The sequence below is a fragment of the Sinohyriopsis cumingii genome, unplaced genomic scaffold (genome assembly GCF_028554795.1).
Source record: "Sinohyriopsis cumingii isolate HCF-2022 unplaced genomic scaffold, ASM2855479v2 utg001623l, whole genome shotgun sequence".
In the NCBI taxonomy this organism is placed as follows: domain Eukaryota; kingdom Metazoa; phylum Mollusca; class Bivalvia; order Unionida; family Unionidae; genus Sinohyriopsis; species Sinohyriopsis cumingii.
Genome location: NW_028316028.1, coordinates 66,409 through 210,587, shown reverse-complemented (window position 1 = coordinate 210,587; position 144,179 = coordinate 66,409). Strand labels below are relative to the sequence as shown.

The following is a 144,179-nucleotide window of genomic DNA, read 5'->3' as shown; positions in this document are numbered from 1 at the left end:
GTTCAATGCACACCTATCAAGGATGGAACCACAAATCGAGCAGAAACGAAATGCCTTCATAGCTTACAAAAAATGCCCTAATGAACGGACGCTTGCTGCTCTCAGAAGTGCCCGAAGTAACAACCAACACATCGCCAAACAGTGTGCGAACGAATAATGGCAACAACTGTGTGAAGGGATCCAGCGCAGTGCCGAGTCCGGACGCATCCAAGGTATGTACAGTGGCATCAAGAAGGTTCTAGGCCCTACAGTGAAAGGGGTCGCTCCCCTGAAATCCCTGACGGGAGAGAAGATCACAGACCGTGGGCAACAGATGGCCAGATGAGTGGAGCACTACTCAGAACTATACCCCGAGAAACGTCAGTCACCGATGCAGCCTTCAGCAGCATAAAGAATATGCCCACCATGGAAGAGCTCGACAAAGTGCCAACCTTAGAGGAGCTCAGCAAAGCAATCGACTGCCTTCCAAACGACAAAGCACCAGGTAGTGACAGCATCCCGCCCGAAACTATCAAACGTGGAAAACCAGCATTGATTAAACCACTGCACGAGCTACTTTGCCACTGCTGGGAGGAAGGAGTAGTCCCCCAAGACATGCGTGATGCCACAAATGTGACCCTTTACAAAAACAAGGGCGACCGCAATGACTGTAATAATTACAGAGGGATCTCGCTCTTGAGTATTGTTGGTAAAGTGTACGCCCGCATCATACTCAACAGGCTGCAGTTGCTGGCAGACCGTGTGTACCCGGAATCACAGTGCGGCTTCAGAGCAGGCAGGTCGACGACAGACATGATCTTCTCCCTACGACAACTCCAAGAGAAGAGCAGAGAGCAAGGTCAACCACTCTACATGATGTTCATCGACCTCACCAAGGCCTTTGACTTGGTCAGCAGGAAGAGCCTTTTTGAACTTCTGAGTAAGATCGGTTGCCCCCCAAAACTCCTCAGCATGATAATCTCTTTCCATGCAGATATGAAGGGAACAGTCCTGTATGATGGATCCTCCTCAACCTCCTTCCCAATTAACAGTGGTGTGAAGCAGGGCTGCGTGCTGGCACAAACACTTTTTGGGATCTTCCTCTCCCTGCTCCTGTCCTACACCTTCGACACGTCCACGGATGGCATATATCTACACACCAGGTCCGACGGGAGGCTGTTCAACCTGGCACGACTGCGCTCAAAGACCAAAGTGAGAGCTGTGCTCATCAGGGAGATGCTTTTTGCAGATGACGCAGCTCTTGTGGCCCACACCGAAGAAGCCCTCCAGAGACTGGGAGACCGTTTTGCTGTTGCCTGCATGCAGTTTGGTCTCACCATCAGCTTGGAAAAAAACAATGTCAGCGTGCAAGATACCACCATTGCCCCTTCAATCAAAATCAACGATGTCACCCTGGAAGCAGTCAACAACTTTACCCACCTAGGGTCAACCATCAGCAACACTTTCTAGATTGATATGGAGCTGGAAAGAAGGCTTGGAAAGGCAAACACCATCATGGCTCGATTAACGAAGAGGGTGTGGGAAAACAACGCGCTGACAGAGAACACCAAGGTCCGAGTCTACCAGGCCTGCGTTCTCAGCACCCTTCTATATGGAAGTGAGACCTGGAGTACCTACATGAGGCAAGAACTCCTTCCATATACGGTGCCTAAAACGCATTCTGAAAATCAGCTGGCAAGACCGTGTTCCACACAGCGAGATCCTGCAGCGTGCAAGTACCCCCAGCATGTACTAACTTCTAATCAAACGCCGCCTTCGATGGCTGGGTCACGTCCGACGCATGGAGGATGGAAGGCTGCCAAAGGACATCCTATATGGACAGCTGGCCACTGGCATGAGAAGAGTCGGACGCCCCTCACTCCGTTTCAAAGATGTGTGCAAGAGGGACATGAAGGCATGCAACATTTCACCCGATGGCTGGGAAGAGCTGGCCGACTGATGGTAAACAATGGCATATCAGTCGCTGATGCGAGGAGTGGCCAGATGGCGGCAGAGAAATGTAAGAGAAAGAAGAACGCAGCAGCAACCACAGTAACGCAGACTTCCCAGTATGTCTGCACCAACTGCAATAGGGACTGTCACTCACGTATAGGCCTGCACAGCCACAGCAGACGATGCCAACAGAGACAGACAACACCCCAAGGGCGCTATTCGCATGGTCTTTCGAGACCGAGTCGCCAATGATGATGATGATGGTGTAATTGTAACCTGATTGGAGAAATACGAGTGTTATATGAAGCTAAATGTAGACAGATCACGGACTATATGTAGGAATGGTTTCGGATATTGATAGGAATACGTGTTTTGTAATTTTATATAGGATTAATTAGTTGTGTTAGGCATTTGGGTCGTGTCTTGTGATTCATGGCGTTAAGTATTAGTATTCGGGTTCGAAAAGCTTACTAATAAAAGAGAAACACAAAAAAAACATACAAGTAAGAAATTGGAGATTTCTCTTGTGTGGTAGTCCTTCTCCTTAGAGGAGAATTATGTGCAGTATTTACGAGTTTAAGAAGCCTTCAGTTGATTTGAATATTGTCTTGAAGTCCTTTGAACCGGGGAACTTAGCATACATGTAACCGATTTCCAGAAATTAGGGTTATAAAGGGGAGTGGAGGGCGGGTAAAAGCACATGCCGCAGAAAGATTATATCTTACTTATACAGTTTCGTCGCTAAGTATTATCTTTAAAGAGATTTGACAAGGACCCTTCTGGAGATGTTATCTCTAGAGGATAGTGTAGTAACGAAATAAGTCTTGAGAAATTTCGTTGAGCCGATTTCGAGAAATCTGATAGATGATGGAGGTCACGTACGACACATACCGTAAGATTATAACATAGACCCTTCTTTGACATTTTATCTCTAGGGGATAGAGGTCCATCCACGAAAAATGTCCTGACGAATTTCGTCGAGAGGAAACAGTATAAGGGACGTCCTATGGGTACCTGCTGTTTGAACACCTGCTAAGATGATTTTGATTTCAACGTCTCCTGCATATTATCTAACTAGGTACACGGTCTAACAGTAGAAAAAGTATCTAGGGGATAGAGTCAACTCTCGAACGAAGTCCTGACGAATTTCGTCGATAGCAAACCTCGATATAATGGGCTTCCGATGGGTACCAGGTATGAAAAACCCGCATAGAATAATAGAATGAATCAAGAGTTTGTACGAACTGAACTTCTGATTAGAGGGTTTTGATTTCGACGCCTGTTGGACAGCACCTGGTCAGGCACCCGTGCTAAAATTAAAATTTAAGTAAACAAATAAATACGTTGAATCGATTTCGAGAAAGTCGCGACCACATGAAGGCCGTCGGGTACAACACATTCCGTATGAAAATTGTATTTTACGTATGTATTTGGGCTATTGAGTCCCTTCTTTATAGAGTTTGGCATAGACCCGTGTTGACATTTTATCTTTAGTGGGATTGAGTCCATCCAAGAAAGAAGTCATGACGAATTTCGTCGAGAGGAAACGGAAATAATAGACGCCAGATGTGTACCGGGTATGAAAAACACTCAATTGTTAATAGAATGTATCAATAGTTTGTACTAATTTACCCCTTCCTTAGAGGATTCTGATTTCAACGCCTCTCATAAAGTATATAAACAGGGCCCCATTCTAACAGCAGGAAAGGTTTGAAGAAAATTCGCCGAGCCGATTTCGAGAAATTCGCTGCTAGAGAAAGGAGGTCGAGTACAACATCTACCGTTGTACAGTTGGGCCATTACGTCCCCCTTTTCAGAGTTGTGATATAGACCCTTCTTTAATATTTTATCTCTAGGGGATAGACTGCATCCACAAATAAAGTCCTGACGAATTTCGTCGTGTGGTAAGAGCGAAATAAGAGGCATAAGACCGGTACAAGGTGTGAAAAACCCTCATATATTCATAGATTTTATCAATAGTTTGTACTAATGGAACCTCCATTTAGAGGATATTGATCCATCCAAAATGGACGTCCTCACGATTTTCGTCAAGAGGAAACGACCAAACAAGGGGGGTCCGATGGATATCGGGTTTGAAAGCCACGCATATGCTAATAGATCGTATTACTAGTTTGTACTGATTGTTCTCCAACTTATAGGATTTTTATTTCAACGTTTCTCAGACATTATCTAATTAGGGACCGGCTCTAACAGTAATCAAGGTTTGAAGAAAATTAGTAGAGCTAATTTCGAGAAACTAGGAGCTAGATAAAGGAAACCGAGCAGAACACATGCTGTAAGCTTATATCTTACGTTTACATATGGGCCATTACACTTTTCAATGAGTTTTGAAATTTGCTGGTAGAGGATAGCGACCACCAACGACGGAAGTCCTGATGTATTACGTTGAGAGGAAACAGCTCAATACGGGGCGCTCTATATGTCCCGTGTATGAAATACCCGCAAATGTCAATAGATTGTATCACTAGTTTGTACTAAGAGTACTCCAACTTAGATGATTTTGATTTCAACGTTTCTTGGTCGGTATTTAAACGGGAACCCGTTACAACAGTAGGGAAAGTTTGAAGAAATTTCGTCAAGTCGATTTCGAGAATTTTTCGTCTAGATACGAGAAGTCGAGTACAACGTTTGCCGTCAGAAGATGAGATCATACATATATTGTTGGGTCATTACGTCCCCTCTTGAGAGATTTTAAATGGACCTTTATTTGATATTTTATCTCTAGGGGATAGAGTCCATCCACGAAGGGAGTCCAGACGAATTTGTCACGAGATAGGAACGAAATAAGGTACGAATGATAAGTACCGGGTATGAAAAACACGCAAATGTTAATAGATTGTATCACTGGTTTGTACTGATTGTGCTCAAACTTAAATTTCAACGTCTCTTGGACAGTATTAAAATTAACGACCGGTTCTAACAGTTGGAAAGTTTTGAAGAAAATTCGTCGAGCAGATTTAGAGAAATTAACGGTTTGATAAAGGAAGTCTAACAGAACACATGCCTGATGATTATATCTTAAGTTTACTATTGGGCCATTACGTCACCTCTTTGTACTCCTTTGACATGGACCCTCCTTTGATATTCTATCTGTGGGGGAGAGAGTCCACCTACGAAGGATATCTTGACGAATTTAGAGAAAACAATGAAATAAATGGCGCCTTATGTGTCCCGGGTATGAAAAACACGCAAATATTAATAGATGGTATTGTTTTTATTAATTGTACTCCAACTTAGAGGATTTTGATTTCAACTGCTCCTGGACAACGTCTAATTAGTGATCCGTTCTAATAGTGATAAAACTAGAAGAAATTTCGTCAAGCCAATTTCGAGAAATGCGCGACTTGATGAAGCAGGTCGAATACAATACATGCCGTAAGAAGCTGATATCGGACGTATTCAGTTGGGTTATTTCTTCCTCTCTTGAGAGCTTTGACATGAGCCTTTTCTTCGATATGTTATCTCTAGGGGATAGAGCCCATCCACGATGGAAGTCCTGACGAATTTCGTCGAGAGGAAACGTGGAAATAAGGAGCGTCCTACGGGTACTCTGTATGAAAAATTCTCAAATTTTAATATATTGTATCAATAGTTTTTACTAATTGAGTTTCTACTTAGAGGATTTTGATTTCAACGCATCCTAGAAATTATCTAGTAAGGGGCCCGTTCTTACAGTACGAATAATTTTTAGAAAATTCGTCGAACCCATTTCGATAAATTTGCGGCTAGGTGAAGGAGGTCGGGAACAACACATACCGTAAGAAGATTATATCTTTTGAACACAGTTGGGTCATTACTTACCCTCTTTAGAGTTTTGACATGGACGCTTCTATTATATTCTACCTCTAGAGTATACAGTACATCTACGAAAGAAGTCCTGACGAATTTCGTCGTGAGGAGTCATCGATATAAGGGGGGAGTAGGCTATACGAATCGAGTGTGAAAAACGCAAAAGTTAATTGATTGTATCAATAGTCTAATAATTGTACTCAGATTTAAAGGATTTAGATCGGAACGTCGCTTGTACAGTATCTAAATCGGGACCCGGTCTAACAGTATGAAATGTTTGAAGAAAAGTCTTCGAGCCCATTAAGAGATTTCGTGGCTAGAGACAGGAGTTCGTGTGTTGTGTTGTCTCTCGAAAATAAAGTTCAAGAGAAAAGGAAGTCCTGACGAATTTAGTCGACAAGAAACAGCGATATAAGGGACGCCAAGTGAGTGTCGTGTTTGAAAAATACGAACATGTTAATATATCGTTTCAATAATTTGTACTCCTACTTAGAGGATTTTGATTTCAGCGTCTCTTGGACAGTATCTAAATAGGTATCTGTCCTAGCAATACGAAAACTTTCATAAAGATTCCTCGAGTCGATTTTGAGTTATCAGCGGCTAGGTGAAGGAAGTCTGGTTCAATAAATGCCGTAAGAAGATCATACCTTACGTTTACATTTTTGTATATGCGTCCACCCATTCTAGAGTTTTGACATAGAACGTGCTTTGATATTGTATCCCTAGTGTATATATTCCACTCACGAAGACCAGTTGAACTTTATCGACAGTAATCAGCGAAATAAGCGGCGCGCTATGAGTACAGGGTATGAAAAACAAGAAAATATGAATATATTGTATCCATATGTTGTATCAATTGTACTCCTACTTTGCGGATTTTGATTTCAACGTCTCTTGGATATTACAAAAGTAGTGATCCGTTCTAACAGCAGGAAACATTAGAAGAAAAAGATATGTTTTCCAGCCTATTTCTAGAAAATCGCGGTTAGGTAAAGCAATTAGAGCTCTACAGATGCTATAATATTATATCTTACGTTTCCATTGAGCCATTACGTCCCCTATTTATTCAGTGTTTACATGGACCCTTCTTTGATAGTTTAACCCTAGGGAATAAAGTCCACTGACCAAGGACGTCCTGACATTTCGTCGAGAGAAAACAGCGAAATAAGGGCGCACCATGAGTGTCGGGTATGAACATTACGAAAAGGTTAATAGATCAATCATTTGTACTAATTGTACTCCTGATCAAAAGATTGATTTCTACATCTCTTGGACAGTATATAATGAGGGACCCGTCCTAGCAATAGGAAAATTTTCAAAAAATTTTCGTCTTGCCGATTTCGAGAAATTCGCGGCTAAATAAAAGGGTTCTGGTCGAACATATGCTGTAAGAAGATTATATCTTACGTATAACGTTGGGACATTACCTCACCTCCTTAAAGAGTTTCGACATGGACCCTTCATTGACATTTTATCTCTATTGGACCTAGGAAGCAAGTACTGACGAATGTCAAGGAGAAGAATCATCCAAATTAGGGCATCTTAAGGGTGCAGGGTATGAAATTTTGAGGTATGGGCAAGAAAGCCAAGACTCTATCACCAGGCTGAGAGCTCCTTTCCTTCGAGTTTGTATCATATCTTGACTTAATTTTGGATTGAGTAACGTGTAGATTTATTTGCTCTTGCGACCTCACAAGCCTTTGACAACTTTTACTTAAAACTGAAAACATAATAAAGAAGATTAATTTCAGACTCTTCATTAGAAAGAAATTTCTCTTCAATAACTGCAATGGTCCACGCACAGTGTGTCCGAAAACCAGTTCTAAAGGACTGAAGCCTAGAGATTCTTGAACTGATTCCCTAACAGCAAACAACAGTAAATGAATGCCTTCATCCCAATCATTACCCGTATCAAAACAATATAATCGAATCATATTTTTCAAAGTCTGATGGAATCTTTCTAATGCCCCTTGGCTCTCAGGGTGATAGGCTGAAAATTTGAATTGTTGGATGCCTAATTCGTACATACCTTGCCGGAACATTTCAGACATAAAATTTGTGCCTTGATCAGACTGGGCAGATTTAATAAGGCCAAATTGAGTAAAAAGACTTTATCAAAGCTTTTACTATTGTTTTAGATTTTATACTCCTCATAGGGAATTGCCTCTGGAAGCCTTGTTGACGCACACATAACAGGTATTGGTTACCTGACTTGGTCTTACGTAAGGGACCAACACAATCTACCATAATTCTACTTAATGGTTCGCCAAAGGCAGCAATAGGTTGCAATGAGCCTTAGGTATTTTCTGATTGGGTTTTCCTACCATTTGACAGGTATAACAAGATCTACAGTATTTACTAACATCACTTTTGATGTCTGGCTGAGAGAAGTTAGTCAAGATCTTGTGATACGTTTTATTAATCCCTAAATGACCAGCCAATTTAGTTTCATGGGCCAGACTAAGTATTTCCTGTCTGTAAGGTTTTGGGACTACAATTTAATAGTTCACTGACCACTCATCACCAGCAGGTACCTCGGGAGGCCTCCATTTTCTCATAAGAATTCCATTTTTAATGAAATAACAGACAGGAACTTCAGTAGCTTCAATTTCAATAATGACCCTTTGCAACAAATAGGAAATCGCATGATCTTTTTCCTGTTCGACGACAAGTAATTGTCGTTTATCACCCTGATTAGAATAAAGAAAATGTTTAGTTAAAAGAGGATCACTGTGATCAATACCATCTGACTCATCCAAACAAGGTGTGAAAGTGACCTCATCCAAAGCCTGACCAATGCATGTGTCAGCTAAAGGAATATCATTCTCAAGAGCTTTGTTTGTCATAGCTCTGGTCACTGTACAAGCTGGGAATAAATCAGGGAATTCTTTTTCAATTGGATAGACTTTCTGATCCAAGCAAGGCGTGTCAGTTGCAAGTAGATTAACCACAACCTTTTCTCCAGCTAGGTAGTTGCCTAGTAATAAATGAATGACCTCAACGGGTAAAACGGACACTGTGCTGACTGTCATGGGTCCTGAGACTAAGTCTGATGACAAATTTACACAATGGGGAGGAACATTAACAAAGCCACACTCTAATCCCTGAATAAGAACGCTCTCATTAGAAGAAGATTTCTCAGAAAAAGGCAAAGTACCTGACAATAAAAGACTCTGAGAAGCTCCTGTGTCCCTTACATTTTGTTAATAGGGATAGGATTGGCCGAATCACCCAAGAGTAATATAGAACCCTTCGATATGAATGGTTCATAATTCTCCATAATAGAATCAGGCTGGGGTTTATTAGACCCAACAAATGTATAACTTTCAATGCATGACCGTGACCTTAACCTCTTGGAAATAAGAGCATTTGGAATAGGTCTGTCTTGATTCTGATGCCTATTTTTCAAATTGTAGCAATCAGAAATAACTTGTATTCTCTTCTTGCAATAGGTACACGTAGGAAGAGACAATGATCTTTTAATCAAGCTTATCAGAAGCTTGATTTTTAGAAGTTGTGCCAGGTTGAGTTTTAGAAGGGCTTGCATTAGGCTGAAATACATTTCTGCCAGAAGACAGTTGAGTAGAAGTCTTATTTGCAAAAGGAATTTTATAGTTAAAGGATACTCATCAGCAGATCGATCAACCTTTTCCAAGGTTTCAATCTGATGCTCGTCAATATAAGACTTAATGTCACTATGGACACAGTTTTTGAAATCTTCAAGTAATACAAGTTGTTTGAGGCTTTCATAATCTCGAACTTTCTTGGCTAAGCACCATCTATCAAATAATTGCTCTGTTTCTCTTGCAAATTCGACATGAGTTTGTCCAGCTTTTTTATATAGTTTCTGAAATTTTGCCGATAAGCTTCAGGGACAAACTAATAACCCCTTAAGATGCATTCTTTGACCATATCATAGTTACCACTTTGGTGAACTGACAGTGAATTGTAAACATCGCTAGCCTTACCAGTGAGTACACATTGTAATAACTGAGTTCAATGCTCCCTTGGCCATTTTAAATTTTAAGCACTTTTTTCAGAACGAGTAAAATATTTGTCTACTTCTTTTTCTCTGAAAGTAGGCACTAATCTAATATTCTTTACAAGGTCAAAACTTAAATTTGTGTTTGAAGTGGAAATATTATTTTCATTGCCAGCTCCATTTCTGTTATTCTAAATTGATATTGCCTTTCTTTATCTCGTTCTTCCTTATTTAATTTGCATTTGCATTTGTTCTTTTTGTAATTGCATTTGTTTCTCTCTCTCTCTCTCTCCTCTGTCTCATTTTGTAACTGCGTGTGTTTCTCTTGTAACTGCATTTGTCTTTCTTTATTTTTTCTTCCGCTTGTAATTGCGTTTGTTTTACCCTTTCTTCTTTCTGAAGCTCCAGCTTCCTCAACTCCAATTCCATCTTATATTTTAATTCTAATTCCTTCCCTTTTATGTCAGAGTCTGATACAGACTTACTGATCGAAACCATAGCATTTTTATCCAAAAAAAATTCTTTTCTACCAAATACTGATAAAAATACTTCTCATTTCTTGTTTCGTTAAGGAAGCCTTTACCTCATAAGTATTTTCTGGCAAGTTGAATCAATTCAACTTTTTTTAAAAGATCTAATTGTTCCTGTGTAAGATTTGAAAGAATGATTTCCACTTTGATGACGTTTTAGAAAAAGTTTGTCGATTTCACTAAGATTTCAAAAACATGGGGAATTCAAAATTCGAAATCCCGGACGAGACCCCGATTCTTATGTTACGTGTTTAGGCTAGAATAAACAGCGTCACAAGAAAGAGTGAAAACAACAAGCCTTAAAAAATTTAACAAATAATTTATTTCCCTGGAAAGATACAGTAAAAATAAAAAATAAAAACTTACGGTTTCAAGAATCAAATCTACAAAACAAACTCCTAGAATAATCCACGATTTCAAGTTCGAGTCCCGACGAAGAATCCAAGACAGAAGGCGATGACGTATGCTGTATCCTGTTTAATGTTGATGTCTATAGGTTCCTTGCAGAACACAAGAAATAATCGTCCGGTTTTTAAAATCCAAATAATTTTTTTAAAGAAATGTCGTTGTTCACGAATTCTGTATAAGCACAACAAATATTTCCCAGAGAAACGAATTAATCTTTTAGAATCCAAAACTAATCTGAAGAAAAATTAACATACAATTCAAAAACTGGATACAACAATAGGAAAAGACTTGACATCAAGCATTTTCAAGCCCAGATTGTGAGATCGATCTCTAAGCATCACTATTAAAACTTATTAAAACTAAGTAATGCGCAATTTTGGACGTGACTAATTACGAAATAGAGGATCACGTGATCATGTTTACATATAAAATATCACGTACTCCAATGGTGGTGTGTTATAAAGCGGTGTCATTTAAAGACGTTCCCTTGCAATTGAAGCTGTATAGCCACCCGCCGCTGCAAGCACATTTGGTCGTTGTTCGCTGAACAGGAAAAGTCCAGGCTAGTGAATTTAAAAAGTGCAGGAACAAGGACTTTCGTCCACCAGGATACAGGCGCTACAAGACTCGTCCAAGAAACGCGGAATCTTGCGACAATACCATTTGAACTGATCATGTCTCTTGTCTCATCATTTCGCACTATTCGTCTCTGTGTGTTCATCTCGATCGAGTAACGACGCTCGACCACGACCTTGCCAGCGATACAGTCAGTTACACAGTCGGCGACTCTGCTACCAAGACAGGAGCATGTAGAACCAAAGAAAGAATGACGAGGTCAGAATAAAAGGACCAGGAAGTCCATGAAGGGGCATAGCATAGAGTCCAGGAAGGATGAACTAGGAGACGTTGATATACGGTCAAAGTGAAAAAGGTGATGCAATCAATTGTGGACATTGCGTTCTCTTCACACCTCTCGTTATGATGATGTAATAAATCCAAATTGGACATACCTGTTCAATTCTACTTATATCATCTAACTTGAATTTGAATTACCGTTTTAATTTGTTCTGATTACATTCGTTATTTTCTTGTCAAAGGGGGCTCGTATTGTTTATTTCTTACCAGTATTCTCGCCCAGTTCTCTGTTCTTCCATTCTTCGTTCACTCCCGCCGGGCTAGAATATCGAGGGAGGTCATCCTATGGATAACGCAACCAAACCCAATTAACCACCCCTGTTTATAAGAAGGGCACGTTAAAAAGAGGAGTCTATCGTCCGGCATTATTTTGAACGGTTTGATTGACAGAGACTGAGTAGGATATTGGATAAAAATTAGAGTACCATAACAGTGTTAAATTTGGTTATTGGTTAAGCAAGAAATTACGAGAGTGAATTGAGTCAATATCTATGCATTTTGTAGTTAGTGCATGCTATTGTTTGATATTTCTTTAATGTATGTTATGACATTGTAAGAAATTAAGATTCCGTACCTGAATCGCTGTTATAGCGTGGTCGTTGTCTGAATTAAAAGTAATTCAGAAAGAAATATTGCCTTTAGTTACTCTTGCGAGAAGAGATAATTAAGGAAGTCCCGAGGGAACAAATGCACATTGTTGGTGCAAGCAAGCTGAATTTAGAGAGAAATTCAGAATTTGGTACTGCCAAACGCTGTTATGTTGCATTAGTGTCATTTAAGTAAGTCCGGAAGTTAAGACTTTATTTGGGAGAATACGGGTAAGTATTCTTAAGGAAGCTGTTTCTTGTAAGGCAGTCAGAGTTAGTAGATACTTGAGATAAGTAAATTGGTTGGTGATACAGTCGTGTATACTAAAATGACAACTGATAGGCAGTTGGTCAAATAGTTTAAATCTCTCGGTAGAGATGAATTAGGTTATGAAGGGATCCAGTTAGCGAAATTTGTAGAGCGGAGTCTCAGGGAATACAGAGAACAACAGGCGGCAGAAAGGAACAGACAAGCGGAGAAGGAAGAAAAGAACAGACAAGCCAAGGAGACAGGAAAGAACAGACAAGCCGAGGAGAGAGAAAGAATCAGACAAGCTCAGGAAAAAGAAAGAGAAATCGAGTTAGCCAGATTGCAGGCCGAAGAAAGAGCAAGGAAGAAAGAACATAACGTTAGCCATGGAGAGACTAAGGATCGAAGCGGAATCTAGGAGGGGTGAAGAACTGAATGAATATTCAGGATCCACACGCAAAAGATCAGATGACAGATGCATTGTTCAGATAACAATGACGATGTTTAACGACAGAGACGAAATCATCGATAACTTTTTAACTCAGTTTGAGAAGTTAGCTTTAATCCATCACATACCCAAAGACCAGTGGGCCATTAATATCTCTGCATTTTTGCAAGGAGCTGCCAAGGATGTATATCATAATATGGCACCGACTGAAGCAGACGATTATGTACGCATGCTTTTCGATAAATGGATTAAAATGACAGGCACGCGCTCACTTATGAAGGTATACGGGAAGAGATGTTGAAAGAACATGTCCTCAGTACGTATCGGAAAGACCTGATAGTATTCTTAGAGTAGCGTGATTTTTCTACCTTAGAAGATATCAGTGTGATGGCGGAGCGATATGAGAGTGAACACTCCCGTCCAAACACCTGGGGTGGCAGGGATCGATCCAGCGCCACTGACCTTAGAAGAGCTAACGGTTTGACACCTCATAAGCTGAATGGTCAAAATGGTGGTAAGCCAGGGTCTGATAATCTCAGCCGTGATCAATTCCGTGGCACAGGAAAGACACACGAGGTAGATAAGGGTATCCCTAATAAGAAAACTGAAGTGGTATGCTACGGCTGCAACAAACCTGGCCATATTCTCAAAAACTGCAGGAAATATCGTCCCACGATAAATGCAGTGACATCAGGCACTGGTAGAAGGTGTAAACCAGTAGAATGGTCTAATACAGCAACAGCTACGGTAAACGGAGAGAAGGCTACCGTGTTGTATGACACTGGATGTAGTTATCCAGCCTTGGTGGATAGCAAATTCGTCAAATCTGCAGATTGTACAGGTGAGATAGTGGAAGTCCAATTTGCTAATAGGACTAAAGATTATCTCCCAGTTGTCTACATCGACCTTGATTCGTCGTATGTGAAAGGACGAATTCAAGTAGCGTGTTTGTCTGGATTGTTGCACGACGTAATTCTGGGATGTAGGTATGTGTTGCCACAGCCTAATCCTATGACGTGTACACGTGGGGTCCATAGAGACGATATATATGAAGCGAATGTCAGTGTCGAAGCCGCTGAACCCCTCGACTTCGCCCATATATAATTTGCTAAATGGTGAATTAAAGAGACTTCAGGAGGAAGATTCTACCCTTAACAGGATACGCGGGTATGCAAAGGAGGAGTCTGTACGGAACATGCCAGACGGTGAGGTAGAGTTCGTGCTGAAACGGGGTATCTTGTATCGATATGCTCGGAAGGGATCCGAGAGGTATAAGCAAGTGATTGTACGTCGATGCAAGAGAGAAGAAGTGCTTAGGCTAGCACATGAGAGTTTACTTGGTAGTCACATGGGCGTGTCAAAGACGAGAGATAGGTTAGTGAGGGAATTCTACTGGCCAGATGTGTATGGGAATGTAAGGAGGTTTTGTCTGTCGTGCGACAGATGTTCGCGGGTGGCACCTAAGACCTCGCATCGCTCAGTACCACTAAGAACCATCCTTCCGATTGATGAACCTTTCTCGAGGGTGGCGATGGGCTTGATAGGTCCGATAAAGCCTGCGTCGGACAATGGTAATCGTTATGTGTTAACGATTGTCGATTATGCTACCCGATACCCGGAGGCCGTTGCGTTAAAGAACATTGATTCAGTTACGGTGGCTGAAGCTTTGTTAGGAGTTTGGTCCAGAGTTGGTGTACCTGAAGAGATACTAACCGACCAAGGTACGCAGTTTGTTAGCCAGGTGATGGAAGAAGTGAACCGGTTACTTTCCATTAGGCACCTGACTACTACCCCGTATCACCCGCAGCTCAATGGTCTAGTAGAGCGTTTCAATGGGACGTTGAAGCAAGCTCTGCGAAGTTGTGCGAAGGTCGACCCAAGGACTGGGATCGATGCCTTCCCGCGATACTTGTCGCGTACCCCAAGCTAGTCTAGGATTTTCACCTTTCGAACTAGTTTATGGGAGGACAGTAAGATGACCCATGGCTGTATTGAAACAGTTGTGGACGGATGAAAAGTCATCCAATGAAGTACGAACAACGTATCAGTATGTTGTTGATCTTCATAATAAAGTAGAGGAAGTTTGCAACTTGGCCCAGAAGGATCTCTGTGACGCACGGGGACGTCAAGCCAAGTACTACAACAAGAAAGCGAAGGAACGAAAGTTTGAAGTGGGTGACAAGGTGTTGCTGTTGTTACCATTGGAACACAACAAACTCCAAGTATCCCGGAGGGGACCGTTCGTTGTAACTGAAAAGAAGGGTGGACAAAACTACTGGTGTCCGGGTAGGAGATAAAGAGAAGTTGTACCACGTTAACCTTCTTAAACGTTATCGTGAAAGGGAAACACCCACTGATTTCGTGGTTGCTACAGTTGTGACTGAAGAACCCGACGACAACGGAGGAGTGGCGGAAGTACTTCCTAGTTGTCCTTTGACGAGGGTTGAAACTTACGTCGACGTCGTCCTCGACGTAGCATTAACATCAGAACAACATGAAGAGGTGGAGGAGATGCTCCACGACTACTCAAGTGTCTTGACGAAAAGACCAGGCATGACGGATTTGGAAGAGTTCAGTTTGAAGCTGCTGGCTGATACGCCTGTGAAACTAAAACCCTATCCACTACCTCAAACGAAGTTAAACACCGTACGGGACGAAATTAGAACAATGCTTGAATTAGGGGTCACTGAACCAGCCGAATCTGCATATAATTCACCGGTTGTTTTGGTCCAGAAGAAGGATGGTGACCACCACTTTTGTGTCGATTATCGGAAATTAAACAGGATCACAGAATTTCAAGTCGAAATGTTACCGGATCCTGAGTCCATATTTGCCGGAGTAACCAACGCCAAATATTTCTCTAAAATAGACCTGTCCAAGGGATATTGGCAAATTCCAGTTCGTAAGGAAGACCGTCCAAAACTTGCCTTTGCAACACCAGATGGGACATACCAATGGGTAGTCATGCCGTTCGGGGTCCAGAATGCACCCAGCATTTTCACCCGAATGATGAGGAAACTGCTAGAACCTTTAAGAGGGACCGGAGTTTCAAATTTCATGGACGATTTGTTATTGGCGACACGTACTTGGGAATAGAACGTGGTCTTACTGAGAAAAGTTCTAGAACGACTTAGACAGAGAGGGCTCACTGCTCGACCGTCTAAACGTCACATCGGATTTCGGAGACTGACTTATCTAGGACACTCAGTGAAGATACATTAACACTAGACAGTACTAAAGTCGATCAACTTCGGAACGCCTCATGTCCAACTACGAAGACAGAGCTGCGATCTTTACTAGGACTTGCAGGTTATTATCGAAAGTATGTCGCAAACTTCAGCGCTATTGCTAGTTCGTTGACTGACTTGACAAGGAAGATGGCTCCGACGAAGGTTATTTGGACAGTCGCTTGTGAGAGAGCATTCCAGACGTTGAAGGATAGGTTGACGTCAGACGCCGCAGTGAGACTACCGGACGTGACAAAGGACTTTGTCTTACGTACCAACGCTTCTGACAGAGGTCTTGGTGCAGTTTTACTGCAAGAACATGATGCAAACTTATTTCCGGTTGCTTATGGTAGCAGAAAGTTATCGCCAGCAGAGCGTAATTATTCTGTTACCGAAAGGGAATGCCTAGCGATTATCTTTGGAATCTCTAAATTCCAGCGCTATCTGTATGGGCGAAAGTTTATTCTGGAAACTGACCACCAACCACTCGCTTATTTGGCCCAAGCTAAACTGACAAATGAACGTTTGATGAGATGGTCATTATTTCTCCAGCAATATCAAGTCCAATTGCGTTACATTAAGGGGAAGCGCCAATGTAGGAGCAGATTGTCTGAGTAGGCTAATTGATTCTGAGGCGAAAGGGTCACTTCAGGACATATAAACAATAACTGGAAATACAGCGTCGTAATTCGGAGAGCAAAATCGATGATTTTACTCTGAAAGAAGGGCCTATGTGAAGTGTCGAATTTTGAATTACACAATTTTTAAAGTGAATACATTTAGCAATTAAAGTCTTATCACAGTTAAGCCAGAGAAGTCTTTGTGAAAGGTCGCTTTGAACTTTCGTCTTTCATCTCCCCCATGTCAGTGTAAACTTCAAAGGAACAATATTTCCGACCCAGTGAAATTTACCGGGTATCTTTAAACGGTCCTTAGAAGTAAACATTTGAGCTACCGACTCTAACCGCTTGGCAGGAACCTATGTCAGCTTATCATATTTTCAAAGGGCAAATTGTCACGCACTGTCGTACGCTGATTCTGAGCTGTCTCAACCTGATGAAATTATTTCTTTGGGAAAGATTAGGGACCCTTGCCTACGATTGGGTAGAATAAATTGGGGCGTACACTTTAGAGCAATCTGACTTTAAAGTCACGACCCCAGTGTAGTGTAAATTCTTGTCTGAAATTTTCCTAGAAGGGGAAACTTTGTCTTGACTCCGTGGAAGCCTAAAGATTAGTGCTTTCCTCGTGAAACAAGAAAGGGTCCAGTCGGTCGTCATGTAAAGGAAAGGCATGTTTAGTGCTAGGACGCGGAAGTCCTGAAAGAAAAGCAGTGATGAGGTACGCAATTTTAGTTCCACGTAATATTCTATTATTTGATTACTTGTTTATGCAAATGTGTTTGCTATAACTAGGTTTCTGTACTATGTATCGTTTATTCACTTCATGGAAATGTGTTGATGTTAGAGTTGTTATGCAACTTGCTTTATCCAAGTTCAAGAAAATATGTTGATGCTAGAGTTATTATACAATATATTTTATTCAATTTCATGGAAAGTGTTGATGATATTATTGTTATGCAGTTTACCTTTTTAATTATAGTTATTACTTCATTGGTAGAATTGATTGAATGCAATCCAAATGATCATATGTGTAGGATTTCATGTGGTTATATGAAACAACTTCCTTTGTTGTTAGGACGATACAGATTATCGTGTGTTAATGATAATTACCTAATTATATCTAATTCTGTAATGCTTGGATAATCTTGTAGTTAAGGAATGCCAAGAGTTACATTTGTTTTGAATTTCATGCAATAGTGATCGAACATGTAGCATATGTAAATTAATACGGAAATACTTAATAGTCACGTGGCAATTTGACTTGCCACTGGAAAGCGAGGTCAATGTCCTACCGTATTACGTCAGAATTTACTCGGTGTGTGAATAGCCATAGACTCTGAGTAACTTTAAGGGAATTGTATGTACATTTAAATAATAGGTATACAGTATTATGGGGTACATTTGTCCTATAAGGAACAGCTTTCTGAGAGAAGGATGATACAGTCCGAAGACAGGAGCACGGGGAAAGAAAGAAAGAAGGACGAGGTCAAAATAAAAGGACTAGGTAGTCCATGAAGGGGCATAGCATAGAGTCCAGGAAGGATGAACTAGAAGAAGTTGATATACGGTCAAAGTTAATGAAGGTGATGCAATCAATTGTGGACATTGCGCTCTCCTCACCTCTCGTTATGATGATGTAATAAATCCAAATTGGACACACCTGTTCAATTCTACTGATATAATCTAACTTTAATTTGAATTACCATTTTAATTTGTTCTGATTAAATTTATTATTTTCTTGTCAAAGGGGGCTCATATTGTTTATTTCTTACCAGTATTCTCGCTCAGTTCTCTGTTGAAATTCCATTCTTCTTTCACACCCGCCGGGCTATAATATCGAGGGAGGTCATCCTCTGGATAACGGAGCCAAACCCAATTAACCACTCCTCTTTATAATTGGGGGACGTTATATATATATATATATATATATATATATATATATATATATATATATATAGAACCAGGATGATGGTCAAAAGTTCATTCCTAGAACGTTCTAAGTTGTCAACTAAATTAAGTCTTATTACTAAAGTTTTAATAAAGAACATGGTAAACATCAGGTACAACAGGTTTTCCATACAGGAATCCCAGTGTCTTATACCCAGACCCAAATAAATATGTTGGCCACCAATGATAATGATCCTAACATTTAAACCACATCATAGAGGAAAATTAACTACGTACTATTGTTGTTTACAAAATGTATATTACTGGTTAGGTAGTACAAGTTAGGATTCCATTGCTCAAATTGAAGATCTTTGTCAGCAAATTAGTAGCTCAACTTCACCAGTCAGAAATAGATATGGAAAACAAGAAATGAACAATAAATAAATATGAAATAATAAATGGGGAATTATTTGTCATGTATATCTGCACAAATGAACTTACATTTAGATTAACCCTAAAAGTGTTTTTTAAAGGAAACAAGTTTCAAGGCATTAAAAGAGCCATTAATTTGGTCTTAGATAATATTGCTAAAATTATTACTTCCTCTTATAAATATTGACAGGCATGTACTTTGTTTTTCGTTATAAATAGTAACTAAAAAAAACTATAATATACGACTTTAGTGCCAAAAATGTGTGAATCAAAATTCAATCAAATTTAGGAAACCTGTTTTGCATGTTAATTTATTGTATTTTGTATCATTTGGTGTCAAAAGAAACAGTGTTGCAATAAATATTGATCTAAAACGTAAAAGTGAAAAAGAAATCTTTGAATTATAACATACTTTCAAAACTGTGCAAACTCTCCTTGTTACTAAACCTTAGTGCTAAAAATGGCAAATACTGTTAGAAACATTGCACACATTGTATGCAAATACACCAACATCTCAGATGATTCCTTCCAAGTTACGTTACTTTATAAGTCAATGTTCTATTTTGCATTCGATATACTGGTAGTGGTGGACTCGTTAATAAAATACACAAAGCAACAACCAAGATAAACAAAAAACTTGATAATATGTATTTTCCAACTTTTACTTTTCAAACAAAATAAAGAAATTACGTTGTACTTCTTGAACATGTATAAAACTAATAGATCGCAATGTCTCACCTGGTAATTGACAATGTCTCAAACTACGTAGGTATCTTTTCTCACACCTACATGGAAACCATCGGTAGAAAATGATATAGTGTCAACGTTTCAGTTAAATAACTGAAATACAAATTACGACTACAATAATTGTTACCACAGTACCTTAAGTTGTAAACATTGCTTCTGTCGTTGCTTCTGTAAATGTTTTAACTATTGTTCGTCATGTACTCTATGCTGGCTTTAAAAAAAAATATATTATTACACAGTACTTTCATAGATGATTATATTTTATCTCCCTCAACTTGCTTTCATTACACCGGGTACTTTGTTACATGATTATATTTAATACGTAAACTTTGATCTCCCACAACTTACTGCATTTTAGCAACATACCAACTTTTTACTTTCAGGATGAATACAAGAACATCTGTGAATGGTAGCTGCCTGAGCTTCAACCAGATTAGACCTGACACCCCATTAAGTGTAGGTTCCTCGTCAAATTTATACGTTGATGCAGTTAACAATGGCCATTTTCTGCCGAGTGGACAATTTCGTCCAATAACTTCCACGGCTCCAGCAAGACAGTTCCTCAACGTGCTACTGCCTTTGAGACAATGATAGTATTATTTTTCTTGTGTTTGTATCTTTTGGGTGACTTCAAGGAGCTTAATATCAGGTGTTTCTTGCCTGTTTTTATCAAAATAAAAAGTTAAGTGCTGGATTTATTATTTGATAACAATGCTGTGATAATTGTGGTTGTCCTGATGGTCAATTAGTAAAACTTTTGCCTCGAACAAACAGTGCTCATACGGTGGATAAGTTATCAGAAGATATTTATACTATAATAAACAATATATTCGGATTGGAATTTTTAAAACATGACAAATTGTGATGAAATGTGCTATACTTGTATTCAACTAGTTTTTAATAACTCTGCAAGAAGCGTAAATGTTTTACAATGACCAATGCCAAAATGGTCTTTGCATCTCTATGAGAATGATTCTATATCCTTGCCTAGCTACCAGTATCATTAGTTGGGGTATCAAAATTGTGTACAACACGGGACCGGGCCACTGCACTCTTAATGGACCAATACATGTAAATAAACTGATAAATATATTTGGGACTATAGGAAAGATGTCTTTCTCCAATATACAGATTATCCAAAAGGACAAAAAGATAAAATCATTAAAATATATTTTTGGTAAATATAATTTATATAAACTACATTCTCTAAAAAAGTCCAAAATATTCCATGGAGGTACATAATCAAACAGATTCTTCATTGAATTCACATTAAGAAACGTCTGTCTCACAATAGACAAGAATGGGTTCCATCGATCGGAAACACTCTCTGGTCGATGTCCACCCTTCAGGAGATATGCTTGAGGCAGATACATATATCCAGGATGCCTTGGCAAAATACAACCGCAGCTCTGCTATTTGTTCATCATGAGGGGTACCAATCTGCAGTGATGTGATTGGTGTTTTATTTTTTCTTGTTTGTGGAGTTTTCATTCCACATGTTTTGCCAAGAATGATGTATGTGCCGATTTATATCATATTTGCCGTCATAATATGAAACCTGTCACCTTTGGTTGCTGCATCAGCCCTTTCATTACCAATGTAACTGTGCCAATAACAGGAAGGACAATTTGCTCCAGATCATATGAGCACATCATGTTTATGTTAGAATTAGGATATTAACAGGTTGTCACATTTCAGGTTTTGAACAGAAAAGGAATCAGAAAAATTGACAAAATCTGTTTTGGGAGGTTTCAATGTAGTTTTAATATATTTTAGTAACTGCTGAAATTTCAACGAAAGAAGTTGACTCTTAATCCATAATGGGATTTGCTTTCTGAGCACATGACATGGAATCTAGGCCTAAAGACTTTATCATATGCAGGATTGGAAGATAAATTTTTTAGTATTCTGAGTAGACTGTATCGTTAAGCAGAGATACAGGGCTGATGTGTTTGCCTCAACTCATGAGTGTTTCTAAATGGCATTTGGGCCTTGAAGACAATACCATATAAGACTACAGATAAAGTTGTAGGTCATCATAAATTTAATATTTTCATCAAAAGTCCATAGTTTCAGATTCCAAAATTCAGTTCCGTTTTTTTCTGCCTATTTCTGACCGTCTAGCTGACGTTTAGACCAAGTCAGTGTGCTGCATTAGAATGACAACCATCGACCCATACTCTAAGCCACTACCAGGTCTTTGATTCGCACAGAAAATGGCTTGCCTCCATTCAGTCACTTCTTTTATGACATGCTGAATACACAGTAGCCTACCTCATACTAAATAAAGGGTGTGGAGAGGGAGAAGGGGTGGGAGAGAAGATTCAGTTTTGCCTTTTGTTTTAGCAACAGAACCATATTAAACAACCCTAATGCCAGAATGTTTTCCGTAAAATTTTGATCTAAATTATTCTAAGGATTTTGTCAAGACATTTAAAGTACTACGACTTGTAGCAACAGCGACCATATTTGATAGTGGATCAATGTTATTTGCATAAATTAAAAAGCCTTAATGCCAGAATGCTTCTGATAAATTTGGTTAAATTCTATCTGCCTTATGTGTCTTACGTTGTATGCTATTGCTATATATTTTTAGTTACCACAAACATGCTTGATGATGGATTGGCATTAACTGTTCATAATTTATAGGTCGTGATGTTGGGTTTGTTTTAAAAGATTATGTTTTTGCAAAAGCAACAATATTCTATGACAGATCTGCATTTTCTGCACAAGCTATAAAGACCTTTATACCAGGACACTTTCATCTGAACTTTTACTTTAAGATATCTCCAGTACCAATGGCTATATTTCTTGTAAAATCGGTATTTGAAGTAAGCTGGACAAATAACATAGATTATATGTTCTTTAATGGTATACAACCATGTAAAGACAATGCTTATTGATTCCTCCATAAACAGTACAAGCCTTTGTCATGTTTTGATCAATTGTTCAAATAACTATGTTGTGTTTCAGTGAATGTCAAAAATATGATTTTAGGTTTCAAGAACATCATGTTGTACAGGTTAGGTGCAGACACTTCCGCAGATGGCAGCCATTTGTTTCTTAATCAAGCAGTTGCATCACCTTGCCTTCTGTGCGGTCACTGGATTGTATCAGCAGTGTCCACCAGGTACATTACTTGCATTGCTGTTTAGAAGTTTCATATTTGGTTTACTCCAAGTTTTCCCTGACCCACGCCACCTTATATTTGATATTGGACATTTATGTACACACCAACATGAATGTCCAAACATCAAAAATGGGAATGTAAGGGTAAAAGGAGACTAATTTGAAATGCAGTTACCGTGACTAAGTGAAACTCAAATGCATCAACATGTTGGCTTCGAAAGCAAGGCAGTTTTTATCCTTACAGGAGGTACATTGTACTAGTTATGTCCTTATGGTTTAGTAGTCGGAGTTTCCTCTGACCCTTCCCACCACATTTTTTATATTTGAATATTTAGGTTGACATGTAGGGTCAGAGTCAATCGCCGATTGAAAAGCTGGAATTTGCCGCCGTGTGGTTGCGGTAGAAGGTAGTCACTTACACGCAGGCCAAGCAAACTTCAACAATGTTACATCGAGTCAGATCAGCATGAAATCGACAGAAAAATAATATTTTTCTGAGAAACTGTGAGCATCATAATTGTTGTCTTTGATTTGCTGACAGGCAAGACAAAATCACAGCACTGATTAAGTTTGACCTGGTACTCACCCTTTGTATTGCTATTCACATGACTACACAAATCTCGTAATCTGCATGTGTAAGACAGATAGAGATAGATGTATAAATGAGTGCATGTACACAGCCTTAGTATTCCCGATTTATGCTAAATAACTAAACTAAACACATGTATATCAGTAGCATACTGCCGTTAATAATAATTGAATCCATGTTCGGGCTTAGATTGAGACAAGAAAATCCCCATCAAGGAGTTAATTATTTGTCTCCCCACTCAGCATTAAGTAATCCTGCATCTGGGATTTCCTTGTCTTGGTATAAACACCGACATATATTATTTTTCTCGTCCAATTCTTTTCCAATTAAGTTAAAATAACCCTGCACTTTTGTAATTGATTTGACAGATTCAAAACAGAGTATTCATCCGGTACTATTATTGCCCCTCACCCTGTATGAAGGTCACAAGGTTGTGTACTCTTTGTGAATATCTGAATAATTATCTAAGTAGACTGTAGTTAGATATGCTATTCTCAGAAATGGAAAAAAAAAAATCAAGATAAAAAGTATTACTTGTCAGGTGTTGGAAGTATTGGCCAATGAGTGTCTCAAACCACATATAACACCAAATAGCTTGATTTTTTGTATGATGTCTGACTCTCTCAAAATGTTTTGTATGGTGAGTTTGAAAGATGGAGAGACCTTAAGTTACTATATGGATTTTTTGTTACATATATCTGTTGTTGCTGTTGATGTTGTTGTTTGATTTTAGAACTACATCAGGTACAGCAGAAGAAAACAGGTTTTTTTAAAGTAGTTCCCTAGTGCATGTACACCTTGATTGAGACGACCTGTCTGAGACAACCAGACTCAGATAAGAAAAGTAAGGCTGGCAAAACAGCTAGATTTCTCTGTTGCATGGGTGAATATATATTGTTCCCCCACTTTTCTAAATATAGATTTCCAGGTCTTTTCCAGGTTTTTTCAGGAGGAAATTAATTTTTTCAATGTTAACATATGACCATTACTGAAAGGAATTAAAGAACATTTTGGATTATAAAACATGCATTTTCCAAATCTGAAGATGTTTCTCTTTCAAGAATCTCCAAAATATATGTCAGAAAAGATGATCATGTACAAAAACCACAAAATGAGTCAACGAAACAAATCTTACCATTTTCCTATAAACTAGCATTTAAAGCCATTTCAATGTACATAATACAAATCCTAACTTTACTTTGGTGACCTGCATTATATTGCTACGTGGAAACAACATAATGAGTATAAATTATTTTGTTTCCTTTCACAACTTTAATTCTAAAGATTTCTAGAGCAATATAAGTGCATTTTATACAAAGTAAACATTTCCTATCACAGTATAAAAAAAAACCAATAAATGCAAAGTATTAGAATCTTGTAATGTAACGAAAAAAGTTTAACCCTGAATTTATGTGTGCCAATAAAATCTCAAACGAGATTTTTCAACCAATATAAACTCCTTAAGACGATTTGGTTAAAAATTTCATCATTTAAAGACATCTACAAAAGGGTTGATTTAAATTTTGACAAAAGACCTTCAAAATTATATATTGTTGTATAAACAAGGGCCGAAATTTCTGTAAAATCATCTTGTCTTCTTGTAGGTCAATAAACCAGTCCAAAAACCTGTACTGATACATGAGCTCTTATCGTTTCTTAATATATAATAAAAGGGATGACAATTTCCCATTTCCCCTGGGTTCTAATTTAAGATCTGAAACCAATCCATCAAGCTACATGTCACTGCGTAGTAGTTTTGCACCAAAGTTCAGCTCAGAGATTTAACATTTTTCTAATCCGGGTTTCCTCCGAATATTCCAATCCCATTCTTCACACTTGGACATTTAGGATGGCGTGTGGGTTCAGAGCAATTACAAATAAAAAAATTGGAATCTGCCGTCACCGTAACATAGCTTACCAGCAGGCCTAGCAAATCTAAACTATGTTATCATGACTTATACCTGCCTGAAATCGATAAGAAAAATATTTATTTTCTCAAAAATGGCAAGTATTATATTTGTTATGTCTGCTGACAGACTAGACGAAACTCAGCATAGATGAAACCTGACCTGGTACTTGCCATTTGCGTTAATAGTCACATGACTTCACAACTCTCAAACAATGACATCAAAAGTCCAATAGTCACGTGATATCAACAACAAACTTCTTTTTAATATCGTTGTACAAAGTTCCAATTATATTAAATGAAAGTCTTATACCTTTCGTAAAAACCAGAAAGAACATATAATTCTCAACATATTTATTTCGAGAACAACTACAAGAAACTTGGCCAGTCTGATTCATCAAGCAGAGTAGTCTGGTTCCCTGCTTCATATGCTTCCTGCGTGAGAGAGCATTTGTCAACATGGTAGTCATGTGATACAACAAAACTCTGGAAGTAGGTCTCGGAATAAATATAGAGAATTTTGTGCTATATTGTTTTTGTATTTTTATTTCAACCAGTATAAGAATTTAATTTAATATTTTTTTCTACAATATTTGAGAATGACAGCTGTGAGATTCTGTGTGCCCATGCAACTATAATTCAAAATCACTAGTACCAGCTGAAATTTCACCAACGCAATAGTTTTTTCGTCTTTCTGCAAATTAAAGACATAACTATTTTAATACTCACAATTTCTAAGAAAACATATAATTTTCATATCGATTTTATGCAGGTATAACTTGATTTAACAAAGTTTAAGTTTGCTGGCCCATCCACTAAGCAGCTATGCTTTAACACCACCACGATTTCTTCTTGTGATGCTAGACTGGTTTTCATACCTTCCATATAAAAATAAAAAATGCGGATATCATACTGTCTCTGAACAAAAAGTCTACGAGACAAATCTAATTCACTGAGCACTTGGACTGTCTCAACAAATATATTTATGGCAAGCACCCAAATGATCCCTACTGCAACCTCCTAATAATATTCTGGTTAGAACTTGATAAATGTAACTCACAATCAGTTCAGTTACGACTCAATTATGTAATTGTTTCAGGCATCAAATTGTGGAAAATTCCCAGGTTTTTCCTGACTGTCATCAATATCTGCAAAATTAAAGGACTTTTCATGGTTGGGAAAAAAATTATCGTTTCTCCCGACTTTTTCCCGATAGTGTGGAAACCCTGAAAATAACCGGTACAGTACTTTGTCACAGTACACTAAACAATAAGCACAGCCACATCAAGGAATCATTTTTAAACTTTTGAAATAAATGGTATATTTCAGAAATGGTACCAACATTCTTGCTGCTAACACTGTATGCCCATTTTTTCCTTCAAGACATCAAATATTATTATTTCACAAAAAAGAAACAAAATTTTTTTAAAAAATGTATTTGTAAATTTTTGCCATGTCAAGAACAAGAAACACATTTACAAAGCTAACAAGATGCGTTCTGAAGTATTTATACAAATCACAATTTATTCCTTATTTATAAATACACCCCCCATGAGACCAGTTTTGTCCAGCCCACCTCTTATCTACCACGAAATTAGACAAATTTAAGAGTTGGCTGAATTTGAATAACACCATCTTTAATCTAGGGTGCTGACAGATATAGAAATGGACAGAGATGAACACGTATGTCAAAATATTTTATATTTCGAGCTTTCACCAAAACAGACTCAACATAAATGAAATCTAAGGCCTGCTGCACATCCAGCCAACACTCAAATTAAAAACTTTAACCAAAACCTTGACACATTTGCTAAGAAATATCACCAATAGAAAGTGACTACTCGGTTTTGTTAGTTCATCAAAATCAAATGGGTACCTGTACCCGATCAAAAAGAATCCATACATTATGGTGAATCTCTCACTCTTTGAAAATTCCCTATTGTCACTAATTATATTTAGCAACTACAACACTAGCATAAGCATTTAAAAACCAACTGTATATATATATGGCACAATTTTCTTTACATTAATTTAATTTTCCATACAAAGTATAAACAAAGTATCTCAAGTACAAATTTTGTGCCAGATATCTAAATGAATGAAACAGCATGTTAGGTATTAAGTATCAAGCATGTATACCATAAACAAGATTTCATTTCATTAATAACATGCATTTTTTGGAAATGTAATTTTGAGACAAGTTTGCAGTTATTTAATTTCTGAGAAGCTTTCACTGGTATAAAGATTTAAATAAATGCGTTACAATACAAATTACCTATCAACCTTCATTTGCAAAAGAAAGAAAATTGACTCAAGGTAAATTATATGCACCAATTTTTTATGTATTCAGAATCCGTACAATGGATACAACACACTACTCCTCCGATAAAAATAAGACATAACACATGGGAGATATTCCTCACCTGGATAATTGACACATGTCCATTTGTGAATGTATATTCACACAAGTATTTAAACTGTACTGGGGAAAGAAAAGCTCAGGGCATATAGTTGTTAAAATTCATATATTAATATTGTTGTCATTTGTTTTCATTCCTGAATTACTTACTCTGCATTAAAAGGACAAGTCACTTATGCAAGTAACATTACACGCTAGATCTCTCCCAGCCTCTAGGGACCAGGTCCTGAACTTGGAAATTGTTCATAACCTTACCTCTGAAGCATATACACTGCCTTGACATTACAAGGGAGGTAACCTGTGCAGTCAGCAACAATTTCTGGGTCAGTCCTTCCCCTTGCAGTCACACCTCCGGAGTCTTAGACTGAAACTCAATGAAATTTGCACCCAATGGAGCTGCAGTTGTTCACTGGTTAAGGCACTGGGATCAGATACAAAGAGGTTGTGGATTTGATTCCCACCATTAGATCTGCAAGGATCCTTAAAATGTGTGGCTGTAAGTTGTGATCAAAGGTCTTGAGGATAAAGTCACTCTATATCCAGGACATTATTTGAGGTAATACTGTAGATATGTATTGTTTAGTTAAGAGTGGTTAAATATCAATATTTTCTTGCAATGTTTTATTACAAGAAAATAACATCAAATATAATAAAATATATGCACATACTGGAATCTGTACACTAACACCAACAGAAAAAGGCATAATTACTAACTATCTGGTTATGATTTAAGTATGGTTTCTTTTTAGGACAGTTTCAATTGTTTTCACTTTGTTAACAAATGAAAAAGAATTATTATATAAAAATGCTGGCATTGAATCAAAGCTGAGATCATTAAGCTCTGCTTTCATCAACATATCATGCAAAACTACATCAAAACTGTACAATTCATGTGAATTTATCTAATCATGTGTTATAATTAGCAGTGAACATGTAAAACAAATTATGTTGCTGTTTCAGTTAGATTTATTTTTTAAAACATGTATGCCCCCAATCAAGGTAGAAAACAAAATGTCTCAGAGCAAAACTTCTAAACATATAGAAAAAAATCCATAAAGTGCTATAAAAGCATGAAAATCTAATCAGGTCACAAGTATACACATACAACTCCATCTGTCTACATTAAGTGTTTATTTATTTATCTTGCTAACAAGGTTTCATATAAAGTCAAAATTCAAAATGTGTAAAATAAAATCTCAGCAAGGCACTGCAAACAGCATATTATATACATGTGCCTTGTTTAATATTCCTTTTGGCAGATAACCAAATAATAATAACCAATAAACTAAATCATTTCTGAAGAAACAATTTTACTTCTTTCAATAACAGTGACCTTTATCTTTTGACTTTGTCTTTACCCAAGACAGCCACAAAGTTTTGCTGAAGCATGTGATGCAGAACTGGTGTTATTGTGCACAAATCTTTTTCTTATTGTGTGACCCTAACCTTTCTAATTGTGTGACCCTAACCTTTTTCACTGTGTGATCCTAACCTTTTGTGTGATCCTAACCTTTCTCCTTTTGTGACCCTAACCTTTCTCCTTTTGAACCCAAAAAAATTGGTAACTGCAGATGTTTAAAGACTAAAGTTAATATGAAAAACCATTTTTCTTTCAGTCCGAAAGACCCTGGCATTTGATGTTTCGAATCTGAAATCAAATGCCTTCTTTAACTCTAATACAAGTTTTTGACAATGTTTGTAATCTCAAGTTACTGTACAGTGACCCTGAACTGTGGGCTCCCAAATCAATAGGGTTTTTCCGTGCAACAAGTGCAACGTTTCCACAATAAATGGTAAATTCAGATGTCGGTAAACAAGAATTATTGAGCACAAACCATATTTTAATCTATTAGTAGTCTTGCATTCTGATCCTTGGAACCCAACATCAATAGGATTCAAGTGCAAGTTATCCCAAAACTTTTATATCTTTCTTCATTCAGTCAGCAATCTTGATCTTTGGCCACTTACGGCCAAAAACACTAGACTTCTTCCTTAGCCCAAGAGCTTGCGATCCCCAATGTTTGGTAACTACAGATGATGAACAACTCAAATTACTGTTCAGAAATCAAACAGAAACTGGTAACAAATGGATGACCAAATGGAGAATATTATAATATAATACACTCAGCCTTATGGAGGGTGTATATAGAACTGCTGTAATTTCCTGAAAATACAACCAGGTCATCTACAAATAAATATAAGCATAGTATTCAAATTTCATTTGTCAACCTCAGTGGGTTTTTAACTATTTTGGAACATAAGTTTTTTGCCAAATAAAAGTGCAAGCTAAACAATTTTTATTTTTACAAATTTACTAAGTTATTTTAAATGGCCTTAAACTTTACATAGGTAATCTACAAAATACATACAAATATGCTCACACTTGTATTCATCTACCTCAATCAGCTTTTGTTTATTTATGCAGAGAATTGTTTTGTTCAAGAGAGTAAAAACATCAAGAATTCCAAAAATTGATAAAAATATTGAAAAATCGTTGCAATGACTGAAAATATAACCAGGTTTGATTAATATATTTATGAACAGGATTAAGTGTGTAAACTTTCATGGCTTTAAGTTTAATAGATTTTGGACTAAGAAGGATTCTGGATAGACAGAATGTACTGACAAAAAGATGGACATCAGAAAAGAATATGCCATCTTCTGTTATTGTACTAAGGAAAAAAAAATATTTTCTCAGTAAAGTCCATTAACATACACTTGTCATATCAGGGGTCAGGTTAATGGAACATAACATGATCAAGGGTTTGTGTTTAGATTAATAACTGTCCTGTGTTCCACAGCAGAAAACACTTGATAGTTTTGATATGTACCTACCACTATGGTGTGAGACTATAACTTAGCACCTGTTATTACAGGCACCATTTAAAAACCTCAAAATAATTTTCATCTTATTTTCTTGCCCTTGTCATTTTTTGGGGATGTTTATTTCAAAATTGTGTCATGTTTTACTCAAAATAATCTGAATCTCAGAAAAAATTACATGAACTAGAGGTATATAATTCAATGATCCCATAACATAGTTCTGTAAAAGTACTACTGTAAGATCAAAATATATTTAATAAAATAAACATGAATTTAACAATAACTTATCACATATAAGGCAATAAATGCTTGTTTTTCAGCTGTTAATCAAGGATCAGTCATCACTGTCAGATCACTGCTGTAACCAGTCCAACAACTGTGGTGTGTAGTAGCTAATGATTATATCTGCTCCTGAAAAATAATAGCAATAATAATAATAATAACAAAGAAAATACTAAGATTAATTGTGGGGTATAATGGCTAATAATTATATCTACTTCTGATGATAATAATAATAATAACAATAACAATAACTACCAAAACAATAATTATAAATAAAAGCAACTAGGAATACACCCCAATGACAAAGATGAACCAACAATATAGTACAATAAAAAATAATAAAAAAAAGATTCAACACACTTCAATCAGGGGTCATGCATTAGTAATACTGTAACATTAGAAAGCAAAAGTGAAGCTGGTCTTGTATTTTGTTTTTAAATTAGGCCCTGGACAAAATGTGTTTTAAATCAATAAAATCCATCATAAGTCTTTGAACAGAAATTCCTGATATAGGATGAAACTTCTAAATGAAAGTGGATCCAAATGCCAGCCTACTTTTGCAGTAAAGGTGAAATTTGATATCATACCATTCATTATTTTGATTCCAACCCAGGACGTTTTCAACACATGATTTGTAAAGTAGAGAATGGACAGACATATGAATGACATTATACAAGACCACATGACCCTTCATAGTATATAAGGCAAGGATGTAAAATTAGCCAAAACTGATAAACACTGAAGTAGCCAAAAGTTTCAATATTGAATGCCAATTATATGCTGAATAAAGCTTGTTCAAAACTGGAGGTAACAAAACATTTCAACATCTGGCACAAATGGTAGACTTAATGTGAAAAAAAAGAAATTTTCATTTGCATTTATGGGTGAGTACCCCACTTTAGAAGTGCCTTCTCTGGGTCCAATGTATTTTTTAATAGAACAGCCCTGACTGCAAATCATTTAACAACTAAAAAATGTATTTTAAAAGTTAATGCTCCACAACTGGTTAACCACTCAGGGTCCCTACTGCCCTTATTATAACAGCTAAAACTTCTATGAAGTTTATTCTCCAATAGCTACAAGGACTTTCACAAAAAATGCAATTAGGTGAGAGCAAGGGGAAAAGCAAATATCTTTAAGTCACATGGTCATTATGTCATTAGCATCTCGTACACACACACACATACACACACACACACGCAAACACACACACTTCAACAAAAATTCCATGAATGATACACAAAGCAACTACCCCATTTTGAACAATCCTCTATGTAGGCACCAACAGGTCCATGGTTTGACCTGGAGATTAGTGACTAACAGGTGTCATTGACCAAATGATATATTGTCTTAATTCAAACTGATTGAGCTGAAACCATTATTTTCTTATCATACATACCATGACCTTAACCTTTCGCCTTTATCCAAAAATTATATAGGTTTCTTAGCTATAATAAGTGCAAACCATCCAGAAAGTATGGTCAAGGAATGTAATCAAGAACAAAAGATATTGTGCAAAATCCATTTTTCTTGGAGATATAATAACAAAGACCTCTGTAAATCAACAGGCACTGTCCTTACATAAAGGCAAGATCTCCACAATCTCTGGATAATAAATGTGCTTAGAACTTTAGTTATTGTAAAAAAATATTTTTTTTTTATCACTGTGACCTTAACCTTTGACCTTTCTTTTAAAAATCTATAGGTTTCTTTCTGAGCCAATAAAAAAGCCATGCAGAAACTCTGATTTGTGAACTTAAGATTTCTGCAGAAACTTTTTCACTTTCACCAGCAACCTTAACATTTGATGTTATTTTATACATATATCTGGAGGCTTCTTCCTTACTCCAAGTTCAGGAAATCCACACAAAGTTTAGCATGGCCATAAGATGTAAACTAATGTTGTTTTACAGCAAACATATCTTCTTTCACACTTAATGACTTAACTTTTAAAAGTTCAATGGTTCAAAAATTATATTCCATACAGAATTAAATTTTCCATCACTATGCCCTTGACCCTGAGACTGGGGTGTGGCAATGGTAAGTGACACATCATCTTGACAGGTTATCTAATTAGGTCAAATTTTCATGAAAATTTCTTCAACCCACTAATGGCCAGTAGTCAAAAGAGCTACATTTAAAATGGCTGTAGGTGCTTACCAGCTCTTCTCATACTTGCAAGGACTTCCAGTAAAATGGTCTTCAGATCAAATGCTCCAGCCTTTGCTCCATGATACAACATGGCATATTCCCCTGAGACCTGGTACACAGCCATTGGATGACTAGGATACTACAAAATAAATCAGAAAATACTTTCATTTTTAACATACAAAACAATGCAAGGAAAATAACTGAATATAATAATAATTTGTCATCTGTGCACACTATAATAAATCCATATATTTTTTATGGGTGTCAATTTTAAGTGACTTTGCAAAGAGGATATTTTTGTTGGTATAGTAAAGCTCCTGTAATTATTCATTTCTCCACCCAATATTGTGGATTAATAAATTCTCTATGTGCCAACTCCACAATGATGAGCATAAATAAAAAAATATTTAAAGAAACCGATGGTTTATCTGCACTGTCAACTGAATACAAAGTTTTCAACCAATCCAAAATGCAGCTAAAGAGATCAAGTCACGACAAACATATTGTAAATTTGGTAACATATTGTCAGTTGGTAAGTATCAGTTCTTGAATTTCTTCTGCAGCATAGAGGCAATCATGAAACATTATCTATTTGTGACGAACGCTCTGAAAAGGGTCCCAACTGGCTCAGTTTGGAACAGATGGACTTTCAGGGGGCATAACTCTTTCAGCTGGATTGCTGGAAATCCAACTCATTCAATGTATCTTCAGTATAAAAGTATATAATGACTCTGACTCAAATGCATTATTACTCAGTAAAGTTATGCTTTGGAAGCAACGCTGGATAGACAATAATGGGTTATAACTCCTCCACACTTCAAATTCAATTTGCTCATGGTCTTATTAACATAAAGGTGCATAAAAAATTTGGTTGAAATACAAGAAAGCTTAATTAAGTTATGAAGTGGGAACAAAGGTAGAAGGACAGACAGTCAAGGGGACAGACATTCAAGGGTCATAACCCCTGTAATTTACATTGTGGAATGGTGGCACTCTAGCATACTCAAGGTGTCATCAATCTGAAGCTGCCTGTCAAATCCAGTTGAAATCCAACCAAGTTTGCTGAATGTATCTTCTAGAAACAAAAATTACATGGAAGAGCAATTTGGGGGCCATAATTCTTAGAAATGAGGCTAAACTCATAAAAGATACAAAAGATAATCTTAATACCAAAGTGTATCTGAATATGTTGAAGTGTTCTTGAGCTATGCTGGTTATATACAACATGCCATGTGTAAATATAAAATTGTCAAGGACCACAACTCTATCCCAAATGGAGCAGATTTGATAAAATCCATAAACAGCATATCTAGCTCTCTGAGACAATACATATATCAAATTGCATTAGCTTATGCTAAATAGTTCCCGACTTGTGCAAGGATCTGCTGTATTGGAGATGAAACATTGCTGAAGAAAAGGGCAATAACTCCATAAAAATTGGGCCAAAAATGACAAAACCTTTAAATGGCACAACTACATGTAACTACAAACTCCTCTTCCCAAAGACATTCAAATTACATGGAAGGATCACTTCACTATGCCGGTTACAAGTGTGAAAAGACTGACAGACAGCAGCAGAAATGATCACAACAAAGGGCTGTCACATCATGAAATTCTGCTCTAAAATCTCTACATCATGTTTAACATTAATTAGGAAGCAAAGCTACCTCTCATCTCATAATATGTGAATTACCTTTGTTTTCATGGTTTTGACAATGTCAAGGTAAGCCATGCCTGGTTTAACCATCAGAATATCTGCACCCTCTTGCACATCTCGATCCTGCAAATACAAGAAGATCCTTAAATATTTATAGAGATGGGAAGAATTCACTGACATGCAAATAATGAGGTTATCTCAGAGACAAGATAACCATTGATTACACTATAGTTTTATTTTCCCTTGCTGAAGGATTTGTTCACAAGTTGTTTACAAAAATAAATAGATGTTCTCTTACAAATATGGTATAAAAGCCTGGTTCTGGAATCGTTTATGCTTTTTTTCCTAAATTTTTTGTTGTGTCCATGATTTTTATGTAATCCTTTAATAATATTAGAATAAAATCTACTGACTGTTGATACAACGCTTAATGAAACTCAATATATTCTCCAGTCTAAAGAATTCACAGGTGTCAACTACCCTTTACAGTAAACATAGAATGAGTAGATCTCAGATTTAAAGTCTGAGCTGATTTCTGATAAATGTGAAGCACAAGCAAAATATCGCTTAATATTAATGAAAGTATATTAAAAGCATACATGCCAACCCCTGGCAAGGAAAAAGTGTAATCCGAAGTGGACAAAAAGAGTAATCTGAGCAGAAAAAGAGTAATCTACAAATAACATGATAAAAATTCAATGAGCATATGTACAAAATGATTTATTTATCTCTTTGGACTTTTAACATCAATTACTGCTTCAAGTTTTCGTATATAACACTTTGAACTTTAAAAAGCAATAGACTATCATATTGCATTTCCAAATACTTTGTACCAACTAAGAATATGAATGTTTTGCACACTAGCACAAAGTGCTGGGTTACCAAGCTTGGCTCTGAATTCAGTTTAATTTTGTTAACAATACTGAACAATCTCTCACAGTAATGTTTATTAAAAGCATTAACAAGCAAATAAAAAAAAAAATGTTTCTCCAGTGGAATCTACTATTAATTCTGGTAATGAAAGAAGAGCACACTAACTTTGCCCTTTTCGTTGTCAAAGTCTCTTGCACAGACTACAAAGAGTGTATGGCTTTATAGCTATTCAATACATACGTAGCAAAGTTACCCAGTGCAGTGTGCTATAAATAGAACACCTGTTACCTGTTCAACTTCATACACATAGGCCTGCTAGATAACTGTTAAGCAGTACAGTGTATGTTAAGTTTAACAGCAACTGTAACCATTTTACAATTTTTGGTACACATCCATTATGTATGGAACAATTTAAGAGTAAAGTCTGACCGTTATAGCTGTGTAATTATTTTTCACATAAGAATTTTTTATGTGCTTCAAAATCTTGAGAGAATTCATTCACCGTCAAGTCAGTGAAGCCGCGTGACCAACTGTAGCTGCCATTTCTCATACTCGAAATTTACAAGTTCTTAGTCTGCGTCTACATCACTAAGTCATCTGAATTTGATAATTTATAAAAAATAATTGCTGCCTACATCAATATCAGAGCCTTTACTTAAGTTATTGAAGCTTTCATAGTGGTGATTCTAATCGTGAAAACTCGATTAAGTACTGAATGAAATCCGCGACCTCCATTTTGGAAAGTGGAGATTATGACCCAGTTACTTTAAATAGCAGATTTTGACCAGAGCATAAACAGCAACCATGTGATCTGACGTAATGGTCATTCACAGCAATGAATGTAGTATCTAATATGGGGTTTTCCCCAAAGGTGGCGCAACGAAAACCCGCTCAAAATGGCTGATGTTTACAGTAGGTGTCGAAAGGTGCTTCCATGACAATGGTGTAGAGGCATCAAAAAGTGCTTGTATGCAAATGGAGTAGAGGCATCCAAAGGCGCTTGCATGAGAAAAGAAATTAATAATTTTTGGGGGGAAGGGGATATACCGAAAACGCGTAATCCGAATACAGATACGCGTAAGGCATAATTTAGTGAAAAAAAGCGTAATGATTAAGCCAAAAGCATAATGGTTGGCATGTATGTAAAGCATTTGTATTGCTTCTCTTTTAAATGTATGCAAAATGTGAATATCGACTTTGTTACTGAAACAAATACAGTCCAATGTACAATTAACATTAATCCAGATGTTTCTACAGTTTCCAAAAACATATTATATAAACAGGACCAATTATCCTAATCAAATTATACATTTTACTGCATCTGTTTAAGTAACCACAGTCCATAATACCACCAGCACTTTGGTATGAATAATTAAAGAAATAAAGCTTCCAAACATCAGTTATCCATCAACACAATTACATGATGGAAATATTTTCTTCACACTTGTTTAACATGCAGATTGATATCGTTTTATACTTTCTCATTTGGTTTACTGAAGAAATGTACATTCTAATGTAGAATATGTGACAATCAGCTACAGGAATATGGGCAATTTTAATGAATCGAACCAATCACTACTGGCTTCTATAGTAATGACTACTGTATAAACATACATCTAATGTACAAAGTTTACAGTCACAAGTACTGCATGTCAATTTCATCTACTGTATGTACTCGGATATAAATCAACTCCAACTGCAAACAAATAGACCATTTTATGCCATCACATAATGCACTGGCAGATCTGGATCTACAGTTTGTTTCTTACACTAACTAATCCTAACATACTGCAGTGACCCAGATCTACTGATGTACTATACAGTGACAGATCAGGGTCAGTGCAGATTGCAACTGGACATGGCTAATAAGCGAATTCAAAGATTACATTAAGTCTTTATAAATTATTTACTGTAAACAAATCTTTTCACACTATATATAAAGGTAATAAATTTGCAATGTCTATATAAATTATTATTTAATCCTGACTGCAAAGCACATACTATATTACAGCAACATAGAAAGAGTTGTGACCATAGATACATGGTTTGGGTTGGTGTTTTATAGTACAGCAACACAATGCATGACTTATTACAGTAAGATAGTAAGAAAGTTGAGGTAAAAAAAAGTATGAACCATGAAAACTTTGTAATATAGGATACAGGTATGATTTCATCTGCCAGTCATACACAGCATTCACCTATGGCCTGGGGTATGTGCACATCTAGGCAGATGTTATACACTTATATCACCTGCTATGAACCTATATAACTTAATGATAATAAATACTTGGCACACCAATAGTTTTGCAATATACACTTTATAACCCGCATACATAAATTCTCTTTCAAAGCAAACCTTGATACACAATCTTAGCACTGCTGATGCTGCTAAAATAGCGACACCTTTTTCCTTATTATATACATATAAAGGAAAGACAAAATACCAATAGTACTCACCACAGCCCTTTCTGCCAAGCCTGTGGAACCTGGTGGCAGCTGATAACACTTTCTGTCACCAAAACTTGGTGCTGATTTGGCAGCATCCCTGTATATTGATACAATCAACTATAATAAGTTATGCTCTTCGTCAAAAAATTATGTCTGCTTGACTTTTCATTGGAATAGATATCAGAGCCTAGGACATTCAAGAAAAAGTTAAAGTTATATACATGCAGTATATTTTAGAGGACTAGGCCTTCAGGAATACTTAAATAACAGTCAAATTAACAGGACATTTAGGTCAACCTGTACTGGGTTGGCAGCAGTAGAAACATGGATTGTTTTTTTTTTTTACACAATCATTTTTGACAAGATATTGTGGGCATTGTCTTCTTGGAGCGGAATTAAAGTCAATAAATTTTATACTCACAATGCATACAATATACACAAAGCACACTGCAATCAGTAGTATTGAAAGCTATGGACTTCAAGAAATTTTGTAGTTAAATTTAAGCAATGCATGACCATAGATACAGTTTTTCTTTTCTTTGCTTCTAGAGATAAATTTTTTAAATTAAAAAAAAAAAAATCAAAATATTAAACATAATTATACAGTTTATCAACAATTTTTATGCTTAAAATGATTTATCACCATAAAAACAAAGCATTAAATCTTCACAAAAGACTAGGTTGCAAAAGGTTATTCAGATGCAAAACCAATGACAACCAAGTACTCACAAGTCTTGTTTCCTTTTGAAGACCAGATATACAACTGGTGTGTGCATAAAAGAAAATGAAATGTAATAAAACTGCAGTCTGCATAAAAGCCAACCAAGAAGGCTATATGTGGTAGTCAATGTTCACTATTTAAAGCATTTAATGTACCAAACCCCTACCTGAATGGTCCATAGAAACTGGAAGCAAACTTGGCACTGTAGCTCATGACAGAGACTTTACTCCCCAGACCATTCTCCTTGAGAGCCTTCTTGATGGCCCCTATTCTGCCATCCATCATGTCCGATGGTGCAATAATCTGGCAACCTAATTTGAATAAACAATAAACTCTCCTTACTAATCGAAGTGCGAACTTATAAACATCAATTCACTTGAGCACAGGAGCATGTGCGTGTGTGTGTGTGTGTGTGTGGTTTAGGTTTTTAACCCAGCTTTTTTTTTTAAAATCAGTAATACTGTTACGATGTTTGCAATGTGGCAGTTTATAGTGATGTCTAGCACTGGGGTATCATGCCGCAGACATCATATCCCATCCAGTCACATTATCTTGACACCAGGCCAACCAGTCCTAACACTAACCTCTTAATGCGTTCAAACCTGTGACCTCCTGCATCCAAGGCAGATGTTTTAACCAACTGCACCACCGAAGTGGTCTACAGGAGCATATGTGGAGTAGCTGACAACATATATGCAGGTATGGAGAAAAATACAAAAGTCACACAGTGCATTGTTAAGTTGCCCTCCTTGTGACGCATATCCGTATCAGTTTCATGAGTACAAGTGAAATATGGTTAAATATACTGATAACATAAGAAATGAAGAGCTAAAAATACAAAACTTACTAAGGTCTCCAAAACTACAGTGGCCTACTATTGCTATGGTTGAGTTACAATAGCCCCCTCTTGAACAGCCCCCCTGACCAGCGGCCACCCACTCCTTACCGCCAGAATCCGTTCGCACCGACGAGTTTGTTTTCAAAAGTACCCCTCACAAAAGGCCACCCGGCTAACGCGACCAGCGGCCAGCATATTAGTGCAATAATATAAAATTTACCCCTCACAAGTGGCCGCATTTTATTTTGATATGTATCCAGAACCAGTATTTCATTCATAACGTGTGTTTAAGTAATACGATTTCTGTTTCGTTACTGAAAGAAGTGTTGACTAAAATATATGTACCATTAAGGTTAATATTATATCATTTACGCCTCAAGAGAAGCCACATTTATTCCATAAAGCCGAGAAAGACTCAAATTTTAATCCATACAAAAGGGTAAGTACATGTAATCCAATTGGCCTTATTGCTGTGTTATCATAAGATGTCCAGTTTAGTCACTTCGATAATTGTTAAGATTACAATTATTGAGCATAGTAACAGCTGAGAAGTGGCAGCATCGACGTACAATACACAAGTCAGCAGGAAAATGGTTTGATAGTCTTTATGGCTTCCCTTAGTAAGATGTTCACTTTGATAAATAGTGGCTAATACTACTGACAATAATTGTCAAAATTACAAATCCTAATGGCCGCGAGGTCAAATCTGCGTGATGTTAAATGGTACATATCGAAGCCGTTTTGGCTTCACTCACTTAGTGTAAAGAAATGTATAAAAACAATAGGGTACCAGACTGCGACTAACGAATCACATGACAAGATCACTTCCTTTAAAAACACATGTCAATTTGTTTAGATGCATAACAAATTGTTTTATCAGTATTGTAGTTGGCAACATGAATAATTACTGCAAAAAGATCAACATTTTCATCGAGGAAGAGAAAAATTATCAGTTTAGATGAGAAAGTAAAAGTAATTCAACTGACCGAGAGGTTCGGGGGGGGGGGGGTCGAGGATCCTTGCAGAAAACTAACGTCAGAAAGGCTCAGATAAACAATATCGTGAAAGATAAAGAAATAATTTTACAGAAGTGGGAAGGTGAAATGGATGGAGAAAGGAATATTGTTTGAGCCAAGATATGTTTGTTTGAAAAAGCAACAATTTTGTCAGTTGAATTGGGACATGACGACTTTACCTCAAGTAACGGATGGTTGCACAGATTTCAAGTGCGACACAATATTAAGTGTTCTGTCCTTAGTGGAGAATCAGCTGATGTTAATAATGAAGTTGTCGAAAATTGGAACAATAGACTAAATGATATATGCAGGGTATATGACAACAAGGATATTTTTAATTGTGACGAGACTGGTTTGTTACCAACAGCGTTACAAATGATGTGATCTGTAACATAATTATAAAGACAGTTTTAAAAGTATATCCATGGTTATTCATAACATTCTTTTGAAAATGATGAAACAGTTTGTTTTTCATTTATTTCACAACATGCATGTGATATTTTAATGAAAATATTAAATGTTTTAAAATTAAATGTACTTGTGACTTTCTTCATATGTATTTACTATTCACATTTGTCATCCCCCTCAAGAAAGGCCACCCTCATTATAAGGCCACTTCCCTGCTGCAGTAGGGGTGGCCTTATAAGAGGGGGACTACTGTATTCTCATTTGAGTATTACCTATTCAAAGCTTTCTCTCTATAAAGTTGAGAGCTACCCATGAAACTTAGGTTAACATGTAAAAGTTTTATGATCATAACTTTCATTAGAAAATGAAAATGACACCAACTTTACTACATTTAGCTTATAGTTTTGTCTGCAAATAACACTTAACAAACTGAAAACAGCTGGAACAATGGCCTCAAATAATGTATCATTGTATACAAATACTAAATCACTGGTGAGCCTGTACATTATGTGAAACAGCTGGGTTTATGCTGTTTAAAGATGAGTGGCCAATAAGTTGTAAGTAAAATATCGCACTCACCAGCTTTAGCATAGCTGACAGATATTTCAGCAAGTCGTGCAATGCTGGCTTCATTGTTGATGGAACCATCTTCAAACAGGATTCCTTAAAAAGAAAAGACAGTGTTACATGTATTTTGATATTCCAGCTTATATCAGCAATATCAAGTTTATAACTGATTATTTGATGTTTTTTTAATGATTAGATTAATTTCGGATGATCTGATGGTTTTTATTCTATCATCCAGTCTTGTAAATCACAATTTCATACATCCATTTAATATTATTATGTTTTACACAATGGTAAATGATTATTTAGCAGTGGTAAACTTGTAATAATATTCATGTCACTGGACACACATACAAAAATATAAACACTTCTTTCAAATGTTAACATTTGGAAACAAGAATAATTTTTATATATGAATGAAAAATACTTTGGCAGAACATGAAAAGAATTGAGAATACAGATGACTTGGAAGGCTCTGTCAATATTATGTTAAACAGGTTTAAAAGGATGAACAAGATATGGATGATAATGTTCATTTTCATTACCATAAACAAACAGAAATATCCGTCTAAATATGTGTAAGGACTGTTCCAGTAAAACATACATGGAACCAAGGGAAGGCACTTTTAATGAGGAGTACTCAGTCACAGATGCAATTTAGAATTTTCTTATCATTTTAATATGAAATCTGTGAAATCAAAGTACCCTGATATATATTTTTTAAACTGCCATCCCTGTGTACCAAGTACGTTTAAATGGAACAGCCCTAAGTTAATTAGAAATATTTAAGTCTTTTCTTCTCTTTTTACCCTTGAAAGAGAATTATTGACAAAAATTTCATAAAATATTTTTGAGAAAATTATTTAACAATTATCATTAATGAACATTTTCTATTGAGATGATTCTGTATTGCTGGAAGTTCTACACAGAAAAATCTCTCAAACTATAACAAGGGATGTACCCTCTCCACTAATCAATTCCTCTCAGGAATCAATTAAAATATCTATGTCCCTTCACATATTTTGGCTGGCCTTTCAAGGTCATAAGAACCAGAAACTGTGGAAAATGTGTTATTATTACAAACACAAACTTTTTTATAAACAGAGAGCTGACAGTATGACTAAGACACTGAGGGATGAAATTCTTCCAAGTCAAAACTAACAATCAGAAATGGTCAGCAAAATGTAAAATGTGTGAATACCAAAAGAAAAAAAAAGCTTAAACCCTTTGACAAATAGGAAGTGTGGGAACTGATGATTTCAATTTTGCTTTCTTGTAGATTTCAAGTTGGTATTTATGTTTCTCAAACTCACCACAATGTCCATGACAAGTGTATGGGCACAGACACACATCACTTGCAATGAGAAGATTGGGGAACCATTGGCGTAACATTCTTATTGCCAGCATAGCTGGAGAATTGGGAAGATCAGCCCCTGTCCCTCGGTTGTCCTGCAAAACATCAACCAATCAATGTCTTGAGCCACAAATATGAACATGTATATATAACATAAGAATTTATATCATGTTACTGTAACTGTCAAAATAATCAAAAGGATTTTACTACCTGGACTGAACTTAGCTAAGGTTCTGAGACATGTTGTACCGCACCTTTGAAGCATTCAACAATGCACCTCCACCCCCATCACAGACTTGCAAAAACTTCAACAAGACCTTTCTATTACATGATTCCATTGATACAAGTTTTTCCAATGTTAATTACAGCAATTCATGATACTGCACCATAGTAATTTATTTGTAAAGTCATCATGTAATTCAAATGGCTTCCTTACTAAAATGAACTAAAACATGCTGAACTTAAAAATTGTGTATTAGATCATTTAATAAAACAGTAATAGACAATTGTTTCAGTGAATATGAAATTTTATGAAGCAGGAGCCCACCCTATTGACCTCAACTTCACATTGGTCAATGTTAGGTTCACTGGTTCATATAACTTCTTGTTATATACACATTTTTATTTTTTCTTACTAGTATTTGTTATTTTAGTAAAGCATGCATATCAGATGTCAATGACCTATTCTTTAATACTCTTCCTGGCAGGCTTACAACCAGATTTCGGTTTTGTACATAATATCAGCAACAAAAAATATACAACAAAGCAGCAAAAAAATATGGCATATAATGCAGAGGTGATCTGATGCAATTTCATGGGATACCAGGGAGAACCGTAGAATGTTATCATCAGGTCTATGAAGAATCCAGTCTAAAATGTGACCATGTTTATGGGTGGGTTGATTAAGTGACTGTTTGAGGTTGAAAACATTAATGGAATCTAGGAGTTTTGATGTGTTTGGGTTTCCAGGACAGTCAAAGTGAAAGTTGAAATCTCTAAGAATAATCAGGTTGCCACCTATTGAATTTCCATACTCCAGGAGATTCAGAAACTGCTCCAAAAAGAGAGATTCAGTCAGCTTGTTTTTTTCTACTAGGAGGAGGGCGGTATAGGCAGAAAAAATGGACTGAAACACAGGATGCAACATATGAAAAGGAAATTATTATCTTATCGGAGCAATACTGGATGATAAATCTTGTTCACATTTTTCATTACAGATGAAGCATTCTATACATATTCACTTAAAATGAAAGGTCAATAATATTATAATATGGAATCTTATCATGGCAATGATGCCACAGCTGTTGCCAGCATCACATGCAAAAAGATACCAATGTCTCACAATGGAGAAACAGGGAATCTATTAAAATTAGTTATTGCAATGTAAACATGACAGTGTACAACAAAAAGTTAACATTTGTAAGTATATGTATTTACAGTCAAGTCACTGAGCAAAACAGTCAACAACGACGTAAAATAAAAGTTTATTAAAATAAATAATTAAAGAACAAGATTATTGAGGTTTGTAACCCAATCTGATTAAAGTCAGATCACTGCCATATATGAACATCTGACAGCAACCATTTAGGGGCCATGTTCTGGTGACCTATGCTATTGCCATAATCTCTAATGTAATCAGACAATCAGCTTATATCTTTGCAATTGGAGACTGAGCAGTGTGGACAAAAAGCATCAATGTGTATCAAACAATTTGATTCACTTTCTGATTTTGAAAAGCTGCATTTCCATTAGCTGATTCAAAGGTATAAATGCATGTTATACACACCAAAATTTAGTAATTTGGAATATGACACATGCTCTGTCCTACAGCAGCTGTCAGGTAATGCTACAAAAGATATAATTTACATTTTAAATAGTTCTGTAGGAAATTAAAAATTTGCATCGTGTACATATAAGGACCATCCCCAATCATATCTGAAAGTTTGAGCAAATAACTTAAGCAGTGAAGGAGGAGCTGAATGGCACATTACACACACACACACACACACAGACACACACGCAAAAGCATTCAGAGAGGCAAGATCACATCAATTGTATCTTTTCATGCACAATGCATAGGGATAATTATATTTTCTACTTGGTGAGATATAATACCGGTACTTACCTTTGGAATCTTGGATGGAACTCCAAAGATAAGAACACATTTTAATCCTTTCTCAACAGAGGGTTTAACAGCCGCTTTCAGCTTGTTGATTCCATAGCGGAACTGTCCAGGCATACTGGGAATTTCCTGCAGTGCATCTTCATCATCACTATGAACAATAACAAGTATTTCTTATAAAAGAGAACCATGAAAAAGTGCTACAGATAGACAAAAGCCGAGCTATATCCACTCCCTCCCTTAATTACCTCCCCTCTGCACTCAATGCTCATTTCTCCATATGATCCTCTAGTCTATCATCTCTGCCCTCCTAAGGCCATGAACTTTACCTCCTTCCAGATCACTAAGATACTGCCTTAAGTCTATGCTATTTCAAATGAACCCCCTATGCTTTCCTATTTATTCAATTCAGGATTGTGTAAATATGTACTTTTAATTGGGTTTGACTTGAAACAAGAACTGATGACATCCTAACTTTGTCATTGGCTATAATGCCATTGCTAAAAACAAATACTTCTTTGTTCAAAAAACTGCTTGCTTGGTGTTATATTTCTTTTTCAAATTTTTGTTGCTGTTGTTGTACTTTTGTTTAACTTCAATTGAATTTAACTTTTAACTGCTCATCCCATAAAAGGGTCAGCATTTACCCACTCTTCTGTAAAAGATATTTCCTGAATGGAACACTAATTATATATATATATATATATATATATATATATATATATATATATATATATATATATATATATATATATATCCTGGACAGTGAGCATGTAAAAACTTGGTTAAGATCAAGGAAGTCAGAACAGCATTGATATCACACAGAAATAGTTAAATTCATTTGATCCTTGAGTCATAGTAACTGTTAACCAAAGAAGCAACAAGTCCTTTTTTTGTCTTAATGGCAAATAATGTATGAAGTTTATTTTGACAGAAGATGGTGTCATACACAAAAGCAAGTATAAATCGTTGAATTCAGTTTGGAGGCATGGATGAAGATCTCATTAATTGTCTGTCCATCTGACTGGTTAGTCAAATCAAGTCAGTTGCTATCTACCTGCTGACTGGTGACTGGTAAGTCAAATGCTTCTTGCTCAGCTCTCATTACCACCTGTCCATCAGTGTTAAGTCAAATCAAGTAAACTGTTTTTGACTCGCATTCAATAATGCTAAAACCAAGTATAACATAATCTATTATGTGCCTTTTCTGCTTCCAAACATAAATTAATCAAGAATGTAAAAGATGGTAATATTTCAACAGCACATATCATATATTCATAAAACATGGCTAAACATAATAATGTATTAGTGTATAAAACTTGAAACAAACCACTATTTTGCTGCATAGACATATGGAGTATTAGAGATGGAAAAATAACAAGACTGAACTGTGGTATTATTTAAATAAGGTGACCAGCACATCTCAAAAAGTTAAACCGGCATGATTAAGAAGTTTTATTCTAGTATAACTGATGATGGCAGGCTGATAATTTGATAGATCTGATAGTGACAAGCTTGTATTGCTATGGATAATGCTAGAAAGCATGTTTTGCCTCAAGCTAGGCAATTAGTCACTTAGAGAGGTGTCCTTTGATTTTCAATGTACATACTCTACCTTCTGAAAAATCTCACCAGTACATATATTTATTCAGATAGGATATTCTTTGATATGACTGAGTACAGCTGAATTCTCTCTCATTATAGCACACTCCATTATAATGAGATTCAACATATCAATATATGGCTATGCAGGGAATTCTACAAAATTGGAAGTAAAACAGGGAACAAGTTTAAAATTTAAGACTAGTTCAAGGGTGTTCTCCCAATGTGCTTGCAAAAATAAACAGATGGTTCACCTGGCAGATTTACTCTGAAAATTGCCACCAGTGCTTATAAAAAGGCTCTGAATTCCCAACAGAAAAATAAAATCATTATACTCAAATAGGTATATCAAATGTGCGCCATTATGGGTTGAAAGGATACATCAAACTTGGTAATATATCATTATTTCATTTCTAAAACATTTTGACAAAATTAAATACACAAATGCATAAAACTAAAACTATATATTTGGTGTTTTGTTCATTTCCCCACAATACATTCACTTAATCGATGAATTTTCAGTCTTTCTCACTACACATTGTTCAGTACACAATGCTTTTAATTTGACCAGAACGTTTTACTTATACCACCCATATATGCCATCATCAAATTTTCAATCATTCTAGCTATACTGTGTTTAGGTATACAATGCAATATACAGTTATAAACAGGGGCCCCGAGTGGCCGAGTGGTCTAATGCGCTCTCCGTTACGGATCACTGCCATCTCACCTTTGTCTGCGTGGGTTCGTGTCTAGGATTCAGCCAATGTGGGTATGTGAGAAAGCTTGCCAGTAGCTTCTCATGGGTCGGTGGTTCTTCTCGGGGTTTTCCCCGGGTTCTTTCTCCACCATTAATTCTGGCCGCCATGCATAGCCTATCGTGTGCTGAAAAATGGCATTAAACCCCACAACAACAACAACAGTTACAGATCCCGACTACTGTGTTATAACAAAGAAGAGCTGTACTTTACAGGATGTACATCCACTGAATGCTGACATTTTCCTTTGATAACTTTAAAAGGAAAATGGATCCAAAAAATTTACTGACACTAAAGGTGAACAGAATTACAAGAGTGTGCAAGGTAAGTCCAATTATTGATGTTATGCAGTACTCTTGTAACTGAAAACTGTAAAGCAGGTCACAGCAACCTGCTATTGGTTGAGGTGAAGTAGATACATGAATTAAGGATGAAGATTTATGACTGCAAGAAAAAAAAGTACAGAAACTGGCCTAAACATTAAAGGTGTAAAATGTCAGTGAAGCAATGCACATCAAAGTGGTACTCCAAGATATTTGCACATGTTTATTACTCAGTAAGCAAGTCTCCCAGAAACTGATCTAGATGTAAGAAGTGTTTTGAGGGGGTTGAATATTCACTCACCCAACCTGAAACAGAATGTGAACATTTCCAGCAACTGAGTGAATTTTTTGATCACTCAACCCAAAAAGTGTGCAGATTCAAGGCTGACCTTAATAAAAAAATGTTTGGCAAACAATATTTAGAACTTGTCATTTTTAGAGCATATGAGTGACAGCTCCATAATATTTTGCATGAAAAATATGGGAAATTTAAAGCATCTGAGGTAGGTGTGTAAAGTTAGACTAGTTCCCTCATTAACTACACCCATTATAATATAAAACCTGGATCCAAATCAAACATGGATAAGCCAGCATCTAGATTTGATCGCAACAATTATGTTTTCAAAATTTGTTTATGTTTGTCAAGAAGTCCATAATTAAACACTTTCCATGTGATCAAAGTTAGGTCTTTAACATCGTCAACTTGTATCTTTCAATAATAGCTGGTTGAGCACATGTTTATGTTGGACTAGTAAAAACTTTAGTACTTACCAGATGAGGCAAGTAAAAACTTTTTAGTACTTGCCCAACTAGCCTAGTGGCTATTTTATGAGTTTATCAACCCCTGGTTAATTACCAGCATTTGGTAAAGTGTAGCTATATTCTGCAGTGTATTGGCACAAATCTATTGCCATGTTATAGATACTGACATAAAGGTAAAAAAATGTTCCCTACAGTATAAAATGAAAATCAGAGCAAAGGTATGGTGGTGTAGTACTCCTCAGTATGTATCCATATATAAAGTTTTGATACACAGTGCTCAAAGAAAAATTCTAGACAGGGACCCTGGGCTGATGACCTTTGAAAAAAAAAAAACAGACTCCAATTTCCATATGTTAAAAACTGCCCCATCTTTTCCACTATTATCTGTCACACAATGCTGCAACTGCAGTACTTCAAATACGAAAGGTAAAAACAAAATCATATTAAACTGACTTGTGTGTTCTTCAGATCTCTAAATATTTCATGCAAAGCAATATTTTTTTCCAGGTCCTGTAGTCAGCCATTGTCTAATTGCTTTATCAAAGTCCTCCATACTCACTGGATTAGCATTACAGTTCCTTAGCATCTGCAGTGCGTCTTGCTTTATACAGTTTCTCTTTACACTTTTGATGTTGTTTATACTTTATGTTTTGCTTAATATGTTTAACCTGTGTTGCATTACACTAGTAAAAGCATGAACAAGGGACAGTTCAATTATTATTCATTCAACTTGAACCCAAAACTTCATAAATGCTTCAGCTTTCCTTTTTATCTCACCTATGCCAAAGGATGGTCAATTTTAAATCAAAGATTCAAAAGCCATTGTGGAGTACATCTCATCCCTTTGTTGCATATAGTACCTGGAAAATACCCTGCATCTCCAGATTACAATAATAAAGTAATCAGTCAACAGCCTGTTGAGTATATGTGCTAGCCTTAATCCCATTACTCAACCACGAATCACTGAACTAGTTGCAATGACTGCTGGAACAGTTTGGTACCAACTAGACTGGTTCTGGCTGGTTTCATTAAGGCACATAAATATCCAAAATGTTATTTGTTTCTCCTACAACCACTGAATCACAAGTACATAAAATCAAAGTGAGTACCTCTTATAGGTAACCCAGGCAATATGTTCCCCATTCATAGGTCACATGGTTCGATTTGTACACAAAAGTTTACAGCTTTTGACAGAATTATGACAAGACAATCTACACACAGCTAAGTGACATGCATGGAGAAAAATATTAATATTACTGTGTTTAGTCTTTCAACATCCTTAAATAACTTTCCGCATTTCATCAGTGCAATTAAAGTTTTCTCAGCCAAATTAGAATCTTTCTGGACAAGTCCGAAGAGCAACTCACTTTGACTATTGGAGAATTGTTGTTCTTGTTGTGGATTTAATGCCATTTTTCAGGACACAATAGGCTATACATGGTGGCCAGTATACGTGGTGGAGGAAGAACCTGGCAAAACCTGGTAACAAATATCATCCCACTGGAAGCTACTAGCAGCTTTCTCACATACCCACAATGGCCAAGCCCAAGACTCAAACCCACACAGGTAGAGGTGAGATGGCAGTAATCAGTAAAGATGAGCACTCAGACACAAGGAGAACTCCAATCTGAAATCAGAGTGGCCCCAGGCATTGAGCTATAACAATTTATGAGCACTGCACAATACAAGTGTGTGTGTGTGATTTTGGATTTTTAATGTAGCTTTAACAATGTTTCAGCCATATCTTTATGATGTCTGCCATATGGCAGTTTATAGTGATGTCCAGCACTGAGGCATCATGCTGCAGACATGAAGCATGATGTCCCACACATTATCCTGATTCCAGGCTGACCAGTCCTAACACTAGCCTCTTAATGTTGAGCACCTAGTGAGGCAGCTGTTAGTACCATTTGTTAAAGTCTTTGGTATGATTCAGCCAGGGTTCAAACCCACAACCTCCTGCATCTGAGGTGGATCCTCTAATAACTAGGCCACCGGAGTGGTGGCTAAATGGTGTAATTTAAAAGGAAGTGCAGAAAAATTGAAAAAGAAAACATGAAAGATAAAACCTTTTAAAGTAGTACAGTGGCCCTCCTGCCTTAAATGCATATCATCACCAAGACCCTTCCCAGTAGGCACACAATTTTTACAACCACAGTATAATCTCTTGGCACTGATAAATTGATGTTCCAAAGAACCCCTCTAGGATGGTCATCCCTCAAACATGGTCAGCATATAAGTAGACCAATGTTAAATTTACCTCTTCAAAGGCAGACACATATTGGTGTTTACATGTGGAAATCCCAAGAATACTTGTCGATTCCTAAATGTTAAAGACTTAATTTGTACCAGTCTTCCAATAAAGCTCCACACTATAATTCATACAAACAGGTAAGTAATCTGTTTATCCTTACTACTGTGAGCTCATTAAATATTAGGTGTTATCACTTTAATAATTACTGACTTTTATTACCTCCAATAATTATCAAGATAAAAATATTGGCAACTGACCCACCAGATAAGTGCAGTATTGTTCAAAACAAGTTGATGTAAAAACTGTTTGATAGCCATCTGGACTTCTAACACACAGAAGAAGAATGCAGGTTTTCAGATTATGTTCAGACAAACACTTCCTTTATAAATACAATGTTTTGTTTAAGTGATTCAAATCTGTTCGGTTATTGTATATATTACAACGAAGAAGTATGTTATTAAAAACAAGTGTACAATGTTGCAACAACAAATCCAATAAACATGAAAGAAAATAAAAATATTCTGCAAAAGTGAGAAAATGGTATGGATGGAAAAAGAGAGCTTGTTTGTACCCTGATATGAAAACCTTTGCACTGCATGAGCTCTAAACATTCCCATTACAGGTCTGATAATGAAAATCAAGCAAAACGTATATCACTTGAAATGGGATAAGGTGACATTTGCTGCTAGAACTACTATTAGTACCCCTACTTTGTGGATAAATTTGAGGCAACAACATCATTGTTAACTTTTCTGCTGGTAATGAGTGATGACACAGATTTCTGGTCAGATAAAATATCACCTGTTCTGTCCTTTGTGGAAAATCCACTCCATACAGAAATTTCTCAGGGAATCCAGATGGAATACTTCAGGAATCCGTATTGGAAGAGATACAGACTGAAAAACTATTTCTTCCGTATCAATTCCATAAGTACTTCACAGCGAGTGAAAATTGCATATGGAATAAAGTTGCAACTTTAATCCATAAGCACTTATTTCCATATGGAAAGCAGGCTCATGTGTTAAAGTATCATGGAAAATACTCTCTGAAGAATTAATAACCTAAATTATTTGATTCAAAGAGAAATATTGGTGGGAGTTAGAGTACATGTATATGATAGTGTAGCTCATGTGGAAGGATGAATATATACTCATATAAATTTAAAGAAACACATGCATGTCAGTTTTCTTTAATTGATTTCCATAAATGTTTAAAAACAGGCAAAGACATGACCCAAAAAGTAGAGAAAATGTAAACATGATCAAAACATTAATATCTGGTAGTACAAGCACAAATGAATCTTTGGACTTAGAAAATTTGGTACAAGGTGGATTTTGGACATGATCTGATGTTTACTATGAAAAATAATGTGTTTGGCTTACTACTTAAATATGCTCTACAAAAATCATACCCTAGTGAAAATGTGACTGAAATTTCAGCAAAATCCCAGTGAAATGTTTTTGACATTTACTCAAATGTCCTTTTTTCATTAAAATTATGGTATTTTAGGAGATTTTACCAAAATTTCTGAAAATATCAGTGAGAATTTGTGATTGAAATTTCAATGAGATTTTGTCAAAAATTCTGAAAACACAGTGATATTTTGTGATTGTAATATCACTGACATTTCAATAAAAAAATATCTGTAAGACATAATAAATTTTATTTTTTGTTTCTTGCACAATTTGAATATTTTTAGCAACATTTATATTTTCTGTTTCTGATAGCTGTAATTTTGTTGTTTATTTTAGGCACAATAACTTATTTCCACATCTTTCCTTGTTATATTTCTTTTTCAAATTTTTGTTGTTGTTGTTGGTGTTGTTGTACTTTTGTTTAACTTCAATTGAATTTAACTGCCCTCGAACAAGTTTTCTTGTTTTCCGTTTAAAACAGAACTTCGCTTTTCTCCTGATCTGAATCTGATTTTCCTCGATAATGACCCTTTTATTAACATCATCTCCGAAACATTTTTTTTAAATAATGCTTCATCCCATTCTGCAACGAGCTTTTTTATAAGTATTTGTTCAGTTTATTATTTAACAGATGATCACTGTAAAGAGCTTTCTGATTGGTCAAAATTTTGTACTTGCCCAATGAATCATCGCGTAACGGAAACTGATGGGAATGAGCACTGCTTGCTAAACATGGTGATTCAAATTTTTGAGCAGGATATGAGTTTGAATAACCATTTGAAAAATGTGCTACAATGAGAATAGCTTGAATGCAAAGTCGATTTTGCTTATTTGTGCCATAAAGAACTTTACATTAGCAGCTAAAATGTTAAATATGACAAGGAATTGAACCAGGATGATTTCAAAGTTAACTCCAAACTGATCATTAACTTGCAGAATTTAAGGAGGGACAAAATAATGATCACCAGTGTGAACTGATGCCAGATACTAATATCTATCAAAGATAGCCATATCATTGCGGAGTTTTCTTGGCCCACAAGTAGAATCATCCTTCAATATCGTGAGTGGTATTATTGTGTATATTACCAAAATATTCTAGGTGTTAGAATTAAGGGTAAATTAAGAATAATTATATCATGATAAACATTTGTCACTGCTGCTTATGGAACAATGACTAATTCGAGAGACCACAACAGCATCATAGTTTGTACATTAGTCAAAAATCAGTTCTGCAGTTACTGTACAACAGTGACATATGGCAGGCTCCTATCATTTCTTCTTATCATAATCAATGTCTCAAATCAATGCTTTTCTGTAATTTTGCGTCATTTTCACAGTTGAATTTTTCAATGCAGATTAATATTTTATATTTTATTTATGTTTATGTGTTGACAGATGCCTGTGCATATGTTCCTGATTCGATATTTTGATTTTTAAAATCACTTAATTATTTAGTGTCAAGCCAGACTCTTTACAACATGTTGTATATACTCAGGGATGGTCCTGGCTTTTAAAAATCTGTCACCAAAAAAATCGCCAACCTCAATATTTTGTCGCCAATTTTCAAAAAGTGTCGCCAGAACAAGTAGTGTACATTTTTTCAAGTGTTAATTTAGTCTATTAATGTAACAGGCAATGAAAATTACAAAAGATGGGTTAGTTAATACTTTAATTACAACAAGCATTAACAAAATGTTACAAAGTGTTACATGAAGATCCGTCGCGATTTTAGGGCTGCCCACTTGTTGAATGTAGTTTCAAAGTCTAAATTTTCACATCTGTACATGCTGATTCTCATTAAATTCTCCAGAGATGAGATGCAGAGTTTATTTCTGATGTCAGTTTTTATGAGGTTCATCTTACTGAATCCACGTTCACAGTCTACAGTGCTGACAGGTGACACCAGTAGTCTCTCAGCAGCCCCCCCCGCCCTTTATGGCTAGCTTCACAAAACTTGTAGTGAATTGCTTCCTAAATCCCAAGAATGATCACTGAATGCTGTATAAATTTTCTCGACAAGCAAAATAGGATCTCCATTCCCACGAATGAAACTTACACGAGTCAACACCTGGCAATATTGGACCGTATATATAAGCATAAATTCACACCCAATTTAGGGATTCTTTCACTCCTGTATTTTGAGAAATAAATAATTATTATTAATTATGCAAAACCCTTTTTTTTTTTTTTTTTTTTGCTGTTTCTTGTTGCGGAATTTAAGTCTCTGTAGCAGTAACACGGATTGATGGCAAAAGGAAAAGATCAATGAGTAAAATGCTGTACTGGCGACGGATATAATTGTGATTGAGATTTTTTCCATTTGCTTTGTATTTATACACAGTAGTCGGTACTTCAAAGGTTATCAGTTTTCTATGAATTTTCAGCAAAACTACTGTATTGGTATATGTAAAAAAGAAAGAGAAAAAAAAAGAGAAGGATTAGCCATTCAATTAATTGTATCTGTTCTATTCGCGTCTTCAGAAGTCGGTCAGTTGTAGGTATAGTTCGGTAGCATGATTGACTGTATCACAGCATACAGTACTCAGGCCAGATGTCAGCATAAGCAGATTATGATGTAACAATGCACTGTAAAGATGGGGTTGTCAATACGAACAAAGGATCGTTTGTGTAACAGATTGATTCCAATGCATTGCTTAGTCAAGTTTGTGGCTTCCTTTCGTTCTCCCTTTTAATTTATCCAGTCCAAATCCATGATTGTATGTACAAATTAAATAACCCAAAAGTATGTCGCCAAAAAAATCGCCAGATGGGATATTTTTGTCGCCAATAAGAAAAAAAAAATCGCAATTTGCGACATTGGCGAAGCCCAGGACGATCCCTGATACTGAATATATTGTACATAACAGATAGAAGGCCTCAAGGTAGATTAGTTCTGCAGCTAGCTGAGTTACCTTCATTATGATTATCCTTGTTATTAACTCCCATATCGCATGCCTTGGATGTCATTTAATTACAACATCTGTATAATTTTTTCATGTATACTGAAATATCACCTTGGTTAATAAAGACCTGTTTAATTCATATCCATTATTTATTTGAAATGTGTGACAAACTACTGAAACTTCAGTAAAATACTATATAATGATCAAAATTTTAGTGAAATCTCACGAAAGTTTTGGCAAACTCTCACAAAACTTTCAATGAAATGTCAGAGATCTTGCCAAAACTTAAGTGAAAGTTTTGGCCAAATTCTTTTGGAAACCTCACAAATATTTCAGTGAAATTTTAGTGAGATCTCACCTCAATTTCAATGAAAGTTTTGGCCAAAATATTTGTGAAATCTTACCAAACTTTCAGTGAAATCAAAAAGACTTAAGTGATGCCATCATGGATTAGGTTTTGTATGCAAGAAAGAAAATGAGGACAAGAAAACCCTAAACCTTTTTTGATAATGTCTGTTAAAATAAAATTTATGATCCATTTTACAAAATTATTGTGAAAATTTATCATCGATTTCCAATAATGTCTAAGAATCATTAGGCAGTTTAATAGAAATCTGAAGCAGATTTTTTATGGTTTAGGCAGAATACATTTTTAAAAAAAACATCTGAAATCCACCCCAAGTCCGCCTGGAAACTTTTGTACGGAATGGACCAAATTCCATATTAACTATTTACAAATTCCATATGGACCATTCACAAATTCCTTTAAGGAATGCCAAATCATTTTCCCACGCTACCGCTCGACATGGCCCTGATTGCGCCCACTTAATATGCAAGAACAGCGCACTGAATGGAATACTACCTTCTCATTGGCCATCTGAAAATAAGTTATAAATAAATACAGGACGTCATTTTCTTTAACCAATGAGAGGACAGTATTCCATTCAGTGGGATCCCACTTGAATATTGAGAAGCATGATCTGGGCCATGTCGAGAGGTAACATGGGAAAATGATTTGGCATTCCTTAAAGGTATAATGTTAAGTCCAACTTTTGATAGGGATACACACTCGAATGCCTGAGCTAAATATTAGTACCAAATTTATTAAGTAAAGCGTAGCTTGAAATATCAGCGTTATTCTTAAATAGGTCGCGTCAGCTAGGAGACAAGTGCCCTCCCTTATAGTATTTTATAGTACATGTATGACTAGTCCTATAATGTAAGACATAGCACATGTTGTTTTTGATTAAGTGCTATGTCTAACTATCCAAATAACGGGCTTGTACAATGTGTTCCGATGTCGTTGACATCAGAACGAGTAGTGAAAGTCACAGGAATATCTCACACATTTGGCAGCATATATCGATACTCTTCCACTAATTTATGTGTAATTAATATACTTACTGTTCTGTCTTTATCCTAGCGGAATAAAAATATGACACAGGCAAATGGACGCATTTTCATGCCAATACATTTGAATTTGCTGCATTTCGACAGTAGTCGAGGTATGCCAAAGTATGTTTAAGTAGGTTCATGTGATGGATATGTTTCTTGAACGAAATGAAACTTTACTCTCCCAATAGGCATAATATATTTTTATTCATTTCGTTAAAGAATAATATTTCAACTTAACCCAATTTCGGCATTCCTGGCTTTCATCACTTTCCAGCCAACTGAAATGTAGGCCACAAGAAAACTTGAAAACAGGTCCATTTCTTTTGTGAGAATCTGAATTTATTAGAGAAAAGACACCAGGGTAAGTAAAGTCTGACAAAAACATTATAACTTTACTTTGTCGTAAAGCGTCGTTAATGGTTTCCAGTTGTGTGTGATATTTCTGAAAATTTTACTTTCATAATACTGTTAGTCGACATCAAGACATGCTACACAGCACCATTAGTTAGGCTGTAAGACCCATCACCCACCAGAACAAAAATATGTGTCTTACATTGTAGGACTAGGGTAACATGGTCATATTCCGACCAGTAGGGTAATTCCAACTATGGATGTACGTCCTGCTGTTTACAACAAAGATATGCAAATTACTTGCTGTGTTCTTTGTTTTTATTTGTGCACATGCATATGCAAATTCGTAAAGATGTTTCCAGGCGACGACGGCATAGCGTGACAAAATGACATAATTGCCTTTACGCCTTTAACTGCATTCTCTTCCATGCGAGTTCAGAAAGGGTAATCATAAATTTATTTTTTTCAGAACCCTAGTTAGGTATCAATCATCCAAGATTTGTATAGCTTTCAATAACATAATAATTATGTTATTGTAGCTTTAAAACAATGCTTTGTCTCGTTAAAAAAAAGTAAAAATTGCACCAGTTTTATGACAAATAACAATAGTATGCATTGTTCTGTATAGTGGTTGGATTTACCCCAAGTTCTTTATCATAAGAGGGCAATTCTGACCAAGAAACACATGATAAAGAAAATGCAGAATTATGATTACTTTCTACTGAACTTGGAAGAAGAAAAAAAATATATTATTAAAAATACAAAATTAAAGGTATAAATCTAAATGAAAATAAAACATTACTTCCCTCCACACCCATCTCTATAAGAACATCTACAATTATCTATATAACAATATTGCTTTCTATCTGCTCTCTCTATATGAAAAAAATTAAAAACAATTTAAAGCTTTTAAATATTTCAAGATAAACAATATCTTTGTTTTTTTTTTTTTATAGATGAAACTTGTATATGTATGGTGCATATTACACAAATCAGACGTCGGAAAAAGCCACAACACGGTCGGATTTACCCCATGCGTATATAGTCATAATAAAATCACTTTCCAACAAGAAAAATTCAAATTATATGCTTTATGAACAATGAAACGTGTTGCAAGAAGCCCGATTGACCTGCTTCCCGTATCGTTTTTAGGTACACAGTAGTCGGCTTCTATAATGAAGTTGTCGATCTCATGTCAACAACCTCAGTGGTCGGAATATGACCAGATTACCCTAATGTATGACAGGTGAATTGTAAGCAACGGTAGGAGCCCCTGTTATTTTATAGAATAAGTCTTCATAATTAACTCAAGGACACTTTCGACTTGAAATATCACTCATTCGGAGCAATTCAACTGATTCCTATATGAATTAACCTAAATACTTATCAATCAGAATTAAATCGTGACTTCTTACCGTGTGGTGACGTCTTTAGACTATCAAAGCAAAGCATACTCACTCTGTGCGTCACTGAAGTAGAAATTATCAACAGATTCACCTTCACTTTTGAAGCTAAATTTCACCTTAAAAGCTTCGAAACTTGACAGCATATAACTTACACAATAAACAATGGATATATAAAATTATCTATCGTGATGCTGGTGTTAGTTGTCTGCCACGATCGAAGAACTGGGTGATGGTAGCCGCTGTGTAACACTACATGATTCTCCATTTTGCCACTACAACCCACATAGCAAAGGTGAATATAATACGTAGGCCAATCAAAATTCGGTTTCCGATAGCGGATGTACGCTATGTCCTACATAATCCAAAACAACGTCTTCAACATGCTTTACAGGTCGTGTCAATACGTGGGCCTCAGAGTTGTGGCTTTCATCAAAGGTATGACGTCTCCAATTAGTCCAGCTGGCCTGGCAATATAAATTTAACTTCATTTCATAAACTCAGTGTACATAAAGTTCATTTAATGTTTTTCAAATCATATCATTATAAGTTTAACATATCAAAAATGATGCATCCACGTTAGGTTGTTTTTGTTGTTGTTTTTGCTGTTGTTTTTTTTTTTTTGTTTTTTTTTTTTAATCCAATGTTCCCAAATAATAATAATAATAATAGTTTCTTAAAACCGGCATCTTATTTATATCTTAGGTCAGACCGGATGACGACAATAACGACGATGATTATGACGAAAGAACGAATTATATTACTTTTGAATTATTAAAACTTTCAAAGGATTTATTACATACATACATACATACATACATACATACATACATACATACATACATTGATGTGAGAAAGCTTGCCAGTAGCTTCTCGTGGGTCAGTGGTTCTTTCCGGGGCTTTCCCGGATTCTTCCTCCACTAATAATACTGGCCGCCATGTATAGCCTATCGTGTGCTGAAAAATGGCGTTAAACCCTACAACAACAACAACATGCATTGATACATAAGAAAAATAAATATCGTTTGAGAAATATGGCCTTGTTTCAATCCTAATGTTAATGTAAACATTTAGAAATTATCGGACAGAATATTTTCCCGGCATAATTTATATAGAATTCGATGACATTACATATAACACTTTTTTACTTCAGATAATTTAACTGGCGATCTTTTCAATGGTTCTATATATACAGTTCGTCACAATTAACGCGTGTAACCATATAATTGTTAGAGACTGGCATCTCCTTTGTTAAATCTAATATGATTCGTTTATCTGTATTTAAAATGACGTCAGCCTTTTAAAAAATTGTTAGAGTTTGGCATAAAAGTAAGAAAAAGAAAACTAATAATTCAAAAATTAAACCTGTGTATACTCTGTGCCTGCGTGCTGTTTGGTTTTTAAAGTGACATTTGTTAGTATGGTTTTGTTTTAATCTCTTTTAGTTTGTTTTCATACGGCAATATACATTTGTAGGGATTCCCAGAAGAATCTACCTCACGTGACGCCGTTATAACATAGCCGGGGCCCCGAGTGGCCGAGTGGTCTAAAGCGCTCTCCGTTACGGATCACTGCCATCTCACCTCTGCCTGCGTGTGTTCGAGTCTCGGATTCAGCCAATGTCGGTATGTGAGAAAGAATGCCAGTAGCTTCTCGTGGGTCGGTGGTTCTTTCCGGGGTTTTCCCGGGTTCTTCCTCCACCATTAATACTGGCCGCCATGTATAGCCTATCGTGTTAAACACTACAACAACAACATAACATAGCCTCTCACCCCAACCCACCTCAACCATGTAGAAGACATAGCCGTCCTGTCCTTTATAATTAGAGTAGGATACATTACGTATTTATTTTAAATTAGTTTATCTAAGTGGTTGTTTGTATTTGGTTATTATGTTATCATTAGCCATACAATCACCCTTATTGTTGTTTATGGTCTATCGCATTGTGGCTACTTCATTTATGTCCATATACATTTCATATATATCTATATTCCACTCAGTTCAACTGGGATTTCTGTGTTAATTTCAAAATAGCTTTCTATGTCAGTTTCAGCATGACTTTCTTCTCAATTCCAACATGACTTTCTATGTCAATTTCTACCAGTGGTGTAGCAAATATATTTGGGCTCCTATGCAAAGCTTACCGATGAACCCTTGCTTCTGTTTTTATTAAAATCAAATGCCAACGCCATATATTTGTACTCGTAAATATGTATTATCAATTCTAGTATTTGATCGGTGGTGCATTGTCTATTCATAGTTTCTTTTTATAGTTTAGAAAAATTAATGTTTTGATGGGTTTGTTGGCCCCCGGTATTCGTGGACCCATGTGTCTTTTATGATCTTGCTATATGGTAGCTACACTCCTGATTTCAACATGACTTTCTAAGTTAGTTTCAACCTGGATTTCAATATCAAATTGACCAGATACAGCATTTTTATTCATGTATTCACTTTCGGCAACAATAATTATTTATATTTGATTCCGGGGTAGCGGTTTCAATACGTTTCAATAGCATGGCACTCGATACACTATAGAGTATATTGCGATCACGTTCAAAATAATCTAGTCTCGAAAAACTGTCATTGTACAGGTTTGAAAACACTACACTTTTATACTGCTCTGGTGGCCTAGTGGTTAGAATGTCCTCCTCGGAGGTGGGAGTTCGTGGGTTCGAATTTATAAAAATAAAAATGGTACTAGCAGCTGCCTCGATTGGCGTTCAGCATTAAGAGGTTATTGTTAGGACTGGTCCACTCAATTGATGACCGGATAATATGACTGGGTGAGACATCATGCTACGTGTATGAGGCATGAAGCCCCAATGCTAGACATCACTATTAACTGTCACACTACAGACATCGTAGCGATATGACTGAAAGCTATGTTAAAAATCCAACACACACACACACACACTTATCGTCAAAATGACCCCCATAATGTTTGATTATATTAAATAAACAAATATTACTGGCGTTTTGTAGGGATAAATAGATATGATTTTTAATACGACTGTTTACGTTTAAGAATACTATAAAAGACTGTGAATGCTTGTTGTATTTAGGGTTTGTCTGAAGGAAAACAACATTGATAGGGCTGGTTATCTCTCTTAAGTAATAAAGATATTTTAATACAAATGCAGATATATATATATATATATATATATATATATATATATATATATATATATATATATATATAAATGAGGTGCAACTCATACAGATACGTGTTTTTAAATAAAATAATTGTGTGTTTTTTATATAGGTATATGCAGGATTTATAGGGTTTAAACAATTTTATAAAGTTCACGTGTGAGCAAAGACTTATTTTATTTTATAAAATGATGCATGTTGTGAAGCCAGTTTACACCAGTACGACATATTTCCTTTTAAATTGAGTCCAACTGCCTTGATGCTTCGGTAGAACAGGGTCAGTGTAGTTTGTTCAATAATTTACGACGGGGTCGATCTTACATCCATATGATGAGCATTTTATTTTTCATAGCATTCAACAAAATGAAACCTGCATGCTAATACAAACTTACTGGACCAGTCAGACACGACGATTTTATCTACCCATATTTGTTTCTTTACTGGACCACAGATTAAATTCTTGAAATAGGAAACAAAACCCCTAGACCAGTCAATGTCTGAAGACAATTAGCAGGCACTAATAGTATGTTTTTATTTAAAGAACGCAGACAATAACCAATCGTGATAAATGTGTCAGTGTGTTGTTAAGCATATTGAGAAATTCTTTATTTAGTTATACAGAATCAACGGTTCATTCCATGTTACAAACGAGAATATTTAAATGCATTAAACTCCAATTTTAAAAGCTATTTTAATAATTGTTCATTTTTGTCGGAGTAAGTTGAACGGTATTCACTGCTTTCCTTTTACTGCATATCCTAATCTTTTCGTTTGCAAAACTCTTCTCCCTTTCGAAACTCGATATCACGAAACTCTTTTGTTGAACATTTCTTTTAAAAAAAAAACATCGTACGTTTCTTCTAACCTGTTTTCTTTTCCAGACCATGAATATTTCGAGAATATAAAAACTTTGCAGTACTATCATTTTGTTTTTTATCCATTGTTGTTTTTCTTTATATGCCTGCATGCTAACTCTGTCACTGTTTATTCACATGACTTAACATAAACTCTTTGAATGGAAATATTTTCCTTTCTTTTTTGCGTAGTGGTTTTGTAGACTGTTTGGTTAATTATTCTTTTAATTCACTGCGTTTCTTTTTTTTTTTTTTTTTTTTGTTTTCTACTGTAATTTGTTCACGCAAGTGCTTGATATTTACATAAACTCTATACAACAAATTGATAAGTTTTATGATTGGAACGTTGCCTTAGTTTTATTAACAGGCCAACATGACGACAATCTAAAACATGTACTTTTTATTTTCAAAGCAATTTACTACATTAATTCGAGTCTTTGAAACGTTTACCTGATTTCAGGTTTATATCAAGTGCCTGTTTTCATATATCTAATTATAAAAGATCTGTTTCAGATATCGTGTCACCAACGTGTCATTTTAAAACGAATTTGTATTCACAATAATTCGGTATCTCAGGAAAATTATAGAACCTGCAGAGTTTAAGATATATTTTGCGATTATCCCAATACTGATTTGTGCACGTATCCACATCAAATACATAACTTATTTATTCATCATAACCTTCTTGCTGTTACAATGATGTTGGTTATTTCCACATCATCATCTTTAATTGAACTATGAAGATCTGCATAATTAAAACAAGGAAAATATTTTATTTTTTTTATGTTTTAATCGTTTTGCTAGTAATCTTATTCACTTAAACGTTATTCTTCAACGCGACTACTTTTGATAAGACTTATTTGATCCAAACTTAAAAAGAAATGGGAATTAAGCGAAACCCAAAACAAATTAGAGCTAAACTAAAGTAAATCTAAGGCCAGAATATACATACCGTACACAAGACACTGGGGCTCGTTACAAAGAAACTCAAGGGATGGGGGTTCTAACCTTAATAATATAACAGAGCATACCAAGCAGGGAACCAGACTACAACACATGTATTTTGTTTTCTGTGAGGAAAATTTGCAACCAGGGAGTTCAAGTTCTCGTTGTAGCTGTTCAGATTTTGGTAACTGTTGCCAGAGATATGGAATGATGTAGTTGAAATATTACTAAATTCTACATGAACGATGTACATGGATTATCAGATATCCCGACAAGGACATAAAAGGTTATATCTCCATTTTCGGTGGGACCCTAATTTCGCGGCTCCATTTAGTTCTACTGTATTCCTATGTTCACGCTACTGGTTAGTGATCGTCAAAAGCAAGCAGAATTCTCCACAGGGGTTCGTTACAAAGAAAATTTGGAGTATCCGTCCATGAATCAAGGGATGGGGGGGGGGGGTAACCTGTATAATGTATTTTCCAGATTTTCTTTGTAACGAACCCCTGTCGAATTCTCCAGTAGATTTTGATAAAAGAAAAAAGAACACATTGGAATATTAAAATTCAGGGTTTTTAGCCCTTGCCAGTTTATTTTCAATCACGAGGCGCAAAGATTTTGAGTGTAACTTATTGTCGATAGTGAATAATGTTTCAAATGCACGAAGTAATTGTTGTTGTAGGATTTAATGCCATTTTTCAGCAACCTATACATGGCGGCCAGTATTAATGGTGGAGGAAGAACCCGGGAAAACCCCCGGAAAGAACCACCATCCCACGAGAAGCTACAGACAAGCTTTCTCACATGCCCATGTTGGCTGAATCCAAGACTCGAACCCACACAGACAGAGGTGAGATGGCAGTGATCCGTAATGGAGAGCGCCTTAGACCACTCAGCCACTGAAGTAATTGTAACCAAGGTTCAAGTTGAAATGAATAATTTAACAATGACTCACACTTTTATCAGTTTGGATTGAACAAATAAAAAGATGGAGGGGACTTGAAATACTGGTTATTAAAAGATAATGACTCGGAGCCAGAATGGAAAAAATTGCAGTGTTTCTTGTATGATAGTCATTCATGGAATTATTTTTCATGACAAAACTTGACATCTGCTTTGGAAACATCTGTGCCTTCTTAGGTTTCCTCTTATACTCCGATATCTTTGGATAGTTACACAGGAGAGAAAACTGATCTGAATCAAGATGCTATTCAAAGTACAGTCACAAAATTTTTGTGTTTTCTTTTTATTCACCATAGGAATGCAGCATGTTTTAAGAATTATAGGCTGTTCTCATATGGATAACTCATTTCAGGACAACTCATTTGCAGTAGTTACTCCCCTTGGCCCATCTAAACCATATGTTTTAATGATTTGACATGTTTTACGTTTATCTTTTTATCTTATATCACTTTTGCAGAATTTGACAGTTTACTTTTTTATCTTGTTGTAACTCATGTTTACATTTTTTTGGGAGGGTTTATCTTAAAGTTTTTGTTTTATTTTTCATTAGTTGGCACCATAAAGCCAGGGTTATGATGGATGTTGTGAAACACCACTACATGCATACACACGGTAGTTACTGAACTCGGACTGTGTTAACCATTATCTCACATATGGATCTTAATTCATTCATAGTTTAGCACATGGTTTTACTGGCATTATACATGATCTGATATATCTTGAATAATATTCAAACATAAATTTCTTAATTGTTGGTACAAGTTTTTTCCAATACTGATTCATGTTGCTATACATAGAGCTGGGACAAGTAACGGCTGAGCTACCATAGTCAACATTGTTCATTTTCTGGTTTCAGTGGTGGCCTTGATATCAGACAGATACCCACTGTTAGGGCAGTGCTTTCCTTAATTGCTGTGGGCCAGGTGATTTACCTGGCTACTTTTCCTTTATACCTGACTCCTTTAAAAAAGAACATGTATCCCCATTGGTGGAGTTTCCTGATCCCCCCGCCTACTCAACTCACCCTCCAACTTTGAAACCAGCTGAAGGCCCTGCTCTAATAGGGTAATAAAGCGCTATGTAAGTGCTTTCTCTTCACCATGGGTCTTGCAATGCTAGTTTTGGATCCCAATATTTTAAGTTGACCTTAAAAAAATAGCTTTCAATTATTATATTAGATTCTCTTTCTCTCTGTCCCTAGCCCAGTCATACCAAAGACTTATAAAAATGGTACTAACAGCAGCCTTGCTTGGTGCTCAGCATTAAGAGGTTAGTGTTAGGACTGGTTGGCCTGGTGTCAGGATAATGTGAATGGGTGGGACATCATGCTACATGTCTGCGGCATGATGCCCCAGTACTAGATATCACTATAAACTGTCACACTGCAGACATCGTAGTGATATGACTGAAAAATTGTTAAAGCTACATTAAAAATCCAAATCACACACACTCAATTATTAAAAAATTTCCCCACCAAGGTATAAGGGAAGAAAAAGCTAAATTTTCAGAAAGGGTAATCATATCACATGAAATAAGGAATTTTCATATTAAAAATGTGAGATAACAATAAAGTGGACATTTTTTGGTGCTGTTTAGTTTAGTATTTTGCATAGATTTTTAAAAAGAATTTCCCTGGTTTTGATCATTAGTTATACTGGCTGTTTAAAAAATGACCTCAGATGTTATTCAAAGAACTTTTAATTCCCTTTATTTTGGTATATGATTAATGTGTGTAATATAGTTCATAGAGTATACAGCTTGGCTTGACTTCAGATGAGCACCTTCTTAAAAACTGTTATCTCCACTTGGTCATTTTCACTTCCTGGACTTAAGAGGTAAATTGTATAAAAACAAAGAGCTGATAACTATTTTTTACATTTATATATTTGGTCATTTATTCATCATGCTTTCAGAAGCTTTTATTGTCTTGTCTGGTAAAATTCCTTTTCCATATGCAAGTAACTGCTAAAGATATTGTACTTTAAACTAATCAAAACTGATCCTTTTAGCAAATGAGACCTCCAAAGAACTTTTATCCACAGTAATTGAAAGTCAGTTAGAAAACATAGAAGGTGTTCCAACATTCTCTCCAGTGTACATTTTGCAAATGTTGTTGTTGTTGTTGTAGGGTTTAACACCATTTTTCAGCGCACGATAGGCTATACATGGCGGCCAGTATTAATGGTGGAGGAAGAACCCTGGAAAACCCCAGAAAGAACCACCGACCCACGAGAAGCTACTGGCAAGCTTTCTCACATACCCACATTAGCCGAATTTGAGACTCAAAACCCACGCAGACAGAGGTGAGATGGCAATGATCTGTAATGGAGAGCGCTTTAGACCACTCGGCCACTCGGGGCCCCTGTTGCAAATGTAAACAACATCACCTTACAACCACCACTCTCTCAGAAGTTCATAATGTCTGTAGAGTGCCCCATTACATGAAAGCAAAGTTAGTAATAAATGTAGTAAACAAAATTTTTCTTAGTGAAGTTTTATTGATTGATTTTAATTCTAATTATTGTTTGCCTATTAATTGACTATATTTTCTCACCTGACCCCCACCCCTCCACCTGGACCTCCACTTTTCCTATCATGACCCCATTTTCTGGCATCTGAGACTTTCAGATTCTTAGTGTCAATGGTCTACAGTGAGCTCTAGAGCCAGATAGCTTGATCTCTTGAACTCCCACACCTCCCCAGCCATCAATCTTCATTGCAAACTGTAAGAAAAAAAAATAGGCTTCCAGAATACAGTAAAACTTTTCACAGTTAAAATTATTAATTGAATTGTTGAAAGTAGTCAGAGTCTTCCTGTTTTCTTTAGTCTTCCATTTTTATTTTTCTTCATTTGTTTAAAAGATGGAGTTTCTCCAAATTTTCTGATATTGTTCATGCTTAAAAGTTTTGTCATGCTGTGAATGGCAGAGCATATGAAGAAGTGATAGAGGAACTGCATCATACACTGCACACAATATTTTATATTTTTGCCTCTTTGTGGAACCTGATAACCTTGCAGAAGAATAAAAATCCAATACAGTATATAAAGGCAGAGACTGAAAGTCTGAGTTACAGATATAAAGTGAAAGTATTGGTGGGGTGGTGGTTGTAAAAGAACACTTTCCCAAGGCCAATCCAGTCCCAATTTGGTGACATGTTTTTAGCCATGAACTGTCTTATAAGGTTTCCAGACAGTTCCTATTTCAGTGTTTTTTAACTAAACAGGTTGCATTGCATTTTTCCATTCTATGGAGAGATATAACAAGTTCCCATAGACCAAGCTGGTACTGGATGAGACCAAGATGGTTATACAGAAATTAACATTTTTTGGCAGACACAAGTATTTAAAATAATGCATACAAAATGAACAACATCCTTAACAATATCTGACACTGTTATGCTTCGGTTGGGCAGATTAATTGAGGAATGATTCTAAATACACAACTTATTCTCATCTAGTTGGGAATACCATTTGAAGTTAATATTCTATTAGACTATACAAAGCTGGACTGGGTCCAGTAGAGCTTTCATACAGCCAGCTCATTATTTCTAATAGTGTTCAGCCAAAATACTCCAGCATATAAGCTGATTGATACATATCATGGAACTGTGTAATAAACTAGGACCAGTGAGTGCATAATTTTTTTGTAGATCCACGTCTATACATGTACATGTCATGTATGCATGCATATTGCAATGTGTAGTCACTGCTCCCAAACAGGTTAACTCAATGCCCAGGACCTGTCATCTTATATGGAACCTTTTCCTCCATAGTTACGTGCCCAAGGGCCCAGTGATGATTCTTTTGTGATAGTACAGACAGCTTTTGAGTGCAAGCAAATTTTCATAAAGAAAAAGTGCTTCTTTAGAGGCCTCATGCCTCTGTTCTACCATGTATTTTTTTAAAAATCACGAGTGCTTTAATATATGTACTATCATTTTTTAGTCCTGTTAAGAGTGCAATCAGAATGTCAATAAAATGGATTTACATGTCTGTAACTTTACAGAATGCCATGTTGCACCTTGAGAACATGACCATGGGTTTGCCACTGTTGTTTTTCCTATGTCCCCCTCAAATCCTGACCTTAGTGCACACAATGTGCACATTTTTGCATCAGAAAAAAGATTGAAAAGTAAGCCTACTACATTTCTAAATTTCAAGTCCATCCTTGTCTGTGTTGGTGGCTAGTAATGGCTGAATTTGCTAAATATGATAAAAACTGTATGATGGCAATTGATATCTGTTTTAAACATATTTGTCAGTTGAAATATTCAAGGTTTATGTTATGTAAAGTCTCTGACCACAAGTAATGTAACCAGATTTCGAGGTTGATGGCACACCTATGGTGACGAAGATTTAATTTATTTAAATGTTTGGATAATAACAAACAAGGTTGTGTTTATATTCTAATCAATGATAAATTAATTAATTAATTAATTTGAAATAAAAAGTAATTTAAAAAAATGTGAATTATAAAAATAAATGCTGGTAGAAAATCAGTGAATACTTACATTAAATGAGAGCAAAATCTTTAACAGAAAATTCCATAGTGCAGCTCATTTCAAGCGAATCCGATGTTCTGACATGTTACAATTTTTGTGATTTACTGGAGCATTTTAGATATTGCTATTAGGCCAAACAAAAACATGTTTGTGGTCAGCCAACCAGCACTTTCTGTCATGGCCAACCATAGCACTTTTTCCTCCATGTTGAAAACAAAAAATTGATCTCTGTACCCTAATTTTAAAACCAGCGCAATAGGAAACACATAGTGATGTTGGAGGGGCTTATGATAATGTACATTAAGTGTCGAAAGAAAAGACAATAGTACAGTGTAGATGACAATTGTCAGGAGCTAAAAACTATCAAAACAAAATAGATTTTATGATTTTTTAAGCACTTTTTAGTGCATTAAGTATTATGTACTATTTTCCTTTTGTCCATTTAAATTGTTGTGTCTCCCAGTTTTGGAGGATGGGGGACAAAGCTGTTGTTAGTATATGTACAACATTGAAAATGTATTAGTCTTTATTTTTATTTTGTTTTTTACATTTCAGCATGATAATGTGATAACAGAAAGCAAGATGTCTTCTTATCTCCCCAATATTTCTCTCAGCACATTGTGGGCAATTCCAAGCCGACTTAATCAGCTACCCCGTAAAGTAACATTGACTGTTGGGGTCGGATTGGCCTTGATTGCAGTTTTAGCTGCTATTTTTCGGAGAAAAAGGAGAAAAACAGGTCAGGAAGAAAAGAGTAGGAAGGCACAAGAGTATCTCAAGACGGGGAGAATTCCTGTCCCTCATAGTCCAAATGGAGGTAAATGATTGTCACTGTACATGAATTTTTTTTCTCCTCCTTATTTCTTTTTAAAAAAAAGGTTTGCATTTTTATCCTTGTCTGAGCATTTGTCTGGACTTTGTTATGTAACTCTTATTACACAATGGAAAATGATGACTTTGGATCCTTGTATTTAATTTAGTCTGGTTTGTGCATGTATTAGGTTTTTTTAAAATTTGAACTGGCATGATTTTGCATAACCCTGGTCCACTAGGGGTATGACCTGGCCCAGGGGTCAGTGTTGCAAAAGTGCATATGTATATTTCAATCTTTTGTGTTTATATTATCATTTATCTCCAGCAAGTTGATATAAAGTTAAAGGATCAGGATCTTGATAGTTTCCAAGCAGCGAGCATGGTCAGATCCTGTACAGAGGTATGACCCAGTGCCTGTATTAGAAGACATAGTGAATTGATCTCCTCATGCCCAATGAAGTTGTGACTGAGGTGTATGTCCTTAGCTCCAGCAGCATGACCAATTTTATGATTTCATCATATTGTGTCCTTCAAACCTTAGGGCAAGACCCAGTGGTATAATCTTAAAACCATTGCATACTGTATTATATCCTAGATGTTGATGTTGACATGTGCCAACTTTCAGATCAACACCTGCAACAGTTCGCTTACATCATACTTGTGCACAGCTGTTGTGCCGATTTATGGACCATCTTAAATATTTTAGGTCTGTATTTTCACAGTTGTAGGAGGAGAAACACTTCATTTTTAGCAGCTGGACAGATAAATAGACGTACAGATGAACAGAACAACATGATACCAGTGTTTTTCTCTAAAAAAATGTAGAGATAACGAGGATAGTGCAGGGTTGTAACTATAATTGCAGATTTGCTCCATACTGTAACTGATGAATTTATATGTGGCTGATATCTTGGAATCTCTAGAATTGATAACAGTTTAATTTTAACCCATTTATTTTAGTCAAATTATGATAGATATTAGAATAGTGCCAAAAACATGTGAGAAAAGAAATGCTGACATTGAAAAAGCATGAATAGGATTATGGCAGAGTTTGCTGAGACTACATATTCTGAGAAAGAAACAAACATTTTATTTCAAATTTCAGATATTCCTCTCAGAAGTAAAAGAAATAGCAGTCCTAGCTCCTTTCGCTCCCTTCTAAAGCAGAGGTCATTAAGTGGCTCCACGTCAAGTCTGGGAGCTGCATCCACTGGCACGGCCTCCACTATCACACATGGTGCCACAGATACCACCAACATGACACCGCCACAACTCTGCCAACTTGGTAATTCAATAAAAAGAGAGTTTAAAAAAATTAACAAGCTTTGAAAGGTAACCTATGTTGTGAACTTGCTGCTAAACTTGTACAATCATGCAGACATAAAGATGTCGTTAGTAAGGATTAACCAATGTTTTAAATCAATTTTCTTATATTGTTTTCTGATTGAGCTGCAACTATAAAATTATTGAGGAACAATAATAATACCTAGTGATTTATACAATTTTGTTGACATGACCTGAGGACTATACTCTGAATAAAATACCTAGGTTTGTGGAAGTCAGAAGGAATTGAAAGACACTTTTCCAGAATACTCCATCCATCCATCCATCCAGTGTTAAATGGACTGGTCAACATAAAGCTTTTATAAATGTTTCATTCATCTCATCACACATATGTAATAGGATGGAGTGATATAATTAGTGCCCCCCCTCCCCATCTCATCAGATTTTAAATGCAGTACCCAACGCAATTCATGTAGAAATATATTATCACTACCCAACATCTCTAATATAAGTGGTTTTATTAATTGACATGTGCATGTTTACAGGTCTGGAGACATTGCAACAGGCCATATCTTACTGGGAGGATGCAGTCATGAAGATGGGATATCTAGATGAAAATCCATATCTGGCCATTCCCGTAAGTTAGATTTCCATAGATCCTAATGCTTTAATATCTGGCCATTCCTTTAAATTAAATTTTCACAGATTCTAATGCTTTATATTTAACTCGGACTGTTTCCTCACCTGTGAATGGTAAAATATCAATATTACTTTTCTGAGGGTGCCTGCCTCAACAGTGATACATTTCTTTACTAAATTCTTTGAAAGTCATATTTCTTCTACACTTAGTTGCTGTATTTAACAGAAAATTTGATATGATATTACTGACTGCTTAAAGTTGGTACCCAGATATATTGTGATTTTCTCTGTGCAGATATGGTATTATAATCTGCCTAAGATTTGTACTTAGATATATTGGGATTTTGTCTGTGCTGCACAAAAAGCAAAGAGCAGCATCATCATTTATGAGCAGTAACACCTATACAGGGATCTTTGAGGGGGACCTCTTGGGCCAAAAATAATACGCCTGTTGTTAAAATACCAAAAATCATAATCAGTGTGACTCTCTTTAGTTTTGAGAAAAATTCCCTTGTAGGTGCACACAATAAAAATTTGGCTGAGTGATATCTCCCCTCTTACATTCACTAGCATTTTTGTGGCGACAGCGATAAAATAAAAAAATATGTTAAAACTCAAGCCTTCATTTTGTCCAATATGTCTGTAAATAGGCTTATTCTGAAACATTGTGTTAATTTTTTTAGGTAGTTATTGTTTTGAGTCAGTCAGTGGTCCTCATTCTTTTAAATATGGATTTAATATGCACCAAATATACTGTAGGCTGCTTCCATAACTCATAGAATGAATAGTTGCCCATAGCTGCCAACCCTCATGAATTTGGTGTGAATTTCACGACTTTTTCAGCGATTCACGGATTCATGCCGCAAGCCAAAAATTCACCAATTCTCTTTAAAGAAAAATGATTTCCCGTTAAGCGCTAGTTGTGATATTCGCAGTTGCCGAAACGGTCCGGTACTGCTGATCGCGATATTAGTAGATCTACAGCCAATTAGTACAGGTGGCCCGGTAGCAAGCATTTTAGTTTATTTTAATCTATATGTATAAGAGTAGTTTTACAAATGCTTTTGAGAGAAACTGGGGCCTAACCGGAATTTTGCTCCGCGCATGCATCACCAACACTAATTTGTGCTACTGTTCAGCATCGCATGTAAGATCTTGAAAATGTCTTCACCACCAAGGAAGAAGTAATGTATTACTCAAAAAGTGACGTTTAATTTGGAATATATCAAAAATTGGCCGTGCATTCTGCCATTAAACATTGATTTTCATCATGCCTTTTGCACTCATTGTGCCATCGCAGAGACAATGTGAGGAAGCACATCAGTGCAAAAAACAAGTAGAAGTTGGGAAATTAAGAATTCGCAGATTTCAGCTCTCGAATATTTTAAGCCATCGGCGGAAGACCTGCAAGCTCCCAACGCTGAAGCATTATTTGTGAGTTTTCTTGTTGAACACAATCTACCTTTATCAGCTGGAGACCATGCTAAATATTTGTTCTGACAAATGTTCCCAGACTCGAAAATCGCTTCCAAATTTTTCTGTGGAAGGACCAAAAGTGCTGCAGCTCCTGTACATTCCTCACAGCAACAGTGACAGCGAAAGAGTATTTCCGCTAGTGAGGAAAAATAAGACAGACTTTAGGGCCTCCTTAGCTGCAGAAACTTTGTCAGCAATTTTAGTCACCAAGATCAACCAGCAGGCAAGAAGTCTGAACTGTTTAGAAAACAAATTTACGATCAAGCACTTGAGGAAGTTCAAGTCTGCCACAGTATCATGTCTTGATAAATAAATATTTCTGCATATATGTTGTGTTTTAGTTTTATATTGCGATCTTGATATAGTGTAGTATTGACGGGCAGAGTGGATGGAGTTATTGTCATAGTATTTTTCACTAATTCATGTTAAAATTCACGACTTTTTATCCCTATTTTCACTAATTGTGAGTCTGGAAGGTTGGCAGTTATGCAAGTTGCCTGTGACCTGAAAAAATTGCATAAAAATGTGGACATATGAAGGAAGTATATAAAGAACTAATTTGTGTGGTAATTTCAAATAAACAAGAACTAATTAGTGATTTATTGATTTACTGAGGTAACTTTCACAAATGTTGTTTTTGTTATTGCAGTGGTGATGATGGTGATAATGATTTTGTTTTTTTATTGCACTTTTGATACATTATTATTGGCTATATCATGCCAAGAACACTCTAAGCTAAGACAGACAACCCCAGGCTGGACTATACAGGTATTGAGCCTGTAACCTCAGATCATGGGTCGAGTTTTCTATCTTCCAATCTGTCAGAGTTCCCTGATAATAATTATGATAATCCTGCCAGTATAGTAACAGATTTAGTTTTAGATTTTATTGTTTTGATTTTCTTGGTGGTGTTTTTGTCAGTGTTTATGATTGAAATATGTTTCTATATACTTGAAACAGTTTATGAATGAAATTAATATTTTTCAGTTTAAATAATGGATAATAAAATGGAATTTCACAAATAGCAGACAACAAATCTCATTTTAGACTTTTAAATATAATTCAATTTAAAGCTGCTTTATCACCTTCCCTGCAAAAAATGTGAACACAGCTAAACATCCACATGTTCTTCCTTTCTACAAATTACTGATAGTCAATCACTTGATATTATAAACTTGATCAAATTCATCATGTATTAGCAAATCCTCAATAGGTTTTTATCTTCAGCTGATTGGTAAAGTCTTCATTAATTATCAGTATTTTAAAGAGAACAGCTCTGTGACTGGAGATGTTCTGGATATGTTCTGAGCACTTTTCTGTTTATTTTGTACACTTGTCTCTTTCTTCTTTAATGTATTATTGTTTTTTGGGCTGGTGGCCTTAATTACAGATACACGTAAATCTTAATTTAATCTGGTGGCCACTCTCTTTCTCCAATGGCAAATCCAGAGTACTCCCCCCATCCATGTTCTTTCCACTGAAGATAGCATAATTTTATAGAACTACAGGGAAAATTGGTCCAAAAAAGGCAACACAAATCAACGCATTCTCAAAATGAAAATACACCCAAATTTTTCTCTACCTTGTGTTCATTAATCACGTCACCAAGAGGTGCATAGTAAGTCAGTTGGTCACTGTTTGTATGTAATTAGGCTTCATTTTCCATATATATCACATTTAATCATTGCCACAAAGGGCAATTTAGCACCCCAGATTTCTTTCGCACGGTAAACAGGTGCTCTCGTATATCACCCATTGTGCAATAATGACTTTCCCATTAAATCTTTACTATGTTCTACATTTTGGTATAAGAGAGAGAGAGAGAGTTTTGGAATTTAGACAAGTTAATTTTAAACATTTTGTGTTTTCTTATAAAAAATTAATTTAGTTTTGACTTTTGCTCAGATTTCATTCATTTACAATCATTCATTTTGGATGTTGATTTTTAGTACAGAATTATGGTAATTCAATTTTGTTAGAACATTCCAGGACATTTTTATCAGAGCATGTTTTTTTCATGCCCCATAGTATGTTTTTCATTAGGGCATAACCGACTTTTGATCTGGAAATCGGATTCCACCGGATAGTATGAACTTCCGATTAATCGGAGTCGGACAAGGCAGGAACGACCGATTCGGATAATAAAAATAATAAAGTTGAATTTCTATAGCACCGTGTCTAACACTGCGTGTCATTCGATAGTGCGTTAATAAAGTTAAATAAGAAGTCAGAAAAGTCCAATATGGTCAACACAACGGGGTGAAACGATAATACTCGAGTTAGACCGAAAGATTTAAATTTATTAAAACATATAATACAGTCCTACCCGTTTATGTCAACATCCTCAATAATGAAGGCATAATATTGAATACATTGACACATGCTAATGAGGTATTAAAAGAAAATGATTCCGCAAGAGGCCAACTTTATAGGACCAAACAAAAGCCTGTTTTATTTTTATTTGACCGCGACATTAAAGCATGGCGGCAAGATCAACTAATTGTTGAATAAAGTACAGGATGGAACTGGCCGCTTGCCGACATAAATGATTAAGGCGGGAAAATAAAAGCCTGGCGGCAAGATCAACTAATTGTTGAACAAAGAATGGGTCGGAACTGGCAAAAAAATAAAAAATTTCATGGATTCTTTGTGGCTTTGAACTTCGTTGCATTTTGCTATAGTCCTGCCATATCCTTCCCCTTGTGACATCGGTGTGATATGCAAAACGTGTGTAACACGGTTTAAAAAGTTAATTTGAAAAACCTTTTAATTTAGCATTTCCGATTAATTGAATCGTATCCGGAATCGGAAAAATTTCATGCCCAAAATCCGGAATCGGAAATCAGTAGAAAAATGCTAATCGGTTATGCCCTATTTTTCATATCCTTTGACTGTGTCATAATGTTTAATGGTACATCATTCTGGAAGGATCTTGAGACTGCAACACTTCAGCATCACCTGGAGAACTTGCTGGATATGGCATACAGGATGCAAGACAGCTATGAACGGCAGTGCGAGAGACAGGGGGATCAGGTTGCATTTGAGTCCGCTGTTTGTGCCTTTGCAGAGGCAGAGCATATGATAAAGACAAGAAGCATGAGTATTACATCCTCAAGTGAGGGATCATTTGTTTCAGCAACAGATGTAAGTCATTTTTATTTACCTGATACTTATAAATAGCACATACTTTCTGTAGTTTTAAACCTCAAACATTGTGTACATTTTGAATCCATGTAAAGAATTTTTTTTATCCCCATGCCTTCAAAGAGGCATGGGTATTTCGATTAAACCTGTCCATACCTGTGCAGTGTTATTGAATGGCTTCTTCACCATTCGAGCTAGATACATGAAATTATGGTTGTAAGTTGTTCTAGCACCGTTAGAATTTTGATATCACTACTGTTATCAGAATGGGGAGTCCCCTACCACCTATTAACCACCTAGTAGGGGTATTTTACATACATTTTCTTTAATTATTTGTCTCATGATTAATGACCCAATTACCTAATATTTCCGAAATATCTTTGTCATGGCATGGACTCTTTCTCTAATCGCCAGGAATTTTTTATGCCAGGGTCATAGCATAAAAACTACACCTCTCCTTCAGTAACTTGTGCACAACAGAGTCCAAAAACATAGACCACACTATAAGTGAGGGCGCAAGCTACAGAGGGACCTCCCCAAAAATTTGCTAGACATTGAGAAAAATATGGGATGATGGTGGGAACTGGACTGTTCAATGACTGAATCCTCATTTTATAATTGTGTAAAAAATAATTGTCCATAAAGCACCTTTTTAAATGAAGTGGTTCATTATTCTGTATATATACAAAATGTTTTTCAAAATGTCTAACATCAAAGATCAGTAACATTATTCCAAATGGTTTCAACAACCATCACATATATGCGACAACAGTTGTGTATTACATCACTGCTTTTGTTTTGTTGATTAGTTTGGTTTCCGGAGGAGTATGTAATATTATAGCGCACTGTAGGAAGTCTACAAAGCAGGGAACCAGACAAACTGTTGATACACCACCAAACAAGAATCCTATTTTTCAAAACCTAGCTACATTTATTTCATGAGACAATCATCTACATAGAAACTCTATTTTTGTATTGTTCAATTAGTAAAATATTGATGCTGTGATTTCATTGCAAGTAATATTGAAAGTTTTTATCATCTTTGAGGATATCTCGTAGTGCCACTTCTGGAATTCTCTGAAACCCCTTGCCCCCACAGTGGTCTGTATTTGTGAAACAAATTTCTTTATTTTATAAAGTATTCATTTCGCTTTGTTGCCTTGCTATCTTTGATCACATTTATGATTAAGTAGGTTAAATTAAGGTAGTTTATTTGTATTACATAGTAACATTTTTAACTGTCCCATCGATCAGCTGAAATGAGTTCAACTGACATATGATGGGGGCCACTAGATCTTAAGCATGTAGGATTTGCATGACTTTTAACTTTTCTTTTATTCCACCTCCTTTATTTGATTCAAAAGATGTAATTAACTTGATAATGCGAAAGAGTACAGCTTTTAATATAGTACAGTAATACAACAAATACTTCCGCTAGTCAGGTGGTTGGAGGATCTGCATGAGAATCAGGTCCTCGACTCCACTATGTTGACTTATCTCAATGTGCAAGGAGGAACAAAGTCCACAGACCTTTGCATTATTGTTTAGGATTTTCAAACAACATCTTAAGTGACAAATATACTTGCAAGTTGGTCAAAATCCAGGCTGCCTAAATGATTTAGCTCGCTCATTGTCCCAGAATATAAATAAAAATTGAATGGTCTCTTCATCTCCCAGTTTTCACTAAAATATGTGCCAGATGAGATCAGTCAATGGTGGACCGATTTGCAATGAGGTGGAATGCCAAACTCCCTTCCCATTGTCTTAGCTCTGCATCTGAAGGCCTGGGCAGTCAGTGCTTTTTCTGTTTATTGGAATGTCATGGATGTATATACTTAGCCTCCAACAAATCTGATTATGAAAGTGAGAAAGCAAGAGAATCGGAGTTTCACATCATTCTGATTACACTACTCTGATGGAAAAAATCATGTATCATTGACCACATCAATCTAACTGTTCTCTAATCTGCTCTCAAGCAACCACAATGGCAGGTGTTTCGTGCCAACCAAGAGTTGCTGAACCTGCAAATCAGAATCATATTGAACAAACCCCAAGCAGCCACACAACCAGTGGTGAATAAATCACTCAAGCTAAGATGGCCCTCCACTTTAAAAACATACAAAGGCAGATAGAAAATCTTCATGCATTGATCCATTCAAAATCACACTGTGCCAATGCCAGCATCTATAACTCATATAGCTAACTTACAACTATGGCTCTTTGACAAGAAACAATTAGCATCAATCACAAGCAAAGACTTACATTCATGATCACTAACACTCTCACATACCCTAGCAGACCAGAGATGGTTTCTACATGGTAAGGTGATGTAACTCACTCCACCTCTTAACTATTCTCCTAAGTAATATGGTCAGTGAATGTATTTGAAGAATAAACACATTTTTTCAACCAAAATTTGTTTCATCAATAATACTTGCCGGATCATAAGACACATACACCCTCTGAGACTGCATGTAGTTACATCCATATAGAGGAGGAGCCTTCTAATCCAGCAAGATCTGAAGTATTCATGGGATTTGGCACTAATCCCTTTATCATGGGGAGATCGCACTAACTGCCACCAAGGTGGGTGCATAACTGTTAGCTTTTTAGCTGAAAGTTTTAGCCAGAGAGTGCTGAATTTTTTAGACGTGATGTTAGTCCTTGAATGGTCTTATGACCGGGTAAGTACTATTGAACAAACATGTTGTATTAGTGAAAAAATTACTTTCCTTTTCAAAACATCATTATTTAACAAATTTTTATAAGCCCCACTATACCATGGTTATGTATATTCTGCTATTGTCAATCTATCATGGGGTTTTGTATATATCACAGTTCTCATTATAATGCAGTTTGGTACATAACATTGATGACTATAATGGACCCTGACTACTATATTTTTATCGGGGAGAGATGTATTTATCTTGAAAATGTTGGACATTTAGTACATTTTTACAACAAAGAATATATATTGGCAATATAAGTTCTTTGTGAAAGATAGTAATATCTAAATTAATAAATACCTCTGTTATTGACTTGGTGTTGGTTGTGATTCAGTACACAAAGGTATCCTGGACGCTTTTAAATTTGATTGCACTTTGAGCAATGTTGAATGTGGAACAAACTCTCATAATTTTTTTCATTTTATCCAGGCTATGAACATCATTTCCGTTTATCTGGACTTATATAGTTTTGTAAATTGTGAGGTCCATGTTCAGTATTGTGTTTGTTACGTGATTTACTGCTGACACTTTTAGTGTCTTTACATCAGTTGTGGTTAATCCCTTCATTCTGATTCCTTTAACTGCAGAGGAACCAATAAGTAAAGTACTGTCATTATTTTAATTGGGTTTAGAATTGTTAATATGTCTGTTATTTTTTTCTTGTTTTTTGTATTCTCTCTGTTGCGAGGTGTCTTCTGTAGGATCCTAGTTTGAGTAGTCGCATTGAAACACCTGTGCTTCATAGGCTATTTTGTTTCCATCACCTTCAGGCGTGTAGGTCTGCATGCTGACTGAATTCTTGTTTTGGCAGGTATTACATTGAGCTGGTAACACTTACCACTTCATGTCCATTTGTTGTTGAAGCCATATCCCAGGTCAGGGATCTCTCCTTTCCTGAATCACCCCTAATTGAATCTTCTCTTGTTTGATTTTTGCCTTTCTGCCACTAATAGTCATTAGCTGTCATTCTGTAAGTGATTAGTGATAATTATAACTGTACTTAATCTTCTGCACTGTGCTGAAAAATAAATCCCAGGTCTGATTCTTTTACCTGGTCAGGAGCAAGCAAAGGTGGAGGAAATTAGGTACAGGTATTGTTTGTTTTGTATTTACCTGTTTATGTGGAGCTGTGAATAATGAGGGCATTGTTTGACTGACACATCCTGGAGTGGAAATTAGGGGTCAAACAGGAGATGGCTTTGCTGGTTTGACTGCTTATTATGTAATACTATTCAAAGAAGTTATAACAGGTTAAGCACAAGACTTATTTTCCAGTGATCAAATGATATTTGTTGTTGGAATGATGTTGCAAGTTGCTTGTTACTTGTTGTTCATTTATTCAAGTGAAATTAAACACATGTAGACATTGGAGCACTTGTTTAGTTGCAGTTTGGTCAGTCAGCATTAGATCACTGACCTGTTTGGAGAGCTGTTATTGTCAGTATGACACTGTCTTGATTGTCTGTAATATTGAATGAAGTCAGGAATTCCCTTTCTGTGTGATATATCCTGGATATCCTACAGAGTGAATCCAAATTCAAACAGGCTGGATATCACATGGAATAAATCTAAATCTAACACTGCTGGATAACCTATGAAGTGAATCTAAATTCAGCAAAGCTGGATATCATATGGAGTGAATCCAAATTCAAACAGGCAGGATATCACAGGTAATAAATCTAAATCTAACCGTGCTGGATAACCTATGAAGTGAATCTAAATTCAACAAGGCTGGATACCTTGTGAAGTGAATCTAAATTCAACAAGGCTGTATATCCTATGGAGTGAATCTAAATTCAACAAAGCTGGATATCCTATGGAGTGAATCTAAATTCAACAAGGCTGGATATCTTATGAAGTGAATCTAAATTCAACAAGGCTGGATATCTGATGATTCAAGTGAATCTTTATTCTACAATGCTGGATATCCTATGAAGTGAATCTGAATTCAGCAAGGCTGGATATCTTATGATTCAAGTGAATCTTTATTCAACGAGGCTGGATCCACTAAGTATTTCTTGGAATATGGACAATGTCAGATTTCCTTCTGTTTTCTTTGTTTCTTAGCATATCTCAGTTACTACTACATGCCTGGTATCAGGAACTTTATTCTTGATTTAATTTGTTTCGGTTACTAGAAACACCTGAATATGCTCAAAAACTGAAATACACAATGAAATATACACTTATTTACATGTTTTGGGTGTATTTATTGGTGTAGACCCCGATAGAATGATTTGTAATTTTAATAATAATAATAAGCAAAACAAACTTTGATTTATGTGATTTTGATATGAATTATTTACTTTTTACTAATTTCTGGTGCAATCCACATAATGATGTCTTTCAGTCTTGATTTTACTCGCGATTGGACTGGTATGATAAATCGTCGATTGGTCAGAACTTAAAATATAAGAGTGAGATTATGATTGTGAGAATCCAGAATGTACATTTACATATTTTTGGTTGAAATATCTTATTCTTATGTGTTTTAAAGTAAATACAAATGTAACAGATACACAAAATGTGGTAAAAGCTGTTCAATCAAGTATGACCTTGTGACTTCATTACACAAATGGAGCTATACATAGAAAATTGTAAATAATTCCTAATAATAAAGCACTAAAATCCAATTTTATTTTATTTTTTGACATTATTCAAACACGTACAAACCATAATACAGTTATCTTCATGAGTATTGTGATACAAATTATATGTATTTTTTGTATATTTCGGTTTTTTAGTGTATTTCGGTGTTTCTAGGAACCCGTTTTTTTATTGCTGTGACTTAATTGTGGGCATATTGAACTGCCATGAATGGAATGAAACAATTAGACAATTGGCATAACAACAAAAATTGAAAACATCAAGTTTAAAAAATCTAAACTTGTGATAAAAATGACTAAATTTCCTTATATGACATAGCTAAGAAATTTTGCTGATACATTCATCTTGATAAAAGGTACTGACTCTCACAGTAATTGACTGGTTACCAGTTTTCCTGTGAAAGCATTGTTTCAAGATGAGTAAATGACACTTCGCACACATCAATACAATTAGCTTGTTCATCTAGATGATTATTTTTTCCATATAAGAAATTCGTTTATTATGTGAGTTTTATGATTGATCATGCCCATCTGTGAATCCATGTTTCTCACTATCTTTGTATGTGTCGAACTGTCCCTCATCCTATCCCTCATCCCCTCTGTTTTCCTGGTAATTGTATGTATGTCTGTACTATGTTAGAAAAGTTGATTCTATTTGTTATGATATTTTACATTGTTCAGTTTTAGGTCCCTGGATACAAACCCAGAGAGGAAAGATGGGATGGGGTTAGAGTGGGGTCATAAGCATTTTAAAATTGGGTTATTTTCTGTGCCAGTTTGGTTTGTATTTTCTTTGTATAGTTGGCTGACCTGTCTGACCTGGATGCACACCGAGAGATGTTCCAACATCTTGCTTTGTATGAGGCTGGTCTAATGGAACTGAAGCATGGCTCAGTGACTTGCAGAACATTGAGGTAAGTTATATGGCTTGTAAGACATGATATTAGTAAAGAGTATTACCTCTAATATTATGAGTAATGTTTTAATTTTACTGCTTTATTACATGTTTTCTTGAGTTCAGGGTTATCAGTAGGCACATACCCTCAGTTTTGATGCTTGGAATTTATGTGTTACTCATTTTCGATGCATGGAAATTTCAGCCAATGCATGTTTACGATGTACATTGATTGGACCAGTCTCAGCCTCATTCTTAATTTCCCTTGATTCACTTCCAGCATAATTTCCTGTTGAGTGTGTAATGTACGTAACAGTTTTACTGTATTTGCAAGTGACCAACATTAGCTTAACTATTGTTATAACTTCTCAGCCAATAATATCACATTTAAATAAAATAAATATAACCTGGGCAGAGTTAACAGTTCATTGATGTCATGCCTATTTTTGTGATATTGAACCATGATTAGATTATTTTGAGATTATCTTTGACATTTATGATGGAGGAAGAGAGATTTCAAAGCAGAATTGATTTGATTAACTTTTGATCAGTGATCAGTGTTTGTTTGATTATAATCAATCAGACAAAACTGGAGAATGACAGTTCACATCAAAGGCAAGTGGACAAACTTTAGTTTATTTTTTTGGTGATCAGTCTACTTCAATTGGCAAAACATTTAAAAATTTGGAATTATGACTTGATTAACATGTTTGATTGCTGATCAAGTTTAAAGGTGAATGGAGATCTTGGCCTATAACATACTTGGCCCATTCAGTGTCAGCATGTAACATACTTGGCTCATTACAGGGTCAGTCCATGTAAATTTAATTTAGAAATCATGACTGTCAGGGTCAACCCATAACAAGGTTGGCCCATTGCATATTTCTTCCATGTAAATTTAATTTTAATTTTAATTTACTGTCATGCTCAGCCCATACCATGCAGCAATGTTAATTTAGGCATAAGTTACTTGATTTTTTTTTATCCAAATCTTTGCTGTACCATCAGTGTCAGTTTAGAAAAACATTTGTAGCTTTTTGTGATCCTTACCTTGGATCTTGTATGGCTGCATAAAACTTGTCAATATTAAAGAATAAATAGGAAACGGTTGATTTGTAGAACATATATACTCTTTGTTGAAGGATTTGAGAAAAGATTGTTCTAAAAAAAGTTACCTTCTTTAATAAGTTGCCATTTTAAGCAAACATATTTTTACAATTTAAACAGCTTTTGATCTTTTTATCAAATATATATATATATATATACAGTGTAACCCCGCTATAACGCTAATTCGGATATAACACGGTCGTGGCGTGGCTCCCAAAATTTCGTATATTCGCACATGAAAAAAATATTTTTTGTTCAAAGTACATGAAATAGTGTATAAATAAATTAGTATCATTATGGAGAGGAGATCGTGTATGAATTCCAATTTAATAAGATCTTGGCGAGGTTCCTGAAATTTTAAATATATGTGTGTGTATTTTTCTCGTACTGGGGAAAAAAACTTGTTTTAAAGTATGAGAAATAGTGTGTAAAACGTTTATTATCATTTTGGGGGAAGAGTTTGCATATAAATTTTAATATAACATGATCGTGGCGTAGCTTCTGAAATTTAACAATATCACCAGGTTCTTAAAGTGTTATGCCAAAAATAAACATTATTGGAAATGTTACTTATTACTGATCCAGTAAAAAAAAGCCGCCAGCATGTTTGCTGGGCTTGGTGGTGTTATTAGATGCAATCAGTTGACCAGTAAATAATGTTCGCTTTTTTAGCTGGAAATTGAAAGGGTATGAAATTATACATGCGTTCAGCTTTAACAAATATATATATATAAAAGTACCCGTGACATTTGTAGGCCTACTGCACTTAGTTCTTGCATTTTACATGTGCATGGGGTTGGCTTATGAACTCCTTATTAATTTCCTATTTTTTTATAAAAATATTTTACCGTTATGGAAAAGCAAGTTCACAAACGCAATTCGTTCTCTGCACTTTGCGCAAGAAATTGATTATCATTTGGGGAAGAGATCGTGTATGAAATTGAATACAATACGATATATAATACGATCATGGCATGGTTCCTGAAATTTTAAATACATGTACATGTATTTTTCTTGTATCTGGAAAAATACTTTTTTTTAAAGTAAGAGAAATAATGTGTAAAACGTGTATTATCATTTTGTGGAGGAATTCGCTTATGAATTCGAATATAATACAGTCGTGGCTTGGCTTCTGAAATGTAACAATTTCACCAGGTTCTTGAAGTCTTATGCCAAAATAAACATTATCGGAAATGTTACTTATTACTGGTCCATGAGTAAAGCCAGTAAGTCGTCTTTGTGATTGTCTTCAATTAATTCTGTTTACAATCATTGCTCAAACAATAGCCGACATGTGTTTCTTCTTTAACTGCATACACAACCAATCAGCAGACAATGCGGTGGTTGATGAAAGATTCTCACAATTTAATAAACATCAAAAACGAAAGCCGCCAACATGTTTGCTGGGCTTGGCAGTGTTATTAGACGCAATCAGTTGACCAGTAAATAATGCCTGCTTTATTAGCTGGAAATTGAAAGGGTATGAAACTGTACATGCGTTCAGCTTTACATTTTTCTTTAAAAAGTGACTCATGACCAATGCAGGCCTATTGCACTTAGTTCTCAGGTTTTACATGGGTATGGTGTTTGTTTATGAACTCGTTATTAATTTCCTGTTTTTAAAAAAAATATTTTACCATTATGGAAAAGCAAGTTCACAGACGCAAATCTTTCTCTGCACTTTGTGCTATGATCAGTATAGTAGTTTTCATACATTTCTTTCTATATTCACAAAATCTGAAGTAAAAGTTATATGCACGCTGAAAGCATGTGTTGTTCTGTAATTATTCTATTGTAGTCATTCAAATGAATAGGCATACAAGTGTTAGTTATTGGAAATTTGCAATGGATAAATGAACACGGAAACGTATATGAGAAAATTTTAGCAGCATGAAATTTGTACAGACACCGTTCATATACCCTGTAACGTAATGAACCATACACGTGCTTCGTCTTTCTTAACATAATTTTGCTGTTAATTTTTTCCATTGAATTCAGACACATAATGATGTGTGACAAAATTATTGAATAGTTTAAATATGTATGCAATTTTTGCAATGGAATTACATATTTTATGGATTAATTTCAAGCCCAGACGGTACGATATCAGATGGCAGGTAAATGCTGTAGATACTCTGTTTATGCTGTATATTAGACGTTGAATTCAGATACAATGATCAGGGGAAAAAAATATTAAATATTGTAAATCTGTGTGCAATTTTTCAGTGGAATTACATACATTATAGATGAACTGAATGCCACGACAGCACGATAGTAAACGGAGTTGATACCCTATTCATCATATACCGTAGACATAAATACATGTATATGTGCCAATGAATTGTTCTCTCAAAAAAGTAAAATACTAGGCCTAGTTTTGATATCAGTTACGCTGACAAACTTGCACATTCACAGGTATGTGTTTTGATAGCTGATTGACCATTAAATGCTTCCGGAGTAAGTTATCATGGTCTGTTATCTTTTGATGATAAAGACATACAAACTTGTGTTTCGAAAATTTAACAATAGTATGTAAAAAGCAGTTTGTGTTTTAAGATCAGAATCGGTGATCTGGATATTTTAACTGCCTCTTGTACACTATTTCATCATTTAATTAGTTCGAAACTTAAATGACCCAGTAATGGAGAAATAATGGCAGACATTGCTATGTCTGGGAAGTAACAGTTTATTAGATTGTCTGTTCTCGTAAATCATCGGGCAGATATCTTCAGAAAAATATATATAATTCATAGAATGCAAAGCCAAGGTATTATGTTATTTAAGATTTTACTTTAAAATGCAATTATGTATGTCAGACAATGCTATATTGTGGAATTCATGAGAAGAGTTGTAAGGTCAGAGTTGTTTTCTGACTTCATTCATATTTGTGAAAATACAGAAAAAAGCAGCTAAGCAGATACTATTTAACCAACGCCTAAAATTACTACAAGTACAGTGTGAGCCCCGCTATAAGACGAATTTCGATATAACATGGCTCCTGCAATGTTATTATACATGTATTTTTCTTGCACATTAAAAATAAATTTCTTTCTTAAAAGTATTAAAAAAGCATAAAAAGTTTTGTTATCATTTTGGGAAAAGATTGCGCATGAATAATACAAGAGATCGTGATGTGGCTTCTGAAATTTTATACGTATTTTTCTTGTACACGAAAAAATAGTTTTTTCTTCTTAAAAGTACAAAAAAATAAAGTATAAAAAGTTTATTCTAGGATTGTGTAGGGCTTCACCAATGTTGCAAACTGTGATTTTACATTCCTTATTGGTGGCAAAATGTACCATGTAGCAATTTTTTTATTTATTGGCGACATTGTTGGCAGTTTAAACTTGTATATACAACCATTGGTTTGGAGACGAGAAATTCAGAGACCCCTTGAAAGGTATCCACAAACTGGATATAAAATGCACTGAAATTTATCTATTGTCACATAAATAAATTCTTTGTCCATGTTGACAAACCATCTTAACAGTACATTGTTATATCATAATCTGCTTATGTTGACTTTGAGCATGAGTACTGTATGTTGTGAGATATCTGCTTTTATTTTGTTGACATTTTTGGTAGTGGAGATCAACTAGACGAGGCATTATCTCATCATCTATATTTCATTGGATTTTCGGCCGCTCTCTAGTAATTAATATATTTACGTAAACTGACATTTGTGTGTGGATTTTAAGTAAAATTCCTCTTCTTTTCACTCAGAATTAAATTCTTCAGAACACCCACATTTTCTGTACTAATCCTTGTCATCAGACCAGAACACCTTCATCTCTTTCGTCCGTTCACCCTTTGTTAAATTTCTGACCCATGAGTGGAAGGCAGCATCACTCCACTACCAAAATGTAAAAAGCAAAAAAAAAACAACGAAGAAACATCTTAATTTCTGGTCTATTCAATAGGCAGGGAGGAACTGTAACTACAATCGATCAAACAATGGCCAATTCCTTTTGTAAATGTGTATATGATAGAATAGTTTGCTGAAATTTCAAAGAAAACATTACCTTGAAGCACCCATTGTTATGGAAACGTACTAAGCAAATGGGAAAAAAATTCAGCCTCAGTCGTGCAATACAATTATTTGATGTTGCCACCACGATAAGAAATGGGCATTTGTTTGGTTCTCCAAAGCTGGCCTTTAGCATTGACTTGAATAACACATGCACCTTTCATCAAATAAAGCCAACTAAAATTTTCAATAAAAACAAAGAACTTTTCTTCAAATGAAGTTAGTAAAAAAAACTTATATAAAAGCAATGGAATGTGATGGATTTTTTCATTTCCAACGTGACTAGAACATGTTTAATCTGCCGTGAAAGTTCCCTTTTTGCAGGGAAAAGTTTGTGCTTACGAATGTTACCAATGGTGGCTTAAAACTCAAACTAATTTTTACCAACTTGGGATGTACTGAAAAGTAAATGTGCTTCATCATTCATTACATGATTGTGCTATGTTTATCCACTGAATTCAGATCTATATGACCTATGACAAAATTATTGAATATTTTAAATCTGTGTGTGTGCAATTTTTCAATGGAATTACTTGTATTGTGGATTCAGTATATGTGACAAGATTGGTGGGTGAGTACACAGTTAATACTCTATTCACGCTATATATAAGACATGTATATATAAACAGTATACATGCATATGTACTAATCCGTGGTTCTCTAAATAGAGTAAAATATTATATATGCCTTCTCTGTTTTCACTACATGTGTATTTCTCATTTAATATGCATCAGTTTAAGATGGTAACTGTGCCAATGAAGCACATATTTTACCACCCACATTTATTACCTATCCCCCCCCTGCAATATTTTTTGGGGTACATGCATCATTTTCTTCAGCTAACTGACCTGGTTGCTTATAACACAGTCGGGTTCTATGGCTCCCAACTACCGTGTTATAGCGGGGTCACACTGTACGTAGACAAATAAATAAACCATAAGTTTCCAATCCTATCCATAGACTTGTTGTAATGAAGCTATATAAAGTGAGTGATTACATTATGAAAACCACTCCTTCTAAAACAGATGCACTCACGTCTGTGTTGATTCGGTTTAAAACAAGGGTTTAGTTCATATACTGACTATAAAGGAGCCATGGCTGTAATTTTATGCATTTTAGCATGTTATATATGAATAGTTACGGTAATTTTTTATCTGCAACAAAGAAATGAGGATGAACAGTATGATCTGGAGACACATGTGCATTTGCCCCCATGTACATAGTACAGGGGTTGTTTCAAACGGATTTAGAAATCTTTGAAAGTGCTATTATTGTGAACTTTAAGAAGGTATATAAAAAAAAAAATTTTAAAATTGATTTAGGGTAGTTGATTAAGCATTTTTGCTATCTTGCAATGACAATAATGTAATCTGGTTACTCAGTTGAAATGTGTTACAATGTGGTTTCTATTATCTCTTCAAGAGTCATATGGCCAAAATAGCTTAGCAAATTTTCTACTTGAAAATAAAATATTGCTTAAATCCAATGTTAGATGCAAATATGAATACTGGGAAATAGAGAGCATAATTAAAATAAGAGAACACTCATTATATATATATATATATATATATATATATATATATATATATATAAAATGTTTCTTGCTTCGCATCCACTTCTCCCTGTTGAGCTCTCACTTCTCCCTGTTCAGTCCAAAAAGAGAGAATAATTGATCATATCATTGCATCATTTAATCTTTGGTAAACATCGATCCAGGAATTTCAAAATGCGAGCACACATTATTGTTGCTACAAAAATGTTAAAAACACTCTGACTGCTAAAAATTCTCCTGATTATTCAGTAGTTAGTATCAAGTTTAAAAGGAAAATAAGTAACGTTTTCAGTTAATTTCAGAATATTGCTCCATGCCTTAATTTTTATTAGTAATTAAAGTGTATGTGAACATGGTCATGTAGCACATTTGCTCAGATTAAATATTATTTTTGTTCTAAAAGTTTTTAATTCATCGCCATTTCGGTGCTCAAAGAAAGGTTTTGTTAGACTCACCCCTAAAAAATGATCACAAGCCCAAACTCTAATTCCACTGCCCTTTCTTGACCCATTTTTGTTACTGTTATTTGTCACGCAACATTGTAATTGATGCACTTCAGATATGAAAAGATAAGTAGACTTGTGTGTTTATTTTGATCTCAAACTATTTCACATGTAACCAGTGTGGTGATGCGTTGCACTATAGTAAGTTTTAGCAAGGGACAGCATAATTATTGTTCAGCTTTAACTTGAAACATCTTGAACAATGCAATAGTGATTAAACAAGACCATTAAAAAATATCAAAATACTTGAACTCAGGTGTTTTTGCCAAAGTCATTTTTTAGTCAGTCTCTTATGACCACACAAGATTGCACCGGTTGCATTGACTACTGGAACAGTTCTGTTTTCCACTAGACAGGTTTCTGTAACTGCACATTAGTATACAAAGAGAGGGCTCACCAGTTATTATGTACTTTTGAGAGAGTGGTGTATATAAGGTGAAGTTTGCATTTCAGACATGCACAGTGTAGAGAATGTTGGCATACCTCTATGCTGCTTTGATGTAATGTGGCTGACATTTCTTTGAAAACTGTACATGATCTAAAGCACACTGCTAACTAAAATGACTGCTCCCTTGTGCTCAAAAAATCAGTCTGAATTAGTCTAAAGTACACTATCCATAGCAACTAATAAAATAGGGAGAATGAATTTTGCCTGACTAGACATCACCAGCTTATGATATGAATGAATTACCCAATATATAAACATAAAAAGTTATCAGCTCTGTTTTTTGCAATTTACCTCTGAAGTTCAGAAAGTGAAAATGACCAAGTGGACCTAGCACTTTTTTGAAAGGTGCACATCTGAAGTAAGACCAAGCTGTAACCTCCATAACCCATATTACACCCATCAATCACACACCAAAATAAAGGGAATTAAAGGTTCTTTGAACAATACCAAAGATATACAAGGTCTGTTTTAAATAGCCCAGTATAACCAGTGAGGAAACCCAGGGAAATTCTTTTCCTTTAAAACTCTAACCCAATGCAAAATACAAAACTGTAGAGTGCCACCAAAATGGTATTTTGGCCTACCTCTGGTAGAATTGCATATGCATATTAAACCAAGTGAGCACTAATTATAGGTAACCAAGGACCTGTTCCTCTTTCATAGGTCACATGCTTTGCTTTGCACACAAAGTTTACTGCAATGGAAATATGATAAGCAGACAGTCTTCATCAGATTAAGAGGCATACATGGGAATAAATAATAATAATTTAATAATTAATAATAATAATTTATAATAAATATTAATAATTTACTAGTCTTCCACCATCTTGAAAATAAATTTCCACATTTTATCAGTGTGATAATTTTTTTCTCAGGCAAATTTTAATTTTTGACAAGCCCAACAAACACTTCACCCAGGATATAGTCAGGTCTGAAATTTGAGGGGCCCTGGACATTGGTCTGTCAGATTCCTTGAGCACTGATTGTAAGGTATGTGTAATCATATTCTAAACAAATTATACAGAAATAGTTAGTACTGAATGTCTGCATTACCTGTACAACTTGTACTTTAATGGGATACTATTGATCATACACAGATGCACTGAACATACAAAGTTTCTAAAAAAATATTAAATGACCATTGGCAGAGTTCACCTTTCTATTATATAAACTGTGGGTCAATAGGCCAAGTACATAGAATGTTATAGGCCAAGTATGTAATTCGTCAATTTGGGTAGTCAGTGTTTGTTACGGGCAGAGATAATTTATTAGTGGTCTGGCTCGGGTCTATGGGCCGCATAGGTTTGGAATCAAGTTATAATTGCAAAACTGGAATTTATTGTGGCTTGGCAAGCCAGTTGCTGAGGGTGAGTGGACAAACTTAAATTGTATTTTATTGGCAATAAATTGGTTTCAGTCAGCAAAACATTTAAAAATATTGGTCTTGTAATTAATTGACCATTCAGTTAGAAATGTACTAAAATATGAAGTAGTCCTTTTGCTGTCCCACTATCTGCTTTTCTGTTTTCTACAAAATACTGTTCAAGTGTTTCTCTTTATTCTACTACAGACAAGAAATCTTGAACATTGATTTGCTCCTCGAATGAACAGTGCCATCTATATTCTATTACATCTCCGTGGTCTTAAACTAAGTAATAGAAAAGAATGAAAACCAACAATTTTTTTAAAAATCAACAAGTGATTTACATCCCTTGAAAACAAGTGGAAAATTTTGCCATGACATATGGACCGGGCAGGTGGGGGACAGTATCTCATTTAGTGCACCGCCTCTTTTGCTCAGAGTTCCTTAAGCTACAAACAAGTCACTCTGTACTTGGTCATCAACCTAAGCCCATTCAGTCAACTTTTTTATGCCCTTGGGTTCACAATGGAATGTAAAAATGGGTTTTAAATGCCATCCATTTGGGAGATTATGCCATTTTTGTGGGTTTGCAAAAAGCTTAAATTCACATTCCCACTCACACAGCTTCCAGAAGTCCAGTGATTCACTTACAAAAAGTACAGGCTACAGAACAGCAGGTTAGTTGTATCTTGGAACAAGACATCACATCACTGTTTCTCTCCTTCTCATTCTCCTTGTTTACAAGGATATCTTTGACCTCGTACCATTTCAAGATTTCAGTCATCAAGGTCTGAGATTCAGCATTCAAATAAACAGAAGTCTTCCCCAGGATTAAGAATTGAATCATTAGGATGGCGGATTCTTTGCCTATAAAGAATAATCATTATGCAAGAGATTTGCTCAGCCTATTGGGTTTGCTGAATGCAGCAGCAGATGTCATAGTCCTTAGTTGCCTTCATGGGCTCACATTGCAGTGATTCTGTGCTGCAAGTGAAGGCAGATCCTTTGACCATTGGGCCAGCATTCAAAATCTCCACATAATGAGGCTCCATCTTGAAGCTAGGGTAACCTCACTGGACTTGCATTGGGGATACATCTGCAAGTACAACCTCCAGCCATCACAATTTATACAGATGCAAACATAGAGGTCTTGGCTGGGTCAGGTCTCCTATCATTTTGAGATGATAATGGAGTGTGGCCCGGGTCATGTTCATTATTTACATATCAACATTCTTGTGATGAAAACTGTTCCAAAAGCTTTTTAATGGTGGCTGATCACCTGCATAGGAATGAAGTTCATCATTCTGTCCGACAACTCCACTATGGTGGATTATCTCAAACAACAAGGTGGAACCAAATACTCTGATCTTTGTACTCTTGTCTGGAATTTTTCAGGATTTATTGTCTTCAGGGAAAATCCATATCAATGTTCAATATCTCTAGGTTGGCTAATGTATTGTATTTTTTTCAGACCTGAAATGACGGAATGTTTGTCAGATACAGAGTTCCTTGCCAAGTTACACTGTGTACGATTGGCACTAGATGTAAGTATTATACTGTGCAATCTTCCACAATAGTTACATTTCTTAAGCAAAACCCTTCTATCCCAATCCACCCAATGTATTATGTTCCCTTCTCTTCATTTCAGTTATTTTTACGTCTTTAACAGCCACTTACATTTACCAGCAAAAATGTTTCTTTTCCGTAGATGACTGCTAATGTGAGGTTTGCTTTGTCTCAGGGATCCTGAAATTTTAACGGTTTTTGCAAGACATTTTTTCCTGAAAATTAATGTGGTCATAAATTTGAGATATAATATTAAAGACCTTTAAAGAAGACGTTACAAGTTGTGACAAAAAAGAAAATATTGATATGTCTAATTATTATATGTAATGGAAAATGTGCTTTTTCAATTTCAGATTTTCTGTTTCTTCATTGTTAGCATTATCCTTCCATCAGTAGTTGGTATCCAGTTAGATTAAATATTTAAAAAAGAAGATTTCTAATCCCTCAAATGTGTGCATTCTTTCTTTTTCAAAAATTTTTCAGACTGTGTTTTCAAAACCTTATAACAAGGAATATTTTGCCAAAATGGGAAGGAAAATTATAGGGGACCTTTTAATCAAAACAGAGAAGGTAAATCCCAGTCTCACCTTTCTATCTCTGACTCTTTGTTTATCAACTGTCTTTTTTGAAGTCATTTTGGAAAATCAATGACTGAATTTGCATTGAAGCCAACTATTTTGATTCTGTCAGAAAAATTCCTATTTTTAACTTTATATTTTTATTGACCACTTCTTTCAGATTTTGGAGGCACCTGATAAAATTGGAAATTGGTCATGAAAACAAAGGCTTCAGATTAGGATTATAGATCTTAAAAACATTTTTTTTTCAGTTGTTTAAAATGTTAATTTGTTAGCACTGGATTAAGAGCAAGGCCTTTGCAATCTTTTGTCACTGGATTTTTCATTATGGCACATGGCAGGAAAGAAGTGTATAGGCCACATATTTCAACCAAACATTACTTTGGATCAGTAGAATTAAATGCTTACAATTGTTGGATAAAATTTGAAGTATTCCTAATTTTTATGTTCAGATTCTGATTATATATAACAATTGCATTCCTATTTGGCATTGGTAGGGTTTAGCATCTCTGGATTTTAAACAGTTGACTGTAATTATAAAGAAACATTCTGAATACTAATAAAAGCTTTAAAATGTTTCACGTTTATCAGACAATGCTGTTGACCCAATTCCTCTATATTCAGTACTGCTCCAGTGGCCTATTGGTTTGAGCATCTACCTGGGATGCGGGAAGTTGGGGTTTCGAACTCCGGCTGAGTCATACCAAAGACTTACAAAAATGGTACTAACAGCTGCCATGCTGGGCGCTCAACATTAAGAGGTTAGTGTTAGGACTGGTCGGTCTGGTGCCAGGATAATGTGACTGGGTCAGACATGATGCTACATGTCTGCGGCATGATACTTTAGTGCTAGACATCACTTTAAACTGCCACACTGCAGACATTGTAGCTATATGGCTGAAAAATTGTTAAAACTACATTAAAAATCCAAATCAAACACACACTATATTCAGACATTAAGAAGGTGGTGGGTGTGTACTAGAAGTGGAAAAATTGAAGTGATTTAACTAGCTGGATTAAGATCATGAAAATAAATAAATTTTATCCCAATGTATCATAAGTGCACCCAGAAGATTAAGATTTTGGGACACTTTAAGAACATTATAATTTCCACCTCTTGATGGTTACCATTTTCAATTTCTGTTTAAAGTTGTCGCGTTTGGTAACAATGCAATATTTGTACGGTAATATGTATTCCATAAGCATGTATATGCTTATGATAATAAACTATTGAACTATACAAATGTTCAAATGAGGCAATTATGGTTGCAGATCCAGATTCATGAAGTACTAGTAAAATTATATGATTAAGGGGGCTTATTGTTGGCTTTAATGGTAATTTTAACACTGTGTTAGCTGTATCATGCTAAGGAAATGGAACCTAGGTGCCTTTCCAAATGACACACTGAGGCTGCCGACCCAGGCTGTTTTGAATGGGTATCAAACCTGTGATCCATGTATTATGAGTCTTATGCTCAACCACCTGAGCTACCCTGGTTCCCTGATTAAATGCCTATAACATTATATGTTTTGTGTACTTCATTATAAGTTGGTCTCACTATAAAGCAGTATGATAATAGTTTCAAATTCTCTTCAGCACAGTTTTTTGTTGTTGAAATTAACATGAATTCCACACTCATATGTACATGACTACACACCATTACTGTCTGGTTGACATCAGTGGTGTTCTAATGAGGGAGTACTACTGTAGAATGTTTTGTCACTGCCTAAATAAAATATCACAGTATCGTCAATTGCTAATATATGATTTGCTGAAATTCAGAAACCTTCTTTTATGCAAAATCACAAAAGTTTAAATCTGCAAAATAATCTGCTGCATAGTGATTTGGCTTTTGTTGACATGACCATGATAAAATTTTCGTGCAGAATAAAGTTTTCACTGCATGCAAGGCACAGATGTTAATTTATTACTTATCTATGGAATAAAAGAATTAGTCAGATATTAATATTAAACAGTTAAAATATCATATACTTTTAACTGATTTATTTTTTCTTCAAAAGTACATCATCCAATCATAATACACAAAAAATAGGAGATCATCCATTACCTCAAAGATTCAAGTCACTCGGCTTCTTCACCATGATACAGTGTGTTACACGACATCTACTGGATTTGCAGGAGTGAAAGCCTTGTCCTGATGATCGTGTTGACTGACTGATGACTGACTGATATGCACTAACCATCCATTGGCTTATGTGTTTTCATACACAGACTGATCTGTGCTAATCAAACATTGACTAATCTGTGCTTGGCATCCATTGACTTATCTATGCTAAACATACTTTGTTTGATCTGTGTTAACTATCCATCGACTGATCTGTGCTAACCAGACATTGATTGATTTGTGCTAACCATCCAGTCCTCTGGGATAACCATTCTTGATTAGTCTGGGATAACCATCCATGAACCAATCTGCCTTAACTTTCATTGACTGCTCTGGGATAACTATCCATTGATTGATTTGAGCTAGCCATCCATTGACTGGTCTTGGATAACCATGTGAACCAATCAGTGTTAACCATCTATTGAATGACCTGTGATAACCATCTGCTAACTGATCTGTGCTAGCCATCCATTACTGATTTATGCTAGCCAGCATTGATTTATCTGTGCTAACGTTAGTCCATATATCAAATGAGACTTCACAGCTGTTTTGCATAGGTTAAGAGACAAATGTCAGGCCCTGGTTTCACTAAATATCTCAGGTTATCCCCCTCAGAATTGATATTTCAAAATATCGTTTTTATTATTTTGTTTGAAAACTTATTATTTTGCTGAATATTTGCCAGCCATCAAGGAAAACCACTCAAAATAATCCTAGAATTGTCAGACATATCATAAAAAAGATAATGCAAAATCTCAGTCTGTGAAAATTTTAGACAATATTTTAATAGTGAAACTGAGACTATGGCCATATCTTGGGTAAAGGAGATTGAAGTCCTTCCACCTTTTACCTGTTCTAACAGATTGAAAATTCTGTTATATATTTGACAGATAAACCATTTATTGGATTAAATATGTTTCTGCAATAATACTTACCCAAATGTAGTACAGTCACGTCCTCTTATGCCTTCTCTGTAGTTATACCCATGGAACAACATGCAGTTCAGCTCCAGTAGCAACTGAGGATTTATTCAATTTGCTACCAGACTTTGCAAGTGTAGACCAATTTCATCTGACTCACAGATTATGTTCTGCACCTTTATCACTAAACAAACCAAAAAGTATGTTTAAGATCTGTTGTTGCTTTGGGAAGATGGATTTGCAACATAGTGTTGTTAAGGTCTGTTTTTTTCTTGGGGAAGATGGATTTGCAACATATTGTTGGTAAGATCTGTTCTTACTTTGGGGAGATGGATTTGCAATAAAGTGTTGTTAAGGTCTGTCTTTGCTTTGGGAAGATGGATTTGCAACATAGTGTTGTTAAGATCTATTTTTACTTTGGGAAGATGGATTTGCGACATAGTGTTGTTACGGTCTATCTTTGCTTTGGGGAGATGGATTTGCAACATAGTGTTGCAGCATAGTGTTGTTAAGGTCTGCCTTTGCTTTGGGAAGATAGATTTCCAACATACTCTTTTTTAAGGTCTGTCTTTGCTTTGGGAAGATGGATTTGCAACATAGTGTTGTTAAGGTCTGTTTTTTTTTCTTGGGGAAGATGGATTTGCAACATATTGTTGTTAAGATCTATTCTTACTTTGGGGATATGGATTCACAACAAAGTGTTGTTAAGATCTGTCTTTGCTTTGGGAAGATGGCTTTGCAATATAGTGTTGTTAAGGTCTGTCTTTGGTTTGGGAAGATGGATTTGCGACATAATGTTTTTAAGATCTGTTTTTACTTTGCGGAGATGGATTTGCAACATAGTGTTGTTATGGTGTTTTTGCTTTGGGAAGATGGATTTGCAACATAGTGTTGTTAAGATCTGTCTTTGCTTTGGGAAGATGGATTTGCAACATAATGTTGTTAAGATCTGTTTTTGCTTTGGGAGATGGATTTGCAATATAGTGTTGTTAAGGTCTGTCTTTGCTTTGGGAAGATGGATTTCCAACATCATGTTTTTTAAGGTCTGTCTTTGCTTTGGGAAGATGGATTTGCCACATAATGTTAAGATCTGTTTTTACTTTGGGGAGATGGATTTGCAACAAAGTGTTGTTAAGGTCTGTCTTTGCTTTGGGAAGATGGCTTTGCAACATAGTGTTGTTAAAATCTGTTTTTACTTTGGGAAGATCGATTTGCAACATAGTGTTGTTAAGGTCTGTCTTTGCTTTCGGAAGATGGATTTGCAACATAATGTTGTTAAGATCTGTTTTTGCTTTGGGAGATGGATTTGCAATACAGTGTTGTTAAGGTCTGTCTTTGCTTTGGGAAGATGGATTTCCAACATAGTGTTTTTTAAGGTCTGTCTTTGCTTTGGGAAGATGGATTTGCCAGATAATGTTAAGATCTGTTTTTACTTTGGGGAGATGGATTTGCAACAAAGTGTTGTTAAAATCTGTTTTTACTTTGGGAAGATGGATTTGCAACATAGTGTTGTTAAAATCTGTTTTTACTTTGGGAAGATGGATTTGCAACATAGTGTTGTTAAGGTCTGTCTTTGCTTTGGGAAGATGGATTTGCAACATAATGTTTTTAAGATCTGTTTTTACTTTGGGGAGATGTATTTGTAACATAGTGTTGTTAAGATCTGTTTTTGGTTTGGGAAGATGGATTTGCAACATAGTGTTGTTAAGATCTGTCTTTGCTTTGGGAGGATGGATTTCCAACATAGTGTTTTTTAAGGTCTGTCTTTGCTTTGGGAAGATGGATTTGCAACATAATGTTGTTAAGATCAGTTTTTACTTTGGGTGGAGATGGATTTCCAACATAGTGTTTTTTAAGGTCTGTCTTTTCTTTGGGAAGATGGATTTGCAACATAGTGTTGTTAAGATCTGTTTTTACTTTGGGGAGATGGATTTGCAACATAGTGTTGTTAAGGTCTGTTTTTGCTTTGGGAAGATGGATTTGCAACATAGTGTTTTTTAAGGTCTGTTTTTGCTTTGGGGAGATGGATTTGCAACATAATGTTGTTAAGATCTGTTTTTACTTTGGGGAGATGGATTTGCAACATAGTGTTGTTAAGGTCTGTCTTTGCTTTGGGAAGATGGATTTGCAGCATAATGTTGTTAAGGTCTGTTTTTGCTTTGGGAGATGGATTTGCAACATAGTGTTTTTTAAGGTCGGTCTTTGCTTTGGGAAGATGGATTTGCCAGATAATGTTAAGATCTGTTTTTACTTTGGGGAGATGGATTTGCAACATAGTGTTGTTAAGGTCTGTTTTTGCTTTGGGAAGATGGATTTGCAACATAGTGTTTTTTAAGGTCTGTTTTTGCTTTGGGGAGATGGATTTGCAACATAATGTTGTTAAGATCTGTTTTTACTTTGGGGAGATGGATTTGCAACATAGTGTTGTTAAGGTCTGTCTTTGCTTTGGGAAGATGGATTTGCAACATAGTGTTGTTAAGGTCTGTCTTTGCTTTGGGAAGATGGATTTGCAACATAGTGTTTTTAAGGTCTGTCTTTGCTTTGGGAAGATGGATTTGCAACATAGTGTTGTTAAGGTCTGTCTTTGCTATGGGAAGATGGATTTGCAACATAGTTTTGTTGAGATCTTATTTTGCAACATAGTGGTTGTTCTCCTTATATGCTATCATATGGTAAATATTGGTTTTCATTTTTTTGTAGTTTTAGAAACGATGACAGCTTCATTGGTACTTGAGTCTGTAGATACACTGTCACAAACAATTATTTTTGATCTTTCTATTTGTCTTTTTCACAACTATTCAGTTCACAAAATTGTAAACTTCGTAAATAATAATGAAATCACAGCAGCCCAAGGTTGACATCTTGGCAGAAACTTTTCATAGTGATCACTTTGGTGTCCATATGCATGTCAACCCATACAGCCATCTTTCAGATCAACAATCAGTACCCTCAGTTTAAGTCAGTATCACATTTTTTTTCTTATCAAGGATGATGTTAAAGTTTTTTTTTTATTTTCCACATAAATATCTGACAGGTTTTACAAAATTGTCTTTTGTCTAGTTATTATATTTCATAAGAACCAGACAAGAAGCAGTCAGAAAGTAGGAGAAAACTGGACAAGCTTTGGGTTAAAATAATAAATTTATTATATATCATAGACCAAGAATAGATTGTTGTTGTGGGGTTTAACACCATTTTTCAGCACACGATAGGCTTGTATGGCTGAGTATTAATGGTGGAGGAAGAACCCGGGAAGATCCACCGACCCACAAGAAGCTACTGGCAGACTTTCTCACATACCCACATTGGTCCTACCAAGAATAGATGATGGATACTATAAAGATTGACTCTTTCTGTTCAGTAGGTACAGAGTTTGTGTTAAATCAAGGCACCGGTGAGGCATGTTTTAAAAAAGATTAATTTTCTTTTTTTATTGCTAATTGGTAATTGCAAAATTAGTAAATCCTTGTATCAATGTACACATCTGGGATTCATTTGAAATATGACAACATTTTTATTCCTTTAGAACCCTGAAGATTTCTATACATCCTATGATGAGATGATGGCATATGTGAATGATAAAGAGCACTGGCCACAGGTGGAGGATGAACTAAGGAACAGAGGGGTGAGTCTATCAGTTGCATGAGGTTGACAGTTATTAGCAGCATATTGTCCAGTTATAAATGATACTATTATATAACAATTTGCAATGTGCTATTTGAGTTGTATTGAGTAACATAAAGTCAATGAAATATAATGATAAATCATGTAATGTTGAAATTTATTAGTCTAGATAAACTTCACAATTATGATATATCAACCGCAGTGTTGAAGTCAAGATAAACTTCACTGATAAAGCTTAGATTAACCTCAGTGTTAAAAGTTAATATAGACCTCACTGTTTAAGTTTAGATTAACCTCAATGTTAAAGTCAACATAAAACTCAGATTTAAGGTTTATATTAACCTCCGTGTTCAAGTCAAGATAAAGCTCACTGTTAAAGTGTAGATAAACCTTACTGATAAACTTTAGATAAACCTTACTGTTAAAGTTTAAATTAATCTATTAATGATAAATTTAGATACATCTTATTGTTAAAGTTTATTTTACCCTCAGTCTAAACTTTAGATTAACTTCATTGTTAAAGTTTAGGTTAACTTCAGTGTCAAATAAGCCAAATAAATGGGGCCTTCACTGAAAGGCAGTCTATTGTCTTTGAAGCATACTGAATAAAAGGGGCCTTAATTCAAAGGCAGTCTATTGTCTTTGATGTATACTGAATTAAAGGGGCCTTCACTGAAAGGCAGTCTATTGTCTTTGATATATACTGAATAAAAGTGCACCTAACAGCATATAATTTTATTCAACTGTTTCATAAATTTTATACCTAACAGAATTGAAAATTACATTTATATTACATTCATCATTGGATTAATGGAATTTACATTGTTCTCTTTTCATATGTAAAACTAATTTCATTTTTCAGCTCATCAAGGCTCACAAAGAATATAATATATTTATAGTCCATTTTTTATTACCATCATATGAAATGTATTGCCATTTCATATCCCCTGGTTCTGTATTATTCTTTTTACATGAACATAGGATTGGTCCAATTACTTAGGAATCCTGTGCCTCACAAATATTTGTCATGGCACTGGTAGATGATTTATTTAGCATGCTGTGGCCATATTTATTTATTTACAAAGATTATACAGGTTTCTTCCAATTTGTAAGATATGAAAGGTACTGATTTAATTTGTGTGCTACTTACAGTAATAACTTTCAGTGAAAGTGAAAATTGATTGAGAATTTTGCTGGTCAATCCACATTATACTGTTGCAAACCACTTTGCTATCTTTAATAGAGAAAAGAAATTTGTGCTGATGTATTTTAGTTGCTTTATGAAAATCCAATGATCTTATATTTAAATGCTTTAATATCACTTTATCTGTAGCCATTTTAAAACGAAATAGCTTAATTTTGAGGATTATTTTCATATCAGTTGGTTTCATTTTGTATATTTATTTATAAAATGCTAATTGTTTAAAAAATATGCCAAGATGTACAGAAGTGGTTTTGCTTACTCTTAATGTACCTTAAAGTGCGTTAAAAATATGGAATAAATTGATGAATAAAAAAGATAGCCCTTCTGTCCAAGCGCCAAATTTCACCTTGGGAAACCTTTTCCATAGGTAATAAGGAGCAAGTTAAATAGCACCAGGCAATAGGGATCCTCATTGCCTTTAATATTAAGTGCTGCATCAAGAATACATTTACATATCAGTAGGGAGTTAGATAGAAGGATTTCATACCAATCCTTGTGTACTAATTTTTCCCGTTTGCATACATGTAAAGAATCTTTAAATTCTAAACCCAGATAATATTTCTAAATCAGGATCTTATAGAAATGGATGAAATATCGAAGGGATCTAATTTTTTTACCAGCTGCACTCTTTTGTCATACTTGATATGTTGTACCTTAAAATATGATCAAGTCATGATAAGTGAGTAGATTAGTCATATAGATAACAATACTAATGCAGTAGTCCTCCTTGAGAGTCCCTTCTCAGAATAGGCCATACTATATCAGTAACCACATTGCCCAACACCTAATAAGTATATTTTAACCATTTGGTTTCTTTTGGTGAGATGACCTCTCTCAAAAGGCCAGTTTTCAGGGTAAAAGGGGTGGCCTTATAAGAAGGGGACCAATGAAATAATAGTATCAGTGACTATGTTTACAAATTGTGATGAAGATAATTTCATGGAACTATTTTGTCCTAAAATATTTACATGGATACTGTTAAAACTATTGCGGTTTAGATCCTACCAAATAAAACTAGTGTGGTTTAGATCCAGCCAAATAAAAGCTGGTGCTTTTTAGTTCCTACTGAATAAAAAATAGTGTGGTGTAGATCCTACGAAATAAAAACGTGCAGTTTACATCCAGATAAAACTAGTGTGGTAAAGATCCTACTAAATAAAATGTAGCGATGTTTAGATCCAACCAGATAATAACTACACTGTAGTGTGGTTTAGATCCTACCAAATAAAATCTAGTATGGTTTGCATCCTACCAAATATAATATGTGCTGCTTAGATCCTATAAATAAAAACTAGTGCAGTTTACATTCCATTTAAAAATGAGTGTTGTTTAGATCCAAACAAATAAAAACTAGTGTAGTTTACATTCCAGTTAAAACTAGTGTTGTTTAGATCCAAACAAATAAAAACTAGTGTAGTTTACATTCCAGTTAAAACTAGTGTTGTTTAGATCCAAACAATTAAAAACTAGTGCAGTTTAGATCCAACTCCAACCAAATAAAAACTAGTGCAGTTAGATCCAGCCAAATAAAGACTAGTGCAGTTTAGATTCCAGTTGAAAATAGTGTTGTTTAGATCCAGCCAAATAAAAACTAGTGCATTTTAGATCCAACCAAATAAAACTAGTGCAGTTTTGATCCAACCAAATAAAAACTAGTGCAGTTTAGATCCATCCAAATAAAAACTAGGGCAGTTTTGATCCAACCAAATAAAAACTAGTGCAGTTTAGATCCATCCAAATAAAAATTAGTGCAGTTTAGATCCATCCAAATAAAAATTAATGTCATTTAGATTCTACCAAATAAATATAGTGCCATTTAGATCTTACCTAATAAAAGCCAGTGTAGTTTTTATCCTACAAAATTATGCAATGAATAAGGTTTGAGGGTATGTACATGGTTTTGCAATCCTTTTTTTTGACCTTGATAAGAAAGTTTAGCAAATGTACTATTCTTAATATATTTTTCTTTTCTCTTTTACAGGTAAAATGTTTTACATTTTACGATATTGTATTAGATTTTATTTTAATGGATGCATTTGATGATCTGGAAAATCCCCCATCGTCTGTGATAACTGTTGTGCAAAACAGATGGCTATCAAATGGTTTTAAAGAAACTGTGAGTATATATATTGGACCTGTTCTCTTCATTCTGTACACTCAGTCGCTCTCAAGTGTCATAGATCATCATCCAGTGTCTCACCAATTGTACGCTGATGACACCCAAATATACAAATCTAGCCACCTAACTGAAGTTGATGCTACCATCCAAGGTGTAGAGAGGTGCATTTCTGATGTTAAATCATGGATGACATGTAACAAGCTGCAGATGAATGATGATAAAACTGAGGCCATTCTGATCACAACACAAAGACTTTCTCATTCACATCCTTTACCTCAAACAATAAATATCAGCAACACCAACATTAAATTCACACAATCAGTACAAAACCTAGGTGTTACTCTGGACAGTACTCTCACATTGCACCAGCATGTCATGAACATATGCAAGGCTGCATATCTTGAGCCGAGACGCATCAGCTCAATTTGCAAATATCTTTCAGTTGATGCCACTAAAACACTTGTGTGTTCATTAGTACTTTCAAGATTGGACTATTCTAACGCAATTCTGTCTGGTTCATCTCAATATCTGCTCCAGAAACTTCAAAACACAGCTGCTTGGATCATACTTAGAGTAGAACGATCAGAGCACACCTTCCTGCTGCTCTGTACCCTACACTGGCTATCCATTCGATCCAGAATCAAACACAGAATTTGTTCTCTGTGCTTTGTTTCACTGTCAGACTCTAGTCCAACATACCTCTCTGATCTCATCCATGTGTACACACCAGCAAGATACTTATGCTCCTCTTCTGACAATCATATACTCATTATTCCCCCTATGAAAACAAAGTCATATGGACAGCGTTCTTTTGCATACCAGGGCCCAGCAACGTGGAATGAATTGCCCACTGAACTTAGACACAAAGACACAGTGATCACATTCAAGAGGGCTCTCAAAATTCACTTATTTCAACTGCAAGAACAAACTTAAAGACCTGATAAAGTTTCCTACCTTAAATATTCTCAGCATGTTTTTTTAATGTTTTCTAATTTCATGGTGTTTGTTTTTGTAATCATATCATTATATATTTTTTATCTTATAGGTGTTGTCTAATGTTGTAAAGCGCTTAGAGCTTCTAAAGATTAGGCGCCATACAAAGTCCTCATTATTATTATTATTATCATTATTATATATATATATATATATATATATATATATATATATATATATATATATTAATGCCAAAAATGGCTGAATGAATTTCAGTAATTTCTATGCCAATGTATTATTCTCTTTAACAAATATAGTTGATACATTACTTAGTCAAATAAATGTAGCAAAATATATGGTCTTAATAAAATTACTAACAAAGTATATACAGTCAAACCCACTTTTCTTGACCTCAGTTATCTTGAGATCTCATTTACATCGAGCATTTCAGCCTTGTCCCAAACAATCCTTCTTTGTTATGCTTATTTTTCCCTGCTTATCTCTTCCCCAGTTAAGTTGATATCCCTGTTATGTCGGGAAAAGTTTTGGTCCAAACTAACATGTGGACCCACTTATTTTGACAGAACAATTCAATAGCAATTGTGACTTCATACATATGTCCATCACAGGCAACAATTTCCACAAGCAATATAATTTTTTTAATACATTCAGCCATTTCTTTGTAGATCCATCATCCACGTGTACATAATTAGAAAATTACTACCGAGCAACTTCATTGGTGTCTGCAATCTCTTCAGCCATTGATTCAAAACATATTTCTGGTTGAGGCAATGAAATCTTATTGAGTATTGCATTTTCCATTGTTATTGGTGATTGGAATAAACTTATTTTGTCCTCCCAAGTTTCGTTTTCTGCAGGTTAAGCATAATTATATGCATTACTCTATTCAGGAATTTATACGTGTTTTAAAATAGTACACGTTTTTTTTATGCTTAATTAGTAAAAGAAAGTCTTGGTAACAGGTTTTCATTTCCATATTAGTAGCCTCTTTACCTTGTTAGCCTCAATAAAAATTTATGCTTGTTGTCTCGGGCATTGAGGCAGCTCAGAATCTTGGCCAATTTAAGAACATGTAGCATGAAAATGCTATAACAACTACACAGCCACTCACTGCTGGACAACGCATATATTATACAGTATATAAAACGAGACTACCAGTTATGAATACAGTGTTATGAATTTATTCAGTGTCTGAAAATTACTGAATTTAATTTTTTTTTTAAATCAACAGGTCCTAATAATGAATATAAATTATTTAGAGCACATGTGTGCATCTCAATAGCAATTTAAATGAAGAAATAAAAATATAATTTCTTTTAGCCATCACAATGTATTAGGTGAGGTTGGATGTTTATTAAAGTTTTGTTTTTTAAATTCTGATTCTGCCTTCAACCTCGCAAATTTGACATAGTGGCATATTACAGCAGTGTATCCCCCAGGGGTGTAAAATTGAGGGTAAAAAAAACCTTGGTGTCAGAACTGGGGGGTCAAATAAAAATAGTGGGGGTCAAAAATGTACTGACAAATTTTCATCTGACCCGTACTTTTCCAGCGTGAAATAGGATATTGAAATTTGCACAACATTCTCTTTCTCTCTCTCTAAACATACAAATAAGCCAACATGCACAATTAACAAACAAATGCATTGTCCATTCAAAGATTAATTGTATTAGTTTGTTTTTCTTTTAAAGTCATACTTTTAACAGTCTTCTTATAATCTGGTTGAAGCAATATTATAGACCAACACATTACATATAAGCCAATACAAAAAGCCAAATAAATCTTTTTAACGAAATGGCAGTTAATTTACTGCCTGTCATAAAATGTGTACTATCATCGGTCCCATTGTACTTTGTCCTAGAACATACTCATCCAAAAATCAAGGAGGCTAATGATTCATCTTCTGTCTAATAAGTTACATTTGAACTTTAAGATCTTTTTTTATTACAGCAAAGTTAAAAACCAACAAAATCTGCAATGACCCCCTGACTTTGTTATCCAAATAATGCATTTGACTCTGCATGTTTACTGATTTCTTTGTTGTGAAAGAATGTCTTGGGTTATAATGTGTTCTTCAGATATATTGTGGCAAACGAGGACACATTTTGTTTTAAAATTCTTAAACCCTGTCACGAAAGGATTATTCACTTTTGCAGTCTTCGCAGTTATGCGATCAGAAGTCACACCAGTAATCCTAATGGATGTACATTCCAGTCAAGATAATTATTTTCTCCCTTTTTCATTAAAGTTAGATCCACAGTTACTCTTTTGTGTTCTGCTTCTTTCACTTTCTTTGCTAATGCATGCCATTTTAATCTGGAGATCCTTTCTAGTGCAGCAAGCATTGAGACCTGATGTCTTGAAAAGATCGATGGAAATCGCATGAGAGTTCACGAGAAATGGGGAAGCTCCTCAGTCATAGCATTGCCTAATGCTAGTCTGGTTCCCTGTTTCTTATGCTCCCTGCGCTGCACTCCGCTATACAAATAGAGGAGTGTAATGCAGGGAGCAAGAAAAGCAGGGAACCAGTCAGTGCCTATGCGTGAAGTATAAACGATGCCATCCCTCGTCCAAAGCATTGGATATTAAATAAATCCTGATTGCATTATGCAAATCCTTTGCATCAAGAAAACACACGGCAATACAATGTGTGCATCACTTTCCTCCAGCATGCATCCCTGATGTACAAATGTGCGTAAAGGGAAACACTGATTACAGTGTATCAATTTCCAAATAAATCATATCTTTATTTAGTGTAAGTTTATCTTCATTGTATTTTTGTTTCATAGAGTGTACATACATGTCACACTCATGAGTAATTTGTGAACATTACTTTTCTTTTTGTATTGTCTGCCATCTACAGCTGGAGTCAGAATTCTGTCTCAAAAGTTATGAAATCAGAATACTTATTATTCAAGTAAAACTGTATACAAATAAAGCAGTTATTAATCTTAAAACTATGACCTGTTTATCTGCAACATTCCAGTAAATCCATGAGTGATAGACAGAATAAAGGTCAAAGACATTTTTAAAATTACGTTAATGTTAAGTATTTTGTTTTGTTTTTCAGGCTCTCTCCACAGCAGTCTGGTCAGTGTTAAAGGCAAAGAGAAGAATGCTCAAGGTGAGATTTAAATTCTTACACATTATTTTTTAGTATTTCAAATGAAATCAGAGGTGGAACAAAGTAGACTCTGAAATTCTGAGTCCATTCTGTTGGCAGCGGGGATTTTTTGCCGAGCCTACTTTGGCAGAAGCAAAAATAGTTATCTATTGGGCATCTGTGTACACATGTCTGTATACCTGTCTGTATACAAGTCTGAATACACGTCTGTACATAACTTAACAGCTCAGATCAAGGTATGACTTACAGCTTTTAGATAAACCCTGGCAGAGTCATACCAAAGACTTTAAAAAAATGGTATTAACAGCTGCCTTGCTATAAGTGCTCAGCATTAAGAGGTTAGTGTTAGGACTGGTCGGCCTGGTGTCAGGATAATGTGACTGGGAGGGACATGATGCTACATGTCTTTGGCATGATGCTCCATTGCTAGACATCACTATGAACTGTCACACTGCATACATCATAGCGATATGACTGAAAAATTGTTAAAGCTACATTAAAAATCCAAATCACACACACATGCACAGAGCTTTAAATTGCAGTCTATGGTCAGCTTCTTCCTTTAGCATGATATGAAAATGATAACTGTCAAGTTAATCATGCTTAGCGATCAAAAAGTCCACCTACACACTTCTTCAGCTACCGATCTTTGAAATAATGTTTTTTAAAGATATGGAGAAAATGTTGGATGGGTTAATTATCAGGCCCAGAATTATTACAAAAGAATTATGATTAATAAGTTTTGAATAATTTTAATATTGACTAGATTTGCTTTGATGTTTTTCTTAAACTGAATTATTTGCATTATTGTGCAGGAATAAATTATTAACTAGATTACTTTTATAGCATGTACATGTGTTAGAATTGCTACTGACCAAAAATGAAACCATTAAATTTATATCTGACACTCCAGTATTTGCATTGATGAATAACTCAGTGGATGAATGTTAATTAGGGATGGACAGAATGGTAAACTTTGCCAGGTACAAAGCTGGGTCGGGTCTCTCCACTCCCATCTTTTCCAGTTTCCTCACCCTCATTTTACAATGATAAAATATTTTTTAGTTTTTATTTTATTGCTGCCATAGAGGGCCAGGGAACCTGACTCAGCAAATTTTTATCTTAAAAACCAGCTGAGCCTGGTACACCGCTCCCTCGATAACTCGTGCACAACGGGGTCCAAAAACATCGACCGCACTATAAGCGAGGGCGCAAGTTACCAAGGGACCTATAAAAAAAACTAATAAAGAGATGGAGATCGACAGAGAGAGGCAAAAGGGGGGGGGGGCCTTGCATTGTTAAATACTCGTTTTATAATCGTGCTGAAAATAACTGTGAATAAATATTTCTTTATAAAGGTGTTGTTCGTTTTTCTTTATAAATTACCTTTAATTTCTGGATAAAGTATCTTGAAAAGATCGTAAAAACAAACATTATTCCACGAGGTATCAGTACTCTTAACATGTGTATCGCTAAACACATTGTGTATTACGTCACTGCTTTTTGTGTTGATTTGGATACATTATAGTTTTATTGTTTGTTCAAAATGAATCAAGATTTCTTTTATCAAAAAAGATAACAGTCATATCGAAAAACAACAACGTCGAAACTTGTGTTGCTCTAAAAAAAAATCTGCTATCACTAGATAGATAGATAGATAGAGTAAAATGTAAAAAAATAAATTCACAAAGATAAACCATTACCAATCATGAATTTAATGGGTCTAAACGTCAGACATGTAAAAAAAAATAAAAAAAAAAATATTTAAATACAAATACGCGAGTGAGAATACGACAATATTTGCTGGGCAATTGTCTAATAGCAGTAGAACTTTCTCCTCTAAGCCCCTGGATCGCAGGTGGTTTCTGACAGCGGGGACAAACATCTTAGAAAACCACTCCGTAAATATTGTTGAAGTCATCCATGCATTTCCACTATTTCTATATACAAATGGAAGGGTGTCCATATTCATGTGATGAAAACAACGGGGAGACTTGTATTTGCCAACACATAATGGTTTCATTTTATGTGTGCCAGTTTTGTTAACACAAAACAAAAGTGTTAATCTCTCTTTGTTCAGCTTGAAACCTTCATTTTTGTGTGTATCATCTCTGGTAGCTAGAGTTTTGTCTGGCATCATCCGATAGCATAGACCAGCCTCATCACAATTATGAACTTGTTCGTCTGTATATCCATCACGGGTCAGTATCTCTCGGAGTTGGTTGGGATAACTAGATGTGGCCACCTAATTTGCTGAGCGTATCTCTCCCGACAACGAATTTTGTTTTATTCCATGTTGGCGCTGGAATCTCCAAAGCCATCCATGGCTTTCCATGAAATCTGAATCAGTATCCATAGTTTGGGCCATTTTCTCTGCCTGGGCCTTGAGAATTGTTCCCGAAATGGGAGTTCACGTTGCTGTGTGAACCAGGTGTACACAGCATCATCTAATTCTGTGTCGTTTGCAGTGCGTGCCCGTTTCCGTTTAAATCTATCATCAGAATCAACTTCATGCAAATAATCCCGAAATTTCTTCTCATCCTTGAGCCAACCTCTGAGTGTCAACTCGGCAAGTTTAAGTTCACTACAAACTTTTGATCTTGATTCAGCATTATGAACCCTCTCTATGACAGTAAGCTTTTCATTCACCGAGTACGCCTTTCGCTTGATTCCCTTGATCTCCATGATCACATTTACAAATGATTAGGATAAATTACTGATTAATATATACTTTAATGACAATAAGTACATACTATTTGAAACCATGTTCGATTGGTCCAATTAAATTGATTGATGTTGAGACACGATATTGACCACAAGAGTTTATGCATGTAGGATTTACATTCCTTTGAACTTTTGTATTTTTGTACGTCTTTTACCTGATTTGATACAAAAGATCGACTTAACGTGTTAAAACAAAGCAGGTCTATTTTAATTGATTTTTACAATGCAACAAACACTTCCCTAAGTTGTCGATCAAAACGCAGCCGGCACTTAATTAGGTTCTCATAGATGTGCTCGCGGGCATCGATGTGACGGTCAATTGACCTTTTCATGTTTGAATAGAAGAGAACATGCAACGATTATACTGCTTACACTGCAGCACAATGAAAAGATTAAAACACTAATTTCCCCTGACAAGACATATTTAATTAGTGTTCATTTCATTCAGTGTTGCCACCTGTTAGCATTTACTATAATTCATTGATCGCTGTTTCGCCGTATACATATACAGTATTATTATTTACAGTGAACTGAGAAAATACTTTTTTCCGATAAAATCTAACAAGATATGTGATTCCTTTTTAAAACCTGAAAATTTCACGATGTTGATTCTAACTTTTCGGGCACTAACCGCTATTTTCGATGATAAAACGAGCGATCTATCAAGGTTTCATTCATCAGTTCTGATCATGATTTTCTTCAATTTTTAAAAAATATTTTCTTTTTTAAAAAAACGGGATCCACGCCAGACACCGCGTTATAAGCGGGTGCGCGAGTTATCAGGGCGCGAGTTATCGAGGGAGCGGTGTATATCTGGATAGTGGAAAACCTGGCCGGGTCTAGGTGGCCCAAATACCTGTCCATCCTTAATGTTAATATATGATTAGAAGCAATATATGTTAAAAAACTTGTGTATTTAAAAGAGAGAAATTTTAAAGAATATTATAATGTGTCATTTGAGGAAATTTTTATCATCTTCTGACACCTTAAAGTTACCAGGGCTTTTTATTTTTAATATAAGATTTGTTCACAAGAATTATACTCCTTTTCAGTATGCTGATGGTTTTATATCCCGGTTCTACTGTATTTCTGAGACGGTCAGTCCACTAATGGCCTGGGGCTTTCTAGGACCCGACTCAGAACTGAAAGAGTTGTGTTATTATTTCAAGGTAATTAGTACTAGATAATATGGACCCACAACAGCAACACAAACTGTCGCAGGCATAACCAGAACAAAAGCTAAAAGAATTTTTGGGGGGGATTATCATACTCTAGGCCCATTACATTGCTCTACCAATTCTGACTTTCCATGTTGAACTGGTTAAACTAAATTTGACTGACAGTAATCAGGTAAAAAACCAAAGAGTGTTATAATTTGAGAAGTTACACTTAATGCAGTTTTAAATTATGTCTGCTGTAATGTTATAACAAAAACAGGTGTCTTTGTATTGTTAATATTGTAGAGTAGATATCAAGTAGATGCATAATATTTATTTATTACCAAACTTATATTTGTTAGCATTGTAACATTGTATTTGAAATGTCATTCTGTGATTTAAAATGACCAAAAATATTGCTTAGTTACATCATAGAGTGGTGAAAAATTGTTCCAGTCATAAGATCAGTAGAATCACAAACTCATACTCATCTGAGGTTTACAAAAAGTATTAACTACGTCACTGAGTGCAGAAATCATATGTCTTGTATTATTTAACTATGTCACTGAGTGCAGAAATCATGTGTCTTGTATTATTTAACTATGTCACTGAGTGCAGGAATCATGTATCGTATTATTTAACTAAGTCACTCAATGCAGAAATCATGTCTTGTATTAATTAACTGTGTCACTCAGTTTCAGGAATCATGTGTCTTGTATTATTTAACTATGTCACCGAGTGCAGGAATCATGTGTCTTGTACTATTTAAATATGTCACAGAGTGCAGGAATAATGTGTCTTGTATTATTTAACTATGTCACTGAGTGCAGGAATCATGTGACTTGTATTATTTAACTATGTCACTGAGTGCAGGAATCATGTGTCTTGCATTATTTAACTATGTCATACAGTGCAGGAATCGTGTGTCTTGTATTATTTAACTATGTCATTCAGTGCAGGAATCGTGTATCTTGTATTATTTAACTGTGTCACTGAGGGCAGGAATCATGTGTCTTGTATTATTTAACTATGTCATTCAGTGCAGGAATTGTGTGTCTTGTATTATTTAACTATTTCACTGAGTGCAGGAATCATGTGTCTTGTATTATTTAACTATGTCAGTGAGTGCAGGAATCATGTGTCTTGTGTTATTTAACTATGTCACAGAGTGCAGGAATCATGTGTCTTGTATTATTTAACTATGTCACTGAGTGCAGGAATCATGTGTCTTGTATTATTTAACTATGTCACTGAGTGCAGGAATCATGTGTCTTGTATTATTTAACTATGTCATTGAGTGCAGGAATCATGTGTCTTGCATTATTTAACTATGTCACAGTGCAGGAATCGTGTGTCTTGTATTATTTAACTATTTTATTCAGTGCAGGAATCGTGTGTCTTGTATTATTTAACTATGTCACAGAGTGCAGGAATCATGTGTCTTGTATTATTTAACTATGTCACTGAGTGCAGGAATCATGTGTCTTGTATTATTTAACTATGTCACAGAGTGCAGGAATCATGTGTCTTGTATTATTTAACTATATCACTGAGTGCAGGAATCATGTGTCTTGTATTATTTAACTATGTCACTGAGTGCAGGAATCATGTGTCTTGTATTATTTAACTATATCACTGAGTGCAGGAATCATGTGTCTTGTATTATTTAACTATGTCACTGAGTGCAGGAATCGTGTGTCTTGTATTATTTAACTGTGTCATTCAGTGCAGGAATCGTGTGTCTTGTATTATTTAACTATGTCACTCAGTGCAGGAATCACGTGTCTTGTATTATTTAACTATGTTCATACATTGCATGCTTGATTACTGGCTATGTAAAAATGATAATATTCCTCCCATCTAGAAATCATCTATTACCACTTACCTAAAAATTATCTATAACCACTCATCTAAAAATCATCTGTTGCCACCCATCTCAAAATCATATATTACTGCTCATCTAAGATTCATCCATTACCACACATCTAAAATTCATCTGTTGTCACTTATCAAAAAATCACATTACCATCCATCTTTATCTGTTACCATCCTTCTAAAAATGATCTCTTACCAACTATCTAAAATTCATCTATTACCACCCATCTAAAAGTCATCTATTACCACCCATCTAAAAATCATCTATCACCACCCATCTAAAAATCATCTATAATCACTTATCTAAAAATCTTCTATTATTGTCCATATAAAATTGTCTATTACCACCCATCTAAAAGTAATCTATTACAACCAACGTTCCCTCTAAGCTGTGTGCGTGCGTGGCTGCGCAGTTGCTCGGGCATCCCCATGCAGCTGAATTGTTCTCCGCACAGCAGATCAAAATTACCAAATATTCAATCCAACATTGATACTCAAGTCACCGTAATGCTTGCACAATGCATTCGCTTAGAGGGAACGTTGATTACAACCCATCTAAAAATTATTCAAATGTGTGTTTTACACTTGAAGTGAGCAAGTCATTTTAATTTGGGCTTGTTATTCAGTTGATGTTTCAGTTATCAAATCTGTGCAGTGTTTATATGCCAGTTAGCCTTAGTAACACTGATGCAGAATTTAATTTCTACACTCATTCTTTCAGGATCTGGTACTGGGTTTTATCCGAGATATGTTCAGCTTTCAAAAATCCAGATATACCAGTGTGGAGGCTTTGGCTGAAGACATAGTTACTCTGGCAAAGCAGCGAAGTGAACAGGCAGCTCTTAGACTTAGCGTCTAATCAACCTCATATATCATAGTGTACACAATGAAAATATTTCTGTTAGTAATAATTTATAGTTTAAATAGATTCCATAGTAATATTATGTATGTATGACATGAGTTAAGGTGGACTTCATGCTTGTATTGTATTTATTTGAAATTTATTATGAATTATTATGTCATTTGACTTTAATTTATTGACAGCACCCAGTAAAGAGTTGTTCTTCCTATAAACTTGCATTTCCTGTGACACTTTGTTCTGACCCCTCTGTCATGCTGTTTTTTTTTGAAAAACATCACACCAAAAAGGGGTCATTAATTGATAGGGTTATAGCTGTTTTTTTCTCTTTAAATTATTGAAGTCAGACATGACAGCTTTTCTGATATTTAAGTGTATGGTTTTGAATATGAACATATTGAGGCCATGGCAGAATTTCTTGAATGAAAGCATGCAGTGCTGATGCACAATGACACATTCCAAGTATTAACATGTATAAACAAGGGTTTGCTAAGTTCCTGTCCACCAATTCTGATTAAAAAAATTGTATTACCCTATCCGCCACCAACACATTTGATGGGTTATTTTGCTCTCATTTCTCACTAGGACTTGATGCTGGGAAACAAAAGATGGTATTATCATCCTAATGGATATGAGCATGGAAATTTAGAGAATTTTCTAAATGTTTATAGGTGATTAGAAATAAAAATTGTGTTAACATCAAAACAGTTGTTATAAACAAGAATTACTGTTCATAAACTACCAAAGTTGTCTTTTCAATAATAAAACCACTAGAAAAATAGCAGATGTTCATGACCTCATAAGCGTTACATCATCAGTAATGCTAGTGAATGGACTCATGTGGGATTGATGTATCTCATATGACTCTCACATGGGTTGACATTATATCACATATATGGGGATGAGAAAAAGATACAAATATTTAATATGATGATTTAGCTATTGGAGCTGCATACATTGCCATGAAACCAGGATATGACCAGCTAATGCATACCATAATACTTGCGTATAAGTTGAGTTAAACTTGATACAACAAATATCCTGATTTGCCATGACATAATGGATCAGCAGATTAGGATCTGTGTTGTTTGTTCTACTGATTACTCTAACAATTTGCACAGATCCAGATCTGCAATTGCATTGTGTGACAGCAAATCTGGATCTGTACAATTTGCAGCAGGACTCGTCTTATAAGCAGGTATTATATGTGGTATATGTGTCTTGAATAAGGTCACCATCTTATTTATTTAGTATGGTAAACATAAATAGGTATATGCTATACTTTGGTCATGATATCTGCATTGTGTTTTTTTGTGTTCATTAAGGTGTTAAAGACCTGTTTTGGAATGGAGAAATCATTTCCTAAAATTCAAATTTAAACTTTTAATTAATTTGATTGGTCAGTTTTGAGTTGCATTAAATTTTGACCCAATCATTGGAGATAAAATATGCTGGAATATCTTCATATTTACCTATTAATTCTCACTGTATCTTGATCTTATCATGCTGTGTTTTATGCAGATAAAGCATCCAAAGACTTGAGAAACCTATAGGTATGGGTGTTTAAAATATCTGTCATATGAAATTAAAAATCTCAAACTTAATTGAAACTTACTATTAATCTTTTAATGAATATATTTTATTGATCTGACGGTAGTAATTTTATTTATGAAAAATCATGCTGGTCTGAAATCTCATGTTAGTAATGATACTTTTTTTAAATATATGATACATGTATTTTAAAAATTGTTAGGACACTGTTCTTTGTGCCAAAATTAGTCATAGGACCATGAACATTTTTTTCATATTTTATCAAGATCTGCATTTTAAATAGAGTCTCAGCTGTTGCTATGTAAATTTGCTTATAAATCTACAAGGATGGACATACACGGTATGCAGTGTAACCAGATTTTGTTTTTGATTGTAAAGCGTTTTAATGAACTCTTCCATTCTTATCATATTTTGTTAATGTTGAAGGATATTGGATGTCTACTTATCTAGCCTTCCTCACATCAATCTCCCATCTCAGTTTTAAATGCAATAGACCACATATTGTCAGAAAAACATATTAGGTATGCTAAGAAATTTATGTGGAAAAGAATTGTTTTAATAATCAATCAGATGTAAATTTTGGTCTTTTTAAATAGTTTCATGTTTATTCTTGTATGTCTGTACATTAAAACTGGTATTTTTGGAGTCTTTTATACATAAAAAGTAATTTATGGCAAAAATGATACTGTTTGTTTGTACTTGCTTCTAAGTCAAGTTCACCTGCAAACAAAATAGAACCTGATCTGCCATTGCATAATGTGCTGGCAGATTGCAAGCCGCACAGACCAAGATCTGCTGACACATTAGGTAGTGGCAGAACTTGGTCTGTTGATTGTTCTATTGATTACTCCTTGCAAGCCGCACAGACCAAGATCTGCTGACACATTAGGTAATGGCAGAACTTGGTCTGTTGATTGTTCTAGTAATTATTCCTTGCAAATGGAACAGACCCAGATCTGCTGATATGTGATGGCAGATCTTGTTCTGTGTAGTTTGCAGTAGACACAACTCTTAAGTGAATATAAATGGTAGGAATTCATCTTTACTTTGAGGAGGGTGTTTCACCTTTACTCATTGAAGAGCAAACTTGTGAAAGCTCTTTTGGGGAGGGCATACTTCCAAAAAATATCTATTAAAAAAATAGGGAGAAAATCGTTTTTATGTTTCAGAATATTGTATCTATTGTCAGTCCTTATGCGATTAAAAGAAATGCTTTGTTTGATTGATTTGTACTTCTTATGATACATGTGTTTAATTTTCTCATTGTTTATTATATTCTTATTAATCAGAAGGCTTTATGTTTATTTGGACCAATCCATGTTGCCTGTTTCATTAGGTGCTGTAGCTGATCTCAAAATGTCTATAATAGAGATTTAATTTTTAATTAATAAATAGATGTAAAATGTCTTAATTTAATCTGTGTTTGTTCAGTAAGATGCCTCTTTTATTTGTCATGACTTTATATCCACCATGAAGGGATCTTGGCATGAATTTATAATCTTTTGAGAATAGTTTACTATTGATAATATGGAACCTATCCTGGTTTCCATAGCAACCATTGAGTACAAATTGTGAGTAGATACAAATATCTGAAAATAAAATGTGTCATGTGTTTGAAATTTTATTTGTGATTTATGTTAAATGCTAATCAGTTTTAATCCTATTTTATACATCAGATAAATGATGGTAATATATGCTGATATATTTATTGAAGTTTTATATATCCAAAATTTTTTTCACGATACAGTAAAAGATTGATTATCCAGTCTCATCATGAGTTATGGATTATATCCAAATTTGTCATGACTCATGGATTTTGTTCAAACTTCATATGAGGCATAGATTTTATCCAAATTTGTCATGAGGCATGGATTTTTTCCAAACTCCTCAGAATGCATGGATTTGTCCAAATATGTCTTGAGGAATGGATTTTGTCCATACTCATCATGAGACATGGGTTTGTCAAAACTCATCATGAGGCATGGGTTTAGTCCAAGTTTGTCATGAGGCAATGAATTTGTCCAAAGTCTTGAGAGACAGATTTTGTCCAAACTCAAGAGGAGGTGTGGATTATACAAAATTCATTATGAGAAATGGACTTTGTCAAAACTCCCCTGGAGAAATGACTGTTGCCCAAACTCATCAGTAGACATGGATTTTATCCAGATTCACAAGGAGATATTGAATTTGTCCAGACTCATCAGGTGACATCTGTTTCCTCCAAACTTGTCAGAGGTCAAAGATTTTTCCCAGGCTCATCCAGTGACATGGAATTTGTTTAGATTATCTGGAGATATGGATTATGTCCAAACTCTTCTGCAGATGTAGCTTGTCCAAATTCATCAGGAGGCATGGTTTGGTTTGCTTTGGTGTTTTACAGCAAGTAACCTAAATAGGTTATTTTGAGCAGAGATAATTGGGGTAGAGACCTGCTCTGTAACTCTTTCTATCCTCCTAACTCTTGAAGATGTTAATGGGATACATACCTTCCTTAGGAAAGTTATTTTCTTGTGATGTGTTGACTGATGTCATCACTGCCTCCTCCATGCTCTTCTAGAGTTAAGAGCATTAGAAGAGCTTTAGCATAAGAACTAACTTTGATCAGATACCTGAACTGTTTTGATACAATGTGTCAACTGACCTGAATAGCAAAGAGCATTGGAAGAATTACCTAAAATTGTTTGCCATTACATTACCAGATTTAATTTTCCTAAGGAAGAGCTCTATACTGTTAACATCTGCAAGAGTTAGTTCTTATACTATTGCTATTCTATAACTCTTCCAATGCTCTTAGCTCTTGAAGACATTAATGGGATACAGATATTCCTTAGGAAACTTAATTCTTGTAATATATTGACTAAAGCTCTTTGCTAACTCTTCCAACACCCATGCAGAAATATTTTTTGGATTCCAGAATGCACTCATTTGGCCATGTGTTTGGCATGCTAACCACTTAGGGACTGTGGATAATGGATTTTGCCCAGATGCATCTTGAGGCGTGAAATTTTTGCCAAGTTCAACGAAAACATGAAATTTGCCTGGACTCGCTTGGAGACATGGATTACATCTAACTCATTAGGAGACATTAAATTTGTCTGGGTAGATTATAAACTCACATTGAATTTTGTATAATGTGGACATGCCATTTTTCCATATGATCTCGATAAATGGTGTCATTGAAATAGACTCTTTTGTACTTTAGTTCATATTTTTGGTAAAAAAAATAGGTTATGATTTTGATATTTACAGATTTTTCTATTTATGTTTTAAATTCATTCTTTATGAAGTCCCCACCCACCAAATTAGAGATACCAGATTTGTACTTATTCTCCACTACTTTTACAAATTGCTCATTCTTTAAGGAAGTAGTTTTCAAGCTGTTATTGGAAAATTATTACTTTTCCTGCCATTTTTAATCTTCTTATCTACATTAAAGATAGGGACGCATCTGTCTTACTTTTGTCACTTTTAGGTCTAATTATCTATATACCGAATACTTGGGTTTTATGTGTGGAGTTTGGTTTAATATTTATGTATGATTGTTGTTATAACTATAATTAGCAGGACAACAATACCCTCTTGGAGCATTTACTATTTTTATTACAGCCATATGTTTTCATAGACATAGTCTTTTAAAATGAAAAACATTGTCATATCTGGGAATAATAATAATAATAATAATACAGTACTTCTTCATTATAAAGCACATTAGGACCAGGTGGTCCCCTTAAAAGTAAGGAATGGTTATTGATTCCACTTCAGTATTAGTAATATTATGTATAGAGTATCTCATAATAAGGGATACCATTCCAATAAGACAATTCACTGGTATGGGTCTCTTGGAGTGTTGTAGTGAGAGCAGTACCTGTTTTTGTTTGCAATAATAATAACAACAACTAATAGTGAAAAGGACAAAACTATTATGGCAAATATCACATCAAAATTTTGTTAAGTATTGACTGATATTTTTACAAATTTACATTATTCATCTGTTTTAATCAGAGATGGGTGTATGTTTTATCACCTTTGCAGAAACTAGAGATATGCAGATTTGTGTCATTTTATGTTACATAATGAAAAATGTGCATGTATGCATGTTGATCGTTATGTATTGGCATGAATGTGAAGGTTTATGCAGTGTTGCCCTTGTTTTTCCATCTTTCTATCTGTTCCAGATTGGTCTAATTATTTGTTTTGTTGATTTTAAAGACAAGTTGCTATTTTAGATTAAGAATACAGTCAGTTTTTTTTTGTTTTGTTTTGTTTGTGGGTATGATGCCAGTTTTCAGCACATGATATGCTTATACATGGCATCCAGTATGTTTGGTGAAGGAAGAAGCCGAAGAAATCCACTGACCCACAGAAGCTTCTGGCAAGCTTTCTCACCTACCCAAGATGGCTGAGTCAAGACCTGAAAACCACATAACTGTGAAATATCAGTGATGTATAAAAGTCACCTATTGCCCCAAAGTAAGAAAACAAATTTTCTGTACAAAAGATATGGTCAAACTGACATATATTGACACTTTGTTTAAAAATAAATTTAAACATGTCTGACCATTTGTACAAGAATTTTTTTTACTGGACTGTTTTCTTTTGAAATATATTTCTCAACATTAATTCATCAGCTAATGATAAGATCCAAAATATCAACATTTTTAAAGATGATTTTGAAACTTTATAATATGTTGATAAAATATGTTACAGCAGTGAGAACATAAATAACAGTTGGAGCATGAGTTCTGAATATTATAATTTTGTCAAATTTCTCTTGAAATTATAAACATTTTCCTTCAGCCACTGTTTTAACTTAATCCATTAATGAATTTTAAATTTTCAAACAATAAATTTATGACTTGCTTTCATCTATGATTCACAGAAACTATATTTATCAAGTATTCTGGCTTGGTGTAAAAATGAATTTGTACACGAAATTTTATGCAGCATTTTAAATTGAAAATGTCAATATCAGTCATGTGAGAAAGATGATAGAAAATAATAAATCATTTTATTGGAATGTATTGCATCAAACCGTGTATTCCATATCTCATGTCGACTCGTGTCTTTTATATATAATCTTGTAAAAAGTCTGCTTCCTTCTTATCACTGAGAATATATGATAAGTATATATAAAACTTGGAAAAGAATTTTTTATATTCTTGAACTATCACCATTTCATTTGAATTAAATATTTCCAATTTAGAGTAATTTTCCTTATTACTGATATATAATAGATGAATGTTCCTTTCAATCCATGGGCATTTTGTAATTCCTCATAAGAACAGAAGGAATCATATAGGTCAGTTTCTTGGGTGTTGCTGGTTGCAGAGTTATTTAACTTTGTAAATGTATTTTGGTGAGTATACACTTATCTAAATTGGGTCTTTTAGGGATTGGGGATGTAAAATAAACCTGATGCACTTCTACTTGTCATCGAAAGCAAATAAAGGGTGCAGGGGCTATGTATGACTTAGTGGTTCACAAGTCAGAATTGCAAGCAATAATGTGCTGGTTCAGATCATACGATCATATTAGCCTGGGTTGGCTACCATGGTGTGTACTTGGACAAAGCATTTTACTCCATTTGTTTTGGCAGTAAATAACCTAATTTTATTTTGTCTCCTACAAAATCCAAACCAATACCGATATAAACACATTTGTGTTTTTCATTATATTAATTTATATATATATATATATATATATATATATATATATATATATATATATATATATATATATATATATATATATATATATCTGTGTGTGTGTGTGTGTGTGTGTAACAAGTGCAACCATCAAATTTAGGGATGGACCAAGAATCTTATATAAATATGCACAATAAAAGTCAACATTTTTCCACATTGTCAATCCGTTTTGTCTTTGTTTTTAACTGGTAAACATTGTTTGTACAGAATACCCTTTTAAAAACAATGCATGTATTATGAATAATATGCATTTGTTAATTAAGAAATGATTTGCTTAATTCACCTTCATTTAGATAGTTATTTTTGCTTCCTCAGAACTTGTCATGCATTTCAATAATTACATCTTCATTACCAAAATATGTTGACTTTAACTCGTATGTTTCCCAGAAAAAAACTATCCTTTCTTAAGATCTGTATTTTGAACTATACACAACAAAAGATTGTCACCTGTATTTATGTTTGTATTCCTGTGTGCTTGATATTTTGCTCATTCCTTTAAAATGTACAATATGCTTCAGTGTTAGATTTTATTTAACATGATATGGACATGTTAGTTATGAATAATAATAGGCGGTTGACTGTTAGTGTCCCTCATGAAATTTCATATATTTACATTTATGTACATGTATTTCAAGAAGTTTAAAGAGTCATAACTGTTAACAACATTGTTTCATTTTATTTGTAACAAGATACATGTATTGTCTACATGCTGAACTGCTGAATACATTGAGGTTTAGCTATTCCATTTTTATCAACCCTGGGGGAGGTGAGCTGTTTTCTCGACCACCAAGAGAAAAGAATTAGAATTAAACAGAGGAAAATAAGATCTACAACTTTCTGATGTAATGTAAGACTGTATTTATTCTGTATAGATCATAAAACAACAGGGTGCTGTTGAAAATATATTAAAGGTAACAAAAAAGTAAATGGAACAAACATCACTTATTTCCAGGGGTGAAATGATTCATCGATATATCGATGCATCAATACTTTTGCTGAAACGATACACATATTGATAAAAGAATCAATACAAAATGATACAGTATGCATGTTATTTTAGTCTTCAGCAGTCATGAATAAATATTGTTAGTTGCCTTGTTATTCTGTAAAATTATAATCAATGTGAAATTGCATTTGCAGTCACATGCACTGTTTATTAGTAAAAATGAAAAAGATTATTTGAGAATACTCACTCTCCATCTACAAGTCAACACAAAGCAACATAGTTCGTAATCTGCTCCCCCCATTTCGTGCTCATTATCCTAACTCAGAAGTATGTTCTGCATGTACTATACGTTCCAAACATGTTCCACATGCATGGTGAAGTAATTTGGTCATCATTTAATAACCACTTTCACGTGAAGTTTTTACTTTGAATTGTATCTTGGCTCCTTTGGTCGATTTGAAAGCTACACTACTGGTGTGTTGTATACTGAAATATGTTACATTGAATTCTCATTTGTGGTTATTGCTTGTTCTGCTCCAGGTTAAACAATAACTACCAATCAGAAATCAGTGTAGCTTATTCTCTTTGTGACAAATAGGAAGTATTGGCAGAATAACAGAGGGACTTGGTGGAAAAGTCATTAGATACGTCAAGTACTTAAGCAGAGATGCTGTACAGGTGTGCCATTGTGCAAATCATGCAAAATTTGTATGAATTCATGCACTTGGAGATCAGCGAAATGCAAAAACTCCCGCAAATTCTTTGAAAGCCCCACATATGAAAGTGTGCTTGGCAAAGTATACAATTTACAATTTTTATTTAACGGTTCTTGGTGATATATGTCTTCCAGGTAGCAACTGTTCCACATCTGGGTTCTTCAAGCACGACATGAATGGTTGTGAAACTAAATTTGACTAGAACAGTGTGTCTGGGAATAACAATTATGGTGTAGATTGAACCATTCATGAAGAAAGTTTTATAAATGCGTGTTTAAAATATGGGATACCTAGAAAACCCAAAATGTCTGATTCCCGGCGTGTTTCATTATGATTTCGTTCGGTAAATACTTGATGATGATAGTGATGATGACAATAATTTTTAAAGTTTTGAAGTATATCGGATTGACGGAGCTGGGAAAGTGTTAATGGAGACACCAGTGAGTGACTTTGAGCCCGAAATGGTGTTAAGTACGAGTCGGGTGTACATACTGGATGGACAAAAAGATAGATGGAATGACCCTTTCAGTGGTATTTTGAAATTAAATGTACAAAGGGCAGAATACTGAGCTTAGTTAAAATACAGACAATTTAAAAGTATAATGCAATTTTTATTTTTTTAATTCATCAGATTCACCCTGCTGATCATTTGCTACAAAACGTATCAGAAAAATGCAATTAAGAAGTAAAGATTGTTTTAATACCTCAGTCTGCACAAGCATTGATGGACTCACTACCCTTATACAGCATTATGGAACATATAAGAAATTTGGCATAGTAGTCAGTAAACTACTGATTTAACAAAAGAAGTTTATGCTAGTGAAAAATCCTATTTTGGAGCAGATGTATCCAAAAGATAATATATGTAATCTCTGGAAAATTGTACTTAACAGTCACAAAGATTAGTTTCCCAACATATTCAAGTTGACAAAGCCAGCTGTTTATATGCCCCTTGAGAAAGAAGCACTGAACAATATTGATACAAAGAAAAGGAGCAGAGTATGCTCAGAATTAATTAACAAATTAATGCTTATACAACTAGAGGTGACATCTGTCAAAGATGTTAATTTCATTAGAGCTATAAGGAAGTGGAGCAGAAAGAAAGAGAGATATTGAAGTTTAGGCAAATATTGACCCATTACCATTTCTTCCTCCCCTCCTTTTTTCTTTGATAACCGGGGAGGTCTCCCTTAAGATAAAATCCTGTCATTATCTCTCCTCAAATTGTATATGGAAAACAAATTTGGAATTCCTCTTTTTATTCAGAGATATTTAACCAGTAAATGAAGGTGATGATGAAAAAATGAAATTATCATAGAATGAGCGATGTGGCAGATTTCAAACTGCTCAAGTTTATCTCCTTGTGTAAGTTAAAAGAAAATTGTAGACTAGGACTGGGTGTAGTTAATAGTTTTCTTTCTTCACTAACAAATACAAGTACAAGTGGCTGCAGCAGTATTTTGCATCTGTAGGAAATAAAATGTGATTGATTTTGCTGGTATTCATCCTTATTCCAATGCCTGGGTTTGTTCAAAGTGAGATTTTCTTTGTACGAGGAAATTGCACAATTTCTTCTGTTTTGAAGATAACATTGTAATGTCTTCCAAGCATCACTGAGACACGAAATTGGCAATAATTTGTTTTCAAATCATTCATGTTGTACAAAACAAAGGGACTTAAATGGAGCCACCATTAAATGGCCTAAAACGTTGGATAAAACTCACTGCAACCAACAGGTAGTCTGTTTGAAAGTATTGTTGACATCTTCTAATTAATGAGAATTACATATAAATATATGATAATTATATGTGTATCTGTAGTCTGCATACTGGAAATGCAACCAAGAATGTCAACATAACATGAAAGGGCACCACCTACCTTCGATAGATGGAAAGACCATGAAGTTTATATGTGTATCGATATGTAGCATATCGCAGGCTGCGTATCATGAATCGTATCGATATGCGGCATAGATATATCGTTTCACTCCTTATTTCCACTATTGACACTAATTAATGATCACATGCCAACTGGCAGGCATAGAAAGTAGGATTGAAATAGGATTATGTTAGTTACTCATATTCACACATACATTTTGGGTAAATTACCTGAATTTTATATATATATATATATATATATATATATATATATATATATATATATATATATATATCGAGAGAGAGATATCAATGCTGTAGTCTATGACCAAAGTACCATTATTAAAATTTATGTACAAATTGTAAGTAATAACTCCACTGTTTATCAGCAGTTCAACAGCACACTACTTTAATTAAGAGGTATGACATGAATATGTCATTTAAGTGAAAATTCAGCATGCAGAATAGAGAGCATACCTCAGCATAGTATTACAATGTAAACGTATCACATGTTATTTATCCACTTGTAGTGACTTCAGTATAGATTATATATAGAAATAAAACATAATTCAATTCAGAAGGTATACAAATGCAAATTAAAGTTACTGCTATAATGGCATAGCTTCTCCATGCACACTTCATGCATTCTTTAGCCTTACTTTACATAGATAATGAAGCTCAAGTGCTTCAAATTTTGGGCTCCAACCTCCCAAGACATAGTGGAACCATTCATGACAACAATATAAATACCACATTGAAAGATCAATAATGAAATACACAATGAGGAATAATGATTGACTATTCAGCCAGGAGATTACATTAATCGACAGTAACAAAATTCAGCATTGTTCATGAAATTTGATGCATTACAGTCTCTTTCTCTCTCTCTCTCTCTCTCTCTCTCTATATATATTCACACCCATTAGCACATACAGAAATAAATGTAATTATTATTTAAATTTTGATTTAAAATAATAATAGTATAATAAGGAGGCTGTGTAGTGGCGGAGGAGGGAATTAAATTCCACACATAATATTTTTCTCAAACAAGGATTGCATCTCTGCTCCTCTGCAGTTCTGTTGAAAGTGACCCTAATTACAATTCAAATAATTGTATGCAGTTGCAACCCCAGACAAATGATTGGCCAATGAAACCCATGTGTTAACTGCGGGGCAGTTCAGTTGGCCCTTCCGAGCTCAGCTCATTATCATAACAGAGTAAGGTAAAAAGTTAGACCCAACTTTGTAACACCACACATAAATGTACTTAAGCAATAGTAAGTAGTTTTATGTTTTGACACTATGCCTTACTGCCTTGTGTAGCATGTTCCGATGCTGACTGACATTGGAATGAGCGTCCAAAATTTCAAGAATATCTCATATACTACTTAGCAAAACATATTGAAGCTTTGCCATAAATTAAAGACGTGTTTTCAAGTTCTGTTGACCTACATTTCTGTTGGTTGGAATGTGATGGAACCCGTCAATACCGAAATTGGTTAACAGGATGGTAAATATCTCGAACGAAATGAAGATATATAAACACTCTCTTTAATATTAGTATAATTTTATTCATTTTGTTAATGAAACATTCTTCAACCTAATCCGATTTCGTCATTCCCGGATTCCATCGCATCCCAGCAGAACGGAACATGAAAATGCTTCCATTCGCTACTATTAGATTTTAATTCCATTAGGATAAAGACAGCAAAGTAAGTATAGTCAATTTGATTTAAATTTGTGGAAGAGTGTCGATATGGGCAGACAAGCGTGCGAGATGTTCCTGAAAATGTTACCTCTTGTCCTTCTGTGAGTGGACTTGGGAACATGGTACACCAAAACAAAAATATCATGTGATATGTTTTACATGTAGTGTAGGCCTAACCTTAGTATTAATGATAGAGACTGTTTTACATGTAGTGTAGGCCTAACCTTAGTATTAATGATAGAGACTGTTGTTAATAGTATAGGAATGTGTCATTGTTCTTAACAGCCTTACGTTTAAAGAAATGGCTTTATAGCTCTTGGACACACACACACACATATAATCATATCGCATGCGCCTGAAATCAGAAATAGCGATCTTATATCAGATTTCTAGTAATTATTTCTAGCTATTCCTGTCTGAGATATTGATCATTTGTGCTAGTTAATAAACAGTTGTGATATAAAGTATGGAGCTGCACTTTAGCATACGCAAATAAACATTTATTTACTGCGAAGCTGTTGATACATATGTCAGATTGTCAAGCCTGTTGGATCACTTTAAAAATATTTTTTTTCCTCCTGAATTTATGACTTGTTAAATAAACCCATACTGCCCAGCAACATATTGTCGTGGCTTTTTCTGAAATCTTTTGAGTTTGCTGTGAAGGTATCCTGTCAATCCAAAATGTTGTACGAAAACTGGATCGTCTGTTAATATTTCTTTTTCTCAAGCAAACAAACATTAATGACCTCGTTACTATGGTACTTTTAATATATATATATATATATATATATATATATATATATATATATATATATATATATATAACGTAATGGTATTGTATACAATGAAATTTAACTTTTACGACTACCAGAGGGACTGAAATAAAGTGTCGCATAAGTGGGTAGTCTAAATATCGGGATTATACTGACGGCATCCATGGTTTATGTGATCACCTCGTGTAACCACGCGACTATGAGCGGTGTAAAGTATAATCATTAAACGGGACTACAATCACTGGCCGTAACTGGTATTAGCGTTCTGGTTTGTAATTCGGACTGTACAAAGTTTTATTCTTGAAGATAAACGTGGATATTTAAATATAAATAGCTATAGTCTATATTTTGCATGATAGATGGGTGTTTTATTCATTATTTTGTTTACTGTATATAGGATTCATTATGCACATGAATTTTGGGCAGTTATACATCAATAATAGCCGCTAGTCCTTTAATCAGAGGATTTTCCAATTAAAATAATTTTCATAATTCATGTAGTAATGGGTGGCCGAGTGGTTTAAGGCGACCTCCTTTAGTAGATCACTGTCGCCAACCTCCGTCCGCATGGGATTGAGTCTTGATTCGGCCAAGGTAGTCATGTGAGAAAGCTTGCCAGTAGCTTCCTGTGGATCGTTGGTTCTTCCCGGGTTCTTCCTGTACCAAACGTACTGCCATACCTTTCATTTTGATGGTAAAATGAAAATCTCTGAATTATTTCCAAGGTTTTGTGGCATGGGACGAACAATGGATACATACTAACTTTAAGCTATTTAGTGATGAATATATAATTGTTTTCAAGTCTTACAGAAGTTTTAGACTTTCATGACTTCGATAGTTTCACATGTGGTTGTCACCCTGTAATTTGTATATAATTATGCTAGCTGTTATATAATTGCACCATAATAACAAGCATAACTTTGAATTTTAACACCATCAGTTTGTGTGCTGATTGCCGCCATTTCAGGCATCTTGAAATAAAGATTTTTATAAATTGACACAACTGCAATGAAATACAAGAAAACTGAAATAATTTAATTGAGATTAGCCTGTTACCAAGTGAAGCTGGGCACGATGGGATCAGGATCCATGGAAATCAAACAATTCAATAAAAAAAAGACGCTGAATACGAAGTCATAATTACAGTACTCTTAGAAACATTTTTTTAAATAGGTTACATTACACCTAATAGAAGAGTGAGAGTCAATTAAGTAGGAAATTAAATGAAGAACCAAAGTATATTATAAAGTCAAGTAGAACATAAGACGGGGAAGGGAAAAGAGAATGCAATAAAATAATAAATAGTGGAATACACACCGAATAGGATAAAATAAAAGTGAAGAAAGCGTATGAAACGTTACAAGATTACAAACTAACTGGCCCAAAAATAAGGCATTCAAATTCTCCAATTTATATACTAAAGCTAGAGGAATGCACCTCGGGGAAGAAATAAGAGAAACAAATAGCGGGGATATGGACTCGCAATAAAAAAGACAACGTTACCATAAATAAAACAACAACTTTAGGGGAAGACAGGGCCTGATTGGGATTGGATCAGGTGTTTCCGGCTCCTCTCACAAGAAAAATGTACACACACACACAAACGTACAGTCACTTGTCACTTGAAATTTGACCATCGTTTTATTCTTTGATGTCATTTCGAGGAGCGTCATGGCCCTTTAAAGGTTTTGGACCCCTCGCCCAGTGCCACTACTTGACCTAATCCGGCCCTGGAAGAAATAAACAGCTTTAACAAAGAACGGAACATTACACAAAATATATCACATGGGACGTAGAAGAATACTGTGGGATCATACAATTTTCGCAAATCACACAAGATTCTAGATTCCAATGAGAAATATTTATAACATCACATAAAATAAATGCAGCAATCGAAGATCTCCATCAAGGATAATCACCTGGTTCTGGTGGTTTAACGTCAGATTTTTATATTACCTCCAAATATCTCTTAATTCTAATATTAGATAATGTATATGTAATATTCTTTTAAATAATGAAATGACGTCCAAGATGAAAAAGGGGTAATAACAATTGCATATAAGGTAAAGATGTTGAAGACCTAATGACATGGATACCGATAGACTATACAATACATAGTAAGATTCTTGCTAACAGAATTAGCACATGCATGGGAAACATAATCAGCATTAATCAAGGCTGTGGAGAAGAGGGTAGGAATATTCAGAGGAAAATTTTGACCTCTAAAACATAACTGAACGTTTGGAAACTATAGGAGAGAAAAGAGCTATAATCTTATACGATCAAGAAATGGCCTTTGACAGAATATAGCATATTTACATAGATATGGTCTTTAAAAAGATTGTTTTGGTCATATATTTTGTAACTGGTGGAAACTTTTGTATAAAATTATTAATTCGATTGTACATGTAAACGGTGCACGCACTAAGAAATTTAAAATAGAACATTCTTTGAGACAGGGTTGTTCCTTATCGTTGCTATTATATGTAATAGCAATTAGAAAATATTTTAAATAGGATTCAAACATTTATGTATATTGGTACATTAGCATATTCAAGATCTGGAATTCAATCTGAACACTATATTCTTTTGGATATTTGATAAAACTATTATGATTATTTAGGATTTAGTTCACAATACTGTACGTTCCTCATACATTTTCGTTTCATACCTTTAAAAAAAGATGTGCTGCACATTTCACATAGTTCAACGCGAGTGTGTGGAGGGCAACACAGGTATCAATGGATGAAAGCTGGGAGGGATTGAGAGATTGATGGATCGATACTAAGACATACTTAACTTAAATACAGGGCGACAGTACCACGTGTTATGTTTGTTATAAATAATCCGTAAGTCAAATCTATACAAATACAAAGTTTACATCAACATCATCTTGCCATTACTATTTTCACAAAACCTTTAAATTTCATCATTAATTAATTACAAGGCACCCGCAGAATTTTCTCCATTAGTCAGCTGTTAATTTTTACGGATTTAGACCACACCATACATGTTTAGAGGTGAAGTCAGGAGGGTGGAGGTAATTGCGAGGGTAAGTGCCCCCCCCCCACTTCGTCGTAGTTTTTAATGTCATATGTAGTATCTTAGTATTCAGCTTGGTTTTATTAATATGGCATATAAATTGGTCTGCGAGGATTCCACTTTCTTGGTCAGTTTCATCCTGATGTCAGTGATGTCCTCGGGGAAGAGCGCTGGTCAAGGTATTTTCCCTTGAGTTTCCTTAGAAGCTACGTTGTACTAGGAAACTTAAAAAGCGCCTATGCAGCGTAGAGTTTTGTTTGCAATTCCACAATACAAAAGTTAACTCTAACAATTCACATAGGACATGTCAAAAGGTTTTTCAAAGTCGAATGCAAAATGTATACTTTCTCACCTCTATCCACACATTTAGCCCACTAAATAACTCAATGAAGTGTGTTTTGAACTGTGCAATTTCCGGAAAGTACGTTGTTTATCATATATTTTATAAAAATAGTTACAAAGTGCTTCCTGATGTTTGATCTCTTTGCAAGAAACGCTGATAAGTGACATTTGGCGGTAATTACTAGTCATTGCTTGATTATCATTTCTGAATAGTGGCTATGCCATTTATGTGCAAGCTATTAAACCTTTATGATGTTGCAAAGTTCCAGTGTTTGTTGAAAGGTGTGTATACACTTGTGCCAACTCAGAAGGAAACACCTTAAATAATTTTTGATTTTGTTATCGGACCCTTATGTTTTTGATATGTTTAAACTATAAAGTAACTTTTTAAGTCATGATTATTTTACCCATAGTTTACGCATATTCGGTGCCTTTGGGAATATACACGGTGAAGCCTGTGACTGAAATGGTTAAAGTCAATGCAGAATCATGTGTTCAGCGGCAACTTGGCTGGTAATAAACACATCAAGTTGTGTTTGTGTCAACCACACGGGGACAATCACAGTCAACTTACAGAAATCCTGAATGTGAGCCCCGAATCGATAATTTAATAGCGTTTAATTTTTTAAATTTTATTTTCGTAAGCTGATTTTTGTTTTGGCCAACCTTGTGGTCTTGATGGTCCTTACATGTATGATGAGATATTATTATTAAAGACACAACTGATCTAACCATTCTAACAATGTTCCACAGGCGTGTCAATGACCCGCATTCGTAAACCTGACCTCCACCAACAGAGTCTTGTCCAAGTGGATGACAACATAAAATTTGTAACCGATGGCGCCCGCAGCATGTACAAGTGGATGGATGTACATGTCTATGACGGGTAGTCTAAATAATTCAAATGAATGGAAATTTACATACCTATCATTATTTTGATGCAAACACATTGTGACATGCACTTGCAATATGTTTGTAAAGTCAACCATATTCTTTATAGGGTTCCTGATAGCTGTTTAACCACCGACAAACTTCAGTCACTTGTAATTCGTCAAATGTCATCTTCCTTCGGGTTGTTTCGTCGTCTCGATTTTTAGTTTGAACTGTCAGGAACGTGGTTTGGTGCAGTAAGATAATTTTGGGCACTGATCTGCACTGCTTCCCTGACACCATATCCTGTCTTTGCATGTGATTCTTTTTCCTCAAAGCCCATAATATTGCGCCATTCTCTTAGATTCGTTGTCATTGAAAAAAGTCTCATATTTACGTAAACGTAATGTTGGTAATTCCATATATTATTGCTAAAGTTATCCCTATTTAATTTATTCTTATAGATCATGACTCGTTTGTATAATATATTCACTTGATGTTTCAATAATATCACCATCATCATCGTTGCAGTATTTTATTAATTTCAGGTGGTCTTAATGTTAATTGCTTCATTTTTCTGCACAATATAGAAAGATGTTTCGTGTTTTTGTTCTCAGAATATCTGCCACTTTTACATTATTGCTACTCCAAGATAATTCCTAAATTGAATAAATTATCGATACGCCAAGGAGATGTGTTGGAAAAGTCATACATTGTTGTGCCTCTTTGAGAAATATATGATGCATCGAAGCGAAACAATGATTTAATATTTTCTCTTACATGGTTCATAATCCACTGATCCGATAAAATGACGTCACAATTGAACATTTCAATGCATTCTTTCATATTTATAAACAAAACAATATTTGGTTTTTGCCATTTATGTAGAGCGCGGAAATGTTTTAACATTAAACTATTCTCTGCTGCAGTTGGTATAAAATATTTATGCCAGTTTGAACTATTTTCAGACTAGTTCGGTCACAGAAAATATACACAATGTAGTTCAGATCAATCACCGTATTTCTGCAGTCAAACAAGAACTTGTTGTATAGCCACGATCAATAATATAGGCCTGATTTAAAACGTCAGCTATGTGTACAATACAATAGTGGTCAGTTTGTTTACCAAGCACGTTTAAACGCAGATCATTGTCAAAATGAACTGTCGTTTATACAGGAAGATTCCCTGGATTCTTCTTGTCTGTCTTCGTCTGGATAAATCCTTGTCTGAACTTGAACACATGTATATGTACTCCTAATCAGACCTTGTCAAACCCTGTGCATGTGCACCAGGTCTCGACAGATCCACTTATTTTGTTTGGTTCATGAGGCAACGACTGGTGGTGAGAGCGATGAAAGCACCGCTTTATATGGGAAAAAGCACATATGTGAAGGAATTAGGGTTCGTTAGAAATTTGAAAGAGCATGCTAAAACAATTTGTTTTCGATAAATAAAAGACGACACATCTTTCACCAAAAACAACAACAACAGATTTAATAAGAATAAGCTTCTCTAACTCAAAACATGAAAACAAATGGTCGATGTTTAAATATGAATGTAGATACAAAGTTGACAAGTCAGGTTGAAATTAGAGTGTTAGATTAAAATAGCTATTGCCAACGGACATCAGATGATGCATGACAGACAAAGGAAATACCACAAGCATAACCAAAGGCACTATCAGCAAAAACTCGCTTGGCTTTACAGCCAGACGAGGTAAAACAAGAGCTCCATTAAGCAATGATAATCCACTGTCCGAAATTAATTTCCAGGAACTGAAGTCAATCTTTCTTAACTGCTGGGCGTGGAAACTATATTTAATATTCTGGCGAAGAAAGACAATTTTCAAAGTGGCCACTATTGCAACCATATTAGATGAAAGATCGGCACCAGTTTGTAAATAATAGATCTTCTCTTGAGCACCCTATTTTGACATGACCATTCACTCAGGTTGAGAAGCGATACGATATTTTTCTAGATTGGTATTGCATCAGTCATATTGTATGTGCAGATTGACATTTCCTAGGACCAACCAGACATCATCTGGAGTCTTTTGGTGAAAAACCATGCTGATAGGATCATCCGTTCAGAAGTAGTAGCGATCACAAGATTTTAAGATGGTCACGAAGATGACCATATTGTATGTCATTATCTGCATCATTTTTTTTTTGAACAACTAGACACCAGAAGAAATCTTTTGGTGAAAGCTAGATGCCAATACGGCATTGTGTTTAGATGATGAAGCAATAACAACATTTTATGAAGGCTGTCATAGTGGTTATTAGTGTTGTCACTTTTGCAACATTTTAATTTATGACCATTTTTACCTTTCTCACCAAAATGAAATAATAGCTATCTTAACATCTATTTAGAAGCTTGAAAAAATTAAAGATGACTACAATTTGAAAGAAAGATTAGCAACATTGTCATTTAGTTTCATAATGACTTGATTATAAGTCATCTGGTACAAACCCCATGTCAACATGGCTTTCCATTTTATGTATGACTGTAACAATATTTACATAATAGATGCCATAACAGTCGCATCTGATATCAGATCAGCACCATTGCAATTTACAATAAAGTTGACAAAAGAAATACTCTTTAGATACAAAACACATGCTGATTTGGCCACCCACCCAGAAGTAGGAACAATAAGATTTTTAAGATGGCAGCCATATTGGTTATCAGGTTGGCATACCTTTCATTTACGACTGTCTAGGTACAATAAAAAGCTTAAAAAACTTCTGGTAAAAACTTCAAGTTAATAGGACATTCTGCTCAGAAAGAGTTGCAATAACACTGAATGAATCCGTGAGAAAAATGCATTACACGGATGGCAATTCCATGTCCCACTAGCTAGGGCTGGTAAAATTAATTTGGTAGGCAAAATAAATATTGTGTGAATTGTTCAACGTTTACAATTACTATGGGAATTGAGGTGAATTTGAACATAATGAGCACATATTAAACATTGTTCCTAGTTTGCAAGTATTTTATACATAGCCTAGTAAGGCACAAACCATAAATTTCGCTTTTCAATTAATAATTTCAGACTATGAAAAATTTTATGCAAAAAAATAATTATTTTCTTGCACTAGCTGCGTATAAAAATAAAGTAATCACACCCGAACACACGATAGTTGACAACCTAATGGTACCAAAGTAAAAACCTAACGTAAAAGTTTGTGTCTACTCCTCTTCTTAACTCAGAAATCACATTACTGTAAAAATAAAGGTACCAAAAAGGACTTTTATTGACATTAGTGAGAGAAACGATTGCTGAAACTATGATGCCTTAATCTGAACGTTCATCTGCATTTAGAGCATACTTCTTTGTAGATGTTACGGTGGCAAAATCATTAAGATGGTCTGAAATGTATTATTTATTGCGATTACTTATCGGTAAATTGTACGCACCTATGTAAGTCCGATTTGTAAGCGCAACTTGAATTCTTACAGCAACAGAGAGAGAGATGAAACAACATCAGTTTTCAAGACCGTATTTATTTAGGGTGGGTTTCGGTTGAAGCATTTGGGGAGAGAGAGAAAAGAAGAGAGGTTACAGGTAGTTTGTGAATCGATCGTGATCTTTCCGATGTACTAGGCCACTGCTATATTCCATTATCAATTAACACCTCAAAATCAACGATTTGTTCTTGTATTTATCACGATTCACATTGTCACAAGAATCGCATGGCTGTGCTAATTAGATATGCTTTGAGCTTTCGGCAGTTTATTCCAACTGAAACAAGATAGAAAGAAATATTCGAAAGGAGTCAAATTAGTGAGGCTACCAATAGGGAAATGATGCTATCTTTTTGGAAATAAAATTATGTCGTGTGGCATGACAGCCACTATCCATACAGCAAATGTTGTAAGACATGGATCACACGCATCACTTGTAAGTTTTCATTCGTACTTGACAATAAAGATAACAAACAGGTTGAATCGTAAAATGGATTGGCAATAAAATGTTAGATTTTTGTCATGTCTAAACAGTACAAGCACTTCAGAGATAGCACATACAAAAACCGATTTTACGTAGTCATCGAAATCATCATCATCATCCTCGTATATCAACATCTATACTCTGCCGTCGCGTATCAACCGGTCGATAACATAATGGTACGGGTAGATTAAAAATTTATCTTTATGTTACATAAATCATTTTTGTTGAAGTGTATCACGAAATATCTTTCTATTTGCAACTATCAAATCATTCGGTCTCCACAAATTCCAAAACTTGTTGATAGGAGTTTCTGAAATTAGTTCACGCATTATTTTACACTTACCTTTATTCGGTTGTAGTCTGATTAATATTTTAAACTCTCTTAATTCTGGATTAAGTGCTCTATGATCATCTGTTATTTCGTCATAATAATAAACAAATTGTTTCAACCATTCGTGTGGAGACAAACCAACAAAAGGTGGCGGTTGACCATGATCGCCACACGTTATTGCAGCAGTAATTTTTGTTAATAACTAATCAAGAAATGTTTTTAATGTTTCTAACGACACTGTGCATATTTCATCCCAAACGATAATCTTTGGAATGTATTTTTCGCCCATTCGATCAGGAGTCCATATATCTCCCTTCCATCGAAAGAATCTATGATAAGTAGATGATTCAATATTTCTTTCTCTCATTTCTCTTGCGAGTCTGTTTGTAGGGGTTAAAACGATCATATCAAAATTCGGAAATAGTTTAATCACACGAGTTGTTTTACCAGAACTTCCAGGTCCATTGAGATAAACTGTTTTAGATCTAGCTACTGGATCATACACTAACTGTACAGATGATAGCTTTAATGACTGATATTTTCTGCAATAAATATCTTTAATCGAAACATCGGCGGATTCAGAATAAAACAGTATATTTTCTTGTTTTATTCTACATTCGCCCCATGATGCATAATTGCAGATATTCAATTTTTCTAATAATCGTAAATATTTTTATTGACATAAAACGAATCCCTAGCGACTCTAACTGCGGTAGCAGGAAATCTGTTTATCATCGATACTAGATTTATCGAAATGTATGCGAGCATTGAAGATCTTAAATGAGTAAACTGTGGTGACTCACCGTCAGTATAACTCACAATTATACCTAATTTATTTCCATTTGGCAAGAAAGCTATTTCACGACTTATAAATGTATTTTTTTCGTTGTACCAGCAATTATAATATCTAACTCAGCATCATTCATAATTAATCTTATACAGTGAAGTTTATGATCATATGATCCTCCTCTGGTGAATTTATCGATTATTTTTCTGCCAAGATCTTTTGCAATTTTATTTTCATAATCGGTTATATCAGGATTTTCATCATCAGAATATTCCTTTTGTTGTGGTAACCAAACTTCTTTCTGCGGACGATATGATATAACTGTTTCACCTACTGTCAGAAATATCAGCATTTTTGCATCGAGTATATATCATAATGAAACTTTTGGTACCCACATTTAATCTGAAAATGTTTGCCAAACTAAGCATAACAAATTGAATGGAGACCTTTAGCAAACTCGAATAACTCAATACAAGCGAATCCAGTCAGATCAAAATCTCGCAATGGTTCGTTTATCTATGCTCTGGTCATTTTGTGCGTGGGATGACCAAATCGCTCAAAATACTTAGAACATTCTCCCTATCCAAGAAAACTTCCAGTATAACACGCAACCATATCAATCGGTATAACATCTCTGATCGTATTTACTATTCCACAATCCGCCGTGTCCGTATTCGACACAACTCGATATTATGTCATTAAGAAAATCAAACCGAGTTGGTTTTCACGATTTTATTTCTCTAGCAAAATGAGCCGCAACTGACGGAATCGTTAAACAATTGTTGAGTAATTGTTCAGCATCATCGGTATCCTTCAACGCAAGATTTTCATTTCTTGATGGTGAGATTCTGTGCGATAAATAACACCATTAGGTCGTACAAACTAATCATAGTTTCCATCATCAGAACTTTGAAATAACCAAGCGGATTCAGGATTGGTTTTTACTTATTTCGTTAATAAAATCAAATATATCTCCTTGGTAGAATTTATCAGTTCGTTTCGTGGAAATATTGTTACTGAGTTAGTCAACGCATGCGCATTATGATCAATAATTTCCATCGAAGCTCCTTTTGATTTATATTTTGAATCGCACAAAATTTCTCCGGTTATCGTTTTTATAGTTATTGGGAATTTTAGTTTCTTTCCTAGCTCAGCGACATCTTTGACAGACGCTCAAGTATCTTTAACTATTTCTCCCCACTCGTTTATTATTTTACGTCTTTTGTCCGTTAGACCTTTTCCACGAGTCGAAAGGGTAACAAAATTCAGTCTTGAAAATTTCATTGGCTTCAAATTATCAACGCTGATTTTTTCTTTTATCAGATAAATTCCATCAATAACAGCGGTTAAAGGATACGCTCTTTCATAATTCGGTTTGTCAATACCAGTCAACATTCCTGGTTTGGAATTTTTACTCAGTATGGCAATTTTTTGATTATGAAGGACAGGATCATATTTGTCACGGATAATCAAATTGTCTGGTTCTGCTAATACAACAAATTTTACTCTAAAAAGATATTTTCGATTGTCGAGATAATTAATGATCGTTGCCGCTCGTTTGTCGTTCATAGCAGCATCGAAACCATCGGTGATTTTGAATGTTGACCACACATGAGATGCACCATCTTTGCGAAATTCTTTCTTGGCGTCGTGAATTTTATTAATCAAGGTTTAATTCTTTGGATCAACCAGTGCTTTCATCGGTAAGTCAGAGGATATTCTATCGAGATTAAATTTATCTTTAGAAGGCTTAATCGCAGATAATCTCTCAAATTCATCCATTTATAATTAAGACGAATATTTAAATTGCAATAATATATATATAACAAAAATGATTACACGCGTGAGACAACTGAAAAAAATTATATCAGATATTGAAAATGAACTGTCACTTATGATAGAAGTGACAGTAGTGATGAAATTTAGTGTTAAACACTAATAAAATATTCTGTTATATTCTGTTATATGTATATATATATATATATGTATATATGTATATGTATATATATATATATATATATATATATATATATATATATATATATATATATATATATATATATATATATATATATATTATTTTTTAATTTTTTAAAATATACCAAATTAGATTTTGTATTCAGAATTAGATAATATTTTTAAGTTGATCAAGTTTATTGCAGAAATGTGCATAATTCAGAATCTGATCTCTATCACACGTGATAATTTAAATATGTTCTCGCCGTAGTTGATTTAATTGTTCTTGCGTCAATAAAAAGTACTCGTTGCCGTATTCACCAATAACTGTATTAACACTAAACTGTTCTTTGTTGACTGGAGACTGTGTCATTATTGTTCTGATGGCGTTTTCAAGTACCTACCCCTTGTTGGTACATTATATAATATACTTCTTGATTAATTGTCAAACACTCTGCTAAAATAACCTCAAGAAACAAAAAATCTACGGACAATATTTTTATCATAACGATTTTTTTTTTTCTGAAATATTCTGAATTTTGTTATTTTTTCATGATATTTGTCAAAATTCATCGTTTTTTCACCTATTTTAGTCATTTTTTCAAGGAAAATCTATCAGATTTCGTAATTATTGAGGGTGAAAACTCCAGCGGTTCTCTCATTGATTTATCGATAAATCGATAATATTTCAAAATGTTTTTTATATATCAGATTTGGACTAATTTTAGTTGTTTTTTTTAAGCAGAAAAGGGAGAAATTTAGTGATTTATCGATAAATCGATTAGAGAATTGCTGGGCTTTTCACCCACAAGAATTACGGAATCTGATAGATTTTCCTTGACAATTTTATACAATAAAAAAAATAAAATAATTTTGCCATCAGAATAAAATAAATCTGATTTCACGCCGAGGTTCACAGTCGTTAATATTTGGCATACATATTTATATTCAGATTTTATATTCTTAAATTAATGAAGTGTCCGGATTGGTCAGTAAGTTTGAAATTCATTCTTGATAATAACAGATTATGACCTCATAGTAAACATGATTAATAGGTTCTTGCACAATTCAATATCCAGGAGGTACTTGCGGAGTAAAAGTATACAGAATATATCCTTGTTGAGCTTGATTTGATTTTTCAAGATCGATGTTTTAATAGCTGCCATCAATTATGTCACATACAAGATTGACTGCAATTGTTGAAGTTATATTAACGATTCCTGATGAAATATGACGACCTTCACCATATGGATTATTATTGTGTTTAAGAATAGATGGAGGTGGGGATATTTTTCTCCATGACTTGAGTATTTTGGGAAAGTTTTCATTAATAAGATCGTTGAGTGATTTCTTTAGCACCTCAGTTCTATATTATGGTATTACAAACGTTGGTAATTGTTCTTCTCTGATCGCATAGTGTCTTAGAAACAGCTGTTTAAGGGTTATTGTACGGGGTTTTCCATGGTATCCAACAAATTCACTGCTGAGGCGATTCATATTCCAAATGACGGTTTTATTAATATAATCAAAATCTGATATAACCTGATTCAGATGTTGTATATTTGTACTAATCTGTTTTTTTATATCATCGTTGTAGTATTATGTAACACCAGAAAATAAATTTTGTAATTGGTTAAATGATCGTCTAAACTCAGAGTTAATGGGATTAATTGAATAAATTGTTCATGGAGAATCGGATTTAATTTATCATCATGGGTACATAAATCACCTATTATTGTAGGAAACTCACTCCCCCAATATCTCCACGGATATTTTCTCCGATATTCTGGTTCCGTTATGTATTTCTCTTTGTCGGTGGAAAAAATCAGCCCGCGTTGGTTCTGGTGGTCCATGATATTCTGGCGGGATTTCAGGCCATCCTAAAACAGCTCTGATTGATGATTGACAAATATCTACAACGTAATCTGGAGAATGTATTTCAATCGCAGATGATAACTTCGGTTCGTGAACTGTTATTGCCATTTTTGCTTATTTCCGGTTATAGGTTTGATTCTGCGTTGAAATTCATCATTGATTTGTTCGATTTGACAATTTCCTTTAGGAACAGAAACAAGTTGCCAATCTGGAGTTTCATCATCTTTATTTTTATTTGCAAATGCAAGCGAATTATTCGCCTGTAATCGTATCGTTAAGGGGTTCCTGGTAATCTCAGACCCCTTCCATTTATTATATCCCTTTCCTGTTGCTTTCTTTAATGCCATTCCAGCAGCGGTTCCAACAACACCTAACGCGGCTGCTTTTGCAACGGCAGGTGCGGCTGCGGCTATTAACGCTGGTATAGTTGCAAGAAGTGGAAATATTCCACCAACTTTAACTATATTTTTAATAGCGCTCGGAGAACGATGAAGCTTAACTCCGGTTTTTGATTCCAAGGCCTTATTAAAATGTTTAAGATGATTCTTGGTTAATAATAATTTGTTTGGTCCGCCGCTAGAAATTTGATCTTTTTTAGTGATATATTTGTTCCGCATTTACTTGCAAGTTTTGATTGTAATTTGTTCAAGTGACCGGAAGTCAGAGTGACTCTAACGTGACTATACGACATTTTTATAACATCATGAGTGATTTAATTACATGTTTTCTACTGGAATGTCAATAACTCTCATTCTTCCACCAGCACCTTCAAGTAACATTGATTTATCTGAAAGAATAACTGCAATTGCTCTATACTCTGGAATAACTCATCTATTTACGCGAACTCGGAAGTGTATATCAACGACAGAGAAAAGTAATAGATTGGATACAGATTTCTCAAATCTAACTGTGATATTTGTAAACCAGTGTCTGCATTTTGATCACGTCCCATAAATGTCATCAAACGATTATATACACGTACTATATGATTTGTGGTATAATCTAACAATATATCCTCAGCTGGTTCTTGATGTACGTTTATTCGTAAAGAAACTTCACTGATTCCAAGTCTGTCAAATACCATTGGATTTCGTTCTTGTGAGTTTAGTTGTGCAGTATTTTGTAAAGCAATAAATATATGTCATGGTGCAGAAACACCTTGCTCTGATGCTATATGCCATGTAACTAAACCATTATTTCTATTTTGAACACTATCTGTGGTCATCGTCAACCATGACAACAATGATTTACCGCCTTGATCCATAAAAGAAAGTAATTTTTGTTCTTTGTCAACCGTTGGAGTCATTACTAGCATATATAATGAACGTTTTGTCAGTATTACTTTACCAACATCACCAGCAGATTGTATCATCATCAGTAGTCTTTCTTACAAGTACAACTGCATGTTTAGCTCCGAAAATAGAAAATAACTTTTCTAACATTTCTACAGTATCCAAAGATGTTTGATAATGGAATTGTACATGAAAATCTACTACGATTACCGACTAATGCTGATAAACGCGTTGCAAATCCTAGATTATGATCTGGATTGACAGACTGTAACATCATACATGCTACGGTGGGTCGGGCTATCACAGCTGGTGGTTGTGGATCAGACGCAGTAACTCGTTCTATCTGTACCAAAAGAAAAGGTCTATGGTCAGGGTGGTCATTAATGTCTTTTGAAATCATCATTGATGGATATTGTATGATCATCTAAATATCTTGCTAGACATAATATCGTTGCAGCAACATAAACGTCTTTTTGAATCGTTTCAATATTTCTTCGGTCAGTCATGTACGTAGCACTGTGAAAAAACGCCATAATACCGTGATGAACAAAACCGATTCTAAAACTATCCGCAAATTTCAGTATTATATGCTTTTATAATTTCGCCTTCTATTTCAACAAATGCTTCAGCGGTTAAGAAATATCTGCTTGTATCCTGAACTTGTAATTCGATTCTCCCCCGCTGATTTGGTTCTCGTGTATCATAAGAATAAAACTGATAATCACGTATCGATTCAACTTTGAGAACTGGTGCGTCTATATCGAACACTGGATCGGATACACATTTGAACATTTTATTATAATTGTTATCGTTTAACACGAAGACCACTTCCTGCTATTAAATTTGTTATATTTCTTTCTGCTTCACAGCCAACTCTGAAAGTTTTTAATTTGCAGCTTGATTTATTATTTTACTGACATTTGTAGGCATAACTTCAGTCCTGGTAATTTTATTGGTTGTGGTTTTCTTCGTACTAAATGAAGTAGTCTTTCCTTGATTGTCGAGAACGCTTTACATGGCAAGTTTACCAATATCACCGATGCCTTTATCACAAACAGCCTCAATAGCCTTCATTCCTAATTGTTTTGCAATCGGTATTGCTTTTGGAGCCATCTTTTTGAATAGACCCATACCAGTATCACCGAGTCCATCTCCGTAAATCGCTTTGTAAGTTGCCAATCGTGAGTTTACTACCCTGACCATTACAGGTCCATGTTGTGCATTGTGTATAATCATTTTTTTAAATTATATACTGATAACTTATTTGTTTATAGTCGGTGCGATAATCATCAGCAATTTATTCAATGAGAGAACGATGAACATTGATATCCATAATACCGCCTGTAAATAATCTTCGACAAAATCAGATATTTCATTAATAATTTCAGGCGAATTATTTCCAGCACGTTTTACTCCAATCAGAACTTCTAATCTATCTACGTCAGAAAGGATATTGTTAGGACAAGCAATAAGACAACTTCCTCCTGGGGTAGTTGAGTAAAACCCACTTCCAATAGCGCCTGACTTAGGTTCGTAAATTTCATCAGGGTCATTAAGTTGCCGTTTAGCGTCTTCAACGGTCACATTTGATTCTTCAGCTATTATTTTATATCTTACATTTCTGTTTCTCGTTACTTCTTATTTAAAATCAATAAAATCCTGACTAGTAGTATCTGGGGAGGTTATGGTTCTGACTGTGACCGTAGAATTCGTGGCCCTGGAGATTGTGGTTGTTTTTATTGTCGTTCTATTTGTTGCTGCGGTGGAGGAAGTCGAAAAGAAGGTTCTTGCTGAGGAGGTTGTGGTTCTTGCTTTTGAAGGTGAATCTCCCAAAGTTTATTTATTTCTTTAATATATTCATTATATTTTTGTTATTATTTCTGACCACTTGACACGATGTATCCATTTAAAATAACTATCCTTATTTATGTCAACATGATCAGGTTTTAAAATTTCAGACTTTCGAAAAAAACTATCAAGTGCAGCACGAGGCAAATCCTCCTCTTCAACTTTTTTAAGTTCTTCAACAACACCTTCTCTAAATATTTTAATCAATTCATTATTTCCTTTTCTTATTTTCGGTTTAGGTGCAAGATCTTTTTTTAGATCGGCTATTTCAATACGAACTTTGTCAATACCTTCAAGTGTTTCTTCACCTACAGGAGGAGGCTGAGCAGCAGCTAATTCAATTGGGAGATTTTTCAAAATCTCTCTTGTTTGACTGGTTCTTCCTGACAGCCTTTTAGTTTGCATAGCAGTCTGTTCTGCTGCTGGAAGAATACCTTCAGTTGCTTCTGCAACTCTTTCAGTAACTTTTGTAATGGGTTCAAATATTTTTTATGTATCCTCTGCAAATTCAACTAGAGATTCTTGGC

The 144,179-nt window shown here is 35.0% G+C and overlaps 2 protein-coding genes across 7 annotated transcripts; one reads left to right on the top strand and one right to left on the bottom strand.

The window, feature by feature from the left end:
• Window positions 1-27,086: 27,086 nt before the first annotated feature.
• LOC149771857 (delta-aminolevulinic acid dehydratase-like) lies at window positions 27,087-58,557 on the bottom strand. The gene is made up of 9 exons (XM_089948128.1): window positions 58,403-58,557; window positions 45,085-45,232; window positions 42,919-43,054; window positions 41,618-41,701; window positions 38,943-39,087; window positions 38,065-38,152; window positions 34,771-34,857; window positions 33,087-33,216; window positions 27,087-31,055 (listed from the first exon to the last, which is right to left on the bottom strand). The coding sequence occupies exons 1-9, from the start codon at window positions 58,513-58,515 to the stop codon at window positions 30,997-30,999; spliced, it is 990 nt and encodes a 329-aa protein (XP_089804254.1). The 5' UTR covers window positions 58,516-58,557; the 3' UTR covers window positions 27,087-30,996.
• A 35-nt stretch (window positions 58,558-58,592) lies between these two features.
• On the top strand, window positions 58,593-122,428 carry LOC149771856 (mitoguardin-like). Of its 6 annotated transcripts, XM_089948122.1 has the most exons (14): window positions 58,641-58,685; window positions 59,724-59,872; window positions 69,221-69,482; window positions 70,584-70,763; window positions 71,308-71,399; window positions 75,806-76,021; window positions 82,155-82,267; window positions 92,720-92,792; window positions 93,298-93,384; window positions 99,965-100,063; window positions 103,248-103,382; window positions 107,410-107,463; window positions 111,240-111,356; window positions 113,941-122,428. In XM_089948122.1, exons 2-14 carry the CDS (start codon window positions 59,867-59,869, stop codon window positions 114,076-114,078), a joined length of 1,572 nt encoding a protein of 523 aa, XP_089804248.1. In that variant the 5' UTR covers window positions 58,641-58,685; window positions 59,724-59,866; the 3' UTR covers window positions 114,079-122,428. The 6 variants fall into 6 exon arrangements, with proteins under 6 accessions (XP_089804251.1, XP_089804248.1, XP_089804253.1 ...); XM_089948125.1 differs by lacking the exon at window positions 59,724-59,872 and having other exon boundaries at window positions 58,593-58,685; XM_089948124.1 differs by lacking the exons at window positions 58,641-58,685; window positions 59,724-59,872 and adding an exon at window positions 63,211-63,383.
• The last annotated feature ends 21,751 nt before the right edge of the window (window positions 122,429-144,179 follow it).

Bases quoted from the DNA above. Each gene is read 5' to 3' on its own strand.
- LOC149771857 (XM_089948128.1), bottom strand. From the start codon at position 58,515: ATGGAGAATCATGTAGTGTTACACAGCGGCTACCATCACCCAGTTCTT. The intron at 41,702-42,918 runs GTGAGTTTGAGA...TTTCTTTTTAAG, and splicing joins CACTTGTCATGGACATTGTG to GAATCCTGTTTGAAGATGGT. The intron at 34,858-38,064 runs GTGAGTACTATT...TTGTATTTGCAG, and splicing joins GCTTGGCAGAAAGGGCTGTG to GATCGAGATGTGCAAGAGGG.
- LOC149771856 (XM_089948121.1), top strand. The intron at 70,764-71,307 runs GTAATTCAATAA...GCATGTTTACAG, and splicing joins GCCACAACTCTGCCAACTTG to GTCTGGAGACATTGCAACAG. The intron at 103,383-107,409 runs GTGAGTATATAT...TTTGTTTTTCAG, and splicing joins CAAATGGTTTTAAAGAAACT to GCTCTCTCCACAGCAGTCTG.